The sequence below is a fragment of the Perca fluviatilis genome, chromosome 6 (genome assembly GCF_010015445.1).
Source record: "Perca fluviatilis chromosome 6, GENO_Pfluv_1.0, whole genome shotgun sequence".
In the NCBI taxonomy this organism is placed as follows: Eukaryota; Metazoa; Chordata; class Actinopteri; order Perciformes; family Percidae; genus Perca; species Perca fluviatilis.
In genome coordinates, this window is record NC_053117.1 from 492,397 (window position 1) to 636,575 (window position 144,179).

Below are 144,179 nucleotides of genomic sequence, written 5' to 3' on the forward strand. Positions count from 1 at the left end.
ACTAACCCATACACTTCATATTACCATACACATTATTGTGTATCAGGTATGTTTGCCATGTCACTACTGTAACATGAAGATGTTATCATAATGTATTATATGTATGATAATACATCTACCTTTATGGTTTCAGTGTAGTAGAGAAAAATCATAGCAGTTTTTATGGTGTCGGGTGACAAGTGACTTATTTAGCATTGTCAAAATCATTATTTTGTGTTAGAACGCCTCTCCATGAACTTCTCAGCATTATATCTTCGCCTTGAGAACACGAGCTGTGTATGTGTATTTATTTATTGTTTTTAATGATTATTAAAAACAATAAATAAATAAATATAACGTATTTATGGAGGCTTGTGTTTCTGGGCCAGAAATCCTCAATTAGCTTTCCCATGGTGCTTTTGAATGCACTCATCTTGATGACATGGACAAGAGGCGGACCGGACAGCTCATATTTACTGTCTCCTCTTCCTGCACATTTCATTTTGGGCATGTTTAAAGATAGGACATAATTTATGATGCATTTAAAAAAAAAGGGGGGGGGGAATGTGGAGCAGAGTTGTACGCTCTGTTAAATAAAACCACAGCCGCTCCGGGATATAGAAAAAGAATCAGTCAATGCCATTAGTTCATTTATATCACCGAGATTAATACTGTGCAGGGTTTGAGCTGACTGGGGCTCCTGAAACTGACAATAGACATCTACTCACATGTGAGATAACCTCATTCCGAAGTAAAAAGGTTTGCAAGTTGACAGCCTTCATTGCCCTGCACATGGTGAAGCTATAGTTGGATCAGTTACTGGAACTCTTGAATAGTATTCATAGTGATAGGGACAGTATTCATGGGATATGGTCTCTACCTAGACCCGCACATCATCTGCTCCTCAGGGGATTCAGCGAGGGTCCTGCCTGTAAATAAGAATCCATGATAGAGGGGCAGCAGGCGTGAAGCATGAGATTGGAAACCAAAGGCATCACACTGGGCTGTTGAATCTTAGTGATGTTTAGCAACACATAACTCTACACATAGACCCTGGATTTGGCATGAGCTAGCACACACCCGTGCACACAGGGGCAGCCATGCATGTGAGCACTCTCTTGCGCACTGCATTACAGTGAACTCCCCTCTTTCACAAATGTATAATGTCTTCGAAATTAGTTTGCAATAATCAAGGCCCGCTCTTGCAAAGAGTTTTTTTTTAGTTCAGCGCAGGGGATGTGCCGGGAATGAAATGTGCACAAACAACGCAGCATAGATAGATCCACTCTCATTATTCCAACTGGGTTCCATTTTAATTTCGCTCTAACATCCACGTTTGGTTCTTCCATGCCCAGCGCAGCACTGCTGGCCAAGATGCCAGCTGTGTTTCAGGGCTAAAATGTGTTTTAAGAGCTGCTGCAGGATGGTAATGTGTTGTGCAACCTGCCAGCCCATGAGCATCCTGAGGCAAATGGGAGAAGCAGTGGTTAAAAAGCAAGCTTTTTTTTGGGCTACAGCCAGGGAGTAATCTACCACATAAAGGCATGGCATAACCGGGGGCTATCATATGGGATATGCTTCCCAAAAGACGTAATTTTTTTTAGGAGACCTCCCAGTATTTGGTGCCAATGGAATTTGGCACTAAAAGCCTCTTTTAGTCAATTAACATTTAAAATTAAAAAGCACTTTACATAGCCATGTTAAGTAAATTAGCAAACGATAGATTCATTTGTCAGTGATGTCGAACCACAGCAGAGAAATGCTCACACTGAACAGGACATGGAGACTGACCTCGAAGACAGGACTGGGATGTGCTCTTTTTTTCACACATTTACCTATTGGTTTGAAAAATATACCAATTCCCTGGCTGAAAAGGCTTTCATTTTGGCAATTTGTTATGTCAAATAAGTTTGCTGGGTAAACTGGACTTGGGTACATAAGCCTGTGATGAATAGTATCCATTAAGCTGGAATCTTACAAAGCTTAAAGTGAAAACATACCTAAAACAAGAGCATCATTAGGAAAATGAGCAAAGACCTGAACCTGGAGTGTTTCTGAGCACAGATGAATGATGGCATCACACCTCGGTCCATTATAGACTCTATTTATACACAGGGACACAGAGGAGCAACACTAGTTGGAGGCTTCTCTCCAATTAGGTTATACTGGTCTGGGAGGCATTCTACTGAAGGAAATTTCAGAATAGAAATTGTGTCTTTAATCAAGCATGAGGGAAATCCTTCATGGAATACTTGGCTTTTAATGTTGTTTCTTGTATTTGGAATCAGAGAGCTTCTTGATATTTCACTATTTGCATTCAGTATAGGATCAAATATTAAATCGAAGTACATTTTCTACTGATTAATATCCCTTCCATGCATTGATTGTTTGCTTTTAAAATAGTCACAAAAAGAGTAAAATGTATGGCTGTAATGTCAATAATGGATATTGTACAATATAAAGAGCATTGCTAGGGTTTGTTGGCACTGCAGTTTCAAGAGATCAGCTATGAAACAATGCTTCCAGTCAGTGCTGTGATGGTTTTACCAGCCCATTGTCCCTTAGAATTTGATTCATATTGGACAATTATGCACTTCACGCTTTACATGCAACATTCAGTGCCAATGCAGGAAGAAGTGTGCCCTTTATGTAATGAGGCAGAAACTACAGCTAAAATCATATCAACACTCAGGTATCATAATGTGTATGATTGGTGACCAAGAGTATCACAATGGACATTTATTCATATAAACATGTTATGATTCAACTTTTTACATGAAGGTTACGGCTGGCGTTTCTATACTATATTTTTCTTATTGTCAACAAATCTCATTAAAAGTCCAAAACCAACAACACAACGCCCCATCTCTTAATTTGTTCCGCCTGTAGCTCTAAGTCCTAAGCCCAGTTTGGACAACAATAGAGCTCTATGGCATAGAGCAATAAAATATATCTCATTGATGTTGGTCTTTTCATGAGATTCTTTTGACAATTCAGTCATATACAGTCATAACCCTTAAAGTGCTCATATTATGCTTTTTGGCTTTTTCCCTTTCCTTTATTGTGGTATATATCGTTTTTGTGCATGTTATAGGTTTACAAAGTGAAAAAGCCCAAAGTCCACCCCAAAGACTTACCATCTCCAACAGGAAACACTGTTCACAAACTGCTCCAAACAGCTCTGTTGTAGTCCAGCCTTTACTTCTGTGATGAACGTGCGTCACTTTGTAACACACGTTTATAATGCTCGCCTAGCTGCTAGCGTGGCACGCCCTCATACCCTGCTTCTGACTAGCTAGCAGTGCTTACTGCGCATGTGCGACTCCCAACAAAGATGGAACAGAAGCGAGATGACTCACTCTGTAGCTAAAACAGAGAGGTCAACACACAGGGTGAAAAGAGGAGCTGCAGCAATGTGCAGTAAAACAAATATATGGTGTTTTCTGAAAATTAAACCACATAAACCTATTCTGGTACAACCTCCATATACAATTATGAACCTGAACATTAGCATAATATGAGCACTTTAATGCCGTAGTCTATCCATGCCCTTGTTAATAAAACATGGGGCCAATGTGAGGTATAGTGTGGCCCCTAGCACACAGCCTGAGTGACAGGTCAGCGTGTACAGCCCTGGAATTCCCCCACGCTCCTCCTCATCGCAGGACATAGTGGCCTCACTTGAAGTCGAGCGAGGAATAAAGGATTGCCTTCTGTATTTTTTCATTAGACTTTTCTTTTGTTACTGAATACATAAATCCATTGTGGCAAGATGCAATATGTATCATGGCGCTCCACCTGCGGACGTCTCATAATGGCTGCCATGTCCCTCCAGTCAGGGATGATAAGTGAACCCCCCGTGAATGTTAATGATAGTGATCATTCTGAACCAGCCCGCCTCTTCGTCTTCGCTCACTGCCCGGGTGTCACACACGGTGGCAAGGTTCAAGGGACTGAAATGAAAACAAACACTCAGGGAAGATGTATAAATGAATAAAGACGGAAATGAATGAATGAGGGGCTGGATGAATGAATACATACATAGCTGCACCTGAGAAGAAAACATAGCTCTGAAGAGGTGTATATATATACAGTATCTCACAAAAGTGAGTACACCCCTCACATTTTAGTAAATATTTCATTATATCTTGAAGAAATTACACTTTTTATTTTGAGGGGACAGCACATTTACACTGTTATACAAGCTGTACACTTAATACTTTACATTGTAGCAAAGTGTAACTTCTTCAGTGTTGTCGCATTAGAAGATATAATGACTTATTTATTAAAATGTGAGGGGTGTACTCACTTTTGTGAGATACTGTATATATATAAATATATATTATATATATATATATATATATATATATATATATATATATATATATATATATATATATACATGCATGGGCTTTTGGATTGCTTTTAATTTATGCACTGTTTTGTTTTTATTATACTGATTAATTATTGTGTTGTTTAATGCAAAGTCAATGCTGCTGTAATATTTATAATATGGACTTATTTCATTATTTACATGGCCAGTAAACACTGGGGAGCAGGTGGGTTCAAACAGATGTGGCTGTTTACATGACCGCAATAGTCTGGGCTTCATATCTGGTCATTGCTCGTAAACAGCTTTGACAACATGCACACTTGCAGGGCCAGACAAAGGCTTGACTCAGCTAATCAAAACTGACAATACTGAAATCACAATGAGCCTTTTTCTATCAAGCACTATGAGTCAAATGGGAGATGAGCTTAAGTATCCCAATAATCTTGAACAGCACCAGCACAACAGAGATAACCCGGAGCGTGGAAAGACTCTGGTGCGTATTACCAAAATTATACCAACAGTTCCACAGTCTAACAGGAACCTCATTTAATCACATTTTCACCCCTCTCTTTCTCTCTGCAACTTTCTCCCTTTCTGTCTCCTTCAGCGTTTGGTGGATTGTTTTGACCAACACAGCGGCCTCTCCAAGCAACACACCCAGCTCAAGTAACAGGCAGGGGAGAAAGCAAACACAGAGTCCATGCCAGCTCATCCCCCTCTCTACATCTCACTGCTTCCTCCTTGTCTAACTTTGCCAAAGTCCTTGGAACTTGCCAAATCCGGTCATGCCTGCTTAGCTTGCTGGACTGATTGTGCCAGAAAAGAAAATAAGACACAGATGTATACAAACTCTTGGTGGTGCCAGTGGAGAGACAGCTAATGGCTTCATCCCGACCCGCCCATTGTAGCCGGGCACAGGTGGGGATAATTAGAGATCTCTCTCTCTGCTCAAAGTCGATCCTTTTCCAGTTGTGACAACCGAAAGGAGGCTAAGATGCTAGGCCACGCCCCTTCCCATCATTACCCTCCTTACCGCCGTCGCAGCCTCGGTAAGAACAACCAAACATCCCCCATACAGCTTCTCCTTTATAGTCGGTGACACCACTGGACCCTGCCTACCGATGGTTTGTGTTGGCAACAATGGAGCAAAGTCAGAGTCAAATAGACATCAAGTAACATCCTGTTGGAACCTTCTCCTGTCAGGCCAGACTGTGTCATAGCAGTGGAAGAAAAACAGCGAAACCACAAGTAGAGAGACTCAGGGAGTGTTTCATAGCCAAGACTAATCTAACGCTCAAAACTGCTCAAGCTTGATAGACATAAAAAGTAAAAAAAAAGAGTAAAGAAATCAAATACCTTCAAGTGCACCATGAAAAACAGTTAGGTGTCTCAATCAGATTGCTGCCTCATTTGATAATTTATGTTCCTGAACTCCAGATGTTTGAATGAGCTCCAGAGTGTGACCTCTGTCCTCTCTCTGGGAGACTTCGTAATGAAATAATCCCGCATGAGCAGTTCCTGATGCAAAACGGAGCGCCATCCTATAGCCTGTGTGCTTCAAAAGGCTAGAAAAAAAGCCCATTTCTCCCCCCTGCGTTACCCTGAGTGACAGCAGAGAGACATGTGTCTTCAGATGAGAGGAGGCGAGTCTCATTACGCCGTATTTGGTTGACACTGAGTGATTCAAGTGTTCCTGGACAATTCAGACACACTGATATAAAACACATTAAATGTCTTTCACAGCACTTTACCTGACACTGTTCATCTAAGCTCATCTGTTATCCCTGACGAGCCGGCTTCAAGTCTGGGATCAGGACTGTTGGTGAGCAGTGAGTAAAATACAAAAAAATAAAAAAATTAGAACATGGGATCTTAAGATGTAAAATATATGAAATTGACTTTTATGTTGCTCATAAGTATATGATTTAGCTCATTAGCATAATATCCTGGTGCTGTAATGCCGAATTGGAAATACACAGCAGTGGATATATGCTTTTGGCAAAGTTGATAGACCACATGCAGATAACATCAAACAAATATTCCAATCTTAGTTGATAAATATGGGCATCTGACAAGGTAAACCTTCCTAAAAAATTATATTTCATGTTGCACAGTAATCATACATGACACACCATAATATGATTTCAACACCCTGCATTGAAAAAAAAAAAGAGAACCGTAACACAGGCAGGCATGTTAAAAACGTGCATACATGTACAGTTCCTCTAAGAGTGACAGGCACAGAGACAAGATGACACAGTGAGGATGAAGAGGAAGCTCCATCTTCTACATACAAAATCTAATGAATGGAAGTTGTCCGGCTAGTTCCCAGCTATTTTACTATTCTGCATTATATGGCTATGCAATGAATGCAATCATGAAAAAAAAATGTTTTTCTCCAAAACTATTACTTCTAGAAACAACTGCATTCTCTGTGAACTAAAGGAACTATCTGATAAGTCACTTACTGTACGTTTAAAGTGAAGGTTTGACACTTTGTCAGGGGTATTATCAAAAACCAACAAACAGGAGTCAGCACCCGGAACCGCTACTTGTAAGTCCGTAGTCAGAAATTGTTAGCCGACATCGCTCCTCTTTGACACCGAGGCGTCGATCCTCATTCTTGCTGCAAAGACTTTGAGGTGAGAGTGAGGCGAGGAGTAGAGATATGGCGGAGGCGGTGATAGGGCAGGTGAGTGGAGAGGATGCCAAGCCCAGTGGTCAGCGGGTAACAGAGAGAGGGCGGCTGTCACATCCTGCTGACTTAGCCAAGACAGATGAGACAATCAGCAACCCAAGGCCCGGACAGTTCTTCAACCCTGCCGCATCCTGTGTCTGAGGGCAGCTTTCCACAACATCTCAAACCTGAACTCACCTTTCCCTCTGCTGCTCGGGAATGCTCTCAAAGTCTAGTTTAAAGACAATGCTAATGTTACCTCTGTGAGCTGCATACTTTAAAACAATAACGGATAAAATGATTGTGTGTAATGTGAGAGGGCTCACTTATAGTGACTAACCAACAGACAATGATAACCAGACTCTATGGAGTGTTTAATTACCTTTACACTTATTGTTTTGATTTTTCCCACAACTTTACTGTTTTGGTTGACTCTATCAGCTCTCATTGACATTATTTTCAGGCACAGCAGGCAGCTGTTTTCAGCTAACATATCTCTGATAAACACATCCTGATCTCAAAGAAATACATGAAATGTCCACGACTTCTTAACACCGCATTACGTGTTGCTGGGATGTCTAATTACATTAGCCTGGTCCTACCAGACTCTGGTACATTTCATTTGTACAGAGAGTCTGGCCACTCTCCATTGACAAGTGTTTACTTCCTTGAAGGCGGGTACTCTGTTGAAGTTTAAAACTATTGGATCTGCCCAGAGCCACTCTGGTAGCCTGGCTCCGCTCTCCTACGTACTGTCTGGTAGGACCAGGCTAACAAGAGGGGAGACAACAACAACTAGCGCCTTAGCTAACTCCTTCACCACTAACGGAGGGAGCTGGAAAATCAAACTGTTCCCGAACCCCGTGGGGAGGAGGGCCACAACATCATGGCAAATATTTGGTCGGAGAAAACCCAAGAAAATACCGCAAACCCAGACATAGTACTGAAGGAAAATGAAAATTGAGCCGAAGTACGTAGGAGGGAGGAGCCAGGCTATAATTACATGCCACTACCATGGAAACAATTCAGGTTAATGCAACAAACAACATTACTAACTACAGTTAGGTTTAGGAAAAGATCACGGTTTGGGTAAAAATATGTACGTACGTTTTTCGTATTTCAACTGTGCGTTAAAAAATTGATCGACGTTGACTTTTTGTTTTATACGGGACACAAACAGTGGCCTCCTTTGTGATAGTCCCATGTTTCTTTAACAAACCAACCACCTCGTCCTCCTCCCTATGCAGACTTTGAGACGAGACAGGGCTGTGTTGAACACATTTGTCCACCATGACCAGTGTTGGGAAGGATACTTTCAAAACGTATAACAGAATACAGAATACATGCCCACAAATGTAATTTGTAACGTATTCCGTTACGTTACTCAATCTGAGTAACGTATTCTGAATACTTGGATTACTTCAGGATTACTTCCACATTGAATTGCGTTTTATAAGTGTAGGAATGCAGCTATCACATCCAGCTTACTAAACAGGCCTATTATGGTGTGTTCTTTTTATTCCAACTAGCTGAATGTGTACCTGAACAAGCAGATAGATTATTTTATTGGTAGTCCCGAACTGCATACTACAAAAATCTAACCGCAGTCTTGCTACCACGATCTAATTTTAGCTAACGTTAGCTAGCATGTAAAACGGGGCTAGTCAGTCTTTAAACGGCTCTGGAGCTAGTAAATCAGCACGTAGGAGAATGTAAAGTTGCACGTCAACGTTAAAATAGCAAGGTGACCAGTAAAACTACAGCAGACGACTACCCTTGGCTAATTAAAAAAATAGCTTACTTTAAGATGCTTCTTCAGGTTGGAGGTGGAGTAATGTGGACGCTGAAAGGAGGTTGGTTGCTGGCAAGCACAGGTTGCACTGCACAGTTATATTTCATTCTCCCTGTTCTTTAATGTGAAATGCTGTTTGAATTTCCAAGATAGAAACTTATTGATGCCCTGGCTCTGTCGTGCCGGTTCCGACTCCATTGTGACTGATCACGCAAATAGCTATTTTTTTCGATTTCATATCGGGGCTTCTGGAAAATGCATAGAGTTGCCTTAATTTAGTCAGAATGAATAAACTTGTGAAACAGAGAAGTATCGTCATGTAATCCATTGATTTCAACAATGTAACTGTATTCTAAATACCAATGATTTAAATTGTAACTGTAACGGAATACAGTTACTCATAATTTGTATTCTGAATACGTAACGCCGTTACATGTATTCCGTTACTCCCCAACACTGACCATGACAAAGCATCCTAATTGACTTTCCATTTGCATCGTTTCCATGGCGCCGATACATGCCACCACAACATAATGCGGTTTTTAGTAGGAATGTAACGATACCAAAAAAGTCACAGTACGAAACTATCACGATAAAAAGTCCACAATACAATATTTATTGTGATATTAAAAAATGAAGATAAATGAGAAATTATGATTTTATTTTAATTTTACTTAAAGCGCCTCTGCTTTCCTTCTTTATTAAAATACAATTAAAAAGTAGCCAGCCATTACCTAAGCATGTTCACAAAATTGGCATGAATTGCCTTTGGCATTTATTGATTGAACAATGCAGGGACGGTCATGTTTTTCAAGCATTGGCCTCTTGCCCCTAAATTTGGTGACCAAAGTAACGCATCTTAACACAGCCTTCCTTGTGACACTTCAATAAATTAAAAGACAGAATTTAACAGAATGAAAATATATAATCATTCATTTAATTCATTTAAAGTTCGTTTTTAAACATACTCTCTCACTGTATTGTATTTTTATTTACTAAGTATTTAACACCCAGTATGGGAAAGTTTGAGTTATGAGCAAGCCAAAGAGCTCACGACACCCAAAACACACAAGAGCTAGTTTTTTTTTAATTAAAGTAATGGGTTGTTTGCTCATGGCCAGGCAAAGAAGCCTTTTTTGAGAAAGTTTTTTTGTGATTGTTGCCGGCAAAAATCCTAGATTATGCAGCACGTTTTCTTAAAAAATGGATATGCGGGATTATATGATATGATATTTATGTGAAAAGTGATTCCCCCAACATCCTGCTTTTCGATGATGTTCACGTCGCGTAATTACATCACTTCATAACGTCACTTCATAACGTTCCCATGGCAACAGGGGAAAATGGCTGCTGTGAAGTAAACGCAACATTTTTCAACTTTCTGCTAAGATAATTGTGACTTTATTGCAACGAAAATGTGGGGATTATGAAATCATGCAAGCCCCGCATATTTTGCGCGGAAATCGGCAATTTATGGCATATTTGAAAAAATGCATAAATATGCGGACTTTGGCTGATTATTCATTGAATTATGCGATCGCATAATCACATTTTTCTGGAGGAACTGATATGTATTTTTGAGACTGTCCTCCCCTGAAAGAAAGTGGGACAGGAGACAGAGTTGGACACAGATGGAGGTAAAGCTTCCTCTTGATCAGAGACAATGGACCGAGTAAAACGCCGATGGCAACGTGTAAACTGAACCGGAGCAGAAGTATGGTAAGCAAAGGGATTCATGAGGAATGTGGTCTTAATTTTGATAAGCGCTAACATCAATAAAGATGGTGTGAGACAGGGGCAACCAGTTATCTGGATCGTTGTCTCATTTGTTTGTGGTAATTATACCGAGGTGTCACAATTAATTTGACAATGACATATTGATGTTTAAAAATGCCACACACTGCACCTTTAAGCAGTTCGTCAGATATTTTGCTGAGTACTTATGGGTATTCAGTATTATCGCTGTTAATGATGCCCTTGTATGTCCCAACATTTTGAAGTATGTCTCTGTGTGTGTGTGTGTGTGTGTGTGTGTGTGTGTGTGTGTGTCAAACATATCCTAAAGACCATGCTGGACCCCAGGCCAGCTTCCAGCCTCTCTCCTAATTGCATTGATTTTTAGCACAGTAAATCTAGCTGTGTCACAATCTGCACTCCCCAGGCATGATGTACTGCTCCAACGCCAGCCTGCACGTCTGCTCCCAAATTTGCTGGCTTAAAATCTGAACTGTAATGACGTGATTAATGCGTGAATTAATTAATTGCTAAATGTATGCTAATTGTTTAATTGGTTGCCTGATCTATATACGATCATTTATAAATTAAATGAGTTGATTTACAAAGTTTATTGATTAAATGTGACAATGAGTTATACGGCTGACTACCTGATTTGCAATTTTCCCAATTAAATTCACAAAGTGTGGTTTTGCAAAGTGTGCCCTATCCAAGTGATCTATACCAGACCTGACACTGCTGTACTTATTTATGAAATCAGACAGCTGATAATGATGCATTAATATTAATGCAAACTGTAAATTTTCATATTGCTCCGCAGAAACCAATCCAAGAACATTTTTCATCCATCTATATTTCACATTTTCAATGCAAATTAAAGTGGAAGTCCTCGGTAAGGTCAGTTATCTGGGAGGAATCCGATTTTTTTGGGGTTCAATGAGCTACAGGTGAATTATCCTGGGAAGACATGTGAAGGACAATTTTTCTACTGTGGGTAAAAAGTGTAACACAAATGCCTCATGTTTCAGCCATTTCTGTAGCACATCAAGAGCATATATAAGCATATTTCCCAACATGTCTAACTATTTCTTTAAACAACAACACTGATGCAAAACACCCAACCATTTACAACAGCTCACACTCAGCGTGCTCATCTTAATCAATATTTGTTTACAAGTCCCAACAATGATGGATGTAAATTTGCCCCGGCCGTCTCCTCAGCTCTGATTTATGAGAACTTTATTAAGATACAACACAGCTAAGCTCTCACTGTGTTCAGAGTGTCCTCTCAATGAAATAAAAAAAGACAAATCCACAGAAACAATCACCTGTAGTCTGGTACTATGACAATATACGCTACACTCCACTTACCATTTTTGTTGTTTCTCCCTTGGGGGCTGGAGGACATACAGGGGGATGTTGGGAAATATGGCATTATGGCAACCAATACAGCTGCCCCTTTAGGCGTGATAGTGGGGGATTGTGTATGTGTAGGGACTATCTGTCCCAATGACCCATAACCTCTGAGACCATACACTATATCATCATTACAATAACATCAACTGCTGTACTCAGCAGTGGGTTGTGAAAACAGGGTTTAAATGTACATAAGGAGGGTTTCAAGTTTTTATTAATGTATTTTTCAACAAATATAACTCTTCCTGTAAAGCAGCAGTTGTGTTTAATTAATGGATACATGAATTGTGTTTATTTATTATAATCAATGTTTAAATGCATATTATAATTAGATTTATTAATGAAGCATTCATGAATACTTCACTCTCATGACAACTGAGCAAACTGATGCAGATGTGGCTAAAAGCTCCAGAAGAAATCCAGTAAGTGGACATTGAGTTAAGATTTTGTTTTTTTGTTTTTATTTTGGGGGCGGGGGTCGAGAATCTAGCCTGTGCAATAATGTTTTCATTTGTATAATCATAGCCTATCAATACATATGATTACAGCGGTAGCATGCTGCTGTCAATCATCAATTTCAGTTCATGCACAAGGTATGAATCCTTCGTTGTGAGTGATCACAAGCTAAACAAACATACAATTTTCTTTTCATATCTGCTTAATTTTATAGTAGTGTGTTATTATCCATTTTATTTAAGTGTTTCTATACTGCTCATACATGCTGTGAAGCTAATAGGGACCCTCAAGTAACTTTGATAATAATCAGGATTCTGAATACATTTTTTTAAACTCTCATCTCAACTTAAAACGAGTAAAAAGAATCTGTTGATACCTCTCAATGAGAGCAAATGTACACACTCAATAGCAACAGGGCTTATAATTTTTTTTTTTAAATGTGCACTGATGTTAATATTTTTAATAAATACTGTAGGTAATAAATAAGGGGTGGTGCAACCTAGCTTGCTAGGCTCAGCACTAGATTGATAGGCAGGGTCATTTACAGTATTGAGCTACAGGAAAACACTTTCATATAAATCTGAGGTGCCCAAATTCTTTCATATGAAGGGCCAAAAATGTACCTGGATGAAAGGCCATGGGCCAAAAAGTAAATGTTGATTTTATGAGAAAATGTATTATATTTTATAGAAAATTAATTAAAGATCTGAAATAAAATTTTGAAAATAACACTGCTCTTTAATCTGCATTATCTCCCATATTACAGAACGTTTACAGTTATTTATCACTTGCAATAGTTGGAGACATGAGCCCTGTCCTTGTTTTTCAAAAGTCTTTCAACATTAGGGCTCCAGCTGATTTACTAAATGTTCTTTTATCAGCGTGCCACTGCCTCGATTGCTCCATCTTGACTGGCTGACTCAAAACCAGTGACGTGAGCACGGCTCACAGCACGTGAGGGGGAGCGGGAGAGGGAAGAAATACCGTATTTTTTGTAATTTTTATAATTTTAATTTAATAAGGAAGTTTACCAGCACTGTGCTTTACATTGCTGTAAAACTCTGATTAAGTCCTTTTTAGCTGCACAAAACGAAGTTCCGTAGGCATTATAGTTAGGATTTTACAGCACTTTCAAAATAAGAGGAGAATAAGCATGAACATGTCAAATGCCATGGGGGGCCAAAACAAAGGTAGCATGGGCCAAACTTGGCCCGCGGGCCCTAAATTGGGCAGCCTTGATATAAATAGACAGCCACTGTCTGCTGCAGAGTATCTGGATGGGGTGGAGATGGAGAGATAGAGGCCGAAGCTGAAAGCAGTGAGGGAATCTAAGTCAATTTCAGCGCTTTTGAGTTAACTGTATAAATTGAACTGTTCTAATGATGAATAAACATTACAAGCAGAATTATTGTATCCAAAACAATGATTCCCACGCTACAATCATTACATACTGGGACAAATGGATGCCTTTTTAACATAAACCTCCACATCCACCGTGGCCAAAGCTGGGTCATACTGAAGCTGGCAGGAGAACCAAAGATGATGAACAAAAACACATGCTCAAAGAGAGAAAGAGAAGAGAGAGAGAGAGAGAGAGAGAGAGTCCATCCATGACCAGTTTGGCTAATTTACTGTGGTCCACGGCCAAGATTTAAGCACGTAAAAGTGCACGTTTGTCTGGACAAACACTGGAAGTCTTTTTTCACGCAAACGTATGAATTCCAAAATAGAAATCCAGGTTTTTCACTGAATTCAGAACTGCCAAGAATCCTACCTTTCAGACACATTCATCTTCGTCTTTGTCTTGTCTCCCACCGTCTGTTTATTCTGGCATTCATCAGAGCCATTACTGCCATGCCCGTCAGATCCCTTGGAGGGAAATGAAAAAGCAGTTATTTTACGGTGCAGGCTAAAGGTTAGTTCATGTAGAGGGAGTCTGGCACATCATTTCTAGCATGCTGGTATGTTCTGTATTGCACTGCGTGAATACCAGAGCAAAAGGACAATGAAAGTTCATCAAATGCCTCTGAATTTGCTATCTTGGTTTTTAGAAAAGGTTACTGGAAAAAAAGAATGGAAGTGATGCAGAAAACCGTTCTGACTAACAGATGCTTTGGGATTTGATTTTACAGGCTGTCAGGATTTGTCCATGAAGTTAAAATGACCAAAAGAAACTATTCTTACCACAGAAAAAAAAAAGTCCCCAACTTCTCACTCGACACTTAAGAGTTTTACTCTTTGAAAAATCTTTCCACGTGAGAAAAGTCACATTGTCCGTTTCAAATGCCTCATTAGATTATATCCATCCCTGTGAGAAAATGAAGAGCAATTAGTTCTGTTAAATTCTCCAAAAGGCCACGCTGGCAATAAAAAGAAATGATTGTACAGGTGGCAAACATTGCCTTGTCTTCAGGAGAGGAATGCACTTGTGCTAATGTTGGTGGTGTTGGTCCAGAGGTTACATGGGTAGCTCGTGGTGATTTCTTTTTTGTGTGTAGCTTTTTGTAGTTCCTCGGAGGTGATGAATGGCAATGGGTATAGTGCCAGTAGCGATGTCTCTAGAAGTAGCTTATTCTGTGCTGCCAAGCATGATTTATGACGAGAAAGGGAGGGGGGAATCTCTGACTTCACCATTTGCCCTCCTGCACTTTTCCATATCGTCCAAGAGGACTTTGGGGGTAGTGGATTGACACAGCAACTGCACACATCTGGTTTGGATATATAGCCATGCCCTTTTCAAGCCAACAAACCATTTGAAAAGAATTGCTGAAAATGGGTTAATGGAAATATGATTTTGCATAAGAAGGAAAACTACCCAAAACAAAGATTATTATTGCTATTTGAAAGATTCCAGGAGTTGGTTGTCTTCTCTAGGTCGGAATAAGAATAATTTGCTTGTGAGCTTTTTTGAGTAAATGTACATAGATTACAGAGAGGATACATCTTTTAAGCATGTGTTCACAGGCAGGAATATTGGATGCTGACCGGTGATTGAAATAACACTGCTGAGTGCAGGTTTTCTGAAGGGTGTGTTAATTGAAATATTGCTGCGACCTGACTGTTCGCAAGATTTAAGTCTCTTTTTCTATTTCTGAGATGGAAATCATGTCAAAATGTGATGCATTTATGGTAGCTGGAGCTAGGCTAAATCAACTGTATTTTTTTTTTTTAAGAAAAGCATTAACAATTTTATTGAAGGAGAGTTTAGTACACAAAGTGCTATTCAACATTTTGTCTCCCTTTTCTCTCCTTTCCTGCTCTAAAGTCGCCTACTTCCCCCCATAACACTTCATGACAAGGAAAAGAGAAGTATAGAAGTTAGGAGTACATTTTTAGCGTTTGCAAGTTGCATTGGTGGAACCAGTACTGCACTGTACTGTCCTATATTGAGGTACTTCAATTATTTCCATTTTCTGTTAGGCCTACTTCAGACTTGTATTTCCACTTCATTTTATGAGTTAAAAAAACAACTCTTTCTACTCCACTTTCATTGATAGATTTGATCTGTAGTTACTTTCAGATTAAGATTTAACAAACAAAACCCATGATCAGTCAACTAAATTACAAATGTTAAACCATACAACACCAACATGACATAGAGCAGTTTAAGCCAGTTTGACCAGCTAAAACATTTAAACACATTAACAATAATACAATTTTACATAATATAATATGTAAACACTGTGATACTTTAAGAACATTTAGCTGATAATGCATCTATACATGTAGTTTCGGAAATGTTTGAATGTGGGACTTTTACTTATAATGGAGTATTTTTAAATTTTTTTGGGGTATTGCTATTTTTACTTCTACATGTATAATGACTGATAAATAAGTTATAAAAGGTTGACATTTTAAAAGGCAAAACAAAACAAACAACAACAACAACAAAAGTCCTCTACTGAAACATTATTAGAAACATTTTTTTTTGTTTGTTTTCCAGTTGAAATCAGATTTATTAGATTAATGTGACATTACTGTAAAGAAGAAACAAACTATAATGAGAGAGAGATGAAATAGATGTGTACATTGGGTCAATTGCTGTATTCAAACTCATAAAGATATGGTAAATACTATAACCTGTGATGCCATAAATGCCCCATAGACTTTGCACTTAAACAGATTTGTAGCATTAAAGAGGAATGCTGTGTCCCTGTAACCTCAGGCCATTAGTCCATTCAAACAGGAGTTCCAAATTGACTTTGGTTCCCCCCCAACCATAAAGCCGCAGGCATCAACTGTTCCAAACAATCCACTGTACATAATATACAGCAGCTATGATGAATGTAATGCTAATGATGCAACTTCAGTCTCAAGTAATTCTGGTTGAGCATTTTATTGTTCAGACACGCTTTTAAGGACCTCTGTCTTCCTAAATAATATTCATATAAAATCAATGCGGGTAAAACTTTCAAGGAGGATTTTAGCACCATAAGGATGAATTAGACATTCAGAAACTCTATTAATTTCCGTGGTACGTGGCGTCATATTTAGATTTAATAGAGGTTTTTAATGAAGCAGATTGGAAAAGGGATCCTTGCCTCCATTACCGGATGATGGATAACTGAGAAAGGTTAGCACCAACTCATTAACACTCTCTTAAATTACGAAAGTACTTGCCGCTTTTTCTCTCTCTTGCCACCTTTCATTTTTCCCCTTAAATGAGATAAAATAATATTGAGAGGATGAGCGTTGAATCAGGTCCAACCATAATTAAATGCACTGATGGGGTTAAAGTGTTCTCTAGTGCTGCTGCTGTTTGAAAATGTTGCCGTGAGTTAAGATCATGCGAGGCACTTATGTTTCAAGCCACACGGCTGCCTGTGGGAGTGGGATGGATACGTGCAGATTACACATCTACTGTATGTTCTTGAAAATAAATATGGTAAAAAGTATACATGTGTACATGTTGTTAAGACTGTAAAGGTCCCATACAGAAAAAAAGTATTTTTTGTTGTTGTTGTGATTCTAACTTTCTTTGGGCACTAAAAACAACAAAATCCGTTTTTCTTCAACTGGCCACACTGTTTTTAATTATTAATTATTACACATTTCTTATTATGGCCAAAATGTTTTTCAACTCAATAAACAAACCATTTGACATGAAAAATGAAACAGTTGTTTTCATGTTCAACGATTAATAAATACAATACATAACTAAACATCAAAATTAATATAATGTACAGTTCAGTCTTTGCTCATCTGTGTGGTGGGCCAACAGCATGCAAGGGTTTTGGGTGTTTTATAAAGAAAAACACATCGCTGACTTGTTTTACTTGAAGTATTGCCCATACATTTCAATCTAGACACTCCTTTGGGCCGGAGTTGCCCCGCCCTTAGTGATCAGTGTGACGTTTGTACACTGTTATCGTGCTACAGTTTGTTTTTGTTGAATCGATACTTGAACTACTATACACTAAAATTGCAGTAGTACAAATAGATTCATCACACTTTAGACATTAGATCTATGACAACAGTTCACAATTGGAAAACTTTGTATTCCGAGGCAAATTTCAGATTTGTTAGATGTGCAACTGAGAATACTATAAGGCAGTGTTGCAGTCAAGATCACCTAAACAGAGACCAAGTCATCACCAAGACCAGGGTGTGTCGAGACCGAGTAAAGACCAAGACCAGGGCACTGCGTGTCCCACAATGCATGACAATGATAAAATGTGGAAAATGCCAACCATAGCCACTCCTCAAACTGATCTGAAAGATGCACATTCCCATAAAAGAACACCCACAGAAAACAAATTAAGATTCTTCTTCATTCACCTCTTTCATTGCCATAAGCGTATCATAAGAAATGCCTTGATTGTGGTCTTGACCAGTCTTGAAATAAAATCCTGAGTCCTCTTTATCTGAGACCGAGACAAGACCGAGTAAAAATGTGGTTGTTTCCGAGACGAGACCTTCAAGAAGTGGTTTCAAGACCAACACAACACTGCTTTAAGGACTATTAAAGAAAAACTGTGTTGTGTATTGAGTCATCAAATTGAGTCACCTGCTTCAAATTTACATAACATCCTGTAAAAAACAACAACAACGAGGCTTTCATGTTTTCTATTTCTAAACGTTCTGAATATATACATTGCGCACATTGTAACCTGTTAGATGTATTCTCATGGCAGGTTAAAATAACTACGGTAGATACAGAAAAAAGGGAGACAGGGCTAACAGAGCATCTGATAAAAATAGAGGTCATAAGGAATTTTTCATTTAGCTGAGTGCTACAGAATTGAAACCACTTGGGACGTTGGTATATAGGACACCCGCTGCTAAAACACCGGCACGCAGCACCATGATTACGACTTGATCCTTCCTCCGCTGAAAGCTCATGCTGGCGGAAATCAAGTACCCCGAGGCATACAGCTCGCAGCCCAAGCCCTAAAAGGTAATAGCATGAAATATAGATACAGGGGTGACAGATGTTTACAGTGCGTTGCGAGATGGCATTGAGACACAACACAGTGGCTCCCTCCATTGGAGAGGAACCTGATGAGTGGTATATAGTAAAGAGATGGAGTGATATAGGAGGTGCTGCGGCAGTGTTTGCAGGCACATCATTAGGGCCCCCTCTTTAACTCAACCCCCAGTGACAATCTATTGCTCTCCTACCCTGTCAGCGAATCATTATGGTGTGATCATTAGTGACATTGCCACATGCCCATCACTCAGGCTGGTGCCATATTGGCAGATGAACAGCCTCTGCCCCAGGCCCACTAATCTAGAGACTTCAGACAGGGAGGATGAAGGAATGTTCGCCGTGCATCAAAAAGAGACTGGACTCACTCGGATCAAATGTGGACTCCTCAGTATCAGTGTGCACAGAGGGGAGCCATGCTACGTGTAAAAGTTACAGTTAAAATGAAATGCACATCATTATTGTCTTGATTTTTTTTGTTGTCGCTTCAATTATTTTTTTTCCCAGTGATTTGTGGGGCATTTGTAGGAATCACGTTACATCCAGGTTAGTCTCGCATTGCCAGACCTTACTCCACAGCGCTGCAGAGGCGGGTCTGGCAAGTCCACACAGCATTCCAGGATGGGAGAAAAACGTCCTCTGGTTTATTGGCATTTCTTTAAGCCAATCACAATTGTCTTGGCCGCCGGATAAAGCAACGGTGCCGCTGCAAAATAGCCCCGGGAAGGAACTTGTTTTGGTGGAACATGTGCACGTTCAAAAGTAGTTTTAGTCGTGCAACAGAAAACTCCGATTGGACAGCTAGCTGTCTGGATTTACCCTGCAGAGATCTGAGGAGAGAGTTAACCATAGTCCTCATAAGTTTAAAATAGCAACACAAGAAAGCAGAAAGTAACGGACATCCGTCCAAAATGAGGGACAGCCGGTGAATTTCTGGCGGCACCTGAACAATCCCGGAAGTGAAACATTGTCGATGTCGACTACATCCAGGTACAGTATATGCAGAATTACAAGTGACTGCTTCCATGATTGTCTCGTGATACCTTTATAAAGCAGCTAGTGCTGTTCCTCACAACAGAAGACGAGGGATGGAACCCACAAACAATATTTGAGAGTTGATGCATTCGTTAAAACCCCTTAAACTTCACTAACTGCCAGAACTTTATGTGAAATTCTAGCGGAGATCCAAAAGTGTCAGGTGTTGTGCATCTTTTCTTTTTTTTTTCTTCAAGATTTGAAATTTGATGGATGAAGTCATTGTAAACATCATATAGCTTCAGTGAGGAGTTGATACAGAATATATATGGGATTTTGTCAAACATGATTTTTGTGTGGTTTGAATCATTCATTACATACAACTTTTCTATTCATCCCTCAGGTCTGCACTGCCTCGTATTTCTTGTTGTTGTCTAACCAATCAATTTCAACATCCACATGGCAGTTAATGGAAGGAAAGGAAGCAGTTTGATTAGTTTGACTATGCTTGATTGTTACATAAATTGTCTTCAGACATGTGGCAGGTGGAATTAGAAAAAGCAAAGACAGATCAAGTTAGATTTAGTTAGATTTCGAGCCCAGTCGTAGGTCTGGCTCACGACTGAGAAACTGACCAATGCGCTCATATGATAACTCCTCACACCAGTGTAAACGCTGCCATAATCACAACTGATTAATACGTTCATCACGTCACTCTTGTTGCTGTAAATTCAAACATTTTCCACATTAGATTTCAATTAATTACTCTTTTACCACCTTTGTTGTAATATGTACTACACATAAATACCATCAATATTGCAAACTGTACACTCTGTATTGCACTTTTATTTTGGGTTGCTTCATTCTCTCATCATTTCACATTCATAATCAAACAGTTACATGATGTAAAAAACCAAACCATGCATCCCACATCAACGTGTACACTAATACCAGCCCAAAACACTTAAACGCATGTTATGATTGATTTGGTGCAGTGGAACTCCAGAGATGCTCTCAGCTCTGTGCTGCTGTATGTTTTAAGGTGACGCTGCAATGAGAACGGAAACGCACGGCCTCTGCTCTGTGACCTGTAAATAATTGATAAATCAATTTTCCTGACTGGAACACCAAATAATAAAGCAATGCAATTCTTATCAATTACATTTTCGTCTTAATTGTTGACTTCACTTAGCACAAACCAGCACAGCGAAACGCCATGCAATTTTTCAATTAAAAGGTCCAGATGTTTTTGGAGGCTCCAGTAGACACAGGCAGTTGTGAGAAATGCTTTATCTGCATTGTAATAATCACTAGAACATCAGCTCCAGGCTGCATTTACATACTCATGTTTTATTCCAGCCCCTCTTTCTAATGCACCGCTTAATTATACTGAGCGCAGACAATGTCAGACCCCCATAGCCCCAAATTTATTATTGCACTGTGTAAAGCAGCAACCATCAAACCTGGAGCCCCTCATCACAACATACATACCACACTCACCACTGCTCGCACAATATTTCAATACATGCATAGCTCTCAGCATTGAACACATATTAAACTCTCACTCTGTTCCCATTTTCTTCCCTTAGATGGGAGTGGAATATCTATTCTTATTTAGTTCTTTTATATTGGAAAAAACAACAACATTCAATATGAACACTATATGGTTAGGATAATTCAGCCTAATCAGTGGTGGAATGTAACTAAGTATATTGAAGTGCTGTACTTAAGTACAAATGTTGAGGTAACCAATGTAGTTTAAAAAACGCGAGGTTTCATTATAAATTAAACTACCCAACAATGCAACAGCCTACAATTCCAGCTGAAATGATTAGCAGAATAAACACAGAACTGTCTGGATCATTTCCAGTTTCTAAAATGTGAGGAATTTTCTGCATTGAGTACTTTTACTTTTAATAGTACATTTTCCTGATGATACTTACATACTTTTACTCAAAGTGCTCATATTATGATTTTTGGCTTTTCCCCTTTCCTTTATTGTGTTATACATCTCTTTTGTGCACGTTATAGGTTTACAAAGTGAAAAAGCCCAAAGTCCACCCCAACGGGACTTACCATCTCCAACAGAAAACACTGTTCACCAACTGCTCCAAACAGCTCTGTTGTAGTCCAGCCTTTACTTCAGAGACAAACGTGGTCACTTTGGAACACACGTTATAATGCTCGCCTAGCTGCTAGCGTGGCACACCCTCATACTCTGCTTCTGACTGGCTAGTAGTCCTTACCTAGCTACTGCGCATGTGCGACTCCCAACAAAGATGGAATAGAAGTGGGATGACTCACTCGGTAGCTAAAACAGAGAGCTCAACACACAGGGTGAAAAGAGGAGCTGCAGCAATGTGCAGTACAACAAAAATATGGTGTTTTTTGAAAATTAAACCATGTAAACCTATTCTGGTATAACCTCTAAATACAATGAACCTGAAAATGAGCATAATATGAGCACTTTAAGTAACATTTTCAATGCAGGACTTTTTATGAAACAGTATTTTTTACAGTATGGTATTAGTACTCTCACTATCTAAATACTTCTTCCACCACTGAGCTTAATAGAACTGTGAAAAATGACCCAATTCATTCATCTCTGGCAGCCATATTGACCCAAACATGTGAAGTAGGAGAGGTGTTTTGCATGATGCACGGTACAACAACAAGATCTCTGTCTAATGGCTACCTGCATGCTCCTTAATGTCTATAGGGCGTCTAAATAATTGCTATTGGGACTTTGTATGTTTTTTTCAAGAGAAAGATTAAATTGTTATGACAATCATGTTATAAATTGGATTCAAGATGGATAATAGCAAGTAGCAGTTGGTCATTGAGAAAACTATTGTCTCTTTTTGTTTCAATCACTTCAGTTGTAGCCTTCATTCATAAAGCTGTCAGTGGAAAGAGGAAGTATTCAGATCCTGTACTGCAAGATACCACACTGTAAAAAATATTTAACTGTAAAAGAAAATGCCTGCCTTGAAAATGTGGAGTAAAAATAAGTATTATTGGAAAAAGGACGTTTTCAACAGCACTCATATGGCTGAAAAATGGCCCCTGTAATTGTTAAACTATGTCATATTATATTATTGGATTATTATTACTGATGCATTAATATGTAAGTAGCATTTTAAAGTTGTAGTTGTTCAAGATGGAGCAAATGTTTACGGCTTTATATTCTGTTACATATACAAATACATACAAACATATGTTTCATAGATACAATTTTAATCTGCAATGTAACTAAAGCCTTCAAAGACATGTAGTGGGGCAAAAATTTACAATATTTGCTCTGATGTGTGTTGAAGTAGAAGGTAGCATAAATTGAACTATCAAGTAAATTACCTCAAAACACAGTGCTTTAGTAAATGTACTTATATTCCAGCACTGATCATTCATAACGTATACACATTTGACATCTGGTAAGACTGTACAATGTTTAAAATGTATTTAATTATATATTTTTTTAATTAGCATCCTTTGTTGGTAAATATGTACTTGAGGACATCAGGGGATTATGATTTTACCTGGATTCCCCTTCAGAGACCCAACTCAAGTCGAAAAAACCAAAAACATAAACCTCTCATCCAACTATAAGTCATTACAATTCATATAACAGCTTTATCCGTGGCTTCTCATATCTTAAGATAAAACAGACATCCTAAGTGCACAGTACATAAAAAACACACAAAAAAGCACTTCTTATAGCAATACAAGCTGACATCTCCAGTTTGGTAAGGTCACTTGTTCCGTTAGAGTGAGCAGAGAGAGTGGATTCCCCCCCCCCCACACACACACACACACACCGTACAGCCAACACACTGAGCCCTGCTGCACACCAATCCCTCTGAGAACAGCCAAGCATGGAAGAAATATTCCTATTTAGATGAGGGCTCTGCGAGGGGCATAGTATGGCATAACAGAAGAAGAATACAATGCACTGTGGCATGCATTGAGAGTGACTCCAATACAGCCCCCTTTTTACAGAAGGCAATCAAATCTGGCAGTCATGTGTAAAGATACTTATCTGCCTGGAGAGGATTTCAACACCATATTTCTGGGAGAAATGGAAATCAAGGCTGACAGCAGCTTGTCAGTGTTATATATTCAGAACATCTGATCTCAATAGAGAAACTTCCTCGAGAAAAAGGGGAACAATGAAGAGATATTTCGTGGTGAAAGGTCAATCCTACATTGCGAATAAAGTTGAAACACAGAGCAGAAAAGATTTGCTCGCGCTGTAAGTATTCAGAATCCTGATGAGGATAGATAGGTAAGGAAAAGACACTTACCCTACAGCTTTTTACACACATTACATTCCATATTGTGTCTTGCTTCTGTTTGTATTTTGGCGCATTACACTGCTTCACAAAATAGAACCAACACATTTTTAAATGTGAACAAAATACCTCTCTTCTGATATGGTTTTTCAGATATGTTGCTGTACACATCTGTACAGCATGTCATGTCATGTCCCTTGACATGTCAATAAATTTAGTGTCAAAACTAGCCACAGTGGGGACTCATGAAATCTGACAACACTCCAGTAAAGAGAGACTTTGGCATGGACAAAGGCACTTTATGAGCTGGTATTCCTGCAAATGTGGAGTTATCTCCCAACCAGAGAAACGACTTCACAATTCCAGCAAGCGGTGTTAATCAGATTTCCCCACCCGAGCTGTAGTTCATTGTCATTGCTAATGGAGCCTCCTCTGCAGGATGTTGCTCTTCACTAAATTAGTGTGAAGTCTTATCCCAAAAACATTGACTAATACTGCACTTAATCTTAGAAACTCTCAACTCCCGTGAAAAATCTCATCTGGAATGACACTGATGCATCGGAGCGTCGCCCCGCGTTGCATTCATCATGTTCCTGACAAAATTAATCTTGATAGACTGAAACCAAATTACACCTGAGTTCACACCCATTGCTCACCACAACCTCTGAATAAATATTTATTGATGATACGTGTAATTTCTTCCGCATGTGGTATGAAGTTGTTTGAGAAAAATAAAGATGAAAGAAGAAACTTTTAGAAGAAAATTAGTCTTTTTTTTTTTTTTGCTGGTTGATAAAAAAGACACTCCCAGGCAAAATGTAGAAAAGAGGCTCAAGGTGGAAAACTTCAGACTTTACTGAAGGCAAGTTGAAACAGAAAAACACTCAAACACTGCACTGTGCCTTAACCATACTGGATGTTGGCGTTATGAATTATTTCATTGTGAACTGGCCTCTTAAGACACTCTTTTATGTTTTTTTTTATTTGCAACTTTTACCTTGATGCAACAGAAAACTCCCAAAACTCGAAGCTACTTTCAAACTGTGCTTGTACTGACATCTCATAGATTCTCAACTCAATGACAGAAACAACTTTAAAAGGATTAGTGTTTGTCACAGCGTAGAGCCATTAACTAAGATTTACTATCTTTAATCAAGTATCGGGCATAATGACAGTGCACATATGGCGATAATCTTGAGCAGGTTTTCAATACATCCCTTCTACAAACACTATTTTCTTTGCAGACTTCTCTAAAATTCTATATTGTTTTAAAGGATTATGAAACCATCGGCGTTGCTCTTTAAGTAGCTTCGTAAGATATGCAAATTGTGTCTCTCCCCTCTCTGAGAAACAGGGGTGAAAAAACACCCATCTTTAGCCCTGCCAACCAAAAACAGACATGCACAGCTCACGTTATTTATCTTCCAAATTAAGTCATTTTTCACGACTAATTAAAACACGTTGAGATGAGGAGGGAACATGGAAGAAAGGAAGCATTTGTTTGAGAACCGCACAGTCACTCATTTCGACACGTATGTTTAGCTTCTGTTTAAAGGAAGCAAAGTGATGTACGAACACAGAGCAAGTTGTTGTCACTAATGGCGAGAGGGAGTCGTTTGTATTGTTTGTGGTGATGCTGACACGCCGAACGGATTGACAGGCCTTAAAAATATTGGGAGGTTTGCCAACCTTTTTTTAAGGAATACACAGCAAACCAACAGGAGTGTTTTTGTGATGATGGGTTTCATGGCTTTGATTCATTAAATGAAAAGATGGCATTTCACAAATCATGCCTTTAATTGGTCTGCGATCGTCAGGGTGACAACGCTGCCTCTGTCTGAAAACACGGAGACGTGGCTGGGGGTTAGCAGCCAGAGATCCAGTAGGGGCCGGGGGGCCGTTAGGGGGCTTTGGATGGGGGGGGGGGGCTTCGCAGCCCCCGGCAGCCTGTGCTGCACACCCAGGTGCTGTTGTCAGCTGGAGTCCTGCTCCAGCTGCTCGCCAAAGATTGATTTAATTATTTCCATTGCCTCTGTCCCTGTATTTCTTTAATTCTTTGTCTTCTCCACCTAGTTGCCTTTTGGTTTCTCTCACACTGTCTTGACTCTGAAAACCTGAAGGTCTATTGTTATGGAAACAACGCATGATATATATTCAAATCTAAGCTTTTGATTCCGTGCGAATGTACAGTAAATCTTCCCTCACTCTGTTCTTCACATTTCAAAGCAGCCCACAGACACTGTAAAGTTGAAGAAGAAAAAAAAAACACTTGATGAGTCACATTTTTTTCCGGCCAAATTTTGACTCTCGTATCGCTTAATCTACTTCCTTTCATTCGGTTCATTTTCACACATAATGAGACAGATTCATTTTATAATTACGGATGTACTGTATTGTTACAGTCCGTAAGTGCTGAAGGAGATTTCGGCTCCGCTCGCTGACTTTGAGGTCGTATAGGACTTGTGTTATCAATTCTCAATGATTTAAATTACTAAAGTTCTTTTTTTCTCTTATCTGATCTTTTAAAGGGCAATGAAAAGGCCCATCTTTTCACTGAAACCCGTCCTCAATCACTGTTAATGTTAACTCCATGTACACATAAGAGGGCTGATAAAGAATCATTAGTCTCGTTAATGGAATCACAGGTCCAATCCCTCTATCCTTTTCTATTGAAAAGCGCTCTTCATTTCAAAGTTGTTCTGCTTTATTAAAGCTCATTACCATTTCTCTTTTAATAAGCACTCTTTAAAGTCATTACCTGCAGTGGAGTTAAAGGCTCAGCTATTAAAAGGTTACTTTAATGTGAATAATGGCCTCCCGATATACTCAAGCTAATTACTATTGGATACTGGATCTAGTTTAATCTAATGCTTAAACCTTAATGAAAGCTATGTCACAGTACAATGCAATGGCAAAAACTTGTCCCTATCAACAAAAAACTATTTGTGCTATCTCGCCTCACACAGCAACATTCCTCCATCTTTAGCTCCAAAGCAGCCTCCCAATACATTGAATTGCAATGTGCACTATTTTCTCAGAATATCAATAGACACATGGTTAGCATGGTTAATTGCAATTGAAGTCAATCTTATTAACGCTGTCTTCATCAATCACTTTTTCTAACGGAATGTTGCAACCGCTTACTGCTATTTCCTTTAATTCCTTAGGCAAAGATGGTGACATTTTTCATTTTTAAAGAAAACAAATGTGTCAAATGTTGTGTTCTAAGGCAGGATCTGAGTTACTTTCTGTTTTGAAACCATTCCAAAAAGGTTTTATGGTCTCCACTAGCAATCCATAATATGACATTAAACATAAACATAATGCTGCCTCAATGACATTTCATTTCACATAATAAAATAACTTTCTTATTGAATGTATCTGCCAAGTCACAAAACGTTAATATGTGTTTCGTTCATTTTCCTGCGATATAGATATATAGATAGATATGTGGACTTTATTAATCAAAAATTGGGAAATTACTGTTACAAGCAGCAAGTTACAAGGACATACACAGAAAAAAACAAGACAAATTAAAGCTGCGAGCAGCGATGGATGGGCCCTCGCGCCTCTGCGCGCGTCGGGGTTACCGGCGGACGGCACTCCTTGCAACCGTGCATTCGCGCGGCACTCGGACACCGCAAATCGTCACCAATTAAAAGGGAACTCCCCGCCGAGTTCAACGATACCTCACACAAGACTCTACGTCATACGGTTCATTAGCTGTGAAAAGGGGCGTGGCTAAAGCATAGGGGGCGGGTCAAACCATCACCAATTAAAAAGGAAGTCTCTGCTGAGTTCATTGATACCTCACACAAGGGTCTATCTTAAAAAGTTCAAATTTTATGAAAGGGGGCGGGGCTTAAGCACAGGGGGCGGGTCAAACCATAACCAATTAAAATGGAAGTCTCTGCTGAGTTCAATGACACCTCACACGAGTCTCTACCTTAAACGGTTCAAATGTTATGAAAGGGGGCGTGGCCTGAGTAAGTGGGCGTGGTCATATTATAGGGGGCGGCTCAGTATCACATGTAGACCACACATTCTAAGTTTCATGTAAATCGGATGATGTTTGTCATATAAGGCAGATTTCCTGTGGGCGAGGCGCATGACCAAAGTCAATTTTGGCCTGTAGGTGTCCTCAGGCCTGGACCCTTGTCCATCGTGACAAATTTCGGGCAGATACGACAACGTACACTCAAGTTACAACAACTTCTTTGGTCATCGCTAAACACTCAAAATGGCCGCCACGCCACACCCACACCGTCTGACGAAAAGTTTTTCTTTTAATAACTTTTCATCTTTAACATCTTAAGATGGTACAGACCGAGTTTGAAGTCCATCGGATGAAATCTGTAGGAGGAGTTCGTTAAAGTATAGCACCTTGACTTTTAGGCCTACTTCCTGTTGCCACTAGGGGGCGCTATGACTTTAAGTAAATATCGGCCTTTATTTGTCCTCAGGGTTGGACTCTCATGAATCCTGAAAAGTTTCGAGGTAATCGGACAACGTACACTCGAGTTACACCCACTTCCTGTTTCGGCGGCGAAACGCACAAAATGGCCGCCCCGCCACGGCCACGCCCTATGACGAAAAGTTTTTCTTTTAACAACTTTTCATCTTTAATATCTTAAGATGGTACAGACTGAGTTTGAAGTTGATCGGATGAAATCTCTAGGAGGAGTTCGTTAAAGTACGACATGTGGAAATGGCCAAAATCGCACTAATTTCGAACTTTGAAATCAAAATGGCAGACTCCCTGTTGGGTTTAGGGTATGGCTCTAATGACGTTTTTTGTAAATCTTGAAATGTTACATATGTGTACCAAGTTTCGTGAGTCTACGTTAAACGCACTGCAGGGGCTCAATTTTCTTAACTTTGTAGGGGGCGCTAGCGAGCCATTTTTGTGCACCTATTTCCGAAACCCTTAAAATACGTAAATTTTAACCAGACTTGATGCGACCGCCAAATTTGGTGAGTTTTTGAATATATTAAGCCCCTCAAAAAGCCAATTCATTTGACGGGAAAATAATAGAAGAAAGAAAGAAAGAAAGAAAGAAAGAAAGAAAGAAAGAAAGAAAGAAAGAAAGAAAGAAAGAATAATAATAATTCCTTCAGTTTCAATAGGGCCTTCGCCGCTGTCGGCGCTCGGGCCCTAATAATAAATAAGATAAAAAAAATAATAACATTAAATATAATAAGATAGCAAAAAACAACTATTGAAAAAAATATACTTAGAGGGATGAAAAAGAATGTACATACTATATATATTATATATCATATATATACATACATATCCACTTGTATCTAAAGCATGATACAACTTCTTGGAGGGTACGTGAAGCCACTCACAGCCCTTTGTCAAAGGGTCTGTAATCAATATTTGTATATTAACAATAAATCACATGACCACTAGAGTGTGAAGCGGGTCACTCATAGTGATGAACACACTGCAGGAAGTTGCTTTCAGCCGACTGGCTCTAACAACCCACTTTACGTATCATGGCTAGCACCAAACCATACATGGACAACGTTAGCAACCAGCTAGCGAACATAGCACAAGTGCCAGGTATTTCCCTTAGGAGTTGATAAATAGCCAAATGGAGCTAAAAGGAGAGTGAATATTGGACTAACATTTAGCGGGTTGCTTGAAAGATGCCTCTGTCTCTGCTGGATGTGTAACTACAGTAAACAACAGGTTGCTAACAAGTTTACAGCATGAACTGTGGCCAAAACATCAGGTATTGTGATTTTAGTGCCAGGAAAAGATTGGTCTAGGTTAAATATTTAACCATTCGCAGTGAGTTGAAACGCAAGACATCACACGCTACTTTTTAACAACCTACTTTTCCTAACCTTCACCAAAGTGCTTTTGTTGTCACATGCCAACCCATTCTCCTGAAATATTACGTTCCCAGACCACTAAACTGCATTCTCATCTTACATATTGAGGATAACTTATTTTCTCCCAATTACTTTAGTTTTTAGGAAAAGATCATGGTTTGGTTTAAAATAAGCACATTTGTTACGTAACTTTAAAAAAAGTTGACTTTTTGCTTTCCCATGGGACACGAACAGCGGCCTCCTGGGTAAAAGTCCTGTGTTTGTTCTCTACGCTAACTTTGATTAGAAACGTATTTGTGATACGTCAACAACAAACGTAGCCTAATGCGGGACAAAATAACGTAATTGAGAATGCGGCTGTTAGAAGACAGGGCTGCACATGTGGGACTAAGAACGCAAAACCCCAGTCACTGGTGTCAAAGTCCTGGGCTTTGTATATAACATCCACCACCTCTCCATGACCTCCGTACAAGAACATATTACGGTTACTGGGGAAAAAAAGGTCCACACTGAACATAATCCTGGCAGCAATTATGCTTCCCTCAAAACGTTACTGGGAACAAATACGTAATGTCTAGGGGACAAGGTTGCATTCAAGGCAACAAATTAGTGCAAAATGAAAGGCCCTTTGAGCACACCAATATGTGTGCATATTTGCAAGAATAAACTGTCAAAATCCAGAGGGAGCATGTCAAATTATTCACCGCTCAGAATGCACTATAATCCGATCCCTGTAATATGACACCTTTGAACCCTGTGGTATTTTCCTCTTTGAGGGCACACAGTCAGATGTTGAACGCTGACCTCTTCCTTTTCAAACCATTTTAATTCACAAGTAAGAAGCCTAATTGCGCCGATCTGCGAGAAGACCAGAGGTAAAGACTCCTGAGAGGCATTAACCTTGAGATCTTAGTGCGGTACACTTTCCAGAGAAATCAGCGCTGCATCTCGGAGAGAATTTTTTTTGGATAAAATGTGGAAGATATCTTATCAAACACATTATGTCAGGTGCTGCTGATGTAAATCCACAGCATATCTAACAGTGCTGTTAAAACAACACCTGAACACCGTTCTTCTAGCAGTCACACTTTCCACCTTCCTTCCAGCAGACTGACATACATAATTACTGAATTTCAAGATGCTCTCGCTGACACACTGAAAACCTCTGAAATCAGCAATGTTCCCTAATCCGCGTATTCTCGCAAGAAAAATAATTATAGCCACGATGATATCACCAGTTAACAAATTACATGTAGTCCTAATTGCTAAAGAGCAGATCCCCTTAATGTTTAAGATAGTGAAGAGAACGCATCACTCTTAAGCTCCATTTTTTACTTTTCCTGAAGTGAAATACAGTATGTGTCGTATTCATGCACAGAATTAATGTGCACCAAATGCACCACATTAGCATTTTCCAGTGATACGTTTCCCTCTCTCTTAAGGTCATGTGGCTTTAACGGGAGGCTTAAGTAAGACTCATGTGCATGCGTATGACCCATTTCATAAATCCCATCGCCTCCTCTGTGAGATAGTGGATACTAAATGTCACAAACCAGTGGGTCATTTAATCCCTTTTTCTCAACAAACTGCATTAAAACAATGATAAGGAAGAAGCAGCGGTTGTGTTGGAGGGCTTCGCCGTGCTAAAATCCTGTGATGACAACAAGCATTTTCCGTCATGCCGACAACAAACGGCGCATTCATGAATAGGTTTTGTTAAGATGTGGTGGACAGATGTTGTTATAGTCATTGGTGCCCATGCTTGACAGATTGTTTTGCAGAACTTCAATGTATCTTTGAAGCCCAGGGGTTGCCCACTGCCAGTCAAACAGAAATGGCACTGTCAGGCGAAGGATGGACAAGCGACTTGCAGCAAAGAACGGCATGATGAAAAGACACGACGATTGTTTTTTGATCAAGAGCGCGAGGCTTCTATTGCGCATTGGCTTTTAAGATCAAATATTTCAACTGAAAATTGGCTGTAGTACAAGGCTGTAGGGTGGCGTGCTTCATAAATATTGTACTGTATGTTTCACATGAATGCTTTGCTAACGAGACGACCGGGACACAGACAGACATATTCACCTGGAGATGTTTGAAGAAAGCTGACAATAAAATAGTGTAATCTTGTGACTTCATAGACGCTAAAAATAAAGAATTTTGCATTTATTAAAATGCTCCTGATTACACGAACCTGGCTGACTGCTGTGATGCACCTGATCTTTCTCTCGCTTTTTGTTTTGTTTTCATTTGTCTCGTCTTTGAGCTCTCCATCCAGGACAGTTAAGAGAAAAAAAAAGACAGCTATTGGTGAGTACGGTCACATTCGCACCACTGCTTGTCAGCATTCCAACATTAATGAACTCCCCGTTGAGCTGTTAGGTACAATAGGTTTATTTTCTATCTTCTGTGTTTTCATGAGAAATAAAGGATGACAAATGTTTGGAAAGGGGAAAAACAAGTCTTGACTAGTGGCTGACATGTGTGTCAGCATGTCAGAATGAAACATTAAGTAGTAAGAAGTAAACATTATTACTGTAAAAGGAAATTGTAACCATATATTATAGAATCTGGAACAAGGTTATTTTAAAACAACTCATAATCACTGGATTGTATTTTTCCGGTAGAGGTGTGTGTAAAATTGATTTAATTCAAAGAAATAGTTCTACATTTTGAGTTACGTGGGAAGAATGCAAGCTGATCCCACAGAAATACGTCAAATGACCAAGATCTCTTAAAGCTTTAGTGAGTAACTTTATTATAATAATGAACGTCCGTTACATTCAAGCCATGGTCAAATGAGTTGAAACAAATCTAATTAAGACTATCGGCTCCACAAAACTCTCTCTAATTAACTAGCGACAATAATTCTCAGTATGACTGTGTTTAGAAATTGATGTTGTCCGGCAATGTTTGCCCGCAGAAACTCGAGTAAAGATAATTTCCTCTTCTGAAGAGTCCATCATGTTTTTTTTTTTATCCTCCGTGTCCTGCTTGGCTACTAGCAACTGTGTCGAGGAGGGGTTGGGGTGAAGCGCGATCAGGGAAGGCTTGTATCATGTGGATGCACCGACAGAATAGTTGTCATTACTTAGAATTCCTCATGGGGGAGACAAAAACTACGCACTGTATCTTTAAAGGTGGAGTCTGCGATTCTATAAAAAAGATTGTTGATATTTGAATCCAACACCGAAACAAATACACCTCCCCCATCAGTGCTCCTTCAGAACGTTAGCATTTGATTTACCGTCCCTCTCGCTCCCACTGCCATTCTCTTTATACATCCATGGCCTTTCCCTTGTCCTGTGATCGAGCGCGAACGGAATATTAGTTTAGCTCGGTCCGGTTGGTTTCCCATTTACAGAGCCAGCTGTGTATGAACACGGGATTGTTTTTCTGGGCACACAGAACGGACAGCTAGCCGATTGTGCATTCACTGAATTCGACAAAAAGTGCATTGGGTTAGAATTGCAGGCTCCATCTTTAACAAGTAAGTAATGGGTTAAAATTACATGCCGGCACCACGGAATCAATGTCAATGGAAAGTCCATTGGGACATGATCTCCCTGGTTTAACAGTAGCCCTGTCTCAAAGTCCGTTTAGGGAGGCAGTTGGGGTGGATGCACGGGTCACACAAACACAGGACTTTCACCCAGGAGACTGCTGTTCATGTCCTGTGTAAAACCAAAATACAACATTCACTTGTTTTAAACTACTTAACAAGAATACTTATTCTAACCCAAACCATGATCTTTTCCTAAACCCAAACAAGTAGTTTTGTTGCCTAAAGCCCTATTTGCACGGGACTAGTATTAGCAGAGGACCTCATGTGACTTTGAAATTACACCCCACGTCTCTGTTTCGTGCGGCGCATCTGCATAGGATAAGCGAAGTCTGTACTTTATTCAAATAGACTAACATTATCACCCACATATGATGTCAAGGCTTTCCTTTATAATTGACAACGCAGCCAATACAACCCCGAATCACAGAGATGCCAATTCACGCAGGACTAATATCATCACGCAACTTTTGTGTTTGGCGAAATATGGTGGGTAATTTGGGGTGGACTTTTTGCCTAACAAATTACAGACATGGCAGATTTGCATGTGATTAAGATCACAGATGACCTCCGCAATTTTTGACAAATTACTAGAGGTCCAGGTAACACTAGTCCTGTGCGGATAGGGCTTAAACCTTTAATGTTTCTCTGGTGCACTTAAATTTTACACATGGCGTGCGTTCCACCACCATGTACAGAAATACGATGTTAAGAGTTTGTGACATGACTGATGGAAAAGGATATCACACACTGGATTACAGCTCCCAATAATGTATTGACTAAAAACCAAGCTTTCAGCCCAACAGGGTCTTCACTTTGCTATTGTTTCATTACAGTTTTATCCAGAATGTGATGTTTGTTTGCACCCCAATTTTCTTTCATGCACCAAAGATTTTCAATACAATGACAGTTTTAGATAAGACAAGCTATTTCTGAACAATGCACAATATACTGCTCATACTGCACCCTTTCCCTGAATTGAGAGCAAAGATAGTAATACTGCACCTCCATAAGAGCCTCATAAAAATAATGAAACTCTGATGCTAGCTGCTCTCCCTGCTTCCAGCAACACTACATTTGAACCGCATGTCGACAAAGCAACAAAGTCATCACTATCTACAGCGAGCGCCTGCATTTTGCTGATGAATGGAGAGCCCTGCCAGATTACTTGATTTGATAAGCAGTACAACCCATCGGTAACATAATACATCACAAATTGTTTTGTCAACAATTTATGATACCATTTATCAAATGACCATCGCAGTGGGCTGAGTTATGGTGTCATAGCTGGCATAATGTCAATACTCAAGCTGAGTTGAGGGCAGTCTGGCCACAGTGATTTAGACACGCTACTCTCTGACCTCTTCGGAGATTTTCTCTTCATTACCAGACAAATTGATGTTGGAGGGAGAAAAAAGTTGTAAAATTTAATGTTTAAATCTTTACAATTAAATATATGAAGGAGATAAAATAAGTGAGATAAAGTCCAAAGTCAATGTTATGTAGGCCTGCTGCAGTTCGATGAAGACTTCGGATTCACAGAATGGGCACACAGTTTAGCTTTGGATTTAATTTTGACTTTAAAAATATGAAAAAGAAATTAACATTAAATGATTTAATTGAACATGAGTCAATATTTATGGTTTGAGTGACAAGATTGAAGATTTTTTTACATCTATCCATCCCTTTCCCCAGCACCTTCCCCAGCTTTCTGTCACATTAAAAGTCTTAGAAAGTTGCCAAATGAATGTGAAAAAACAACAACAAAAGCACTGCAATCAAGGTCACATTTAATCCACCCTTGAGAATCAATTTGAGCTGCAGCCTGGTTGACAATTAAAATGTAAGGCCCTAAAAAAGCCTTCTCAATTCAATCCGTGTCTCTGATATTGACCACAATATATGGCCCGTCTCCAAGCCACCACCACTCGCTGGCCAATCTTAAAGGTTACTGCAACCACTACATGTAGCCACATTAGCAGGACACTCACCTCTTTGGGTTTATGGTCTGTGTAATAATTTTAAGCAAAGAGAGAAGTGCATTCAGTGGAGACAGTAACAGCGAGAGAGTCGAGGGAGGACAAGTATAGTATGATTGATCGCGGTGAGCAGTGTAGCTGTGTACCTCTCACCTTCCCCCCCTGATTACTGCCTGCTCCTGATCTCTCACATCTGTCTTGACTTCCTAAAGAAACTGATTCTTTAGTTATGATACTTTTCACTCTGGGGATTAAAACTTGGTAAAAAAGCTGATTTTTTAAGCAACATCCTGCTTTACATTTGTGCAGTTATACACTGAAGTTGCAGTAGGTGTAGTGTATTGATTAAGGACATTTAGATGGTAGTAGTTAGAGAAAGGAGGATTCTCCTTTTGGATGTTTATCACTTCATATTTTCTAGCTGGTCCACACCAACAAACTACTAAGTCAGCGGCTAAATTTACTCCTGTCCCATCAACATGTTGGAGATGTCTCAACTCTCTAATTGTGCATTTAACATTCTTAAGAGTTTATTAGTCTACCTCCCACACTAACACTTAAAATGATTTCATAACCACAGGGGGAGTTATCTACATTCATTAGCAGATGCAATATTTCCTACATAGTTATCTACCTTTCAAGCACACTACTGTACGTGCAATCTGTGGTGCGATCTAACAATGTACATTTACTCAAGTACTGTACTTAAAGGGATATTTAGCAGATTTTAATCCAGCTCTGTGTCATCTCTGTGTGGGCAGTGTTTGGCTTTCTCTGTGACGCCAGTGCATGGACGGAGCTTGGAGGTCTGCCGAGATCCGCCAGATGACATAAAACCTTTGTGACGCGTTTTGTGTCATCGGTGCGCTGTGGCCACAGAGGGAAGCCACACACTGTTTATCAGCCCACACTGTCATGACACAGAGCTGGATTTAAAGCAACAAACAATGTAGTACAATGTTTGAAATACTTGTCCTTTATTTTGTGCTGTTTTATACGTTTACTCCATTAAATTAATTTGACAGCCATAGTTACTAGTTACTTGCATTGTAATTAACATTTTACTTACAAAACATATGATCAGCACATGAAATATAACATTTTGCTGAAGATTAACTACACAACAGTATATAACATATTAAAAGTCAGCTCCTTCTCGATCCAGTGGCGTAAAGTAATTACGACGGGCCCCAGTGTATGCTATTATTACGGGCACCAGTGCACGCTAGTTACTACCGCTTTTATGTTGGAAAGGCGTGACTGCTCGCTTGGCTTGCAGATGTGCTCAGCTTCTCAGTCTTGACAGATTTTGCGCCTAAACTAGCTAGTGTATATCGTTTCATCACATAACCAAATAGAGACTTGACATTGGACAACATTAACATACATGTTATTTATTTTTGATAGATTGATAGATTGCTACTGACTATTAAAAAATAAATACAATGAAAACCATGAATTCCCCCCCTCCCCATACTCACTGTCTATATTTACGCCCCTGCTTAAAGTACATTTTGCTCATAATATTCCTGAATGCAGGACTTTATACTCTGTGGTAATGCTACGGATCTGGATACTTCTTCCACCGCTGTCTGAAATACACAATATTGGATATTTTACTTACTTGATATGAACAACTGATACTTTGAATATCAGCTCTGAAACATACATCAGAGTTGTTAAATGCTCCATTCCTTGGATATTAGTTTACTACACGAAACCAAGAAGCACAGTTAACAAATAGTCATGCTTCCCCTCTCTGCTTTCACGTGTGCAACTGTAATGAAGACAAAGTGCATGCACACCAGCGACAAATACGAGGAAATAAATAAGAATAAAGTATCCAAACCAAATGAAGGACTGTTCATAATTGGGTGAGTAATGTCTCTGGCACCGTCTGCTCGGTCATTTCCTCCAATCTCCTCGAGCAACAGGGGATCATACAGGCGACACTCAAACCAGGAGGTATCTTGCTGCCGCGTGACAGGCTGCCATCACCAGGCTCCAACGATCTTTCAACATCTCCAACACCAATTCTGGTACGTGGGAGCTCAGAGAAAAGATGAACATCATCTTCAGATGTAAAACACGCAGCGATTTCACAAATCTTTGAATGATTTGTGACCCCTTTGTGGACAGCGAAATTGTGAAATCATGCACCCATAACTTCTCACTTAATCTGTATTACTCTCATCACAACAGAGCAAGCCACTCTATCAGTAAATGCTAATCTCCTAATTAACAAGCTAATTAGGCAATTACAGCTTTGCAGAAGGATGCCTAAATGAAATATGACAACACAGTCACTTTCTACAGCACCTGTGGGTCTTTTCAGATGTCACAATGAGAAGCATGATGACAAAGTGTTGTCTCTACACTGGTGGGGGCTAATTCCTATACTTTGCTTAGCTCATTTGTAAAAATATTGTCATTTTTTGTAACCTAACGTACAGTGCATGTTTGTTTCTATTCAGAGAAACTGACCTGCAGCCTTTTCAGAACATTTTGTATGATTATTCATTTTTCACAACAATATGATTTTAGAAATGAAATGTACAGAAAACAGTGGCTAGCACAACCTCTTGCTTATGTAAACATGGTTTTGTGAACTTGCAGCGCCACGGTGTCTTATTGTAGGCTGTCACATTCGGAAATGAATTATGTTGACATATGGCTGAAAACAACGGTGAATAGGCCTGCGATGCAATGCAATGAAGAATCATGCACTGCAACAGAGGAGAGGAGCCGGAGCTGTACCTTTGAGCCCCTCTTGACAGGTATGTAGTGTGACTTGACAGCTCAGTATTTCAATGATAAATGCAGTAGTCCTGGGACTCCCGTTCACTAAACTCAAGAGTGTGTCGCTCCGATACTACAAGGTCAAAAGAATGAGCAGAACCACACAGACTGCTAAAGACAATGGGTGTTCTTGTTTAAGATTTCCAACTTTAATATTGAACACATGCAATCATGTAGACTTTAAGGTAGTTCAACGTCAGTCATGTCCTCAAGTTGCCTTTTGATGGCAATTTCACCACCTTAATCCTACTAATGCAGAGATTTACATTTAAAAAAAAAAGTATATATTTTAATTTATTTTGATTCTATTCTAGATCAAATGAAATGTTCTACAATTACTGTATGTTTGACTCTTAATGTGTGTTTGTTTATGTAAGCACCAACGACCAAGGCAAATTCCTTGTATACTTACTTGGCATTAAACCTGATTCAAATTCTGATTCTGATGTTATTCCTCATTTATTTTTTAGACATCTCTGACTCATCCCCATCTAGTTCCTGGACTGCAAATTGAGAAAAAGACAAACAAAAGGGAGCTGTTCCCTATCTTTTCTAGTAATAGAGCTGAACAGTTATTTTAAGTAATGACTCACCGTATCTAAGTTTTAGTCAAAGTTGCTTCATTTTCTAAAGATTAATCACTCAGTTCTGACTCATGAAGATGAATCCTTTCCAGGTGGTCCATGATCTATCTATACTTTTTACTGAGCAATAAGAACATGCTGTGTTTCAGAGGAGCACCAGGACAGTATTATAATGACTACACATAACTCTGTATTCTTAAGAACTAAGACGTTAATAATGAGTACACTTAATATATTTAGAAGAAAATTGTATTCAACTATCAACCACATTTCTTAAAATTGAGGACCATTTCTTTTCTTTACTGAGAAAAGTGAGTTAAAGTCTCATGTATACTACAAAGTGTAACGTCCTTGTCAAAACACTGTATAGCTTGGAATAATTAAAGGAATAAGACCTGACGTGTGAGAATTTTCCATAAAACCAGCAATTTTCTGTCATAAAGATGATGCTGCCTGCTTACGCTTAATCTCAGTGTCACCCTGCAAGTGTGTTTTCTTTTTACTTCATTTAGTTGAGGAGGATAAACATATAGTATTTATTTGAGATATTTTGACTAATTTCACAATCCTATGAATTTGATTGTGCGCCATTTGTGTTGATCTCTATGTGTTCTTTCTTTTTGCTGTAAAGCAGTCAAGCAGACTCCAAGCCTAATCTGACCCATAGGCAGCCATTGCAAAAATACAGCACAGAGACAGTTACAGAAGGCCAGTGATACCCAGTGGCCTCTCTGTTTGTTGACGGTATGTTTATTAATAAAATATGTAAGCTAAAAATGCTACATAGTGCCTTTAAAAGTGACAACATTACACCCTTGTATTTAAAAAAAAAATTGTTGTATGCACGACAATAATCAACAGGCTACATAAAACTACCAACAAGATTTTAGGCGGTTTAACACATTTATTGACTCCCTGATGCCTTGTTTTGGGAGTGAAAAAAGGTTATTTTAGCTGCTGTAAGATATAATATCATATGATATGTACATGAAGCTGCAGAATTACCCTTAAAGTCTGTTTATGTTTTTGACTTTATGACCATCATCAAGCTTCAAGACTGTGTATTGCACAAGCCCTCCCTTGAAAGAAATGCTCTCATTCTATAAAACTCCAGTGTAGGAAAATCCAACCTGTCTATAACTCCACACTCTTAATTAATGCGTGGTTATCATAAAAAATACCCCTAAAATAAAGACAAAGCCCTATTGTTTTCTTTATCTTTATACAATCCACCATCTAGATGCTCATTGTAGAGGTGCACAGTACTATATTTGCTGCCTTGCATCCAGCTCAACAACTTGTGTCTGCTGCCATAGCAACTGCGGAGGAGCACAGAGCAGCGCCGCCTGCTTGTGCAATGGATGTCACTCGTGGCAACGACCAATCAGAAGTTCCCATCCTTTTGCGCGAGCAGTGTGAAGATGGAGAGATGGAGTGGGTGGGGCTCTCAGCATCATGCATCTGCCAGTAATAGGACACACGGCTCGTCAGTCTTCGTCATTCTCGCCTGCGATTGGTCGAGGCGCTTTACTTTCCAATAATATAAACATGTCTACTGCTCGCCTGGCTTGAACCAAGGCTTACAGGGGACTATGCAGTTCTACATCAAACTGTATAAAAACTCTCATTATGCATTTGCCTGTGTTGTTGCAGGCCTAAATCTTTATTATTGGTATAGAATATGCACATAGCTGCACGTGCACGCGTGAGGAAACGAGGATACCCAGCTGCCGCTGCTGCAAGAAAGAGAGAGGGGACTCTGCCGTGCTTTCATCAATATAATCACCATCCTAAGTACTAGCTCTTAACATTTTGTTTTTCGGTGTTCAGGCGAGAAGTGACAAGAATATAGACCCCTCCTCTGCAGGGCGGAGCGTGCATTTTCATTTCGTATTTTGTATATTTTTTTTTTCCTTTTTTTTTCTACCCCTGTTCCTTGCTCTGACACGTCTGCACTGAGTGAGTGGCATTGGCACACTGTCAATCGCTCACTACCGCTGCCATCAAACAACATAAAACACACACAGGCAGAGGCTGGAGCTCATAAATTTCAGCAGGGGCAAGATATTTTTTGCGCATCGCCTTTATATACAGCGCTGTGTCCTAATTAATTTCTTCTCGTGGTTGATTTTTTTTTTTTTTTTTTTAAACAGAAATCTCCCAACTTTTTTTTGTACATTTCATATTTTTTTTATAGTCACATTTGGACACCTTACGCCGCAGATTGTGTATTAATTTTTTCTTTCTTTTTACAAAAAAAGAATACTGTCAGTTGTCGCGGGAACCATTTCTGCACATTTATAGTTGGCAACACCTGCAAGCTTTTTTTTTTATTTGTTTACACGCTTCTACATTGGATATTTTTTGTTGCCGTTGCTTCACTCGGACGATTTGGACATTTTGGAGAAGGAATGCGCCGGGAATCCCATGAAGAGCGCTAATAAATGAGAGATCACCAAGGAGCGTTTCTGTCTACACCAGCCGTCAAATCCCAGAGAAAAGACAGATTGGCATGAGGATCAGTGCGGGATACGATGGACCGTCAATTTTGACAAAGAAGTGTTAAGAAGAAGAAGCAAGATTTATGCATTTTTCTACAAACACAGTCACGCGTTTTGGCACTTTGGACCGCGCGTAAAAAAGCGAGAGGACAGCGAGAACTTGGGACATAAGATTTACGCTAAAACATTTTCACATCACTGCTATAGGCTTCTTCTTTTTTTAAACGTGTGTGCTCTGTGTCGCTGAAGAATCACAGCCGTGCATCCCTCTTGTCTGCGGCACATGCTATAACCGATTTCGTATATGAGTTTTTCAATTTGTGTGGCTCAGTGCACAGACTCTTTAGCGGCTACTATGGACGATCAAGCCCGGATCATGCAGTCGATCGGCGGTGTCAGTCTGGCTGGCCACTCGGTACAAGGAGGCATGGCACTGCCGCCTCCACATGGACACGATGGGACAGACGGAGACGGAAGAAAACAAGACATTGGTGACATTCTCCATCAAATAATGACCATAACTGATCAAAGTCTGGACGAGGCGCAAGCAAAGTTGGTTGATTTATATGTTTTATTAACTCCCCCCCACCCACCCCCACCCCCCCAAAAAAAAACAAACAAGAAAAAGAAAAGAACGCTGAACGCATCCTTATTAAGATGTGGCCCGCTTAACTTAACTCCCCCATGCATAACAATAGACTGGAGTGGCTTTAATGATAATCGTACACTGAGGTGTAGGCTATTTACTGCCTCGCAATGATTTAACACATGAAGGAAAGTTGTCACTGAGGGAACAACAGCGTTTTATTTAAACTGCCTGTGTGCCAAGGTGAACCTGAGATGAGCTGTTCAAAAAGTTTGTGTGCACACATGTCCTATAGTCATATATCTGCAGAAATGAAAAATAAAAAATGAAAAAATTGAAATTAATGTCAGCAGGCTCATTATATAAATTACCTGTCATGGACATTACATATACAATGGAGCATTATATTCTAGAGAATAGTCTTACTCATTCAAGAGCTACTTTTATTTTGCTTTTGACTTTATAGTAGCAAATGATAACTTTTAAAGAAACTTGTGTGTGGGTTGGAACATTGCAAGGCATGTCATAGTGGCAATTAAATTGAACATCCTAAATAATCCATTTACTTGCTAATATCTAACATGTGATTCATCAGTGAATTTATTTCAGTATTTTATCTTGTCTTATACTGAAACAGGAAACATGGACTGAACTGTCACAGAATGAAACCAGCACTCTTCAGCGTTCTCTGTGAAATCAAAGAAAAGACAGGTAAGATCTTTGTGTCCAAAAAAATGTTTGAATATGAACTCAGAGAAGAAATAACATTGCAGCCTCAATACAATAGCACCCAGAAATTATTACCTCCTGGTGATGCGATGGCAGCCTGCATCCAGGTTACAGGGGACCTCTGCCCAAATTAATCAATCACTTTATTGTTATTTTATTTTTTTAAATATGTCATTGTGTCACACATAAACATCATGTTGTCATAGTAGAGGTAGATATATTTTTTTCTTTTCACTGTTTCTGAAGGAGTATCTTTTTAGCACTGGCTGCTTGGATTTGAACAGAAAGTGCGCTCCAGCTTTCACCCTCACTACCCTAGCACCGAGCAGGATGGGGAAATCCCGTAGCATATGCTCTACATAGCTGAGATCGCAATGCATTCATGCTTTATAACCTGACAACAATTGCCACGGTTCCAACAAACAAAGGCAACCACACTCTCAATCAATAATTGCATTGCAATTGCACGCAGGCTCCTGTCCTACACATGTGTGCAGTTCAACCTTGTTAAATGCAAATTATAGAATCGGCTTGAGAGAAAAGTATTGAAAATATAATACATTTTGGAAAAAACAATGTGGCAGTTGCTTTTGATAAGCGTGAAATCTGCACATTTCTACGTGGACACTTAATATGAGAGGCAGCTGAAATTATAGCACGTTAAAATGGATTATAACTTTTCTCAAAGCTCAAACTTTGCTATAGTATTTCTTTTTGTTTTTTTTAATTCACCTTTTGTACAGACAGATTGCTGTTTCTACACTATCCCCAATGTGTATGGGACATGTGATAAATCTGCATCCCTTTAAATTCTTAAAGGAAGACACAGAGATAAGAGAGATAAGAGTTTTTTTTTTTTTTTGCCCGCGTTTATTATGTCTTATGTTTATGCTAGTGTCCTGTGTGCTGTTGAACATATGCTTCAAATATTCAAAATTATTTGCATCACTTTCTATTTTCCAAGTACAATGTGTGTTTCTCAGTCAAAGAAAATTTCAGTATACAAAGAAAACAACGCTGTTGGGTTTGGTGTAATTTAGCAAACCTAAAACCTTGTCAGATTTGTGACCTTTGTGCTGTTTATGAGGAAATTGGCTTGGGAGTGATCATAAAAGTTTATGAACTTCCTTAACACAGGTGGCGTCCACAGGGGCAGGCAGAGGGTCCACACAGCTGTGTGTGTGTGTGTGTGTGTGTGTGTGTGAGTGCGCCTGTTGAGTTTAGACAATGAAAGAGACAGAGCGAGAAAAGCCAGAGGCTGCAGATCGCACATCACAGCAGCTTTTATTTTGTATGCCACCATTGATTTGATGTGAAAGTGTTTGCCAGTGCAGAAGCATGGCTGCATCTGTAGAACGAAGGAAAAATAATGGAGAAGTGTGTTTTTTTTTTATTCTTTGTTTTTTTTTAAACTTAAGTCAAACTAAAAAATCCTGCTCCAATTACTCTGCAAGTTAACTACATGTTTTATCAGTTTGTTTGTCGAAACTCGTATGACGGCTCCGGTTTGGATGTTTCTGCTGTGAACTAAGCTCTGCGAGTTTAAATAAGCCACTCAAAGTAGCATGAAAATGACAAAAATGTTAAATAAATAAATGTACGTGTATGCGTGTTAGCGAGTGTGTGTGCCCGGCAATGAGTGTGTGTGAGAAAGAGATGAGACAGAGGAGGAGAGGGAGAACAAGCGTGTGTGTGTGTGTGTGTGTGTGTGTGCATGGTTAACCTGTGGTTTAGAGTCACAGCCTCCCCCTCTTAGCCATTGACAGAGCTCAGCTGGTCTGGTGGCCTTGCTGACCGGCCTGTTTCCCCAGCACACAGTGAGCCTTTCACTGGCTCCTGTAGCATCGTTCACAGGGGCTTCCTTGGCCCTTTCATCTCCGTTCACATGGCACAGGGGCCGCTGATGCCTTTTAGCCATGGGATCCACCGTTGTCTGGACGTGACATTTAATAATACATTTCAAAGCGGCCCAAGAATCATCAGGGTAATTACTGCGCGCATGTATCACGTTATCCAGACGCGTTGTCTCAGTGTGCAGATGAATGGCGAGTTCAGGGTTCAGCTTCAAAGCTTTTTAGTGTTTATGTTTAAACTATTATTGTTGTGCCATCAGTGATCAGACAAAATTAAAGCGGTGAGAACGGTCTTGATTTTCTTTTTTTTTCTTCTTTTTTTTAAGGGTGTTTGGAAGTTTCGGGCACTCTTCTAACTTGTTATTGTGGAGCTGCAACATACTTCTGCATTGCTAATGCCCTAGAAGTATTAATTCACTTTGATATGCTAATTAGAGAGCATTAGGCAAGAAATGAGATTAAGTGGCAGCATGAAGTCATTTGCCTGTCACTAAATTGAGTGTTTTTAGCAGGAGGGTTCCCCCCCAAATTCTTTTGGTTTTGCATTTAGATAAAGCTAAATGTGAGATTCAGTTAGCAAGTGGAGCTCTTTGTCCTTCAGTGTGTGATTGTTTTTTTTCATTTTGGAACATGCATAAAATACGGCTATTCAAATGTTTTATTCCGTTTCGTGTTTGCGACTTCGTTCCAAGGGTACATTCATGTACCTCCCGCAGGCTGCAGTGACAAGACAATGAATGCGTTGAGTGGAAATTTGCCTGCGATTTCAGATGAGTTTTGCAGTTATATTCCTCTGCGCTGGGGTTTGTTTCTATCCTGCTGGCTACTCCCTTGTCTTGCTCTCATGTTCGGAAGAGAGGCTCCCAGCAACAGCAGCAGCAGCAGCAGCAAGAATAACAAAGGTGAAAGATTACCTCCATATGGTATTTCTGACCAGGAAAAAGAGAGGTGCTGTTGCAGGACTCCTCTTTGATGTGAGGTTTAATCAATAGAAAGAGATTACAGAAAACTATTACAGGCTAAATCACGGAGTGCCACAGAGAGGCTTAGCCCTCTCCACAGCTCTCTCAGCTGCACGGCGCTTCTTTTGGCTGCGTATTGACTTGTTGTTTTCCTGACCTTTGACACATCAGGTTCAGAAACACAGGGGCTGTAGAGGTAGTGGAAAGAGAGAGAGAGAGAGAGAGAGAGAGAGAGAGACAGACAGAGAGAGAGAGAGAGTGTGTGGCAGATTCAGGCTGAGAAATGCTCCGATCCAGTGTTTAAAGCAGTGGATTAGGAAGGGACTACACTCACAGTCCGAGCCAACGTCGGCGTTTTGGTCGCACACGTTTGATTTGGCTTCTGAGAAGCGCTAAGCGTGCTTTCGTGTGTGTTTGTCGGTTCGTCCACATTGCATGTTATATGCTCTGCTCTGAAAGACTGCGTTAATTAAATACAGTTCAGGATGAGGCTGTAATTAACCACATGCAAGGCCAACTAAAAGCATTACCTGGAGTAAATAGGGTTAGGACTTGACTAAATCCCTGACAAAGTTAACGACCCCTCTCAGTCCAATTGGGTTATTATCAATACCAATTTTTAAAATTACTATTATTATTATTATTATTATTATGAATGAATTATTATAGCAGCTACAGCTGAAAAAAAATATCCCTCTTACAAGCCAGGGAGCATAAAAATAGATTCGATTTGAGTGTATTTTTCTACCTTGTGGGTTTCCTCGGTGCTGAAAAAGCTCCAGTAAATGCATGACAGGGAACAGAAAGCTATTCAGCAAGAGAGACAATTGACTTTGGCTGCTTTTTGTCTCAGAGAGCCCCAGTGATGCGGCTGCAGTGACTAGATAGTGTTGTGCCGAATGGCTCGCACACAGCTGGGTTCCTGACTGGCTCAATGGCAGGGCCACTAGTGCTTCCTCCTCTAAAGCACGAGGGGGACCGGGGGAAGATGTGGCTATTATCTAAGTAGCTCCCAAATACCCTTCATTTCCCCATCAGCAAAGATGAAAAGAAGGAAAGCCAGACAAAGAGCAAAAGTGGGAGGAGAAAAAAAAGAAAAGAAAACAAGAGTATCCACATCAGTTTCATTTGGAAGGGTGAATGCGTGTGTGCTGTGGAGATAGATGCCTCTGCACCGGTGCTGCCTGGTGTCTGCACGCACGGCTCCTCATATCTGTTTTTTTTTGTACAATGATTCAGTGCTGTCCCTCCATCTGCACACACGAGCACCCATCTTGCAAACGTCTCCCTCGCTCTCCCTCTATCGCTCCGAGCGTTTTCTGCGGGCTCCTGTGCGATCAACAGCCCATAATTGTTTTTTTGCACATACGTTATGCAAATGAGTCTTTATGGCAACTGGCATAACAATTAGCATCCTCCAACAATATTTTAGTAGGTTAATTGCGAAATTTTCTGAATTGTACATCTGAGTTGTTAATTAGGCATGACAGAGGTGGTGAAATAGTTATCTTCAGGCGGTGGCAGCCAGCAGAGGCTGCTTGGGATGCAAAAAGGAAGGATTGATTGAAATGAGTTTACAGCAGTAGGAACGGGGCTGTTGGAGACTCTTTTTTTTTTTTTGCTTTGCGAGGCATCTGTCTGTCGCTGAATGTGGAAATATAAACCTGAAGCAGACAGGGAGAAGCTAGTTCAAACTCTGACCCCCCCGTAGGAATAGATTAAACGTGAACGATGCAACTTGTTGTCTTGTCGGCACCAGTTAGTGAGTTCATTTTTTCTCATCTATCACCGCGGCTGCATTCAAAACATTGAAAGACCTTTGACCTGCCACACAAAGTTAAAACAAATGTTATTTTTTAAGAAGTTTGCAAATTGGAATTTTTGATTGCTCTACATAAAGTTAATGCCCACAACACATATTTTTATTATTTTAATATTTTCACTTTTTGTCTTCATATGTCTGTATATATATATATATATATATATATATATATATATATATATAGTGCTTCCTTAGTCATTTTTGGCTCCAGAAAGAAAAATAAAAAGCCATCAACCTGTAAAGAAACACACTTTCAATTCACTTTCTTTTGATTATGAGAAACAATTGATGCATTTAGTTAATGGTGCAAGTAATCCAGCTTTAAGCTTCAACCTGTATTTATTCACAGCTAAAAAAAAGAAAAAGAAAAAAAAGAAACTGCTCACAGATTGTTTTCTTTCTCAACATGAACTTTTCCCTGAGTCTCCAGTGTCATGATGTTCATTACTGTGTCACCCGATGGCCGACTCTATGTGATGCCATGGAGCCGGTTATTAGTGTAAAAAGGGTTAGAGTGAAAGACTGGTGCAAAGCAAGTCCTCTCTCAGTAATGACTCTGCTATTTATAGGTCCCTATTTCATTAGCTCTAGTGTTTCAGGGAAGAGTTTTCCTCATGGGACAGTAGACACTGTGATGTTCATTTACTCTGTACACATTACATGTGGACAACTAAATGACCTATCATCTGTGAGTGCAAGAACGCTGAAAACAATCCTGCTTTTGTCAAGATGTTGGCTATTGGGCGAGTAACCTTTCCTGTATTTAATCTTTTTGTCAGGTATACTGTTGCTTAGTTTATTTGTAGCCAGTTAAAGGCTTGTATTTTAGACCGTTTTGGTGTGTGTGTGAGTGTGTGTGTGTGTGTGTGCGTGTGTGTGTGTGTGTGTGTGTGTGTGTGTGTGTGTAACTGTTACTCCTACAGGTGATGGATTTCTGTAGATGAAGTGATGAAGGAATTAGAGGCAGAAGTCTGTAAATGTACACATTGTAAACCTCGTTTGTAACATTTTGACACTGCAGCCGTGTGCAGTCTGTTACTTGACAAAAACCAGAATGATACATTGTTGTCACCTTTTGTTTCTTTACACAAGATTGTTTTCCAAAAGGCAGAAAAAAGGCATCTTTCCTTCCCCGTTTGCGAGCTTAAAAATGAAGCCCCTCTTCCCATTGTTCCATATGCCATTGTTCCACATGTTTCATACATTACAATGATATATTGAAGGCAGAAATGGGAAAAAGACTGCAATGCAATGAAATTTTAATCAGCGTCTTCTGCTGCTTTAATAAGGCAAATAATTCTTATTGGCTGCTGTGTTAAGACTTCTAATATTTAATTCATAACAAACCTTGCATTATTCTGCTTTAGCCCTAAGACAAGCTCCACTCTGCTGCCTGCCAAAAGGCAACTAGGGGGAAAAGAAGGATATGAAGGGAACTGTACACTGAGCATTTTTCTCATAAGTTGTGGCAAAACGCTATCACACTGCATTTGTGAATTTAAATGTCTTTTGAATCATTTTAAATCATGTCACCGGAGCTAATGACAGGAAAGCTGGGCTGCTGCGCCAGTTCAAAACACCTGAAAATTCCTCCCTTTTGTGACTTTGTCATTATTTTCTTAAGTCCTTCAAGTTCAATCTTTTTTGTGTGTCTGAAGTAATGGAAAGATGGCGAGGGGCCAGCAGCTAGGTGCTGGCTCATGTTACAGTGAAACGGCGGGGCCTGTTTTCGTCTCTCGGTGAAATGGCTTAATTGGTGTCAGAGCCCCAGGGATAAAGGCCTCTTGCTCTGAAACACAGCCACACAGGCCCTGTCTTCCCTCAAACCAGGAGGAACGGCCGGCGTCTGCTGGTGAATGAGGACTAAGCCGTGGCATAACAATACCAAATGATGTTTGGGATGACAGAAATTAATATGCGCTTGCTCCCAGAAAGCTATGATTAATGACGGCGAGCAGGGGAATGCTGTCCCTCCTTTTTGCTCCTCTTTGATGGAAAAGAAAAAAAAGAGAAAAAGGTTTCTCCTCTCTTCAGAATGTGGAGGTCATCCAGAGTACATTACTGCTATTCTTCTCTTGCTTTTTTTTTTTTTTGTCTCAAGCAGGAGACAGGAAAGGGCCGAGCGCTTGTAATGAATTTTGGAAGGATTCGCACAACAGTGGGAGCCGGTGTATTGTCCCATGGCACGTGGCTTACAGAGACACATACCTGTATGTCATTCCCACACTGCTCACACTTTCAACTGTAATAATGAAGAGCCTGGATATCACACTGATAATTACAGATACATTTTTCAGAACTCACGCAGGATCATTTGAAGGGATAATTTGTACCCAAAAGAAGCAGTTCTAATTTGAATACCGTAGTTGATATCTGACGGTTGTCTTCTTTTCATATGGAATCTTATGCACACACATTGATTCGGAGCCAAAACGTGTGAACAAAATGGTGGTGTGCTGTTGCCGTGATAATGATCTGTATCTGTTGTGTCCTAGGAGGAGACACATGAATATTTAATTGTGTCTGCTAGTGACATCCCCGGACCCTTGTGTTCATTTCTTACTTTCTCCTAATGTGTTTCCACCCTCCCAGGTACTTCCTCTCGGAGTAATGGGGAATTAAAGCGTGCATTAAAATGATATAAATTGCAATGCGAGGGATTTTTTCGAAAGGACATTTGTCTGCGCACAATGCGGTTGAAAATTCAAATGGCAAGTTTTGACAACGGACGTTCTGCTGACACGGCGTATTGGCCTCACGTTGGCTCCTCAAATGAGCATTTCCTCTGTGAGAGTGATTGATATGTATTAAACATGCACTTTTTTTTTTTTTTTACATCTGGAAGATGATGTGGGTGCAAGGATATGAGTTTTAAAGCGGGAATGAGTTCCCCTCATATTGATCTATTTGTGTTGCCGGAGTGGCAGGTGCTATACGGCGACTGTGTCAGCTTTGATTGTTTGTGTCAGTGATCCGAGCCGACACTGAGCTCTCTTACTGTTCGTCACTGCACTTGCTTCCTTTCTTGATGAATGGCAGCACGCTGCACGGAACCCGAGAAAGAAAAAAACAAAAAATAAAATAAAATGCATGTCTACGCTGTCTCACCGAAACCTGTGAATCAGCACTGGTCTTCAGAGATTATGTATCACTCGTGCCACGCTTCGATTTGTCCCTGCAAAATCCTGGGACATACCTGCATTCCTTGCAGGAAATGTCCCGGAGGTTTTTGGTCTTTTAATGCAATTATGTAAAAAGCTTTCCACATGATTGTAAACATCAGTTGTTGAGAGACAGGAGGTGTGGTTTCTCTCCTTCTCTAAATATTCAAGATTAGTTCTTAACCTGTGTGTGTGTGTGTGTGTGTGTGTGTGTGTGTGTGTGTGTGCACGTGTGTGTGCGTGTGATGGCAGGCCTGCTAGGCTGTGGCGTGAAGGTGATGCGTGCGTGATGCTCGGAGCCTCTGTATGTATGCAGAGCACGGCGGGCCTCTCGCGGGGTGCTGAAGGAGAGCATGGAGTGGCAGAGTTAATTTATTTAATGACTGAGCGTCTTATATCTCCCCAGCCCTGATTAGAATCCATGCTTGATGAGGGAAGCGATAGAGGGGTGTGCACTGCCCCTGGGCCCTAGCACGTACGTTCACAGTTTTCTTTCTCCAGTGCCTTTTCTTTCCCCTACCCACCCCCCAATTCACTGGGTTTAGCAAAAAAAAAAAAAGATTAAAAAGCACCACCAAGTAGGATTTTTCCACAATTTCCACTTCTGTCTGTTGCAATTTTTTATGATTATGTCTGTACGTGTGATCATTTTGTTGCACATGGACAGGAAATGCAGCTCTGAGGCTGATTAGATGTTTGTGTGTGTGTGTGTGTGTGTGTGTGTGTGTGTGTGTGTGGCGTGCTCCGTGATAAAGACAAAGTGCTGTGGAGCTCTATGAACGTGGGAAAGCCAAACAGAGTGTGTCACTTTGGCAGCGCGGGCTGTCAGCATTGGGGAGCTGCAGTTGTAAAAACCATGACCTTCCTCTTTGCCAGCATGTCTCTTGCAGAGCCAAAGCGCTGCCCCTGTAGATCTGGGCTGGCTGTGGGAGGGAATACAAACACAGAGAAAGGACAGACAGTGGAAAAAAGCAGTAAGAGCCATAATTGTGAAGAAGTGGTGGGGGGTGTTGGTGGTGGTGGTGGGGGGGGGATTTGGTTGAAGTAATGAAATACTTCTTGGAGCTATCATGACTGAGAAGGTGAGGGAGGGAAAGCGAGAGGAATGGACGAAGAGGGGAAAAAAAGATACTCCTCGGCTTCTAACATTTCCATGAGCCATCATCAGTAATGCCGCAGCAGCCTCGCAACCCAGAAATTATTTCTTCAGGCGTCGCTGTCAAGTGTTATTCAAATAACACCGGCCTCACATTTGAATAACAGCCGACATTTTGAATTAATTAATCAGACAAGATAGTCTGGGACTTTTCTCATTAGTCTACAGGTCAGGCTGAGGGAAGATATATGCGCTGGTGATGATATACTTGTCTTTAATAGTGATTTATGGAGATTTTGGATTGTACTCGATTTGTCAAAGGGCCTGCTAGCAGACAAATAGGACGGTGCATATTTCATTACCTAATCTCTGATACGTTCCGTGATGCTAAAAGATACAACCCTGTTGTTTAGATGCACAGGAAGCTCTTTTAACGCTCACTCTTCTTGAGTGAAGAGGGCGCACGCACACATACACACACACAGACAATTTTGCACGCACGTACACGTGCACACACAACACAACAACCACACACACACCACACACACACACACACACACACACACACACACACACACACACACATTTAATCTCCTCTCAGACCTCTCCCATTTTACTTTTCCCATGCAATTAAGCGAGGGATGTAAATTATAACTGTGTCGTACTTTAATTATCATGGTGTAAAAATAGAGTTCCTGTCTTTGAGAGGATTTCATTAACTTACTCAATATTCCGTGTCAGCTCAGAGAATCACAAGACAGCAGCGAGGTTTAACATGCTTGGAATCCAGTGTGTTGTTTATTTTGACGTTAAGTAGAAAAGTAGAACAAAATAAGTAGGGGTACATATAAATGTATACTATATTTTGTCATAGCCTTTTACATACTTTTTACTTACCAGTTTACTGGCCAGTGTGCCATTTTATTTTAGGTGCATATAGGGTAGTGTGTGTGTGTGTGTGTGTGTGTGTGGTCATGGAGGTGTAAATGAAAATGTATATTTTTAAGTGTGCTAACAATGTAGTGTCACCTGCTGTGTATTGGGTGTTAAATAATAATGAACACATTCAGTTTACTATTTTTATTTCTGTTACATACACAGATTTTAATTATCCAAAGTAGACATGCAGCACATGCACTATGAATCCTTGATTTTGTGCTAGTCCAAGTGTGTGTGTGTGTGTGTGTGTGTGTGTGTGTGTGTGCGCGTGTGTCAGGAAGCTACGAGCTGTTGCCATTCTGGCGAGCAGCCCACACAAAATGCACCAACACCAGTGTGACAAAACATTCAAATAAATTGCTGTCAGGCTGCCGAAACACCCAAGTGCAGCGATTTTTATCTGACGTGTGGAAGACCCAGACATGCTGTCCTGACAAGTAACGCCGCAGCACCTGTGAGAGACAGGCGATAAAAATCAGAATATCCCTGATCCTCGGCATAACAATACCTATCATTACTTGATATTATTACTCTTCTTTAAGAGAGAGCTCAAGATGGAAAGATAGAGCGCGCACGTGTTGGCTTTTCTTAGAGTCTGGGTAATAAATGATCTTAGGCCGTCGTTTGCATAGGTGCACTTAAAGTGTACACTGAAATTGAATTATGTAGTCCGACGGCATATCAACAAGTACTGAACTGGCTTTTATATTCATGTAGAATTGTTTATTACTCAAACTGCCATGTACCACCCCCCTACACCCCTGCAGGCTCATTGTAAACAAAGTCCAAGGTTAGGACATTTATTTATTCTAGTCCAGCATCATTGTTCACAGGTGTATTATTTAGAGAACACAATCAAAATGATGTGTACAATAACTGGAGGATGTTTTTTTTTTTTAAATGACAAAACTTTTCATTCATAATTACTTCCTGTTTAAAAAGAACCTCTGCAAAACACGTAATAAGAAATTCTACTTTGTAGTTCTCTGCAGTTTAAATAGATTGTAGTCCAAATTCAATACGACTGATGACGCTGATTGACTTTGTTTCACTTTTTAGAGCAGCATGGAGGCGCAAATAAATACTCGGGGAGCCTGTGTTTCACTTATTTTCATTGAGTCTACAAAATTGACTGAGTAATTCTTAAATGTAATTGAGAAGCATAACAAAAAAAAAAGAAGCTTTTTCAGAAACTCCGAGACAAAGGACTCACTGTGGAATGCGCCATCCATTCTCTACTGTATTGTTATTTTCTCCCTTATAGGTTACTAATGAGGAATCGGCCCTCATTATGATTTTAAGGATGAGAGAGGAAAGCTTTTAATTAATGATATGTAAATGGTTCTGAATTGATTATGTTAGAATATCAAGAGAGATGGGTAGAAGCTGTGGTGTAATATATTTTAATTAAGAATTAATTAAAAATGATGGCAATTTTATAGAGGCTCACAGAAAATAGAAGAATTTTTTCTCTGTCACAAGTAAATCAGCCCTTGATTAAATAAACAGACACGCGCTGTATTCATTGAAGAGTTATATTTATACCTTGCCAGGAAGAATTATCCCGATATTATTAAGAGAAAAGATCAGTGCGGTGTGTCAGTGGTCGACCACAAGCTGGGTTCTCTTGGGTTAATGGTGATTTATCTCATTCCTAATTCATGAGGTCCTCCTGGTCTGTGTTAGGTGGATCAATAACGCTGGGCTTCCTTTTTGAATTCAGTGTCTACAATTGGATTTGCGACGTGGAACCCAATTATAAGTAAGACACAAATGCGTGTTTTTATCACTTGTGGCAAGTGAATGTGCACCCCCCCACCACCACCACCATCCCCCCCCCAAAAAAGATATCAATCTGTTTATGAGGTAAAAAGATTTGTGTGAAAAAGATGAGTTGTGACTCGACGTGGACCCTAGTTAACCTTTTTAATTGCTATCTGCTTTCTTTCATTCACTCTTCAGGGCAGAGGAAAACAGAAGACGTTAGCTGCATTAACGGCGCGCGCCACTATTAAAGGGAGAGAGGTCTTTGTTTTTCTGCTAACGGTGACATGCGCGCTCTGTGCTAAACTCCGCGATCAATGGCAGAGAGGCTGCTATCACAGTACTCGGAGCAGGCGTTGCTCAGGGGGGAGGGAAGGGGGGGGGGGGTGTTGGGGGTGGTGGGGTGTCCCTGGTGGTTCATTTTGATTGGAGCGCAGAGTTTTGTGTTGAAAGGCGAGGGAGAGACAGGCTGTTGGAAGCAAATCCCCCTGGATCAGTTAGAGCTTTGCAACAAAAACACCTTGATATTCCTGGGAACATTTGCTTAGGAAGAAGAAAAAAAAATGAATTTAAATAAACGGGCAACGAGAGATCTAAAGCATTTCTGAAGGTTGGTGTGTTCAGAGAAAGCTTGTGTATCTCAGGCTTAGAATGAATTTAGAAACCACGTTTCAAATCGCAGTAAAAAAAAAAAAGAAAATCGATGTAACTGTATTTTGTCGATATGCTGTTCCACATTCCTAAAGAGCTTTTTTAAATGTATGAAAAATATATGTTAGAAAATGGTGTGGTTGTACCACAGTGTGACGAGCAGACTGAGGCAATGTGTGAATCTGTGGCAGCGGAGAGCCTTTATGAGCTAGCCAATCTGTTATGGGCGGCAGGGAGGATGTGCTGCTTGAGATGGAGGGTGTGTTGAATGGATTATTAGTACGAGTTCCCCCCAATAGCAGGTCACATGTAAAGGCTTAAAGGCATCATAAATAGTCACACGTGCACACACACACACACACACACACATCAAATGTCTGCGAGCGCACACATCCACATACACCGTGCAGAGGGACGTTCAGAAAAAAACATGCAGGGGCCACAGACGTGTGCATGCATGCATATTTACAGTGCATGCACGCCAAGGCTGGCAGAGCATCTTCTTTTCTTTTTTTTTACACCTGCAACTAGTTGCAATACATCACTGTCAGGATCGCTTTCTCCACCTATCCGCATTTGTGCGTTAGTTATCCGCGGAGGCCTTCGTCAAAAAGTTGAGCAGTTTTGACATCAGCTCCCCGGTGGGAACTGAAAAGGTGAAGTTGTGCTGGGAGGTGCCACGGCGGGTGTCATCGCCGGCTGTACTCCCTGTAACCCAACAGCATCCCAATGACAACTGAAGAGAGGAAGGACGGTTTAACATACAAATATTATGCAACAATTAATTCTGTAAATTGACACGCGAGGAGAAATTCCGAATGGCAAATATCTCGTTTTGTTGCAAGCGTTCATCATGAGTCACACAGATGAGGGCACTGTGCACAGGCTGTATTTATGAAATGAAGGCAGGGGAATGACATAATAAAAAGCTAGGTTGAGGTTTATTTTGTTTAGGGCCTCTTGTAGCGAGTGTATGCGCTTGTGTAATTGACAGTAGCTGTTGGGGAGGAAGTGAGGGCACGGCGCCTCCTGTGTGAGCTCACTGTGGAGACGAGGAGAGTCTGCCAGTGGCACTGCTAGTGGCGAGCACCAACAGCTCCGGCCACGGCAGAGAGGAGGTGGGGAGTAAAGGGGAGGAGAGGGGGGGAGGGTCAGCGTCTGAACTGGCTGATGGGAGCCAGAACATGAAACAATGCCGGGGGAACGTCTGGTGGGTTCGCTGCACAGAATTACAAGCGAGGGAGCAGGCCTGCTGAGGCAATTACAGCTTAATGGGGTCATTTGGAAGGCAATTGCCAGGGGTTAATGTAGTATGGAGAGATGAGGTGAGATTGAAGTGAATTTTTTGGCTAGAAAATGTGTTCAAATGAAAAGGGAGCAGGCAGACAAGTTGTGCACTGATGGGGTGGGAGGTTGATTGTGGGAACTGGTATACAGGCTTTTCGCTGCCACACAGATAGACGCGAGGCCTGGACGCTCACTCGTATGTACGACAGTGCAGGCTAATGCACATGAGCTTGTCCGCACAGGTGCTCTCTACTTCTTCAACCACGCTCATTTCTCTGGCCTCTCCCTGCTGCCTAAACCACGAGCAAGAGCTCCACTGTTCCACGTGTACTCCTGATTGCTGTCCGTTTTACTCACCGACATGCCTAGCGGAAGGTATTCTTTTGTCCTGAATAACCTGTGATACCATTTCCTGTATCGGGGGAAACACCAACCAGCAGGACACAAAATAGAATCCAGAGCGGTTTCTAAGTGATGCGGAGAAAGATGTGTCAGAGCGACGACAAGAGGCACCTTAGAGAACAAGGATAAAAAGGATCATTATGCGCTGTTACGTTAGCCAGTTCATTACCTTAATTGCCCACCATAATCCGGTGTTGGAAGGTTTTGGGAAGGAGTCTTTGCCAGGACCTCCTAGCCCAGGTCTCATCTCCCTGATCCCCTGATCTGTAGCAAGCAGGCCGATCGGGCTAAACTTTGATCAAAGCCAAACTTATTTAAGGTCAGCCATGTGAAATCCCCTGGGAGCCGCTGTGTTCGCCGAAGCGGACTGCAGTGTAGGAAGTAGTACAGCACTGTGCCTTGCTGCTACTGCTGCCTGTGACCGTGCTGGATCACTGGACAGCAATAGCATTATCGTCAGCCCTTTCAAAGTCTTCAGCATTTTTATTTCTCCGCGATTACGCTCAACAGTGAAACTTAAACCTCATCCATGGGTGGGGATTCCTTGGGAGTTTGCGCTCTCTCTTACCCTTCTCTGTCTGTCTCCCTCACCCTCTCTTGCTTTCTGTCATCTCTGTGAAGTCTACGCCCCCCCAACCCGTCTCCCTCCCCTTCCCCTCTACACAGGGTTTTGGCCAAGAGCCGGCCACTTCACTGTGGCAGATTTTCCCAGGCTCCCCAAAGGCTATTTTACCAGGATTCCCATTAGGTCCCTACCCATTACCAATGTTCCAAATCATTCACAGAAGAATCTATTTACTTTATGTGGTAATGGATTCATTTGACATGGCTTGCTCTGAAGAAACTCAGCATTTAACTTGCACTTTCCCCCAATTGAATCTTGTACTGTATTTCCTTCGTTTGGTTTATTTTTTGTATCTGTTACAGTGGCGGTTGTCTCTTATGTGCCTTTATATCGTTCCCACACTATGCTTTCCATCACAGTGCAATATTGCACAATGTAGAGGTGGTGGAGCATTGTGTCAGTGCTGCAGGAAAAACAAGTATGATGCAACTCTGTTGTCATTTAAGAGTGACAAATAGACAGTGGCAGACCATCAGAAAGGGGGAGAGAGTGGAATGGTGTCGCTGACAAACTGCTATGACCTTTGGGTCCTTTGGCCTCCAGAGTGCAAGGCACATACAGTGTTTACCTCAGGTCAGCAGCAATGTAAAAATGTTGGTCCCCCATGGAGAAAAGCCCGGCCTATTGCACTCATCACATTTGAATCGGCAAAATCAATAGTCAGTCAGATAACCTTCAGTCAAATTGGATGCATTGGGTATAGGATAAGATAAAAAAGGGGGGGGGGGGCAGAGTCTGTATGTCTTTGCACATTTTAAAATACTATTAGTCAGCCATGCAAATCATACTTAATTCAGAAACGGTCCATAAAGCAAAGCAACAGCAAAAGAGAGGCATAGCGCCTGCAGCTCATGTACGCTTCCCCTGCCTCTATTCCATGTCACCAAAGCATCCCATCAAAGCCTGCCTCCTTCCTGTTATAAGGTAGGAAGAAAAAAAAAAAATCAATGCCGCAATCTTTTCTTTTTGCCTCCTCTAATCCGTAATTGAAATGGAAAATCAAATGAACGGCAAGCAGATAATTGTTTTATCAATATTCCCTGCCTGCCCTACAAGGGTCAGTGCAGAATGATCATGAGTCGGGGATATGACGAGGACAAAATGTGAAATTGAACAGCTAGGAGGCAATAAATCAGCCCTGACAACTAAGAGTGACCAGCATGTAGCTGCAGCAGGCAGCTCTCCCTTCAGAATTTGTCCTAAAGCTGTCTACACTAAATGGGGAATATTCATCTCATTATTGTTGCACTTAATATTGCTACCAAATATTATTCTTTGAGTCCAGACGGGAAGTCAAGGTCAGCGGTGCTATTATTGTTGTCATTGTTAGTGTGTGATATTGGGAGGATAATAGAGGGCAAGCCAGATGGTCTGCAAGGCTTATGAAGACGCAAAGAATAAATTTAGTCATTTGTTAGAGTTGAGGAAGGAAGCGGTTTGCTGTTTGGCTTCCTTTTGACATGTCCATGACTATTACTGCTACGAAAAACACTCAGCACCAATAGCAACATCATCAATAATACCATTTTCTGACAGATAACCTGCCAGTTCCTTATGTTGGCTAGTTGATGCAACTATCAGATTTTTCTGTTAAACTGTCGATGTTTGCAGTCGGAAAAACTAAGAACGAATGGATTCAGATATAACTAGAAGGGCACTCAGAGAGAGAAGACATCTGCCAAGGCCATGATCTCTCTCGCAATGTTAACGAAAGTAAAACATGATTTGTGTGTCTGCCCCATAATTCGGATCCACTTTAACATTTAATGGGTTCATCCTTGGCCCACACTGACATAACAGCCATGGTAACAGTTAACAAATAACTGACATAAATACTTTGCTGATCATCAAATCTTCCTCTGAGCTTTGATGATTGAAGACATCAGAGACAATGATATAGTGCTACAAGTAATTCATTTTTTCATTATCCATTTATATAAAATAGTGTTGCCATCCAAACTCCAGAAATATTCAGTTAAGTAGGATATACAACAAAAGAAAAGCAGCACATTGTCCTAGTTTACAAGCTGGAGTGAGGTAATGTTTGGCATTCATGCTTAAAAAATGACTTTTGATAAATTTTTTGTCGATCAACTAATCGCTGAATGATGAATTGTTTCGGCTCTGCGACAATGCACGCCAGCTTATTTGTCTTATACGTATGCCTTTAAATAAACCCATCGTGCCAGCTTTCTAAGTCTTGTGAAAACAAACTGTTGCCAGAAAATCGACATCCTAAATCATGTGACGTCCCTTCCCATCTGGCTCATCCAGTTGCAAGGCATTGACAAAAATATGAAATTGATTTGGTTGAAGGGTGTTAAAGAGCCGACAGGAGAATGTCACAAACAATGAATGGTCACAGCTTGGAGGAAAATCAATGACAGAGGTTGAAGCCAGTCTAGAGTGCTACTTGGCAGTGTTGCACTCTTCCTGGAAAAGAGCTGTCTTGTTGCCTTGGTTGTCTGATCAAAAGGAAGACTTGATAGGTTTAATGAAGGAGGATAAAACTGACAACTGAAATATAGACATTGCAGCAAGGATTGTTTGACTTCAACATAGGCGGTAGCTATATGCACTGTTTGAAATTAATTTTGAATTTGCAGCTGTGGGATGACTTTCTAGAACCATTCTTTATACGTAGTATATGCGGAATCACAGCGAATTCCTTGGTAGCTTCTAGGGCAATACTCATCACTTAGCAAAGCCTATATGTACTTTAATGTGTACATATCATTATAGTGTTTGCAGTACAATTTTACTCTGAATCATACTGGCCTAGAGTCAACGGATGAGAAAAATTTCTGTATTTTACACAAATTATGTTAATTTTTACTGTGTAGATTGTGATCCTTGGAAGGAGGGGAAAAATGAATTGGCAGAGTGTCTTTCAAGTGGACAAAGTGATGAAAATCCCCCCTACTTTGTTGGGATTGCAGTTGTAAGCTTTGCACCATATGCTACTTTCCTCTTTAGCTGGGATTATGCCATCATTATTGCTGATAAAAGCTGTTTACTGCCTTGGCTCCAAATCGATGCTCGGGGCGCTCTGAAACTGGCATTCCCTCTCCAGAAGAGTTCATTCCATGCCAGCTGCTCCGGATTCAACCCCCTTTGTTTAAGATTTCACAGTTTTTGTAATGTTTATTTTCTATTTAGTTTCTACCCCTTACCCTCACACATGAGGTTTTTCCTGCATTATGTTTGCTACAATTTGACATTTACATTTGATTTGCTTACAGCAGACTGAAGGTGTCTGAGAAATGCATATACAATACTCTTGGAGCTACAGTGCTGGTTAACACAGCAGAGACTGTATAATGTAAATAATATGGCCTGTTTTGAGGGGATGTTTTCTGTACCCAAATGCAATCATGGCATTGCAAAGGCTCTGAATTCAGAGCAGTAACCTAAAGGCTCCCTTCTCACAGTGTTACCAATCAATGGCATAATCAGTCAATGCAGATTCAGCCCGACAGCTGTGTTAAGATAACAACTGGTTCTCATGACTATAGCGGCCCCAATGACCTTGTGTGCCTCAAATTAATAATGTAAAATCAACACAAGACAACCACCCCCCCTGGTTCCCATGCAGACAATGATGAACTACCTTTTCGCCTTACCATCAAAGGCCACTCAGACTAAGCCATGTTTCAAGGCATGGACCATAGTTTCACGTATTTTTTTTTTTTTCCTTTTCCTTTTTTTTCGACTTGGGCTCCGTGTCCCTTAAATAATGTCTCTCACTCTTCCTCTACAGCTCCCTAGTACCCAGGGAAATCATACTGATCAATATTTCCCATTTTAGAGGAACTGCAGCAAACATTCACACAGGATTTACTGTAGCCCTCTGTTAGACTTTAATCAAGCTATAATTTAGATCCAACACACAAAAGGTTGTGTTGAAAACAAATGGAAAGGCCATTTGCAATTCTATTTTTGTTCTTTATCAGGTTTGTTAGATTATTACCTCACAGATGATGTTTTATTTCTATCTATCTATCTATCTATCTATCTATCTATCTATCTATCTATCTATCTATCTATCTATCTATCTATCTATATATATATATCTTTCAATTTTTTAATTTTCAGCGACTCTGTATTGGTGTTCATGCATGTGCTTGCATGCATTCATAATGTCTTCACAGGGCATAAATCAGAACATGCTATCTCAGTACTTCTTCATATTGGTCAAGGGCCATTGAGCAAAACAGCTTAATGCGCCCTTAACCATTTCAGTCGTGGCAGGAAGTAGAAAGACTGCTGACTAGCTAACACTGGGGCCGGCATCCTCTGTGTTCTGTTTATTGTTTAATATAGTGCGTCGGCTTTTCTGAAAAATGATTCAGAATAACAATTGTTAAGAAGTTTTAAACAGAGTGGATGGAAGTAAGATGATTGAGTTTTATTTTTAGTAAGCAAGCTATTTCAGTAAGCTATCTGATTTAGTAAGTTGGCTTTTTTAGTAAGTACAGTAAGCTGTTTCAGTAAGCAGTTTTAGTAAGCTATCTGTTTTAGTAGGCTAACTGTTTTTAGCTTGCTAGCCTACTTTGCTACACATACAGAATTCAGGTACATTTTAGGCATAATACATCTAGCTAACCTTGTAATACTCATAGCAAAGGTTTGCAATACAAAAGGGTTACTGCTAACGTTGAAACTGACAACAGTAAAAGGTAATTATTTTACTCACCGACCATCAAATCAGTGTGAAATGGCTTGACATGTAAAGAACTGCAACAACCTAAAAAAAAACACAATGATAAATGTAGTGTTTATCTGGTCTTCTAATGCCAAGGTTTTGGCAGTTGATACCCCTTTCATACCTCTTGGGTATTGTGTAGCAGCTCCGTGTCCATGCATGACTGTCGGCACACAAACTCAAGCTTAACCCTATCGAGCGAGCGCTCCCAGAGCTCCCAAAGGTTTGGCAAGCTCAGGCACGATATGGAGGACTGTGTAGAGCTGAGGCAAATCTTTAATGAACACCACTACACGGGACATATACAGTACATATGCATATATAAGGATACATTGGAGAAACATGTTGCAACTTTTCCTTAAAGGAACACGCTGACTTATTGGGAATTTAGCTTATTCACCGTAACCCCCAGAGTAAGACAAGTCAATACATACCCTTCTCATCTCTGTGCGTGCTGTAAAGCTGTCTGACGGCTCCAGCATTAGCTTAGCTTAGCACAGATCCTGCAGGTAACTGGTTCCAACTAGCCTACTGCTCCCAATTGTGACAAAAGTGACAAAATAACGCCAACATGTTCCTATTTACATGTTGTGATTTGTAGAGTCACAGCGTGTACAAAAACAAGCGTAAACGAGAAACAGCCATCTTCTAACCGTAAACAAACCGGGAACTATATTCTCAGACAGGCTTGCTGCGAGCATATCACTCCACCCAAGTACTATATTCTTCCGCCTGAGAATATAGTTCCCGGTTTGTTTACGGTTAGAATATGGGTCAGTTACGTTTTTTTATACAGCGCTATGACTATAACAAACATGTAAATATAAACATGTTGGTGTTACTTATCACTCTCGAGCAGTAGGATTACTGGAACCAGTTACCTGCCTGTTCTGTTATGGGCTGATGCTGCTGGAGTCGTCAGACAGCTTTACAGCACGCACAGAGATGAGAAGGGTATGTATCGACTTGTCTAACTCTGGGGGTTACGGTGAATAAGCTAAATTCCCAATAAGTCGGCGTGTTCCTTTAAGTCAAGAGCTATTGCTGTGTGTACTGACATTATTAACTCGTGAAATCTCTACAAACAACTATGGACATTTGGCTCTCCTATGATATCTACTTGAACTTGATGATAACTGGATGGCCAGAGTACAGACTGTTGTTGACTCTTCTCCATGGCAGGTGGTGACAGAGCATGTGTGGTCCCCATCACAGGTGTGTGCAATTAGCCTGACAGCTAGCCCTGGATTGCCGTGAAATAAGACCCTTAACTGTTTATGTGACCGGGTATGTGTGTGTGTGTGTGTGTGTGTGTGGGTTTAAGGGTCTGCCTTTTGTGTGCGTATGTGTGCATAGTAGTTAACCAGCAAATATAAACCACTGTGCTTTCACAAGAGTGTTTAACATAGCGCTGTGGCGCAGCACTGTGATGTTCTACAGTGCGCGGTGTAGATCCAAACTGTATGGTTCTTGTTGCGAGGTATGATAATCTGTATGTCATTTGTTCAGCCTGCTGTAATTGGGGAATGGACTTAGAAGGGAGGAGAGGGTAATGTATTGGAAAATATCCCTTTCAGCACCTCAGCATTACTTGTCATAGGTCAGTCTTAAAACGTAGCTTGATACAGTTATTAACTCTAATCCGGGCATAAACACAAATCCTCAAGCACCAGCCCAATTAATAATTTGCATAATTAACATGCATTTTAAATAGAGGCTGGTCTTGTCGTTGCCAAAGCAGGGATGGGGGTAATTAGGGCTAACGGAGCAGTGCCTAGGGCCGTTACCCGCGGACGTGCTGCAGTCGTTTCCAGCAAAGGGATTGACAACTGCAAGACAAGCTCTCTCGGCTTAGAGCGAAACCCCCTTTGACAGAATTAATAGTTGACAAACTGCTCCTAAAGCCCTGGCATTGTTTCTGTCAGTTGTTTGGTTTGATGTCACTGTTAGACATTATAAATCAATAGTGTCAGGATTTAGTAATGTTTATCGCTATCCATGGTTTATTATTTCATGTGACTGTCATGGACAAATAGTATTTATCATAGCTGTCTATAAATTACTGCAGACAGACTGTTGGTTTACCCAAACCCACTCTGCTCTTACCGGGGCCCATTCCAACGTCCACTTACATATTTAGAGTAATTTATTTTCTCAGCCGTAGGCTCACATTAACCCTCTGCTTTCTCACACTCCTCTGAGACTTATTGTGGCTTGATTGCTGCGCCTCAGCTGACACATTAACACATCAAAAAAGCTGATCAAAGCTTGTTCAAAACTGCTTGTCGCATCTATTTCGAGCCTGGACATATTTTATCTGCAAATTTGTTTTCTGAAGGTCTTAAATTCTGATAAACAAAACTGACAGCGAGTCCTTTTCATGTTTTTACAGTATATAGTGTCATTGGCTCGTCTGTCTTAGGCAGAAAATAGCCATTGTATGTTTAGTTTATTCAGAAATAAGTCACTCTTAAGTGTTGTGGTGAGAAAGTCCAGCTCTGCTTCATCAGTGTCACACTTTTATGTGACAAATTTATGACGCATCAATTCAACGAGCCAGCTTTCAATGTAACAAAATGGTCCTAACCTTTGCATCAGTGCCACACTCATCAAAAACAATTAGAATCATCCGTTTAATGAGATGATTGATGAGTCAGCTCTCGCAAAACACTTTGTCAACACAGAGCAAGAACACAATCGCTGTATTCAGTGATTGATGCTATCAGGTAACATTACTTACATTAACACATGGATTTGCCTTGTTTACATTCTCCATCACAATGAATGTGTAACAATGACAATGATGTTATTGACCGACGCACTTTGTGTTCAGCAGTCCCCAGTAAGGCATTTCAAGCTTCTTATTTTTTATGGAATGAGCATAAATGTGGCTCCTATGATAATTTGGTTTAATTTTTTTTTTTTTTAGGTCTTTCATATCTTTTCTAAGGCTGTGAAAGGGTTTCAGTGAAAACTACAAAAGAGAAAAGAGCGGGTAAGGGGGAGCTGAAGCTGTACTATTGATCAGCTGTGCCATGGACTATAAGGTCCACTTTCAGCAGGGAGGTCATTAGTTACTCCTGTGTGCTAATTCATCCGCGGGTTGAGGCGTATCCGTTAGAATGCTAATTCACTACTCTGATCTGACAGCTGGGGTAAAGAAAGGGGCAAGCAGGCTGCCGCAGAGCGGGGAGAGGGAGGGGGCTGCAGCGGCCTCGTGGTCTGGTCTTGTGTTTGGGTAAAGGGGAGGACTTCAGTACATGGGATGTGGCAGAGTGTGCACTGAAAAAAGGGGTGCCGAACTGACCCCTGCTGTCTTTGCCCCCCAGCAGTAATGATGTAAAAGAAAGATGACATTTGGTGTCCACATTTAACTTGCAATTGCAGTCCACTTGAGAGGTCCAGTATGCGTGACCTACCTTGATTAAGCCCGGGGCTGCCTAGGACTGCACCCTTTAGACTGAAACAAAAAAGTGGAAGCTCACAGGAGTAAGCCGAGCCTGTATAATTGGGCCAAGTAGAGCTGCGGGAGGCAGGCAGTCTCCACTTTGCCTTTTGTATATTCATGACCCCCTCGACTTGATTGATGGAAGGATAGCATTTGGTGACACTGTCATTTGCAAGTTGAAAAGGTAGTGCAGTGGCTGGAGCAGCGCTGTGGCTGTGCCTGAGAAGGGGCATCGAGAGGAAGCTCATTTCTATGCTGATGATATCCAGCCCCCTCTCATTTTCTTTGTCTCCGTTAGAAGGACATCTGCTGACAACACGGAGTTTAAAAAGAACCAAGTTGAAAATGAAAAGAGGGGCAAAGGATCATACATCTGCGTGTTTGCATGTGAAAAGCACATGGTTCAACTGCGATTTTAATCAGCGCAAAAGTTTGCTATTTGATATCTGCATATTACATTTCGGTGAAATTGAGCATTTTGAAGCAGATGGCTTAAGAAACATAGTATACAGTAAAGGGAAGAATCACACAGCCTTTTTTTCCCCGTTGTTTTGGTTTGAGCTCGTGTTATTTTACCCGTCAAAGGATCTAATCATGAAAAATGTAATTTCACTGGTATTTCTTTTTTTCTAAGTAGCTACTGTACTCTGTCTGAAGTTCTTTCTATTGCACTGTTTTCAAGGATGTTATACTTTTAAAATGATTAATGGCCGTTGACTTAATCTTCTGTCTACACTTACCGGTTGCATTTCGTAAGAAATTTACAAGAACCCGAGACGTGACGTGATTAATCATTCATAGTTTTCATGCAATAAATATACAAATGTATTATTATTATTATTATTATTATTATTATTATTATTATTATTATTATTAAAGATGGAACAGTTATTTTCAGTTCCTGTTGCTAGTCCTCATCATGCCATAATCTCATTATTTACACTCAAAAGCATCACCCAGTTGTTATCTTAAAGTCAAGTTAGTCAGCATTGCTGAGAGGAGACTCAGCAATGCTACAATATATTTACATTTTCATTGCATCCAAATGGGGATTCTGGAGACTGGGGTTTGCTGTGAAGTAACTGTACAATATACATAGAAGAGGCAAACCATCATGTTCCTATTCTGAAAACAGTAAACAAAAGTAGAAGAAATCAAGTCACCACGTTTCTGGTGTTATTCTAGGGGTTGCAGGCTTCTATGAGTAATTGCATACTACAAATAACAAAAGAATAAAAAAAAAAAAAAAATGATATACAGTGTTGGGGAGTAACTAGTTTCATGTAAGTAGTTACATATAACAGCGTTACGTAATTTAATTACAAAAAGGCAATCTGTAATCTGTTTCTTGGAAAAAAAAGTATAATTAAATGATGACATTGGGGGTGTTACATCTGAATATTTCTGTAAAAACCTAGGCTATATGTTGAATAATATGAATGTTGTTGCTTTGCATGTTTTTCATGTGCACAATGTCTTCTCTTAGCCATTCACAGCTGTTTAGTAAAGTTTGATGCTATTCTGATGCTTTCGATTGGTTCTCCTGTTTGAATTTGCAGCGCCGCCCGTCTGACAGTTAAATTGCCTCTCAAGCTGTCTGAGAGTTGCTTGTTTCAATGCTGGAAATATAAAAAAAAAAAAATTCATACAAAATTTTGAGAAGGGTTCCGGCATAACAAACCTCTGTCGGTTCTTAAAAAATGAAATTATTATAATCTTAATTCATGTGATGAAGGATTTTAAAAGGAATTTGACTGGAGTCAGTGTTGAGTACTGCTGTAGGGTTAAGACTGCCAGCTTTAAACATTTGAAAATGGTTAACAGTTGAAAACATTCATTAGCAATTTAGAAAAGTAAGTTACATTACTTTGATAAATGAATTAAAATAGTTACACTACAATTACATTTTAAATAGGGTAACTTGTAATTGTAACCTATTACAGTTCCAAAGTAACCTTTCCAACACTGTATATGTTTGATGGATTATTACTCTGTTTGAATGATAATAGTTAAAGTTCTGATAAAAATGCAGAACCATATAACCTTTTACTATTTAATCCGTAATGGAAACACTTTCGGTGTCTTGACAATTAGGTTGACAACTTAGTCTTGAAATGGTAAATGTGACATTTGACATTCAGAGGTAAATGAGACATTCAAAGCCAGACCATGCATGGATGTCTTAAGCTGTCCAAATATTTCCCAAGCTGTACTGCGCTTTGAATGTGTAAAGAAGGAGAAGAGAGAGCTGGTGACAGAAATATCAGTTTCCGAGAGACACTTCTATCCCCTCAGCACTACAACCCACACTTATGAGAGCCACAATTTATAGCTGCGGTGTGAAGTGTTCGCCTGCAACTCCCATCTTTGTATTTACACCAATTAGCACATAAACTCTAATTACCGAGATCAAGGCAACCGGGAGTCCATAAATGCAAAGCGACACGGATGAACCAAGTAAGCTGACAGAGAGGGAAGGTGACAATAAATAGGGAAGTATCAATTAGGCATCAATGACGCGATGATTCATGTGCGTACTGGGAGGTGACACGTAGAGGGAGGTGGGAGTGTGAAATGTGTGGGGGCAGCAGGGTCCACAGAAAGTTGCACAGGCTGTGGGGTCTTGTAACTCACACAGCGCGGTGACATGTTTGACTGTACAACACGTTTCCACATTAACACCACAGCGCAATCAGGCATTTCTCTTGTGTCTACTGAAAAGTAGCATTTATCACAGCACTGTGCTGCTCATAAGGTAACAATTAGCACATGCTAATTCACGGGCCACGTAGCAAAGTCAAAAGGCATAAAAGTTGGTTCAAAATAAGAATCGTCATAATTGGAGGACAGGTTTGACAGTTTAAACTTGTGTTTAATTATAAGGAAAGGACGAGAAACTCAATCACAGCTGGAGAAAATAGAGGCTTTTTATAATGACTTGAAATGGATCACGGACCACGCTTGAACCTCAGGTTTATCCCAATAAACTGAACTTGATCAAAGACTACAGCAGTAAAAAAAAGTATGGCTCTGCACATTAATCTAACAAACGCATAAAACCAGACTGGCTCAGCTTTATAAATTAAACTCTGGCTGCAATAATGCTGATCAGGAGAAATTGTGCCAGCATTGGCTCAAGCCGCCTCTGCATGTCTGAAGTCTTGTTATCCCCTCGTCTTGATGTGGAATGGCGTTATCTGGTCCCCTCTTCTTGTGCAGCCTGGAGTTTTTTTTTTTTTTTAACAGGATGGCCCAATGATGGATTTGCAAAGAGGCTGTTTACAAGAGAGTGTAGAGCATTAAAGAGCTGCCAGAAGGTCCATTAACATAAATGTTTAAATCAGATGCGCAAAACTTATGCGCCCAAAATGAAGATGTTTCTCGCATTAATCTGCCACATCTGCCTTTGGTCCGACAATTAGTCCCCTCTCATCCCATCCGCCCCTCACTCAGTGGCCGGTGTTTATAGAAAGAAAAGACATGGAGTAGCAGATATGTGGTGCCCAATGTCGCTGCTGAGGCAGCAGCTTCCAGAGACCCCACCAGGATTCAGAAAATAATTGTCAGTCTTGTATATTATAATGGAGTTTGGGCTTGGCGTTACTGTGAGGTCTTGCAGACGTGGGGTGAAGCACCAGACAGTTTACTTCTTCTTTTTTTCTCTCTCTCTCTCTCTATCAACACATGGCTCCACGGCTGATTTAAAGCCTTGTAAAAATGTCCAATTTTTAAATACTGTTTGCATGCAGGCCCCTGGAAGACATTTCATACTCAGCAGATTTACATTATGGCCATTATTATGATTTTATGATGCTGAAGCCTTAAAAAACTATTTCCCTAAAAAAAAAATGCTTGGGAGAGTATTGGCAAGTGTAAATATTTGCCTACGCTGTGTCTGAGTTTGTTCTCCCACCTAAAAGCCGGAAGGTCCCAGACTCAGACATCAGCGGCCACTTTTTTTTCCGAAGAGATAAAAGCCTCTCCCAGCTGGGGTTAATGACATGTTTGTCCCTGACCCAAAATCAATCACTCAGCTTTAAGTGGACTTCCCAGAATTTAGAGAAACAATGAAAAATAAAGTGCCATGTGAATAGATTTCCTACCAGTTTTCAGGAAATCACGACAAATTCTCCCAGAGTTTCATGTCCATCACCTCTCTGCTGTGATTGCAGTTCTAATGGATTTGTATGTTGCTAACAGTAAGGATAAGATGACAGGAGTGGATTAAAGTGGAATTAGCCTTCACTTATCATTTTCCCTTTCCATTATCTTGTGTTTTTGAGACATTACACCCTGTTTTGTCAAAACTTCACAGCACATTCCGTAGACATTTTTCTCTGTCTGCATCGTGTCTTGGAGATCCTGGGCGCACCATTCGAAGCGACGCAATGTAGCTGAGACAAATAAAGCACGTGAATGGATTCCTCCATCACCTGGATAGGCTGTTGATTTTGGGGGAGAGTTATCGCTGTTTTCCTAAGTGTGACGTGGAGATTTGCTGGAGGGCTGAGTGATCGATTCAGCAGCCTGGAGCATCCTAGTGTGTTTATACATGGCTTGTATGGCAGCTTTCATAAGACATTTACCCCATGATTTGCGATGAGCTTATGTGTGAATAATTAATGGCAATTAATCCTTAATTACAGTAATTAGGCAAGTCACAGGAAATTAGGCTGCAGCTGGAGAAGCCCGTGCCTAGGAAAAGGGAGGACCGGGGCTGAGAGAACGTGCCATTTAGTGACAGTGGAGCCGTGGTGCAGGGATTGTGTGGCAGGCCTTGCTTGCCAGCAGAGATAAGAGTATAGGAAGACACAGATGCTGCTGACCAGTGAACCTTTCAATGGTAAGCCAGGCTTGGAAAGCAATCACAGGCACAGAGCGCCAACACACCCAATAAAACCCAACAATAAATGTCCCAGCAAGGTAACCTCTGACCTCGCCGGCGCTTAAATTTCCTACTTTGCTCCGAATTACATGCTAAGAGGTAGTGAACCACTTCAACGGCTTGTGACTGATGAGCTAACAGTAAGTGGTTAATGCTACACATGGAGCTCCATTTTGCTCACTTTTATAAAAACTAGATTTACCACTTATTGGGGCCCCCGAGGCTGCAGACTTTAGCACCCAATGTGCTCTTAACACCGAGTTTATGAATCTGCTGTGGCTGGAAGGAGAGACGCTCCAAGAAATAGCTATTTGTACCTCTAATAAAACAATTAGCCTGCTTAGAATTATTAAAGGAAACTACAGCCGGCAGAGTTGTTTGGTTGCTGATTTCATTGTTTGGGTAATGGCGGGAGAGATTAGGTGGATCTGTTCTGGGCAAAGACGGAGCAGAAGAATAGGGACGAGGCTCTCCGTGTGTCGCTCGGAACTCATTTGTGCTTTTCCATGCTTGCCTTGATGAATTTCCGCTTCTTTCTGCTCCTGTTGCTTTCAATTACACTCTTATTCACAATCCTAATTGATATGCCAGTCTCAGTAGATGAACCATGGACTTTTTACAGTCCATTTTTCTATTCTTAGACTAACGTTTCCCCATGACAAAATGGGACTATGGATATCACAGATGTGAATTTTCTAAGCCTTTTGTTTTCTCCCGACGTTATTTTACAACATTATAATAATGTGTTGCTTGATTGAAAACATTTAAATGGGATGTGATTTTAATCGATCACACGTATTCTCTTATGGGGCTCGGCGAAAGATTTGTTTTGTAATAATTCATGGACTTTTGTGGTTCCCTCCGCCATTATCGGCTCCCACAATCGTCACTTCCTTTCATGCATTGCATACTTACTTTCTTTCTATCTTTCTTTTTTTTTCCCACGGAAGGACTTTTAAGCTAACAGGGAATGTAAGTGAGTTGAGGAGGCATCCAACTGTGATATTACATTAACCCATAGTGCTTGGCCATGTCTGTCAGTGACTGCAGAATAAAGAGAACATGCTCTGCTCTACTCTTTAGCCTTCGCAAGTGCTATTAGAAATAATGAGGATCTATAGTGAGATAAAAGACGCTCTCCTTGCTCCTGAAATCTGAACAGCCGCTCATATTCCACCACCGAAAGCTAAAACGAGGCTCATTGGTGATGCATACACAACCATAAGTAAAATGATTAGTGTTTGCAGTTTGCATTATATTATGAATTGCATTGCCTCACAACCAGATATGCCCTCTTGCTATGCCATGCACTCATAGTGTATATGTAATAAAATCTTTTAATCAGAGCTCAATGGCCATGTTATGTTCCTCAGCCATTCAATAAGCAACGTCTCTGCTGTCGCACTCAGAGGCTTCTCCTTTATGTATAACACGAGCAGGAAGCCAGCGAGCACTTGGGTAACACAGCACCTGAGCACCAGCAAGGCTCCATGCTAGCATAGGGGGGGGGGATGCTGCTAACGGTGACAAGGTCAGCATGTTGTACAGGCCCTGCACATACATTCCTCACTATAAGTAATATAAATGAGGTTGTGTTAGCCGTAAACTCACAGCATGTTGCCTGTAAGCTAAAGGGTAACTGCGCAACAGCAACGCCTCCAAATCTCCTCTTGAGCAGGGCGGGCTGTACATAGCCTCCATGGAAGTCTGCAGAAAGAAAGATGGAGCCACCTGCTTGAATTGAACTGAATTGAATTGAATTGAACCTATTTTTTTATTTATTTTAGGCCTTTATTTTTGACAGGACAGCTTAGACATGAAAGGGGACAGAAGCGGCATTAACATGCAGCAAAGGGCCACAGGTCGGAACCATGCCTGCGGCCGCTGTGTCTGTGGCTGAGGCTCGATGGTATTTTAAGCCCCCACCGTCGACTTCAAGGCAGCGCTGCGACCGTCGACTTCAAGGCACCTAACCCTAACTTTAACCCTAACCGTAAACCTTGCCTATCCCTAGTGCCTTCCATGCAGCGCTGCCTGGAAGATGACGTTGGGGGCTTAAAACACCAAACACCGTGACTGAGCCTCTGCATAAGGGCGCGCGCTCTACCAGGTGAGCTACCTAGGCCCCCTTGTATAGAGGTTTTTACAGAATTCAGCAAAGTAAACTTTTGGTTCAACTCAGAAGCTGCTAGATTTTATTTTTTTTTCGCGATAAATGTGACAGAAGGCAGTTTACGTGCAGCATTAGCATGTATCCGGAGATGAGTCTAAATGTGTTGAGCGTACAGCTTTAAGTGGGAGCAGCCGAGTGTGTGTTGTTAGGGGCATTCTTGTATCTACAGTGGTGTTTACTCACATTGGCAATTAATTATTAATGCAGAAGCACTGAGAGGTTACAGTGATATGGTGCTCAGGCTTTCCAAGCACTGTCTACATATGAAGAGTCAACACAGTGAGAGCTTCAAAGCAGCCCTCTGAAATGCTTCAGACTCTCACGGAGAAAGCTTATTACAGTTGAAATGTTTTTTCGAGGAGCCCCAGATATTCTTTGCGAATGCTGGGAAATATGGAGTATTTTTTATTATTTTTTATTTGTTTGTCTATATCAAGAGACTCGCGAACAAAGAGACAGTCAGCATTTGCAGCTTTACTTGGCGCGCGAGTATCGCAGTTCACAAGCGAGAACTTGTTTTGCGAAAAAATAAAAAATAAAAACTGGGAAGATTCGACTCAGAGCAAAGAGGCAGCCATTTAAAAGTCCAAGAATACAACTCATCATGTGTGACACGTGCACGGTCCACGCGAGGCTAATCAATTTTTCCCATTAATTTCCGAGATGTGATGTCCAAGTATACACGCAGGCCTGTGAGTGTTTTAATAATGAGTCTGGAGATAAACATCAATTGGCAATCTGCTCTTTTTGAGGTGTCTTTGTTGCCTGCAGAGCCCTGCTGACGACACCTCTGTGGATCTGCTAATGGAGGAGGACCTGTAAGGCTATCCCCTGGCCTTTGTCTGACCCCTTTGTGGAACTGAATTCTTCAGATGTTTGCAGGATCAAGTCACTTAATCTGTAGCACAGACTAGGGCCAGAAAAAAAAGAGGACAGAGAGAGCATGGGAGTGGGAGGAGGTGAGAGGGAGGGAGGAGGAGGGGTAGCAGACAAGTGCCTTTACTCTGTCTGTCTGAGGGCAGAGCATTCAGCGCGCAGGGTAAAGAACTGCAAATGTCTGCCTGTTCTGTTATGCACCATTGTTTCATACAGGAGCTGGAAATAGACAGAAACAGTGTAGCAGACGAGCTCTGGCAGGCGCTGCGTTTTATTACCGCCAGACCATAGACTTAGACATTAGTGAATATGGCTCATTAAATGGCATGGAATGTTACCATTTTACATAATTCCTCCTGTATCATTGTTGTAAATGAAATCCTGTTTCTGTCTCCGACTGCACTCCAGTCACTCTACAGCCATTACAGCTTTCCCATCAGGCCCTAGCACTCCTTGAAAGCAGCTATCTATAATTTCAGGTCTATGTCACACACACACACACACACACAAAAGCGTGCTGTACAAGCCTAATGGTTTGGCGTGGTTGATGTGGAAAGGATGTAGCGCAAATAGGAGGAAATCTGAAGAAAGATTTGAGAATTAGGCAATGATGTATTCCAATGGCTGGAGAGACTATGGGTGGGCAACAAATATAAATAATGTATGTGGCAGGCCTCCTTGAGCATAAGCTGGAATTTGCCGCCGCACTTTTTGTTCTCAATCACCTTGATGAAACAATCCCGGAGCAATGGCTGCGTGAATGAGACCACTGACAAGCTGATTTTCCACCCGTGGCATGAGGCTGCTTTCTCCACTTAATGTTCCCCGATAAAGTGTAGCACAGAAGTAAACTAGAAGAGCCTCCACTCCTGACACATGTGACAGCATTTGCATCAATTATGCAGTCTACGGGCTGAGGCGAGAGGGAGCGGGGAGGAGATAGGAGAGAAAAGGGTTTGTGACAAGATGCAGAGGCAGAAATGAGAATTTCTCTTTAAAATGTATTCTTCAGAAAAATAACATTCAAGATCATTTACATGAAAGCGGCTGCAGCGGTGAACTCGACAAAGCAGCAGCAAAGTCTGCAGAGCGTTTTGACACTTAAGACTTTGGCGAACAGAGTACATTATAATGGAGAGTTCTTTGTCTCCTCTGTGTTCACTGTACGCTCAATATCTACCCTGAAGAGTAGTGGAGGAGACAGTGAAATGAGGAGAGAGACGGGTTAGAGCTGAGAGGGAGGCTGGAGTCCCTCATTGCTGAATTCAACCAAAGAGAGCTGGGTGGGCAAGGCCAAATAAACTGACTGAGAGAACACACACTCTGCCTAATGAGCTTCATTAAGAATCCAAAAATAAGATGATTTTCAGAAGGCAGATTCTAAGAAAAGAAAAAACATGTTTGTTAAAAGAATATGCTACATTTGGAGATTTCATAACGTGCCGGCTAACAAGAATTTTCAGCGACGTGCGTGACAAACTATATTTGCAATCCATGAGTCGGTGAACCCCCCCCCAATACCACAGTAGAGGGAGAAGCCTGCTTTTTGGCAGAGGGAATAACTTTTAAACCGTGTCCCAGTTTCTAACAGCAGCACAACATTTTATTTCACTGTGTCCAACCCTATTTCACATCCTGGTTAAGTACACTTACAAATCTGCTGTGCCATGGTTTCTAACCTCTCATACGCATTTGAAGTCCGCACTAGCGGCGCTAACGCGACAACCACACGCCGCAACAACCACACACGCACACACACACACACACACACAACAACAACACACACACACCCACACAAACACACACACACACACACACACACACACACACACACACACACACACACACACACACAGAGAGTCACATCACCAGGCCTGTCACTGCCTTTTATCCATCGTCAACCTTCAGCTGTATGGTTTATCCGTAGTGACACTATAGCAAAGTGCTTGACTGCTTTTTGCCAACAGACTGCAACACTTTAACTGTACTTAGTCATGCATCATTATGGCAGACTCAAAGCGGTGTGTCTGGGAACGCCTGCAGATGGAGGGGGCTGAACCGTTTGGAAAGGAAGCCTCTGTGACAATGATGCTTATTGCATGAGTAAGTGTGTATGGACACAGGGGTGTATCTGTGCTAGAGTGGTGGGGGGACAGTGTTAATAAAAAGGGTCACTGCAGCTGATTCAACAGGCTTGAGAAAGCAGTATCAGTTTGCGAGATATGATATATGAAATCTACATGCAAGCCTTTCTTGGAAGGATGCTTTTATGCGTGTATTGATCAGTCATTGTTTACTCCAATCGATGCCGACTTTGTGAGATGCACCCTCGCCTCTGTTCTTCATAGAGATTTAACCCTCTTTGCGTTTGCAATTTTTTTTTCACCACTTTGTTCTCCTCTTCAAACCTTCCTTCGGCTGGAAATGTGATAGCGTTACTGTCACTTGTCACTTTCTCTTTATTTCAACAGATGACAAAGCTTTTACATTCAGTATTCTGCTCCACACGTGGGTGTTTTCAACAGATCTCTTCCGCTATTGAAAGATAAATGTTCACTTCATTCAATGGAAACCTCATTCAAGGTTCATTCAAAGCCTGACTTCTTTATTCTTTAAGGAAATGAAGAAACCATTAACGAAATATTCACTCACGGAGACAGAAGAATCTTATCTTTATTCCGCATGACCATGCAGAGCCATATTCCTTTTGACATCATTATGTAAAACCAATTTCTCTTTCATATCATTTCCGCTGTGCTGAATTACCACATCTACACACTCGCTATTCTTTATTACAAAGTAGGTGGCCCGGAGGAAAATATATGCATTCATACCCTATGGCATGAAATATGCATATATAGGTGCCTCATTTCATCTCCAATCTGTGTTATTCCTTTAAAAATTCACCGCTGGCTGCAGTCCCTCTTTAATATTTAATTTGTCAACTTTTAAATCGGTCTTTATGCGATGATGAAGTAATAGTCAGCTGTCACGAAAATGATTGAATTATAGAATGGGGTTGAAGGGACACATAGGTTGTAGGCTTCATTCTTTGTTTTGCTTCAGTCCTAACGTGATCTTGAGGGAAAGAATATCCTTCCACACACTAATTCATCTTCCATCTTTATTCATCTTTTCTCCCAGCCCCCTTCCCCCGCCCCCCTGGTACACAAGGCAGAGCTATGTATAACATTCATACATCATTCATACTTTGTTTACTAGCTTTTAAGTTTGATGTGGATCAAAATAACACAGCCTGTTGGTGGAGTATTTAAAAGACAGAGCATTTAATTGTGTCTCCATGCTACTTGCTGCTTTTTCCAAAAGCCCCTTTTCGCTTATTAGCGGGAGCCACAGAGCAATGATAATTACTCCCGATCTTTTCTTAGCTCTTCTGATCTTTAATGATCAGAGATTATCCATCACGCCAGCAGAATAATTAGCGGGGAATGTCTCGCGAACGAGCCGCCCAACAGATGCCAGCACACCCACGAGGTGAAACGCCACGCGGCCTTTTTAGCCTCAGCCAGGTGACCGGAAAAGAGAATCGTTGTGGACAACCAAACAAATAGATAACGGAGCGACTTAAATGAACGCTGCTGCAGATGAATGATGTGCTCCTGCTCGACTCTGGAGGCACCGTGCACCTCTGCTGGCCTCTCCGGCAATCTGGCCATGCTGGGCCCCCACTGTGGAACAGCATGGCACTGGGAGTTGTGTGTAGCCAGTCCCCCCATAGCCCAAGGCTGCCTTTACCTTTGCTATGCTACTCAAGGTTGAAGGCATCCCAGTTGGGTGTTTAAACAGTGTTGTGCTCGGATCCGAATGGCTTTTATTTTTTTGACACTATCTGCACTGTGCAGAGTGAACCCGGAGAACTACACACAACTGTTCATCTTTGGATCATTGATTTACATGTACAATGTAGATCTTATAGTTCACTATTCCTGCTGTAATATTTCCAAAGCAGACTTTTAAATCCCTACACCGCTGTAATACTCTTAAAAAGTAGCAGCGGTAAGTGATTTGAGCCGTTTTACTGTGAGGATCTGCTGTTTGCCATACACGTGCAGCTTTTGCTGACATTCATTTTGAAAGCACTCGGAGCACTTGCGACTCCGAGTAACAATGCTGAGGGAAAAGTGCCTGCTGAGCTCTACAGTGAATATACCTCTGACCCAGACCGAGGAAAGGGAGATTTATGAAATCCACATGTTTAATACATTTCATTTTGTCCAAGGGATTTGTATTGCTTACCACAGTATTTTAGGGCTGAAACACTCTGTATAGTCACAGCTTGTATTGTCTGAGGAGAATAAACCCTGTCTGCTTCTGGCTGCTGAAGATTTGTTTTATGGCACCTCCTTTTGCCTTACACACATCAGCCATGCTGTCTGAGGTATTGCATTTTATTGTGCTGAGGTGTTAGTTATACACACCCGTAATCTTTAATGCATAATCCCTTGAAAATCCGCTACATAAATGAAAAAGATAACCTGCGTATCAGTGTGGTGACAGAAAAAAAAGAGATAGCTAGGTAATTTAATAAAGGATTGACGCTGGCCCCGGTGTGATACGGTGTGTGACCTCTGTGTATTCATTGTGTAGCACGGAGCAGGTGAGCCACTGCTTTTACAAGAGTAGTTCTTACTATTCTGAAAAAAGAAAAGAAAAGCCCATCCTCGGGAGTGTAACATTTGTGGTGACAAACAGAATGCACCATATGGATTAAAGCGCAGCAAGGGTAGTCACTGAAATATTTGCTTTCCCAAAGTGTTGACACAGTCTGAAAAAAAAGAAAAGAAGAAGAAGCAGAGCCACGGCAGCGCTTTCCCGCTGTAATCAGGTAGCGGTTATCGCAGCGAAGTGTTTGCCTACCTAATGGCGTTTCCATTTTGTGTGTGAGTCCGTGTGTCATCGGCTTCCCATTTGGAGCACAGGCAGGAAAGGATCTGCCTTCTCATACAGTCAGTGGCGGGCCTGGCGGGGCTCAGTGTTTGTTCTGTACGCGAGAATCAAAAAAAAAAAAAAAGACTAACTGATGAATCGAGTGGGGAAGAGAAGTCTTTTAAAAAACACCATATTGTGGTCGGTCGCTGCTGCAAGAAGCGTAAAGTTCGTTTAGCGGCTGACCACGTCCAGTCATAAATACTCTTCCCAGGGAACGCCGGTTTTACATCAAAAATGCACTTGAGTGTAATGTTGACAGATATAGCTTGTGACGAGTGATAGTCAGAATGTATGAGCGCCCATTATGCCGCTGTCAACCTCTGGTGCCAGACTGAACATAAGCAGTTCACCTCTGTTTTCATTCAGGAGAGTGCAGCAGACAGCATCGGATTTTCCGCTGTATTTATTGACTTGTTTTACTAGCCTGAAACAGGGTGCTTTTATACGGGCCTGCTCAGTCTTAAGACTCTCCAGACATTTACATTATTCCTGACTGAGTTACACACACGTATAAAGGAGCACGTCCTCAGGCTAGGTTAGATATATTCTCCCTTTCCAACCTCCCTTTCTCCCTTGCATTCATACACACTCACGCACCATTTTATTACCCCACCATTTTAGATATTGTTAACACTGTACTTTACTTCTATCACAACTTCATTTTCCCAACGCGGAATCATTTTTGGTTGTGCAAGTGTTTGTATTCAGGCTAATCAAATGGCTTTCTCTATTTTAAAAGTGCATAAAAAAGAACAACAACTAGCAAACGTGCGAATACTGAAAAAAATCTGTTTATGCCAAAGCTGATCCAGTTGTATATAGATTCAAGGAGGCTCTAAAAATCTTCTTTCGCTGACTAATCTGCACAACTGCAGCGGAAGATAATGAAATGCCAGCACCAAAGCCACAGCCAACACCCCCACCCCCACCCTACCACACACACACACACACACACACACACACACACACACACACACACACACACACACACACACACACACACACACACACACACACACACACGCACACAAACCCAGCATAAACCTCCTGCAGTATTTAGATGATATTTCATTTTAGAATAAACCTCTTTTCTCTCCCACTGTGAAGATATTGAACTCTTTCACACAGATGTCATCTTAACCAAAGCTTATTAAAAAGATGGACATCAAAGTTGTGGGTGCCCATTTATCTTATAGCACTCTAATTGGCCACCACAGGCAAGAGAACAACTAACTCCAAAATAGGAGGCGTCGAGTGGTTGGGCTAAAGAAGAGGATGTCTAAAGACCTCTCGGTGGATTCATTGCCAATAAATCCTCTGGAATGAAAGCAGGGCTTTTCTTGGGGGGGGGGGGTCTATGGAATTTTGCAAATAAATTATGAAATGTGATACGCTGAATTAACTGAACACTTATGGCCACAGGGTTTGATTTCTTTGTTCTGGTGTGTTCTTTATTTGTGTGTGGCTACGTTGTCCCGTGCCTGACCTGCAACTTCAGTGTTTGCTTGACCCGAGGCAATACACCGTGAAAAGGTCAGACCACGTGGTAGCCAGGGCCGAGCGGAGATTTCATTCAACTCTGTGTAGCGCGCTGCATTGTTTTGAATGGAACTTATTCTTTAGCCAGAGTCACTGCTACTCCATCAAACACCACACACACACACACACACCCACACACACACACACACCCACACACACACACACACACACACACACACACACACACACACACACACACACACACACACACACACACACACACACACACACACACACACACACACACCCACACACACACACACACCCACACACACACACACACACACACACACACACACACACACACACACACACACACACACACACACACACACACACACAGGTCTGAGGTGAATAATGTATTATGTTTTTCACTCAAGTGGGCAATAAAAACACAAAAACAAAGTCATTAATTGTCCACATACAGTAACCAAATGCCATCAAGAGCCTGTGCTCTCATTAACCTGGCACCTAATTATCTGCCTCCAGTCTGAGTCCTGACAAGCCCCACCGTCTGAACCCACAGCTCGGCTGTGATGTGTTGTGTCGTGTCAGCACTCGCCAACCGCAGCCAAGGCGCCATTAGGTACAGAAAAGACAAAAGCCTCTCGCAGCGAAGGTTCCCTCTGCACGCGCCGCCACAATGTTCCTCCTGTTAATGCCTTCCCTTCCAATTAAATCTGCAACTGTTAATTATTGTAATTGTGAGGGTGAGCTCCCAGCTCTACCCCCCCTCCCCCCCTCCCTCTCCGCCCGCCCCTCCCTCGCCGGTGTGCAGAGACGCTACGGGAGCTGTTGTGTTGCTTCAGTGGCGCCTCGTCTCTGCTCCAGTGAAGCCCTAGCAGGGAATTGGATGCGGAGGGGGACTTGGTGCACATGACAGGGGTGACATGAGGGAGATTGCACTGTTCATCTTGGATAACTGGGCGAGCAAGTCACAGCCGATGGCCACGCCTCCAGTCTAACTCATTAAATGGTGTGTAAAAGTACATGCTGGGAATAATTAGCACTAAATAACCTTTTTTTTTTGCTACATTGTTCGCACAACACAAAGAATTGGTGGAGTGTCATCTGTAGGTGTACAGTAAAACGATGGTCAAATAAAATGAGGTAGATGCTATCCTCCCAGCGATCATTCAGTCGCTTTGAGAACTCCACAGTTATTTCACTCCTTTCTCATGGTAATGCGAGACTCTATTCTTCCCCGTGTTTCTTTGAGAGACACTTTGCGATGGATCCGATGTGATGTGTTGAGTCTAAGGAGAGCTGAAAAAGAGTGGATGGCAGGCCGGCTGCCTGTTAAGTCTCTGCATGTCTCAACATCCTCTTTGGCCTGCTTCTGTCACAAGCTGTTGTTTGGCCCGGGCCTGATCTGCACAGCAGTCCTTGCACTGCACTCTGCAGACCTAGCAGTAACCTGCAACATCAGGCTCAGGATGCTAGCAGCAAGAGCACTCTTGTTCAGGTGCGTGCAACCTAAGCGACACTGGAGGTGGATGTGTTTTTGTGAGCTTCATCAGTCTTCACCAAGAGACGCCCGGAGAATCTGCACGTCAAGCGCAGTCTTGGTGTAACCTCAGTTGCCTCGTAGCCGAGTCCTTACACGCTAGCGCAGCTAGCAAAGGATTCTGCCTTTACAATTTGGAGCTGAATTCTCTTCTATAAAAGACACTGAAGGAAAGAGCAGCTCCTTCTGCTTCAGGCAATGCAGCCTTTTCGTGGATACACTGCAAAATCGAAATGATGGACTGTCAACTCTCTTGCAGAAATGCCACTGCAAAGAATAATCTCTCTGGCAGTGGATCATGGTTGGCTGTATGCTACCAATGCCGTTTCTTTGTTTATGCGAGCATGTAGCCTTTACACGCACACATGCAGACATGAGTGTATGCACACGCACACGCACACACACACACACGCGCGCACACACACACATATGCACGCACGCACAGAGAAACACACAAGTACAGAACACAAAGTGCTTCAAGCCTAAATCCTTTCTTTGGGCACATACAGTGAAATATATGGGATTAATAACATGAATAGCATTATTTTTTCCACCTCTAGCCTTTAAAATAATGCATGCTTGGCTTGGCATCTGGATGAAGTTTTGCCTGCGTGTTTGCCTGGTTATCGGTGTGTACAAGACCTGCTGTGTGACCTGGTTTCATGCAATCTCCATCTTCTAATTAGGAGGCTGCAGAAAGGCTGGAACGAGAGGAGGAGTGATTAGTTGCCTTTGGGTATTTCATAAGTGGCTTTCAGTGCCACATTTGCATTATTTGCTTGCGGTCTGAATAACAAATCAGCCTACCTTTGCAGCAAATTGAGGCTAGCAGCTAAAGACCATCAGTACATGAAATATGAAATGAAACAGAAGAAAAAAGAAAGAAGTAAAACATGCTAACACAATATAGGGAGATAAAATGAAATATTGAATCACCAGACAGAATAACTGTCTCAGACGGTCCACGTCTACATACGGCACGGATATTAAAATATTCTTTGAGTATTCTATTGAGTGTATTTTCGTCTTAGATTTGGGATGTCAAATCTAAGTATCACTCCAGCGTCGCAGTGATTGCGGCTCATTCTGTGACTAGCAGAGCATGTGAACCATGTGAGCCCTATGTTGGAGCCCCATGCTGTATGTGTCCTGTAGGGTCAGTCAGTGTGCTGATCTGTAGCGGAGGTCCTGTCCACTCATTTGGCCAGTCTCCCCAACCGCTGCGTGCGGCCGCCACCGCCAGGCCTGGTCAGCCATCACTACAGCACTTGGCCGTTTGCCCACATTGAGTCTTAGAGGGCAGGAAACAAAGCGGACACTCACACGTCACACATATAAGCACACACACACACACACACACACACACACACACACACACACACACACACACACACACACACACACACACACACACACACACAGCGAGTGACGGTGGCTCTTGTTTACCCAGCCCATCCTCCCTCCCTCCCTCACTCTCCTTTCATCCTCTCCCTCTAGTCTGTCATGTTGTGTGTCACTTCCCACAAATGTCAGTGCCACCATGGGACAGTGATTAATTTTGGTGTGCTTGGCAAAATGTCTTCAAGATGTTTGTTTTGGTTGTCTTTTTCCCACCCCCCTTCGCCCAACCTGCTCCCCGCATGTCTTGGAAGTCGTGGATCTGTCACACAGGAAAAGGGGGTTGGGGGGGTGCTCATCATCATCATCGAGGGACAAAGGCTACCTGAACTGACAGAGATCTTCTTTCCTGACCAGAGCCACTCTGCACCAGCACCACCTCCATGCCGCTGTCTGTTTAGTGTGTGCTGGTGGTGTGTGATGAGAGAAGTCTTGACCTAGCACTGAGGGGCTGTAACACTTCACTGTCAGCACGGCTGATTAGCTTATCACTCACCGCACTGGGAGGAAATACATCATCATTCTAGACAGGGATTCCCCAGTTTAGGGCTCATTCCCTCTTGCCATTTACTCTGCATTTAATCACCAGGCGCTGTGTCCCTCCAGTATTTTCAGCCTCACCCCTAAAGCCAATCCTTTCAAAGACAACTTCCTTCCTTTCAGGCGTGTTTGTAGTGAAATCAGAACAGCCACATTAAGTGCGTGAAAGCACTGCTCTACATTGCAGACACACGCATTGATATTTGCAAAAGGAACTGCAGAATGAGCCATCTTCCCCAACTGATTCTTTTCAGCTCATTCAACAAAGAAAGTGAAACTCACAAAGTGGCAAATGTGCTTTTGCTTCCCCACAGTGTGGTATCAGGTATGGTAATTACTCCACCATTAACATTGGGAATAGTTAATGTGTATTAATGTGTTAATGGCATGTTAATTACTGTACATGCTGGAGAGAGAGAGAGAGAGCCCGCAGGCATTCTCTCAGATTCTTTTGTGCCATGTGGATGTAGGCCAAGCTTAAAAAAAAGCCTTTAAGAACATCGATGAAAGAGGATCCTTATGTTTCATTTGTCAGAACAAAAGATTTTCAATGGTAATTTGATCCAGCTCCCCCCGCTCCTGGAGCTGAAAGTCACTGATCCAGGCGCCACGACAAAGGAGATGATATGAAGTCAAAGGAGACGTGGAACGCGGCTGTAGTGACACTGGCCTCTTTGTGAAATGGATACTCTAAGCCCTCTGTAGTCTCTAGTGTGTTGCTTTGGCAGAGGGTTTTAATAACATGGTGGATTAGAAGCCTTGGATCCTGAGTGCCAAGCCAGAGTTAAAGCTCACCTTGGACGAGCCTCAGTAACAGGCTAGATGCCACGGTCCTCCTCCTCCTCCTCCTCCTCCTCCTCCTCCTCCTCATCCTCTGAGCCACCTCCCTGCTCACACCGTCTACTCCGCGGCTTTAAGAGAGATGACCTTTGCAAATATTGACAGAAAATAAATTCCGTTTCGATTAGTTAGCTTTGGGAGACCTTTGCCGATCAATGCAATTAGACGAACAGCATGTCGATACGTGGGCCGGAGCTTTTCACTGGAGGCACCGGTGAGGAGAGGGGCTGCGGGAGGTCAGGGTTACTTGTAATGAACAGGATGCTTTTGGAAACATCGGCGGAAGACACGGAGACACGGTGCGTATCGCCAAACCCGGTTAAACAGACGGGACCGCATTCCGCAAGCGACAACATTTTAGGAAAAGCATTGAGAAATTGCAACAACAAAAAATAGCCCAAAAGTCGAATCTCTGGCTATATCTGCACGATGCCCTGCTCTTCTAGTGTGTTGTCTGGCATCTGACAGTGCATTCAGTGCGGCAGAATGAAGTGGAGAAGCCCAGAGCCGAGCCTTCCCTCTTCAGCAGGCCACATTAACCCAGCAGGGCTCTGCCTTTATGGCTCTCCTGCTCACACTTCAGTGATGAGAGTAAACAAGCAGCAGGCCAAAGGTCAGCTAAGCCCACAGAATAAAAGAGGGCACAGGGGGGGAGAGGTGGGAGGAAAAGGAGTGCGGCCCTAGGCAGTGCTCAGATCATTGTCAGGGCTTCAAGCAGGGAATGATGTACGAGACAACAGCCCAGAACCGGAAATGATTATAAACAGAGAACAGGGGAGAGTATATGAGGGGAAAAGGGCTGCATTTTCTTTTTGTGTCAAATTTGTTACGTCCTCGGATCTGATACTGACGGTGAAACCTGTAAAAAATGAAAAGAGGAGCCGCCCCTGACTGATAGGGATGGATTAATCACAGTGTCTCCTTTTGTCTCAGCCACAGAGGAGAAATGAGGAACAATCATATAGGCAAGTGCCTTTTCTTCCCAGCTACTCCACCTGTATTGTTGAATGACAAATGAAGCAGATTAAGGACATGTTACGTTATTATAACAATTTCAGATTTTTTTTCTCTCTCTTTCTTCTACATCATTAAATTCGTTCTCGTAATTAAGCGAGCCGGCATCATCAGAGGTATTTGAAATAACCAGACCATGTATAGATTTTTCATTCTTAAGTTCCAACTGCTCGCAGGCTTTACCAAGGTGACACGACTCCCACCCGCACTTTCCCTTTTGCGCTGAGATTAATCCCACTTTGACTGTGGAGGTGGATTAGAGCTCAACTCGGGTGCCCAAACTTGTTTTAATACCCATATCATCAGACAAAAACAGGATAAAGATTTGAGCAGGCAAGCAGCATTGGCAGTGCTGGAATGTGACTGTGGCTTTGCAAAGTTACTATACAGATTTGTCAACCACACAGCAAATTAAAGATATTATCTTGCTCAAGCCTATTTTGTGGAAGTCGCGTGATGATGCCCAGCTTAGACAGTGAATCCCCAATCTTTAGCTCCACCAACAAAGGTGCACAACGAGACAGAGATACATTGCACCTTTTTTTTTATCTTCTTTTTTTCTGTAAGATATGTTTTCTTATTTTTCTAATTCTTTAGTATTTATGTGTTTGAAACGGACGCATCATCCCTCCCAACAAATACACCCTGGTGGACTCCTGCAGGGCCATCTGCTACTCGGGGCCGCACAGTAATCATTTTTATCCTGCTGATTTCCCAAATAGAAATGGACATGTATGATAAAAATGTCATGGCCACTCGGCATGTCAGTGGACTAACAGGATTACATGTCACTTTCTAATATCTCGCTCTGTTTTCCTTTGCCGTGAATGGCCACATTATTGCACACAGGAACTTTGAGGTAATATATGGAAAGAGACTAGTAGCTCTTTATGGCCTGTGATTATTTAGCTTGAATGAAACCAGTGATTTATGCCCATTTAGCTGAAAAGCCCTCTACATTCCCTTAACGGCTTTTCCCTGGCTGTAGAGTGAGTGGAGTGAAAGTGACAACTGGGTTTGGTGTGGAAATGTACGCTGCGTCCCAGAGTTATATTTAATATACCTGACATGAAAAACATACCTAGCTACTTACCACCAGCCGCAGCGCAAAGTGCAGCCTGCTGAGCTCGAGCTGAATCAGAGAGTGGGAGTAAATACTGAATTAGGAAAATATGAGCTGTAGTGGCAGACAAACCACCAGCTATTAGAGCATGTTGAGATATGTAGCCATGCAGGCATCTGGTCAGTCAACATTTGAGTCATGTGCCATTTTGTTTTCATGCTGCACAAACTGGAATAAAAACAGCCGAGCATGTCCAGAACGAGAGCTTTGGGTGGAGTTGCGCAGATGCAGTGTGATGTGGATGAGGGTTAGTGGAGCAGCGGCATATTGTCCACATGGATGGCTTGGCTTGGCTTGGCTCTGCAAGCCTGATGGAGCCTTGTCCAGCGTCTCAATGTCTCCAACACAAATAGCCACATTCATCCACTCCTCTCACACCATTACACCTCAAAGACACAAAGCCAGCCGATCCATAAATAGAGGCAAATTTGTTTTTTTCTTTCCAGCGGCACTGCAGTCGAACAAAACACCAACAGGGATGAAAACAACAGGGGAGTGGCTACAATATGATGCATTTCTTAATTTGTTTTACTCAAGAATGTGTTCATAAGGAAGACAGAAAGAAGAAAAGGCTTTCTCTGTAGTAGTTCATCCTGGGGATGGTGTGCAGGGTCAGTCGGTCAAAGCGTGGTAAAGGGGCTCCTCTGATTGCATGCCTACTGGCTGACACAATAGAGCCACTAATCTTCTTATTTAGAATCCAGTGGCTGGCCATATCTTAATGAAGCTGTAATGAGCTGTTGAAAATCCCTGAATTGTGGGAGGGATTATTGAATTGAAACATCTCTGGTAATCATAATGTTCGAGTAGCCACTCAGTATTTACTGCCCATTGAGCTACATTTTTATCCACTTATTAGAGTGGATTGCTCCAGCAGTGTTCTTTTGTTTGTTTATTCTCTGTAAAGCCTGGCATTGGGGTTGCATTGCCAATGCATCAAGGTGTGCATGTACGCTATCTGCTGGGTGATTACGACTCGCTGACAGACCGGCGAGACAGAAAACCAGAGGAAATAAACAGCAGGGTCTGAGAGCCAAAGCAGAATTCATGAATGAGCACTTTACATAAATTGAATCTGCACTCATTTCGCCGTATGTAGATTTTCACTCCACTGGCACATTTTTATCAGGATAGTAGAATAATACACGATTCAAACCGTATGAGCAAATAGAAATGAGGTTACTTTTTTGGAGTTCCCAGCATTCACTGTTTCAAAGACAGAGACACTCACTAGAGGTATAGTTTTCTGTTTAGCATCCTTTCGCGGAGTAGAAGTGCCACTTCACCATTGAGCATTTGTCAGTTTATGGATGTTGCTGTCATGTCAGCCTTCCCGTACACACAGTGTGCAGCGCAGTGTGTAAATAAAAGAGAACAGGCATAGACATGAGCGACAGAAACACAGCACATACACAGGAGGCACCCAGTTCATACCTGCAGGGGAAATATCACACTATAGCTGACTACACAGACATAATGCTTTTAATTGCTCTTAAAGGAGACATATCATACTCGTTATCAGGTTCATACTTATATGTTTGATTTCTGCTAGAACATGTTTACGTGCTTTAATGTTCAAAAAACACATTATTGTTCTCATAATGCCTGTCTAAATATAGCTGTATTCACACTCTGTCTGAAACGCTCCGTTTTAGTGCCTGTCTCTTTAAGGCCCCCTCCTTATAAGCCCAGTCTGCTCTGGTTGGTCAACATTTCTGGGTCAACATTTCGGCACTCTCAGAGTCTCTGTACCGTCATTCCAGCCAGTGAATGAAACTTTCTACCTATATATAGTCTAGTTGTGACATCACAACCGTACGGAAGTCCTGATGGCTCATTTAAATGCACCGTTTCTGAATACGGGCTGCGTGCATTTCTCTGTGACTTCCACAGTATTCATATAGCACCTCACCTGCTTTATAAGACATGGGAATCACACTCTTCACAATATAGGACCTTTAAAAATTCAGTGGGGGCCTATTTGATCTGTTTTATTCTCCATTATTAGTATTATTTGTTCAAGTTTTACTGACCCTGGAAGGCATTAGCTCACCCCTTTGTTCCTGTGTTGTGTGTTGCTGCAGGTCTCAGCATCCGTGGTGCGCAGGAGGAGGACCCCCCAGACCCCCAGCTCATGCGTTTAGACAATATGCTGCTGGCAGAAGGCGTGGCGGGACCAGAGAAAGGCGGCGGATCTGCCGCCGCCGCAGCCGCAGCCGCAGCCTCTGGCGGGGCGGCCGACAACTCCATCGAACATTCTGACTACAGAGCCAAACTCACCCAGATCAGACAGATCTACCATACGGAGCTGGAGAAATACGAACAGGTGAGGTTAAGATTCTTATTCTTATTCTTTATTTATAAAGGACAACACACATTAATCAACATTTCTGTAAATGTGCCAGTGTTAGCCAGCTGGCTAATTCTCAACTGTAGTCCTTTGGCCAGATGATTTTAGACCAGAGCAGCTAAGATCTTCCCTAAAACAGATCCAGGAGTCAGTTTTTTTATTTTTTTTTGCCAGAAATACCACTCCTCCTCTTCCTCACTTCCAAGAAAAAGGAGAAAAACATAAATTCTGTCAATCTTCTTTCACCATCAAAAGGTTTAAATAACCCTGTGTGACTACCAGCTATTTCAATGATCAGTGTTGACCTATTGAGTTGTATTTCATTGCTTCAGAACATCCACAACAGCTTTTTCACTGCATTAGCAAGAAAACTGTGAAGAATATGCATGATTGGGTGAATGTGTTATCAGCTTGGGGAAAAAAAAGAAATTGCAGTATTATTCAGTGTGTTGTAGCTGATTATAGAGATCCAAAGGAGAGCCTTAGTCATCTGTGTTAAATGAGAGTATGATCAGCTCCTTCACCTAGCACTTTGAGCCTGCCATTAAACACAGGCATTATGGGCGAAAATAGAAGGTGTAACAGTGATGCCTCAGCAAGCCAGTGAGGTAAATTAGACTAATTTACTCCGGGCTCTCTGAGAGAGGAGGTGGGTACGCGGGGGCACACAACACTTCACCTGGAGTAAATGCATCTTTCTTAAGGGTGTTTCCAGGTTTTAATTATCTAAATGTAAATACTTAACGAATTTTACTCAGAGTAATGAGCCAAAGTGTGCACTACGTAAATGAGTTATTCTAATTAATCATGTATGAACTACTGGTTTAACGAAAAGCTGTTTAAATTCGCTCTGAATTAGGGCCAAGCCAAATTGCAAATCTGCATTCATAGTCAAAGATGACATCACCGATTATGTCATCAACGTAATGTACAAACATTGCACTCCGTTAAAGCTTTTAACAAAAAGAGCTTGCGTGTAATGAACTCCCGATATGAAAAATGTACAAAACTTTAGAGTCTCAGTCAGAGAGCTTTTCTAAGTTCACTGCTGTGACTTGGGACATTTACAGAACTCACGTCGGCTGCACTTTTTGTCTCTTTGTCACTTGGCAGGCATGTAACGAATTCACCACCCATGTGATGAACCTGCTGCGGGAACAGTCTCGCACGCGGCCCATTTCTCCCAAAGAGATTGAGCGCATGGTGGGAATCATCCACCGTAAATTCAGCTCCATCCAGATGCAACTGAAACAGAGCACCTGTGAGGCTGTCATGATCCTGCGCTCCAGATTCCTTGATGCCAGGTCAGTGGATTGTGTAGTGTATATACTGTAGATATGTTTGCGTGTGTGTGTGTGTTTGGTATCTAGAAACTTGTGTTGCTTCCGTATGACCTATTTCAACAAATCCAGTGGGCGAGGTCATTTTTTTTAGACGGAAGTTTGTTTTCCCTCTCACTTTTTTTTTCTGGCACAGCACACAGTATGAGCACTGCAGAGATGCATGATTTTAATTATGTCCATGTTCCATGCATTATCCATTTTCAAGACAATCAAGGCCCCCGCACCTGAGAACAGTTAAGACCAAATGAAATGGGGGCCGAGTCATGTGTAATGGATGGAGGGAAGGTCATCAGCAGGTGTTGTGGATTACTCTAATCACTAACAGTGTGGTGCAGTGTGGCGCTCACAAGTCGGGGCCAAACAAGCCAAGTGGAAGCACATTTTGCTATGTCCGCTGCCTGTGCGAAGCGCGGTAAACAAGGCAAAATAAGCAAATGCTCACCAACATGATAAGTAGTGCCCTTGGGAGGGGAAGGGGACCCAGATCTAGTTAGAGTTTGCTTGTTTCTACTCAAGCTCCCTGGGGCTGTGGCACTTCAGGAACAATGCTCAACTGTGCATGCCGTGATTTCTATAATGTACCGAGATGCACTCCGACTGGGCTTTGCGCTCCATCGCAAAGCCCACCCATCCGCTGCACTAAACTCTACACATTACACGCTTGGACTGGAGATGGGAGACCAACAGACCAAATTAAACATTGTATGTGTTTTGTGACTGTGGTTGTTTGTTTGCGTGTGTATGTGCTTGCCACTTTATTGGTGGGAGTCGTTTTCTGTGTGTCTCGGAGCAGGACACCATATTCTGCTCCTGAGGGCCCTTTGAGCCCATTCCTCATTATTTTCACCATGCATGTGTGAGATTGATTGGGCAATTTGTGCGATCCAAATGGACGAGTTAATGCCCGGTCCCGCTAATAGGCTCGCTCTGCCTTTCTCTGGTTGTGCTCCCCATTCAGGCGGAAAAGGAGAAACTTCAGCAAGCAGGCGACGGAAATCTTGAACGAATATTTCTACTCGCACCTCAGCAACCCGTATCCGAGCGAGGAGGCTAAGGAGGAGCTGGCCAAGAAGTGCAGCATCACAGTTTCCCAGGTGGGTAGTGCTCACTTAACAGTAGCCGGTGGGTAATCAGGGTGGGAAAAGGCTAAAGCCGAGAGGGATAGTTACCGTAGGTCACACCACCAAGACAGAATGTCTTTAGCTAACCTTGACATTGTGGCTGCCTAATGATGCTTCAGTCAAGGCTGGTCCCAGTCAGTCAGAGCAGGGCCACAGGGAGGGGGAGGCCTATATCATCTTGGCCTCAATCAAAAGCACTATGCTGTCCTTCCTTAGCCGCCCCAACGCTGGCTCCCCCTGCCATTTCCCCCCTCTCATTCCCATCTACCATGTGTGCTCTCTCTCTGTTGCCTGGTCAGTCGCTCAGGTCATAAGCTGGGAAGACAAATGGCATCATCCATTACTTTAAGAAAAGCAGTAAAAGTCTTGTGCTTCAACCTGATACTGGCTATTTATTTGTATGTTTGCTGTTCAAGCGACTTCGCAGGGCTCTGCTAATTCTCAGCTATATTTGAGATTCAATTCTATTCAACCTTATTTATAGTGTGAAATCACAACAGAAGTTATCTCAGGACCCTTTACAAATAGAGTAGGTCTAGACCCCACTCTATAATTTAAAAAGACCCAACAAATATCCCCCCCATGAACAAGCACTGGGTGCAACAGTGGCGAGGAAAAACTTCCAAAAAACCTTTGACAGAACCAGGCTCTGGGTGAGCGGCCATCTACCGCTGCCGGGTGGGACGCAGGGACACAGATTCACTAAAATATGATTCATAATAATGATATAATTAAGATTAAATATTGAAATATTATTTCCCCACTTTATATATAAACCTGAAGGCAATATCTCTTGCACCTAACCTCCTCCCCCCCATCTACACCCACAGTATTATTATCCTGTGCTCTCTTTTTCTGCTGTGATTGTGACTACTAGCTAGATTTTTTTTGATACTCTATTGTTCTATGGTTGTCCTCATGAGACACTATATCACAGAAACATGCATCTATACAATAATCTGCAGTGTTTTTTTTCTGTGTTGGGAGGGGGTGTTGAGGGGTATATTGAGTGTAGTCATGAAGAGTCAGATACTGTAAAAGCCCATTCTTTTTTGCCTTCAGGGGGTGGGAAGCACCATCACAGTATCACAGGTATGTCATAACTTCTCCTGATCCACTGTTTTCATTTTTTTGTTTATGTATGTAATAGCCTCACAGTTTTCCACTGCACAGAACCTCCCTCCCTCACACCACTGGATCAATGCTAATGCTATCATGAATTACAGTATTTCAAGTATGATTTTTTTTTTATTTGAATAAAAAAAAAAGAGAGTGGATAATGAGCATTTACATCCCACCTTTACGTCACACAAGAACAGACTATTTTTGATTGATTCATATTTTTTATGAACTACACCCATGTTATCACCATATTATGTGTGTACAAATGTGTCACATGAATTTTTTACTTTTTGGCTATTGTTTACCACATTATTTATTTACTTTTGTTTGTCGTAGAGCGTCGACTAATTGTGTGGTCTTTTGAATCTTCAAACTCAGCTCTGAAATAATTTTTAGCCCCCCCCCCCTTACTCGCCCTGCGCTCGCCGTGTGCTCTGTGGCGGTTAAAGAAATGGCCACCGACCCTCAGAAATGGAGCTCCACTCTGTTTTCTGAGTGCCTCACAAAAACAGGTCACCGTTCCAGTTCCCATGAGAACAAATCAGTCTATGCAGAAATTAGAGGGCTTTTAAAAATTCACTTGAACTCATCTCAGGCCCCATTAGTGGCGAACTCCTCGACCGGCGGAGGCCACGGCAGACATTCTTATTGACTTATTCTTAGTGCTTTGGCTCATTTTAAGTGAGTAACAAAGTCGGGGGCTCGACATGATGCCGAGTGCGCCGTAAGTGTGTTATCCCTCACCGTGCCCCGGCCTTTCAGAGTCGCAAAACCGCTCGCTGTGACCACTCCGAAGGCTCGGCGGAGTCATTTCTCAAACACCCACAAAATACTTCTTGCGGGCTTTGTTGATTACACAAGCAGTTCATTAAGTAAAGACCATCCGTCGTGAATGGTATGCCAATATTGGTCCGCAGCTATGCTCAATACATCATCGCTGACGAAACACCCGGCATCATTTAAGCAGGGGTCATTTAAAATGCGATGTCATCTTCCTTGAGAGCGAAGCCTCTTTACCTCAGGAGATCCCTGCAGCTCAATGCCAGTGTTTCAGTTCCGTCTAAATGCTGCAGTGATAACCTTAAACAGAAGAGAGAAAAAAACAAACTACGTCAATGTGTCTGATTTTAGTGCATACTGAACCCTAAAAGTACAATAAGCTATTGTCATTGTTACAATTACCCAAGGCTCTCTGACTGCAGGATTCTGTCTTCCGTCCCTCTGTCACTGTGCTGGGCTCCTGAATGGAGGCGTGGGATTGCACGGCTGTGGTTTGTGTCAGGGTTTCACGGAGGCCATTATTGATTTAATGTGCGCCAGAGGTTCGACATTTTACGCAGACTCCTCTGCAGACTCTTTTGCATTGCTTTCATTTTTCTTCTGAGTGACACTTTTCAATATTTCAGATCGTAGTGAATTCAGAGAAGCTAAGACTTGAGCTCTTGTTCATTACTAATGCGACCTGTATAACTGATGGTATCACAGCTAGTGAGACCACCTTTTGTATTTGTATTTAAGGCTCAGGGCATTGTATTCTCAGATATATTGAGATCATAGACAGATCATGCATTGCCTTACGAGGATACGAGGAGTATTGACCTGAAATGGGGTGAAATAGTATGAATTATTAACTGCAGCTCCACGGCCTCTCTAGTGGGCAGCAATGAAGGCAACGGTATCGTGTTCTTGCGAGGAGTCCGCATGGTCATTACACAATCGCTGCCTTTGAGGCTGCTGATGTCAGGTAATTCAATCTCACAACCTGGCTCTCACCACACATAGGAGTCAATTGAATGCATGGCCTGCCACAAGATAAAAGGGAATTAGTTCTGTAGATTGGGTTGTGCTCCACACCTTACAGTGCCGTGCATTTGTTCAATATTTAGCTGAACCCGAGGATCACCAGAGCCAGAGTTCAGTGGGCAGGAGAGAAATGTGCGTGTATAGAGTGGAGAAGGGTGCTGTGTCACGTCCAGAGGATTTGATGCCAACGCTGCTGACTCTGTCCATGCTTGTAACACCATATAGTGGCAGAATACAGTCATGACACACTTTATCATAAAGAAGAAAAGCAGATTAAAGTAATTCAAGTTCATCTTTCAACTTTTCCTAACTTATGAAATGAGTCACATTTTAATATAAAATGCTAGAATTAGCATGCATCACTGCCCTATTTGGGTGTCTATCTACCACTGTTAACTTTCAGACTTAATGATAGAAATATGTCTTCATGTGCAAACACCCCAACTGACATTTTAATAAATGTAGTTCTGCGTAATACACTGTTTGCATGAACACTTTGTGAAATTAAACAGACTGATGGGCTTTAGAAAACATTTTCTTTGATTTCGAGGGGTTTGTGGGCACTTTGTGAGCTGTCTGAAAGAGCGAGGATATTGGCTTGTCTTCGGCTCTGCAATCCACCATAAGCAGGTTAAGTAAAAAGGATGATGGCCAGGGCTTTCATTGCTTCCAATTAAACCTTGCTTGTTAGTTTAACCTCTAGGTAAACCCATCAAACAATTGATGTCAAGGAAACCCTGCCAACAGTGGGCCTCGCCTGAATGGTCATTAATTTTAATTGCCTAGATATTAAAGATTTAGAGCACAGAGACGTGCAGGATAGAAATGATCTGATGTCCTGCAAATCCAGTCAGTTTTTACGCAACAGCATTGGCGGGCTGTTGGGGATATTAAAATTTAAGCACATGGGTGGAAATTAAATAAAGCGTCATTAGGGGCAGCTGCTCTTTGGCTGGTCCAGCCGTGGGCTGCAGGGCCTGAGAGGGGGGCAGCAGCGCAGCGACAAGACCCTCTAATTTATAGAACGATTAAAAACAAGCATCATCTCATTATTATTCCACTATTATTGCGGAGCCAGCATTCACACATAAGGTTCACCCCTCATACAACTTTTGAGCGTCTGACTGATGTTGGATGTCATCGTTTCAAGTCAACTAAATTAGCATTTCCGACTCCTCTGAATCTGAATCTACCCAGTTTCACACATTCATTTCAAACTCAGCCCATAGAGTTCAATTTTACTTTGGTAAAATATTTCTTCTTTTTTTTTTTTTCCTAAACATCAATTAACACTGACTGCCCCCGATAATCTGTGTTTGCTGCTTCACATGTCTGCAGGTCTTTACCCTCCAACTCTTGTTTTTGATAATTACAAACAAAAGTTGCTTCCCGCGCACTGAGCATGCGCGTGTGTGCGCGCACACACACACGCACACACGCGCACACACACACACACACACACACACACACACACACACACACACACACACACACACACACACACACACACACACAGTGTTTTATTGCTGTATTAATGTTTTCTTATTTTCAAACTAAAGCACAGCCAGCTGTTAATTAAGGCCAACTCTTTATTTTATTACTCTTTAGGATGTGTGCATGCTTTAATAGGACTTTTAGTCAAATATTTAACACAGATATACAATGTTTTTTCATTTTTCTGTTAATGTGAAATATGAAATGCTGCCTTACATTACTCTGCCCGATAGTATTAAATCACTTAAATTAACTAATTATAATTGTATTTACATAAGGTGTCAATCACCTAGAGTCTCTGATCTGGAATCAGTGCGCTTTAGAGGGTAACGTGAACATTTATATATTTCACTGAGGGAAATGTTAGGATTTGTATCATATCAGGCCTGATATAAGAATTCTAATACATTGACTTAAGTGTGCGATAGGAGCCCCTTGTGTTTTAGTTTTGTCAGGAGACAGATCCGAGAGCATGTCATGCTCCAATCCATGAGAAGACACAAGTGGCTCCTGATTATGGCTTAATTAGCTTGTGTACCCGGCGGACAGTACTGCAGGGGCTGGGAATTGGGTACTTGATGGACCCAAACATGACATCTTGAAACAATCACACTGCTCAGTGCACGGTGCTGTGGCTGCTTGACGTCTGACTCCTCTGCTCCTCCTCCTTCTGCTCTACCACACAGGTATCCAACTGGTTTGGCAACAAAAGGATCCGGTACAAGAAAAATATCGGCAAGTTTCAGGAAGAAGCCAACCTGTATGCCGCCAAGACTGCTGTAAATGCAGCACACGCTGCAGCCGCTGCAGTGCAGAACAGCCAGGCCAACTCCCCTACCACACCTAACTCCGGTAGGCACTCCTGCATATAGACAAAAAAAAAAGGAAAAAAAAGACCTGCCCTCTACCTCAGCCCTTAACCTGCTGCCTACCTGCCTCACTCTCTCATGCACCATTCACACAGGCGAGAGTGACAGGCTCTGCTCCCAGCTTGGGGATCACAGTGTCTCCTGTCTATAAGACAGTTGATGTCAAGCAAACTCATGCATAAAGAGAGCGTTCCTGACTTGTGAACCGAGAACACGTGTATTTTTGGCAAAAAAAAATAATAATAAAAAATTCAGATTGTATGCCAGTGGGATTTGTTTTCCCTTGACTTTCTGTCAACTTCCTGTCATTTGTAATGTAATGGTATGTAGTCCCACTGCATGGTAGTGCTTTTTTTTTAAATGTATTTATTCGCTAAATAAACTTGACAAATAATTGCTGGGAGCATTTTTACCTACAGTGTTAGTATTATATCAACATGGCATTATATGCAGTTCATATTGAATAAGAGTCATATACAGTACAAACACAGAGCCTAAATGGAGGGCATGTTTAGTCCGGTTTAATGAGTAATGTGATGCTGAGTTTGGACTAGGTTGACCTGCATCGGGATGTGGTAAGCTTATGAAGTGGTCCCTTTTTCTTGCACCCAGGATTCCAGATGAAAGATGAGGAGTTTCAGCTGGATTCTGCAGAGAGCAAAAACACTCTTTTAACCAACATGTTTACTGGTACTGGTCTTTTCATAAGCTTCTTATTGTCCTTGTCATTTACCATGTGATACCTCCCTGCCAACATTAGATTGGAAGTAGGTGATGTGGAACAATTGGGAGCTTAAGCGACCAACCACATATATAGAGCCAGCCTCCCCTCCTCCTTGTGTCGTGTGATTTTCATTTCATTTGTGTCTACTGCATTTGTAAAAAAAAAAAAAAAAAATCCCCTTCAGTCTTTCTGCATATCGTCCTCTTCTGTTTTTCTTTTTTGCTTCCCTTCCTTTCCCTCCTTCACCCTTGTAGTCGCCTGCTTTATGGGAGTCTTTCTTCAGTGTATTTGTCTGCTTGAGTTGTGGGTCTGTGTATGCAGACACGTGCGTGTGTGTGTGTGTGTGTGTGTGTGTGTGTGCGTGCGTGTGTGTGTGTTTGTGTGTGCGCGTGCTTTCCCTTTATAGCCTTCTCATGTATTCAGCTACTTACATCCTCCCTTTCCAGGTTCTTCAGGTTCTTTTAACCTCCCAAACTCTGGGGACATGTTCTTGAGCATGCAGAGTCTGAATGGGGATTCTTACCAAGGGGCACAAGTCGGAGCCAATGTACAGTCACAGGTAGGATCAACAATCAGGGACAGTTCCTGACTACCAGCGCAGAGAGCTGTCCTTGTCTTGCCTGTGTACTGAGCCATCCACAGTGCAGTCTGAAGCACGTTAAAGCAAAATCCTAAAAAAAAATAGAAGGAAAAAACACGCTGCTCATGCGAGGAAGCAGTTTAAATTACCACAGCGAGGCCGCCTCTAACCTCCGATTGATTGAAGTGTTTACTGACTAGTTCGCTTTGGATGGAATATTTTGGCAGCCAAAATATAATCCCACCCCACTACTGTAATGCCGCAAAGCAATTTCCTGGTCACTATTCCAAACATCACAAGAAAAATTTTTTTTTTTAAATGTGCGAATGCATTTGGCTTTGACTTGAACTCTTGGGTTGGTATTGGGTTTTTGGTACTGTATTCCCCCCCTCCCTTTTTTTTCTGTATTTCTATATATTGCTATCTTCCTGTCTCGTCTTGTTTTAGTTTGTTGATGTCTTCCATTTTGTGAGTTTAATGCAGCTGCACAACTGACACACAATTGCTACCATGCAACAAAAAAAAAAACCTAAACTTCTTGATGATTAAAGTAAAATATAAAAGCTAATTTCAAACATTATTGTCATTTTTATACCATAGCCGCTGTAGAAGATGTCACAGATTTCAGCATGCTAGTAATGTCAGTATGCCTTTGTTGTTTTCATTAGGAAATATATTAGCTGTGTTACACATGTGCTGTCTCAGGAGTCCCTTTGTGATTTCACACTAGTCAGTATCTGTTGCTTCCCTGAGCATGTTTGCACTTAGCGTTTGACCCGCTTTGAGACACTGAGTTGACCAGCTTGTCCACCTTGTCTGTCCCCCTTTAGGTGGATACCCTGCGCCATGTTATCAGTCAGACGGCAGGATACAATGATGCTATTGGGGGGAACACGATGTATAGTCCACACGGCTTAAATGTGAGTAGAGCTTTCATTGGTTATATGCTGTTATATGTTGTTATAAATAGTGAAGGAACAGTGCATTAGATTGCATTATTGTAGCTACAGATAGACATAACCTTCCATGTGTTTTTAGCTACCCCAAAACAGACGGAGCACCGTGCCTCTTTGTCACCTGATATGAATAAAAGTTTAATAGAACACATTACACACAGCGGGGGAATCAAATCTCCAGCTTTACTTTATTAAACAGCTTTCAATACTTTGTTTGACTCAAACCAAAAATTAGATTTTTTTTTTTCTCCCGCAGCACTGTTGCATTTAGCTATTTTTTCGAAATGCTTCACAGAATTTTCCATAGCCTTATCTCCATGATAACATATGAACACGTGATCGCCCGCAGCCCTTTCCCAGACATGAATTCCATTTTCCTTGATGAGGTTTGATATGGCTCCTTTTTGTAAAGCAGCGCACAATCTGAAACTATCAGAGTAAAGATTAATTCTGTTGATGAGGGAGGATGAAGAGAGAGGGAGGAAGAGAGAAATAGTATCAGACAACTCTCTCTCTCTCTCTCTCTCTCTCTCTCTCTCTCTCTCTCTCTCACTGTCTCTGCACTATATCACAACCTCAGTATTTGCTCTCTTCATATTGATATGCCTGTTGGGTAAAATGCACGCATATTCACAGTCTAATATCATTTAAAGCTTAAGCATCGAAAATAAGGTATTAGATTTGCAGCAGTGTAACTTGAAATAAAAAAAATAAAAAAGTACTTATGTGAAGAAAGAATGAACACATTTTATGTAAACAAATGGTGAGGGGCTGTTGCCAGCATTCCATGCTTTTGGTGTCATGTTGGCTTTGCTGAAGCCTTATTGCTATAAGCTCTTTAGACATGTCAACTCCTACCAGGATCAAGCGTTTTTTTTTTTCTCACTTTCTCACAAGGTTTCTCACTTGCATGCGCAGTGTAGACCTGTGCCTACTGGCTCACCATGCAACGCTCTGCATGATCCCCATACAAAAAAACAGCAGCGCTTGAGCGACCGTGACAGGAAAGAATCAGAGCAAAATGTAGTAACGGAACATTTTTCGAATAAGTCAAGTTGTGGCAAAGCTCCTATATTGTAGCAACAAAGCTAAAAGTTCCACGTGGATACATTAGCATAGACTAACCTTTAGCTTCGTTGGTGGTGACGTAGAAGGATCCAGTAAAGGCTAGATCACGCCTGGAGCAAAGCAAAGTCTCTCGGAGTGGCCCTGCCCTGTCACTTTCACTCAGCTCCCCCCACCTCACCCGGCCCGAGCCCTCCCTCTTCCTGACTGACAGGAGAATATGTAGAGACAAGCTGTCCGCCGCTGCTAAAATCTGCTTAGACACTGATTTCAGGGACTGCTGCCATTGGTCGGGACACGAGACAAATTTCCGAGATGCTGATGCCACTGTAATGCAAAGGCTAATCGCAAGGCATAAACATGTTGATATCAGCTGACACATTAGTGCAACCAGAATCTATACGAGTCTAATTTCCATTTTTTTTTGTCGGAGTGTTGTTAGATTTTGGGGGGGGGATAAAAATGTACCGAGCTCATGTTGCAGAGTGTGTGATTGTAATCTCAACCTTTGTTTGTGTACCAGGCTAATGGGGGATGGCAAGATGCAGCGACTCCGTCTTCTGTGATATCTCCGACAGAAGGACCCGGAAGTGTGCACTCCGATACCTCGAATTGATCCGCTGTTAATGCATCTTCTCCTCAAAGCTGGGCATGGGACTATTTTCGCTGGCTGACCAACTGCAGAGGATACACACACATAAAAAAAACACTTTTCACAACAGATTGTTTTTTTTCCCCTGTACTTTAACATTTCCCCCCCATGCACCAAGCCAAACACACCCTCCTACATTAACACCCGGTGTTCTCCTGGTCGTTCGGTGTTTTTCTTTCTGTCTCCATAAATCCGACGTGATCTCCATGCTCTTATTTGTATGTCGTAGGGGTAAGCACACACAAACAGAAAACAAACTTTCAGGATAATTAGCTCCTCCAAACTTAAAATACCGGATGACACTTGCGCATTTAATGTGACATTTTAAACGCCTATTTGTTTGATTCTTGATTTAATTACCACTTGCCATTTTGATAATTGGGTTCTCTTTCAGTTCTTACAATACATAGATTAAAGCAGCTGTTTCTTTGACTGTAATGTGCTTGCAATCTTGTCCAGCAACTCAACAATGCTACTGTTGACAGCTCAATGGCAGCTTTGTAGTTACTTTCAAGATTTATTTTGCCTTACAGCCGTATACATTAGTACAAGGAAATGGCTTCAAACTCTGGAACATAAAGAAGTGTAATTGATTGCTTGACTATAACATGACACCATTCCATATTTTATAATTTGATGTTTAGTATGTAAATATGTAAACATTTTCTTTTTTTTTTGTACTGCTTATCAACAAATAATACACAGTATATCATTCCTTCATGGCGCACAGGAGCAGGCCCCGTTACACAGGAAAAGTTGTACATAATATAGCTTAAGAGTAATTATACATCCCACCAATCAAAACACAGCTTTATTACCTCATTCAAATTCATAAAAAGAACAATAATTTCCAATTTGTCTGTAGCTTAGAGTGCTCACTTACTACCTCTAAACAATATCACCACCATAGTTTCTTTTGCCCTTATTTAATGTTTTCCTCTAGTTACTTTAAAGACATCTTGTAACACTGTAAACTCTTCATCCTCTATGTAATCTAATGTATATTTTAATCTTTTAATAAAATGCCGTTGCTGTACCGCAACTTAAAATGACAAAAATAAAAAAATGAAAATGATAACAATATTAATACCGTGAAAAAGAGATGGGGAGGGGGTGAGGGGGGTGGGGGGAGGGGTCGGTGGGATGGTAAAGAAGAAGTTGTTGGTCTGTGGCTTTTACGATGGGGGGGGGGGGAGAGGGTGTGTGCGATGAACATTGTTGATAAATTAACACCAAACAGTGAAACTGTTGTAAATACTGAAGAAGAAGAAGAAGAAGAAGAAGAAGAAGAAGAAGAAGAAGAAGAAGAAGAAGAAAAAAACAAACATTTTGAATGTTGCTCATCTTGTTACTAAATCATGTGGAAAAAAAGAGGGAAAAAAAATCACTATAAAAACTGTAATGCATAGAGGTTTCAGTATTCAGAACTGTACATTTCCCAGCTCTGTCCAACAGGGTTTCAAACATCTTTTTTTCTCTTTTTTCTATTGTATGTGATTCTGAAACTGAAAAAAAAAAGTCATGACAAATGATTTGTGGCAGTGATTCTAATGTATTAAAGATGTTTAGTGTTACTTTCTAACCAGACTACACCCTGGACTGAAAAGTCTTCCTTGTGGTAGTTGTGTGATTTCAAACATGAATAAACCTTTTGCTTTCATGACACAGCAAGTTGTGCTTTCTGTTGTTGAGTCGGCGAGAGGGGCTTTGCACTTTTCTCGAACACAGACTGACAGTTCATTTAGGCCTGTACATCTGCCGTGTCTTTCCCCTCATCAGTGATACAGCGTCATGTATTTTCATGTTTCATAGTGCTTATTTTCATTTGCTTCTCTTACTCATTTATCAAATATAAATTCCCTCTAATATATGAAGTCGTTTAGTCATCATTTGCACGCAGTGATCCCTGCATATATAAGCCCTGTGCGAGGCCTTTTGCTCCTGTTTCGTACGGTGAATAGAAGGTTAAGACTTAACCTGGTTTGCAGCTACTGTGGAGCTGACATGGTTAGCGCAATTAACTGAAATGTCAGCCACTTCTAATTCGGGCTGTTTTGTCTGTCTGTTGTGGAAAGGCTGCCTTAATGGATCATTGGTTACCAATTCCACATGGAGATTGACATCCATTTATTCTCATTTTCTCAGCAGACTTCTTCGTTCCTGTCTTCCCTTCCTGTGCTCCCGTCCAGTGTTTGTGTCTCTCAGTCAGGGACACAAATACTGCCGAAACACAGCTGCAACTAGAGAATACCACCACTCACAATGTGCAGCTCATCTGAATCGCGCGTGTGTGTGTGTGTGTGTGTGTGCACATTTAGTGTTTGTTTTGATTTCAACATGAGTGTAGATAGACAGGCGAAAAGAGATGTTACAGCGTAGCATGAGTTTAATTCAAGCGCAAAGCACAGACGGTTTCCCGGGAGAGCATATTTGTCCACTCAACCAGTGCAGAACTTCATTGAACACCTTTCTCTGGAAATCATATCTTTATCCTGATATCACACACTCATGCCACACATGTCCACATACCTTCTTTTTTTCATCGCAATTTAAATTAAAAGAGTATTGCCTTTGAGGTCAATCAAAAAAGAGGTTTTAAACTACTTTGCATACCACTATTGTGTGTTATGCTTATTAATAATGATTGGATTCTGCTTGAGGGAGGTTTTGCAACATTGTTTTATTTAACATTTAGTGCGTCTGCACAAGCTAGTTTGCTCCATGTTAATGCTGTTTGAGGCGTGTGCATGTACATGCTTATTTCCTCTCACAGGAATTATGAAAGCATTTAGAGTTTGAAGTCCAGTACAGCGGTACCCTGCCATTTGAATTACAATCTATTTGCTCATTCTTCCTTTACAAATAGATACATTTGCTTCCCCAGGACTTCAACTATTGGATTTTAAGTACTGCACTCAGCGAAATTGGCCCCAGAACCTTTTAAATAAAGAAGTTACATTTTCCGAGATTATGCCTATTAGAGATTTTTCTAAGGTTCATTAAAGACGACATTTTCTAAGTAAAATTCACCATGAAAAGCATGCATCATTAAATATGTAAATCCAGAATGATATTAGCAATATGCACATAGCTGGTGCCAATTAAATTAGAGAAAGATATCATTTATATTATTAAGGTGGAGTTCATATTAGATTAACTTTAAAATGTAATGTTCTTTCACGGTTTGATTTATAGTTTATAGCGCATTGTTCACAGAACCATGTTATACTGTGTTTCAATGGTGAGATTGTTTATATTAAAATGTTAAAAGCTGTAATTGCCTCACACTGTCGCTAAATTTAATTGGTAGGAGGTTCAAATTGAAATTCATAAACTGGCACATATTTATTTTTCATTCTTGAATGTGACTTTACAGTATATATATATACACACACACACACACACACACACACACACAAACACACACACACACACACACACACACACACACACACACACACACACAGCCCTTAAAACAGCATTTGTGTCTGCCACTACTTTGTTTTTCACTTAGTGAATCATTCCTAATTCCTAATAAAAAAAGTCTTAGTGATCTGAGAATAAAATCAGTTAGTCTGAGTGGAGCCCAAGACAATATGCAGTTATAGCTTTGATCATTGACCAAAGATTTGGGTCATGTACAGTATGAGGAAACAGATCTTAATTCATTAGAAAGCAAATTAGGGAATATTCCGGAAAGCAGGTTACTGTGGAAGCTGACAGAGCTGATTCATTTGATGCAGTTTCTTAATCCAAATACTAAACATGATCAGGCTAATTCAACAATCTAAACACTTGAACACCAGAAGACAGAGATTTTAAGAGCCAGATGCCAGGGGCGGAGCCAGATGTTGTAAACATTCAGGGCTCATCCCAAACCTAGAGGGGTGTGGGGGGCATGCTTCCTCAGGGGAGACTTTTTCTCCCTTTTACCTCAGCTATTTGCACTATTTGTCAAACCATTTGTAATTAGAATTCCTAAAAATCTGTACATCATTTGGGGAAAACATGACACGAGGAAACAAATCATACTGTAGAGCTTACATCCCATATGATGTGTCTAATTGTTCTCCAACTGTCTTCATCATTCTAAAACCAAAACACAACAAATGTTGAGGATGACAGAGGATTTTTAAGTTACTCAACATAGATAGGGTAGGACTTTGGCATAAAACAGCATTACGAATCTTGAAACCTTTTTTTTATATACTATGCTGGAGTAGAGTTCACACAGAATGGATGGTTAGCTGACAAATCTGCTACATTCGAATCCAACCCATCATAATCTGGGCTGCTCTAACTGCAATACACTTAGGAAAGCCCTACATCCTCTGGACGCCCTAGGTCTGTAGTTTGTGGTTGTAAAGTTTCATGAGGCTGGGATTATCCTCGAGGTCACAACAGGTCACTTTACACAGAGACTCAGAGTCTCACTACATTGAATTGGCTACTTTGGAGACTAACAGCATCACACATGAATATAATTGGGCTCAATGAATCCAAAAGAGTGTCAGCTTTCCAGCCATAACCAATTTATGCAATTCCCAGACTGTTTAGGGACCCCAGTATGCAGACATATTTAAATACACCCTTTTAGAATAGGCAAAAATAACACATTTATACTGCATGAGAAAAACTGCATGGTGGATACTGGAAGTGACAAGATTTAGCTTACAGGTAGGAAAACATTTTACTTTAATTCCCCCCTATGTAGCATTTATAAACACAATTCAAACATTTAGGTGTGTTATAACACACTATAATGTATGCAGATATAAGGACATTTTTAAGTGTTAACAATTATATTTTCTCCTGAGACATTTACATATTATTACTGTTTTAATGTATTATCATTCATTGTCTGTTTACACACCAGCCTCCACTTACAGTATGGGAGTTAAACACGTATATCTGCTTTATATACTGCTTAAAGTAAAGTGTTACCAAAACATTTCAAATCTTTGAAGGAACAACTTTGAACGTAACTGTGCTTTATCAACTACTGGTGACACAACAGTGACAATGACTCAAATAGACCCTTTAAATTGGTTGTCTGCCCCTTTAAATTGGTTGTCTGCCCCTTTAAATTTCTATTTTTCTACCATCAAAGTGTGATGCTGGTCTAAAATGATGTGCTTTATTTCAATCGTGGATCAAAATAAAGCACTTTAGTTGCTTTGTCAAGACTTTACACAGATACATTTGTGCAGGACACCCTGTTTCTGGAACAGGGCTAGCTTAGGGACCGTTCGGTATTTATGGAATGGACCACCAGAGGAAAATAGGGGAGGGTCATGTCTTTTTATTCTTTGTTGAGGGGAGGGTCATCCAACGTTTTTTTAGTCTGTTAGTCACCCAACTTTTGTTTTCATGAAAACAGCAAAATTTCAAAGTGGCTTGTTTGGTGCATATTTCTCCATGTAGCTCTCAGTCTCGGCCCCCCATCGCTAGCAGATGGGTCTGACCCAACAAAAAACCCTACAGCTAACTGTGCCACCTGTTGCCAAAGTATCGTCACTGACATGAAGCTGGAATATAATGAAGCTGACTAGCTCAAAGGTTTCACGTTGCCTAGCAACTAAATATTCGTTTAAAGCTTCAAACCAACAACAGAAATGCTAGGAACATAAACCATGTCTATTGTAAGTAATATAACATTAATACCTGGTCGAATTTCTGGCAACTTTCAAATGTCTGACCCAACTTGGTCTCTCGGACTTGCAGGTGGTGTACTGGTGTGTATCCAGAGTAGCTGCAGGCATTGCCCTGTGCTGGCAGGTCGTAATCCTTGCATTCTTCACCCTTGAGGCACCTACCCGTCTGCACACCACGTTTATCCTTCATTTCCTTCTTTCTTGCAGGGTAGGGGGAGTAAAATAAAGGCCTCGCGCTGTGGCTTCCAAAGGGAGAGACTGAATGGTCCTCTAGAGGGCGATAGCAAAGATTCTAGAGCGAATGTTATTTCTGGCGCCAATACATACTCTTCAAATATCCTTTCGGTCCCGGTGATTTGAAATTGTGCAAACGACAGCCAAGGCATTTGAGAATGAAGGTGGTAGCATGCAAGCTCCCAAATTGATTGTTTGTTTGAGAAATGGAGTTTTGGATAATGTTCAGCTTCAGCAGCTTTACCTATGCTAAAAAATGCAATGACTAAGGAAGCCTAGTGACAATCCATAGCAACCAGTTCATGTGTTGAATTTGTTATTACCCAGTGTGCTTTGTTGAATGGTCTCAATGTTTTATTGTTTTATTTCATGTGAATACTAGTTTACTAGAGGAGTAACTTAGTATTTGAAGTAATGCAGTAATGCAGGAAGTGTGCATTTAGTTTCCATGCTTATTGTGTTTCCACAACAACATTAGTGAGCAAATGTACTGAAATGGCCACCAAAACAGGAGGAGTGTGATGTGTAAGATGAGGAAGCAGAGGTTAAGTCATGTATGTCATGGTTGTAAAAGAACAGTGGCTATCTGTACATCTTTGCCAAGCGCAAACCAGTACAGAAGGCATCAATAAATGATTGGGGAGGGTCATGCCTCTTTTCCCAATCATTTTGCAGGGTCATAGAAAAATGTATTGCTGTCGATGGGAGGGTCAAGCCTAATTTGACTAAACATCCCAAAACTCCTCCAGTAGCCCCTTAAATAAATACAAACAATCCCTTAACAGTATATTTGAAACTTGAAAAGTATAATTGATATTTCTTTTCTAAGACTTGGTTAACTCGCTATTACATATCTTCTGGAATATCCCCTTTGCATAATGATTTTGCTTTGTTAGAGCTTGCTTCATGAGATGCTCATAAAGCCATGAGCCTGAGAGTAGTGTACAGTAGTTTGATTTACTCAGCAGGAGCATAATGGACCACAGACTGCCTTCATGGTTGCTATTACAAGATGAGTCCTGAGTGGCCTTTGAGCTTAAAACAGTGGAGTTAATTAACATTTGATCCTACCTCTCCTTACATCTTTAAGAAGTTCATTTTCAATTTCATTTTCAGCCCAATCGCCCATTTTGGTGCTGGAAAATTGCTTTACGATCACCTCATCTCTGAACTGATGGTGGCTTATCAGAGCTTGTTGGGCAAAAGTAAGCACAGGAAGGCTTGTGACAGGAGACAGATGTTTGCCTTACCTCTTAGCAGACGCGTGTCAGCGAGCAAGGGCTGCCTTTGTGCTGCTCAAATAAACTGACACCAAGTCACGGAAAAACCAGAAAACAGCATAAAAAAACAGAACCTGTGGTTGTCTGTCTCTCTGACATACACAAATTGCACAATACGAATTCAATTATTATATCATGTAACTTTATTATATCAATAGCTGCATTTATTTAAAGTTTGGAGCTTTCTAATTTGCTGTCATAAAGACTTCATTACGGAGCCGAGGGGATCATCATTCACTGAAGTGCACACCTTACAAAGCAGGTGCATGTCACCGAGGCAGATGATAGATGTAACCTACAGCATGGAGCACAGTTTCATATAAAGCCACTAAGGCTTCAAGCACGGTAATATAAACTGGTTGTTGTGACAGCACTTAAATTCATTTGATCTATAGAGGTGCAGCATCTGCTTTTGATTAAAGTTGGTTGGTATTTAAGAAAGAAATATGTTAATACATGTGACATTTCTATGAATTAAAAAATAATACAGACGATGTGTTTAAGAGGCAGGAATATCATCAAGGGGTTAAGCGAGTGTCCACAAACCGTACCTCCTATGAAGCCATATTGTTGCTAACAAGCCATCACCCGCCGTTAGCATCCCATTGATTCCCATTCATTTTGACGTCACTTTGACAGCGAATAACTTTACATCTGAAGCGTTTAAAGACTCTATTTGTCCATTGTTTATTTCTAAAGAAACACGACAATGTATAAAAGGCTCCATTACCTTGTATCTCACATTATGGCTCCGTAGTAGACGTTTTTGTAAAAATAGGCTAACGATTGTGTCATAACCACGCGACTTTCTGTCACATAATACACAAATTACCGTACAGTACAGGAGAAGCTTTGTCCATTAATTTTTACTGTCTATGGATATAATACATTGACATAATGTCAATATGGCACCCAGCACCCTGAAAACATTCTTAAAACGGTGGTTCATGTACCAGTTAGACCTAACGCTCAGACTAATGTTTCCATCGTGCTGTGACCGGAACAACTGAGGGCTATTTCACAAAACCAAGATAAGGGATTTCCCAGTTATCCTGGATGAATTTAGCCTTGACTCAGTTTCACAAAAGCAGAGGCACCTAAGTTACCATGGAGATTTATTCTGTGCAGCTAGCCTGCTCCCGACCAGGCTAACAGCCAGGATTTATTAATCCTGGAGCCTTTTCTGTTCACTCAGCACTGGTTTTACCCTATTGTTGTCAGCCTGCATTAAAATACAACAGGTGCATATTGCTGTTCAGTTAACTAGTGTTATTATTTAAAGTTGTGACAGTTATTTTTTATAATTATTCATGTGACATTGTTACTGTTATTATTGCTGAATGAAGACTGCTGTTCATATTGTTGTTAGAAGTTTGATGAATATATAATGGCAGTTGTTGAGATAACTAGAAAAAGCTGATAACATTTCAAATGTGTTTTAAATGAAGTCTGTTACTAAGGGCAATACATACAATGCTGTACATGTGTGTTTCTATAGTGGACCAATGCACCTTGAATTATTTTAGTTGATTATTTTTCTTTTTATTCTTTAACAATAAAAGATCATGTTTGTTCCTCTTTCATGTGCATTGTATTTGGCATTCTTAGCACACAATTTGTGTAATAATTTGGGAGGATTATACAATTTTAAGAACATATCCTAATTGTACAATCCTCCCAAAATATAGACTTAGTTCACTGGACCAGTAACTATCTAGTGCTGTAGGCTACTGTACATTCATGTAACAACAGGGAGTAGACACCCCAATGGTTTTTGACCTTATATTTGGCTGGGGGGGGAAGTAACTGATGAATATACTCCATTGCATTCATGTTTACAGTGTGCATGGAATTTATCACTTAATTATCTTTATAGTTTCTAGATTTTAGAGTCCAGTTTATTCACTGTCTTTCTTTTCTATGTCCTTATATACAAGGGAGCAAGGCATAGAATATGTAGAGAAGGAAACTCGGTTGTACACTTTGCATTAAAAGCGAGCCGTGGAAGTTAATATGACTTAGGTAATTTATATTTTAGCCCATAAGAGACAAGGAGAAAGAGTGAAAGAGATATTTACGCATCATATTCTAGCATTGTAGAAAATTGATCTTCATGGTAAAATTCCTGAGTAACATTATCTTCTGCTTACTTTTAAGGCAAATGTTCATTTGTGCAAATGATTAGTAGCCTAATCCTTGAATGGTATGATTATGACGGTTTCAATTCAGAGCAGTGGTCAGTTAATGTATATATTTCGGCTACTTACGCATTCAGTTGGTTTGCGACCGTCTGCCTCGCTTTTTCTCGAGGTGTTTCTTTTCTTTTCTTTCTTTTTTTTTGTTGTTTTTTTACAAATAATGTGTTTCACATTATCATACTTCCATAAGAAGCTGCTGCTCACTCTGTATAAAGTATGAACAATGCGTATTCTCCATTTTAGCATCAGTAAATCTGTTATCGACCTCGCTGTCTGTTAAAGGTCCCATGACATGGTGCTCTTTGGATGTTCTTATATAGACCTTAGTGGTCCCCTAATACTGTATCTGAAGTCTCTTTTATATAGACCTTAGTGGTCCCCTAATACTGTATCTGAAGTCTCTTTTATATAGACCTTAGTGGTCCCCTAATACTGTATCTGAAGTCTCTTTTATATAGACCTTAGTGGTCCCCTAATACTGTATCTGAAGTCTCTTTTATATAGACCTTAGTGGTCCCCTAATACTGTATCTGAAGTCTCTTTTATATAGACCTTAGTGGTCCCCTAATACTGTATCTGAAGTCTCTTTTATATAGACCTTAGTGGTCCCCTAATACTGTATCTGAAGTCTCTTTTATATAGACCTTAGTGGTCCCCTAATACTGTATCTGAAGTCTCTTTTATATAGACCTTAGTGGTCCCCTAATACTGTATCTGAAGTCTCTTTTATATAGACCTTAGTGGTCCCCTAATACTGTATCTGAAGTCTATTTCCCGAAATTCAGCCTTGGTGCAGAATTACAGCCACTAGAGCCAGTCCCACAATGAGCTTTCCTTAGTATGTGCCATTTTTGTGTCTCTAGCTATTGAGGAGGAGAGAGGGAGGGGCAAGGTGGAGGGTGGGGGTGTGGCCTTGACCAACTGCCACTTTGCTCGTTTGAAAGCCATGATGTCTCTCTCCCATGGGTGGGCCAAATTCTCTGGGCGGGCAAAGCAGAGAAAGGGGAGGTAATCTTGCTCCTTATGACCTCATAACAAGCAAGATTCCAGAACGGTCCATCTGAGCTTTCATTTTCTCAAAGGCAGAGCAGGATACCCAGGGCTCGGTTTACACCTATCACCATTTCAAGCCAATTGGGGACCATAGGCAGGCTGGGGGAACGCATATTAATGTAAAAAAACCTCATAAAGTGAAATTTTCATGCCATGGGACCTTTAAGGAAAGCCGTGAATGCGCATCTCTCTAAATTACTTCATCCTGGCTCGACCTAGTCGCACCTCCTCAGCCTGGCTTGGTCTTGGTGAAACGCACCAAGCCAGGCTGCACAGGTTAGACTAGGTCAAGCCTCGCTTTATCAGTTATCCTGGATTTATAAATTCTGTTTTTGTGAAACAGACCCCTGGAAAGCTTACCACATATAGATGGATTCTTCCATTGAATTTTTTAACTTTCAATAACTAGATATCATATTTGGAAATTCAATAAGCACAATAATTACCCACAATCCACATTCTTTTTGCATAAACAACATGCTAGTTATTATTTAAATGCAAAGAAATGCTTTGCTGTTATTTTGAGTGACCGTATGGGTGACATTTCAAAAATATATATTTGCAAAAGATACAAAGTTTTCATTGTAAAAAAAAAGCAAACAAACAAAAAAGCAATTTAACACTGATAATATGGTATAACAGAATGACAACACCTCTAAGCAACAATCCAGTAAACATGGTCATTTGCAATATCAGTTTATAAACGGATTATCAGTTTACAGTTAGAGCAAAGTTCAGACAAAAAAAATTTGATTAATTTTTACAAGGAAATCATGCTGTAAGTGCTGTTACTGCTTAAGTTATGCTGTTACTTAAAGGTACCCTGTGGAGTTTTTGACCACTAGGAGTGCTATGGAGCAGTGTTTGTATGAATTGGTCCCCATTTTATTTGTATTGTGCGCACAAATGACGATGCACTTGGACACCCGCGAGCACACGGGTGGCGCTATTCACATCTGATCGACAGTAATGCAGCAACAAAGGTAACAATGCGTGGACAAAACCAATAATGAAGAAGAAGACTGTAAGATGGCACATGTGGATGTAAGCAATGGACAATTTAAAATATTCCAAAAATCGGCTTTGCAAATGTTTTATGAGGAAGGAAATGCATTTGTTGGACCTTAAGCATGCACACAATGCATTCTGGTGAGAAACATTGACTGTAAATATATGTTTTGATTGTTGAAGAAAATTGGAAGGGACCTTTAATGTACATATCATGACATGGAGGCATTTCATTTTCATCTTCATATCCACAATGAATTAAAAGGTTTATACTGTTACATAATATATTACAAATATAGTCTAGTTGAAACAAATACATTTAATTAGATCTTTGAAATATAAGCCATTAATAACCGTATCAATGCTAGCTAATGCACTCACTGGGCTCTAAATGTCTTGTACAGGGTTTTGTAAAGAACTCAAGGACAACATTTCAGGAAGGGTATTAACTGTGAATTTTTGGTATTAAAATATTGTATGTCAGCTAAAAGTTGGCAGGGCATGCCCATGGACAATTGCATAACTGTTAAGGCTGATGGAAAAATGTGATTAGGTTGGCAGGGCATGGTAAAACGAGTGCTGAGTCAAGGGAACACCCTAAAGTTGATTGGGCAGCGACGGTGGCATGAAAAATGATCCTGTTGCTTCGAGAATGATCCGGTGACGGCATAAGAGTGGGACACACAGATATCTGTGGGTTGAGGGTGCTTAGACCGTAAAAAAATAATAATAAGTACCATTGGAAATAGGTGCTCTGGGAATTTGGCTTCTACTGTCTGGCTTAAAGATCTAAAGTATAACATGTAAATTCAATGTGCTGTGTTCAAATACCACCCGGGCTTTTGTCTCATGTTTTCTTTCTCTCTCTGTCTCCCTGTCTTTGCTTGGATATACTGTAGATCCTGACATTCAAAAACAAATGATCCTGTTCTCATTTTCTGGAAAGAAGATGAAGCGGCTAAATCAAATTGTGATCCAAGATTTGGCATATGGGTCATTGAATAAGTATACCAGACAACAGACTAAATTCATGTACATGCAAAAAAAAAAAATCTATAAAGTGACAAGTGTACCTAAAGTGACAAGATGTTTGTGACAACATGGCTCTGATGTTTTTTGCCTTCCACCAAAACATAAAATGGCCTGTTAAATATCCTTTGCTGCATTTTCTCATGCCGGAGGTGGGCTGATTCAAAGAAGGATGACAACATGCTTGGAAGATTATCAAAAGCTTCTGCGAGCATTCAGAGGAGTTTTGAGCCGCTAAAGGAACCGTACAGTCAGAGTTATATTTGAGGTTTATAACCTGGATGAACCTTATTGTTCGCCTTCATCACTGTTTGCTGCTGCAACACAGGGGAAGTTTCAGCAATAGGTTTGCATTTCTAAGAGTCTGCAGAGAGCAGCCATTTGTTTTAGTGCAACTAGACTATGAAATGAGCACACTATGGACCGAAATTATCACCTCAGTGCTCATTTCCAGCAGCAAACATCATTGCTTATAGTGTAGTGAGATGCTTCTGTATTGTGTAATATTGTGTGAGCCATACTGCGTGTTTTGTTCTTTTGTGCTGTATTGTGTCAACTGTGGAGGCATCATGAAATCATAAACTACTATCAATACGGTCTTGATTTTATGAAATTAGTCAAAGCCGGTCCACATGACCATTCTGTCTCAGTCCATAATAATAATAAAACCAAAAATTTGCAAAAGGTGTGTGTTACTGTTTGATTTGACTGTGTTCATTCAAGGCATATTTTGGAGGTGGCGCAATTGCATACAAAGTCAATGGAAACAGGCTAAATAGACACAAATACGCCCAGGGTGGCGCGAATGGCACAAAGACGCGTCTGCACACATTGAAAATGTGGAAAAAGCAGGTGCTTCATTGGATGTTTGGGGTGAATAACCACGGGCTGCACAAGCAGTCCAGCAGTCAAATTGTCTTCACTTTCTGTCAGAAGACACCTTAAAATGAATAAGACGACATTTTGGAAATAACACTTTTTTGTTTTCTTACGTCCTGTCTAGGGCTGCAACTAACGATTATTTTCATAGTCGATTAACCAGCAGCTAGTTAGCTTAGCATAAAGACTGGAAACAGGAGGGAAACATAGCTTGGCTATGTCCAAAACGATAAGTTGTGGTTTTATTGGTTGTTTTTTTGGCTCTTGTCATATTTACGTTGCCAGGTAACCAGCAGAGACTTCACTAAATTGCTGCTCCAGCACTAACTCCCAATAAAATGGCAAACGGTCACTTTTACACTATTTATGTTAATATGTGAGCTTTAGAAGTGCTGGTAGAGGTATTATTTTTAGGCTGGCTGTTTCCCATGTTTCCAGTATTTATGCCAAACTAATAAACTAAGCTGGTTGTAGTTTTATATTTAGCAGACAGAAATAAAAGTTGTAACAATAATCTCGCTTGTCTCTCAGCAAGGAAACAAAGTTAAATTTTTTTATTTAACTGAAATCAATCCAAACCTGAAATCCAGCTGCTTTGATTCTGGTAATTACTTGAAATAACAACTCATTTTTGGAACACATTTTCCCTCCTCTATGCACTATCTAGTGCAGTGTGGCTATAGGCTACAATGTGTAATGGGAAGTCATTAGCTTTTGGTCTGATGCAGTTTGTTCTCAGTCCCTCACTGCTACATTTATATTTCATATCTTATGTTTCACACTGTATTAACAGCTGTGGCTTGTTTTTGCCATCTGCAGACAATTACTTTAGTTTACTTGGCTTTGTAATAATAACATGTTTTCTTCTTGCAACTCTCTCAATAGACAACGTACTGCAAATTCTTGACAGGTGCTGAGGCATTTGCTCGGGAGACACGATGAGGAGGATTATTACTGCATTATTTAGTTCTCCTGGAATAAACAAACACATTCCCTTCCTGGCATCATGTGCGACTACCAAGTCAGCATTGTGTTTTGCATCGCTCCTGCTCGGAGCAGCCAATTATGATTTACGTTGGCTACCAAGAACCTCTGTGCCCCTTTTCACTACCAACAAGACCCACTTAGTGTCGAATATTTTCCCCTCCATACCCTCTCATTTGCTCAGTATCTCCTCCTTTTATGACCTTTTTACATTCACCTTGCCTTGTTTCACCTACTTGCTATCGCCGCAGTGGCTCAGGTTCCGCTCCGCAGTCTAGTTTCAGTATAATAACTTGACACTTCACATTGCATTAGTCTTAGTCCCGACAACAAGGTTATGTGACCTATAGTGTCAGGGAGCATACACCATACTTGCCTGGAGTAGCTATTTATCAAGACAGCTTTGGGCCACCTATGATTTAGAGCAGAACAAATACAGATGTGAGGCGGTTATACTGAGGACATATTTGTCCAGCAACCAGAATTTTGGCTAGCATACACCATCACATCTCTCACAGAGACTTGAATGGGACATTTAATCCTATATGAGTCACCAGGATGCATGTCATTACATAGTAAACATAATAAAAGCATTCATGTCAAATGTTTGGAAATTCTCTGTGGTGGGAAATATGGAAAATGTAACATTTTATTCCTTCATGAATGTATACAAACAGATATAAGGCAGTTATATTGAGGACATATTTGTCCGGCAATTTTGGCTAGTATACACCATCACGTCTCTCACAGGGATTTGAATGGGACATTTAATCCTATATAAGTCACAAGAATGCATGTCATCACATAGTTAATAAAATAAAAGCATGCATGTCAAATGTTTTAAATTCACTCATGTGGCGTAAATTATGAGAAATGTGACATTGTATTCCTTCATAAATGTATAGATCTTGCTTTTTTTTGTCTCAACTACAGATTAGGAACAATTAGTGGAAGTGTGGAGGGCCATGCACTGGGTGAATGGGGAGAGGAGGGAAGGAGGCCGGCACTGAACCCCGAGGAAGTCATTAGGAGACCAGTGACCTCACTGGTGCAGCGCTCAAAGAAGCTGCCCACTGGCATGATGTCATATTTTACATGCCATCAGTCATTCTACCACCCCTGGCAATCAAACCTGACGAGGACACAGATATTGACCATTTGAGATCAGGAAGAGCAAACGTGTTAAAGTGAGCTCACATTTATGTGGACATTTTGTGTTTATTGCAACAGATCTCCAGTGATGACGTTTTGTCACTTTAATCCAGCGATGTGCAAAAAAAGACAACCCTTGGGCAACATCCTCCACCACACTCCTTAGAGCACATCTGGTGCCTAGAACAATCCCTCATAGTATAAGAGAAATAAAAGGCTTGTAAACTGATTATAGACATGACGTTGCAGTTATAAACTCCCTGTATATTCAGATTGTTAATCTTTCTGAGATGGACACTCTAGTCTTTAAAAAATGACCTTTGACATAAAGTGTATGATTTAACCCAATCCATTTGCTGTTGTTTTCTCAATGCACAATATGTGATCAGAAAATATGTGATTAGCCCATTTAAGACAATCATGTTGATTTTTCGCTGGGCATCGGCCACTGTGGCCAAAAGTGGATTAAGGCAGAATGAATTTCCCTATATTCCCCAAGATTCTCCTGAAGAACAAATGAAAGACCTGGGCATTTACCAGGCAGGGCAAAAGATGGGCTTAAATTGCATCATGGGAAGTGTAGGTTCCAGCGTTATGAACAAATGCTTGAATTGCATCATGGGTGATATTTGGGAAAAAATACCTAAATGCAATTCAACCTTTACAATATGAACTGCTGTGGCTGATGTTGTAACACATAACTTCCTGTTTGCCCAAATAATTCCTCTGGGACATTACATGACAGTAAACAGTATGTTTGGAGCAATACACGTTTTTCTATACACTGTAGCACCATCAATATGATGTATATACACAATGTGTACAACATGAATTGTACACTGTATTTGTATTTTTTTACTCACTAAGCATTTCCCTGTGCATTAGCCCTCAGAGTACCGCATTAGACAAGGGTCATCAAGCAAGCTCAGATTAAACGTCATTTATAGCCACAGACAACAACTCTACAGTGTGTTGTCAAGCAGGCTGAGCTACGAAAAGTATTGTTGTGAACAACAGAAAAACTGAAACCCTTTGACTAACTGACTGACACAATCATGATTAAACCAGAGAAAGAAAAACTGTAAGTTTACTGGTAAACCAGGTAGCATTCAAACAACACCGTGTACATTTGCATTCATCAAAAATCCCTCGAGACTTTTCACATTTCTCTGCATTAAGCTTGAATGTGTTTCAAGAATCATCTCAGGAGGCAGTGTATCCGGCGTGGCTACTATGTTGATCTGGGCTACGATCTGCACTACTGTGCTGCATAATTTATTTTACTGCACGAGAAGTAAAACCCTGATCGCTCTTCGACACAATCGCAGCCTTAGTAAATGTGTTTATCTTGTTTATTCCTCTCTCTCTCTCTCTCTCTCTCTCTCTCTCTCTCCCTCCCTGGGTCTCTGGGGTCTGAGCGGCCCCTGTCTGCTTCCTGGTGGTGTCTGGGAGCCCAGGTCTATGAGGCACCAGGATCATTTTCCCTCTGTAGCTGTTGTCACTAGCATGGACCCAGCTAATTCATCTTGCTAATGGCAGGTGGGTCAGTTGAGCGCTGTAATTGTGATTTCCGTTTTTTTCTCTCTCTCTCTCTCTCTCTCTCTCTCTCTCTCTCTCTCTCTCTCTCTCTCTTTTTGTGTAGCTGTAGTTCCTTGATCTAATAAAAAATAGCAGAACCAGGTTCAAAAGAAGACAGCTCTTTGTGCCATCAACATGTTTTACCATATCATTAGGATAAGATATGCAAATTCAACTGTGGTTTGCAGTTAAAATCAAAATTGACAAATTGTCAAGATTTAGAAGTGCTATACATATTTGGTGGAGCTGATTGTTTGATTAAATACATTTATTCCAAACTGAAATACACAAAAAAACAACAACAACACATTATTGAAGTTGTACCAAATTAGGATAGGAGTTTCGGTAATTTAAACCCTTAGATTGGATCTGTGTTGCACAGAACCAACTGCTGGTCACGAGATAAATAATAAAATATCCCTTTTCCCCCCAGAATGGATATAATGAACTCAATGCTTTTAACAGATTTTTTTTCTTCTTCCTCCTTCCAGCAGCCAGTGGGAGTCACTGGAGCATGACTCTCCAGAGAGCAGTGGACATGGAATGAGCCCGGGCTGATTTCAGTCAGGAGGAAGGTCGTCACCACACAAATGAAAAACATGAGAAAGTGGTTGAAGGTCTAATCAAGTCCTCAGACTGCACTCACTGGGAGCAATTAAGTTCCTCCCTCTCCCTCAACATAGGTAACCAGATCCTCCTATTGACATTCTCAATAAAAGGTCATTTACTGTATGGATAAAATGATCAGCCTCTATAAACCTGAGAACCTTATAGCATAAAATGAACTTGAAAATCGTGGTCAGAGCTTTGACCAAAAATCGCACAGTATTTACAAAATTGACAAGGACGTAAAATCGAAAAAATTATTCACATAAAAGAGCAACAGGAATACATTTAATACAATAAATGCTTGCGCTGTGCGTTTGGAATCTACACGCAGGATCTTCACTGCATGAATTTTAGGGACCTTGGCAGCAAGTGCCTCACCCAACCGCAGGTATTCATTACCATCATTGCTAGTCTGACACAAATTAAGTCCTGGTACTTTCTGTACTTGCCTCTCAGACCACAATACTTCATCATAAGTCATCCTTAATTTGTATGGTTGTCGCAGGCACTTGTTGTCAAGTCTGTTAGCTCGCAGCTCCCTTTGTCAAAACCTGTCAGGGCTGCACGGACTGGCAGGGAGAGAAGGGAAGACGATTTTCACACTCTGATTCCACCTTGAATGCCCACAAAACTCTTGTTTGCCTCTGAGCCAAAATGTAAAATTGTCCTTGCAAGTATACTTGTCGTACACTCTCCCTTCATATGCATTTTTTCAGGAAGTGTGAAGTCACAGCGAGAAGACTATACGTGACACACCACTATAGACAGAATTCTACACCGTCCAAAATGTAAAATGATGATGCCGTTTTGGCTTTAAAACCCCATTTCAAAGCAGGATTGGTGACAACACGTTTCCCTTCACCATTTTCATCCCCCGGGAGGAATCCACCTGTCTCTTTTTCTTCTCTGAGCATCTGGCTTTTACAACACAAATTAAAATTAAATGCAACTTTGATGCTTACGAAGTAAAATTGAATAAGGGGTGAAAATGCTCTTAAGAGGTGGGATTGGCAACGGTTTTAGCTGCAGAAAACACCAAGATTTTGGTGTGACCTATGAGTCAGACTCTCCTTCTTTCCTTCAGGTACACATTCTCTTAAGCGTGTCTAGATCATTTGAATCTTTAACACAGTGAAACTGAGTAACACATATTATGGCCTTTTTTGTGGGCAGCTTTTGAGGGTTACCAACCATATGTCCCCAGTCAAGCACACATAATGGGAAGGGTGGTCAAATTACCCCTTTTGCATTCTGCCAAAGAACTGACACAGTCAGGAATGGATTGGCCATCGGGAGTACCGGGAGATTTCCCGGTGGGCCGGTCTATTTGCGTGGGCTGAATGGGCTGCACTCTGTCTTTGATTGACCGGCCCACAGAGAAGAAAGAGATCTCATGATTGGCCCACTGGTTTATTTCTCATCTGAACACTGGCCAATCACATCCTACTAGGGCCCACTTCCATCCAACCATAGAAAGAGCGCATTTAGGTCCTGCCTACACCGACGGCGAAAATAACTCCACAAAGTGCCGGTAGCTAGCTAAAACACGAGATTTAAGCATGTCAAACGATGATTTTAGTACCCTTGTCTACCAGAGAGGACAAGTTAGCTGTTAGTAAGCTAATGTTAGTTATGTATTAGCAAGCTAAGGCACTTGCAAACATAGTACTGTAGCTTTCTGATTTATCAACATTTCACAATAACACAAGTGTTAGCTACATACTGTGTACAAAATGCAGCTTTAGCTTAAAGTGCTCATATTATGCTCATTTTCAGGTTCATAATTGTATTTAGAGGTTGTACCACAATATGTTTATGTGGTTTAATTTTCAGAAAACACCATATATTTGTTGTACTGCACATTGCTGCAGCTCCTCTTTTCACCCCGTGTGTTGAGCTCTATCTTTGCTGGGAGTTGCACATGTGCAATAAGTACTGCTAGCTAGTCAGTTGCAGAGTATGAGGGTGTGCCAGGTTAGCAGCAAGGCCAGCATTATAACGTGTGTTACAAAGTGACGCAAGGAAGTAAAGGCTGGACTACAATAGAGCTGTTTGGAGCAGTTTGTGAACAGTGTTTTCTGGTGGAGATGCTAAGTCCCTTTGGGGTGGACTTTGGGCTTTTTCACTTTGTAAACCTGTAATGTGCACAAAAAGATATATAACACAATAAAGGAAAGGGGAAAAGTCAAAAAGCATGATATGAGCACGTTAACTTACAGACTTACCACTTGTTAATTAGCGTTACACAAGACATCTTGATGACAGCCTTGCTCCATCCTCAGCCTTTAGCCATCTTGCCATCATGGCCAGGCAGACTTTTTGACCCAGTGAGTACATTATCATACTCTCTTACTTAGCCTACCACTCAGCTAAGTGACAGTATTACGGGCTGGCATGAAGGGTTCAACATTAACTTTTTCTCCACCAGCTAAATGGTTAGTGAATGTTAAAATGTAACTTTTTTTTGGCTGGGTGAGTCAAGCAAATCTACCAGCCATTTACATATTTTACCAGCATTTGGCTGGTAGATGGTGCTAATTTTGAACCCTGCTCATACGTTCATATGTTGAAGGGGACTGCAAGGACGGTAGGTGTCCGTCCGATTGCGGTGGGCTGTTCTAGGTCTCAAAAGTCAGATTTTTGGACACAGTCAACGCTAAACATACAGGAATATTAACATAAGAGTCCTATGGGATCTAAAAATAGCTTTGCAAGTAATACAGTAAGGAAAAAAATACTCTGCACTCCAGGACAACATTAAGAGGAAACACAAAAATCAGCTGCAGAGAGAAAAATGTAAATGTGTGATAGCAGGGAGTCAGCCGTCATTTCACTTGAAATTCTTTTGCTGCCACCCCTCTGTCTCATTAATGACTTCCACAGCAACACACAGATTCCCCTGGGCTCTTTACCAAAAAGCAATAAACACTGTATCACACTGACTCACCAATTGGCAAACGCCTGCAAACAAAACAAGAATCAAAGTAACCAATTAACCAGAAAACCTATTCGCTCTGATTGGTAACACTTTAACTTTTCTGAATGTAGTTGACCTCAAGACACCATATAAATGCTCTACTCGCCTTCATTTTCAAATTACATAATTAGTATGACAATAGCTTTGATATTGACTGTTTATAAGTAGTAAACATCTGATATAGCTAAACTAAATACCTATTACAGGTGTGTGTGTGTGTGTGTGTGTGTGTGTGTGTGTGTGCTTCCAATGGTGCCAATTAATAATAATAATAATAATAATAATAATAATAACAATAATACTACATTTTATTTATAGCACTCAAGATCACCTTACAAGAAAAAACAATGTACTAAGTTAGAAACAATATAACAATCAATCATAAAAGGTACAGGGCATATTTACAAAGCAAAAAGAGAATAAGCCAGTTTAAAAAGGTGTGTTTGTAAGTGAGTTTTGGAACTGGAAAGACAGTCAGTGTTGCGGATATTCGGTGGAAGGGAGCACCAGATGCAGGGGACTGAGCGACTGAATGCTCTAAGCCCAAAGGTGGTCAAATGGACGGAGGGCTGAGTGAGGTGTATAGAAGTGGAAGACCTGAGAGTACGGGTGGGTGTGTTGATGTGATCGAGATCAGTGAGGTAGAGAGGAGCGAGGTTGTGAATGGCCTTAAAGGTGAGAAGCAGGATCTTATAATCAATGCTGTATTTAACCGGGAGCCAATGAAGCTGCTGAAGAACAGGAGTGATATGATTAATGGAAGGGGTTCTGGTGATGATGCGAGCAGCAGAGTTCTGAACCAGTTGACGTTTGTGTATGGATTTGCAGGGAAGACCATAGAGAAGGGAATAACAGTAATCAATGAGTGATGTAACCAGGTTATGAACAAGAACGGCTGTGCTATCAGATGTGTGAGATGGATGGAGGCAACAATCCCAGAAATGAAAAGTCTAACTTTGGAGAAGAAGAGGACATACTTTGACGGGATAAACGCTACTAGCCACTGCATGGAGAAGGGGTGGGGGTGGTGCGCAATCACCGAAGGCTTGCATCATGTGGATGCGCCGTCAGTGTTGTTGTCATTACTTAGAATTCCTCATAGGGGGCGACAAAAACTAGGCACTATAAAGTAGGCTTTGTAAAACACTTGTGTAAGAACATGCTTAGTAAAACACAATTTTCTTAAACTGTTGTATTACTATCACGGAAATGTTACAGGAGAAGATATAAATATTATTTATGACCCGTCTTCCTCCGCAACCCACACACACACAATCGTCAACGGCAGAACACTGAAATGTCTGCATGTGAGGAACACAAGAGTGCTAACTAGTAAACAGACAACCTGGCATGTATTTCTCTGCTGCACTGCTACCACAGAAAGCCCAGCCAGGGCGCTGCGTGTTGTGCGTTGAAGTTGGACCAAATTCACTTACAGACCAAAAGTACACAATGTTCTCTGTATTAGTCCCAACACTGCCTGCCGGGCTACTGGTTGTGTTTCAAAATCAGAGAAAACAATGAAGATAATCGGCCATTTACTTGCTGTCATGTTCCAGGTCTTTGTGCTCTCATTTCACATGGCTGCTTTTCTGCATGATCTAGTTGTGAAATAAAGCATGCATGTTTGCAGGTGAATTTGTTGTAAAATAAATTAGCAAATAATGAACTATTCCCATATAACTTAAAACAATAATTCAACAAATGAAAGCAGATGCATGCAACACTGAATTTGTTTTATTGCCCCGAAAACCATTTTCTCCATAATGTAATAAATGCTTTGTGAGATTTTGCACATTGCAATAGAGTCAGAGTGCAAAAATGTGTAGTGCTCTGTAAAATATGAATCTCATGTTTTCTCTGCCTCAGTATTAAATTAACTACAGTAAATCCAAGACAAAACAGCAACCATGAAATGTGAAGAAACTGAATAATCTAAAACTAGAGTTTGAGGAAACTCTTTATGGAAAACATGATAATTGTCCCCTACAGAGTTCACATTTGGTTACACGCCTAATAAATTAGCTTCAGATTGCTAATATGATGCTGAAAGAGAAAAAAGTCATTGCATTAGAAGAAACAGCCTTTAAACTGAGAATAAACTGCATAGTTCTTATTTAAAGTCAGAAGGCTTCTCCTGTTTGTGAAAGTTACCCTGTCATGTCATAATGAAATCAAAATGCAGATGTTATATACATCATAAAGCAATGATTTTCTTGATGACAGTTAGCCTACTGTAGATGAGAAGATTGATACCACTCTCAAATATATCTGTATGCTAAATATGTAGCTGGAGCGAGCAGCGAGCAGCTGATTAGCTAAACTTAGCTTAGCTTAGATCAAAGACTAACAGGGGTAAACAGCTAGCTTGGCTTTGTCCAAAGATAACATATCCACCGAGCAGTACCTTAACACTAGAAGTGCCGGAATTCCATAAATACTAGAACTGCCGTGAGTGGTCATTTTGACCGCCACATTCCAAACTCTTTAATCTCTCTTGATAAATACCTAATTGCGATATTGTATTATGCATTGTGTTAGGATATCTTTAGAAAAACGTAATAAAACCGAAATGTACATTTTAACGAGTTTAATTATACATTTGAGTAGTAAGACGTGTTTCAATAATTCATTTCATGGTATAGTAAACCGTCATTATTCCATACATTCCTATCTCGAAATATATGGAGTGGAAATTCATTCAACTTAACTCATAACAGCCAAATAACAATTATAAGTATCTTATTTGAACATTTAGCTATAACCTAACCTAACCTGGCTGCTCTGGTGCGCAGCGCTGTTCGGACCGTGCGCCGCTGCCCTTTTTTCCTCCATAAACTCCGCTCTCAGCTCCTCTGCCAGTTGCTGCATGAACTTCCTCCGGACAATTTTACTGCTGGTGCACTTCTTGGAGAGGATGTGTGCAATGATTCCAGCCAGATTGAGGATGTATAAGTTATATAAACATGTAAACAGCCACCGGTCTACGTGTACCGCGCCTTTCACAGAGCGAGTGCTCGGAGCTTGCCTTCTGATTCAGAACAGAGTCCATCCACGCCGTAGTAGCCTACGTTACCGACTCTGGCTTTGCCTTCGGCCCATCGGTGATGCCCACACTTGTTACTCGAGACCGCTAGTTACGTTTCTCTGACAGAGACTATGGTAGTTACTAAGCAACCAAGATGCATCTTCATCCGTGCAAAAGATAAAAAAAATCGAAAATCCGAGCAGTCAATATGACCGTGTATGGCCGAAATAGGTAAAAGTGATTGTATTTTCTTTGCCTTTTGTGTAATGTATGTAAAAACAATTTTAAATTAAAATACAGACTATTTTAGGAAAAGTCAGGCAGCAGCAGGATTGTATTTTTTTATTCAGCAAAGTTATTACACATATAAATTTCAAAACGGTCAAAATGACAGTCATGGCCGTTCTAGTGTTAAAGCTTACTGATTACCTGTACCAAAACTAAAATGTAGAATTGTTTACAGTAGTTAAACTATTTTTTGGCCGGGGGCTGTGTTCCTCTGGAGGTTTTGCTCTTTCACCCACAACCTTCACGGTTACCTTTGGACAGAGTCAGCTATTTCCCCCTTTTTCCAGTTATATGCTAAGCTAAGCTAAACTGGATGTTGCCCTATATTTAGCAGACAAATTGGCACTGTTCTCTTCATCCAACACAAACATGAATAAGCACATTTTCCCACAGACATTTTTAAAGCTATTTCTTCATTTTACATAGTTTATAAGTATTGATATTGCCACAGTGTCTGTGGTAGGGCATTCAGTGGAGGAAACAATGCATCCGAGTCTTTTGAATAAGTAAAGAGCGGTATTACTAACCCATTCATGTTGGCACTATCAGCAATGAATCATGGATGTGGTGATGGGCTGTATTTATCTGAGAACAGGACAGGGACTGAAGAGGGTTATCAACAGTTTCACACATCCACTGATTCCTTTTGAAGCGAGATGCACCATAAAGACGCAAGAACAAGAACAGCAACCAGCACAAAACGTTGGCAAAATTGTCATCCTGTAATTATTTATGGAGTAGAGCATTTAAAGTAATTACTGAGGTGCTGCCACAAAACAAGCCAAGTTTGTTCTGCATGGCTTCAATGGGAAAAGCAAGTTTCAGCAAAAGGTGTCACACCCATATACATCTTGTTATGTGGTCATAGTGCTTACTTGCAAAGTGCCAGTCTTACTCATGTCTGAGTGGGCATATGCCACACAAAGGACCCCTCACGCAGAATGGATTCTAGTCACTGTGTAAGTAGAAGTAAAGTTGTACTGATGCATTGACATGACATCAGAGCAAACGTCGACATCAACACATAGCTGGCTATCTTTGGAAAAGTGATGATGATCTTGGCTGTGCTTCTCATCAACAGTGAGAAAGATTGCAATGTACAGCTGTCTGCGTGCCACATCCATTTGACATGTTGACATAGTAGGTCCTTAAAAGTGCATGTGTCAGGAAGTCGGAACTAATAGTGCAATGTCTAACTTCAGAAAATTAGCCAAGCAACGACATAAGCTGTGGCTGCTCTGGTGTTTAGACGCCGTTTCTTGAAAAATGTGTGTGGCACTTGTACGTGAGGCGAGAGCAATGAAGGCGACGGGGAAAGGCTCTGCAGGAGTGGAAAATAAGTGAAATGTAAGTCATAGGTAGCAATATTTTGATAAAGTAATCATGCTTCAGGAGCAAAGCTCGGACTCCGATATGAGCCGTTGGTGATTCCACGCACCTCCTCCGAACATGGCAGCATCAGATTTACAAATTGAAAATCATTAATAATTCTAACCAGGATGTGATAAATCTGGAATCACTCCCGATGAACCTAGACACACTTTCATAAATCAAAAAGATTACTTGGAAATTTTTTAAAATCTGATGTCAAAGTGTCAGGCTTACTAATGGTTTTTGTAGATCCCTTGCCGTGATATATCATTAATCTGAGATACATTTGAAGTGTGTCACCGGGGCAATATGTGATCCCTCTAATATTAGGAATATGCTGGTCTGTGTCAATACAGGAGATAGAAAGGGGGTGCTGGGGAGAAAGTTGCCGTGGGTTACATTTTGATAAGGCGTTTCAATGAATATTTCAAATGGCCGTACACAGCAGCAGGAACTGAATACCCTTACATGTGAATGTAACAAGGGTGTGCGTCACGACAATAGTGATAACGACGATGATCATCCATTGCAATCAAAACAGATAAACTACAGTAGAAATGATAACGTATTTTGATGCAGCGCACGTTTCCCTCCTAAATCCCGAGCATATTCACACAATAAACTCTGCATCCCCCAAAATCCGCATCATTTCTGAAACACCTTTATTCTGAGAGCAGCGTTGCTGAGACTTAAGAGTGCTATTGTGAAAAAGGAGGTATTGACCGTGATGGGGAACAGGGCACCTCTGTAATCTAAATGTCATTCAGTGAAAAGCATCTCCCACACAGCCAATGGCTTTCATCTGAATGTGCCTCCAAAAGATTCAATTACTTTTTCTCTCCTTCTCTTTCTTTCACCCTCTGATCTCCACCCTCCTTCCCATGCACTAGTTGCTTATCTGCTGTGATTATAGTCATTACGAAGCAGCCGTGTCTGTAGTGAGATTTCATCAGGAGCAGACAGTCTCAGCCAGCTGCCTCTGCAACCACGTCCTGTTAAGTAAAGGAGCCCTACAAAGGAGCTGTACACTGAAATGAAATACTCCATATTGATACTGATATTTCATGCACTTCCTGGCTTACCGTAACATGGGAGTGACTTACTAATACATATGTATTCTGTGCCATATATTCTTAAAGCATTATTTACATTTAACGTAAGTGGCTCCATATACAAAGCTGTATAAAGGTAATGCATTGCGGTAATACGCATACAGCTCTGACTGTGTTTCCTATTCCGGAGAGGCAAAGGGGAGAAGTATGGCAGCCCGAGGATAGAGGGCTGTATCAGACAACACAGCTGCTCTTTTCATGTTCAAAATCAGTTTCTCGCACGTCTCCCGTCTAGGTTTCAGCAGAGGGGGTGGAGTTTAAATACGACGGAACAAAACTCATTTTTTGACAATGACATCAAAGGAGATGGCTGCTTTTTGTGTTTGAAGTGGAGCATGTTTGAAGTGTTCTGAAGACAGTGGAGTGGTAGGGCAAGTTCATTGTTGCTTCGCTCTGGGGATGATTATCAGCTGCTATCGGCGCGAATCTCTGAAACAACTGTCAGCATGACATGGGAATAATGATCTCCCTTTTTCACCTGCTGACGTCTAACCAAGTCTGACACCTAAATACCTCCTGCAGTACTACTAGAGTTCAGACATCCGTTCCTCACTGGCTGCAGTTTTAGACAAAATGGAACTCTTCATAAATAATGAATAAATGGTGTTGTAACACACCTAAACACATAATGTGCAAAGTTGTAGGCAAATATAACGGCATGTCAAAGTGTTTGTTAAATTCTTATAATTATAACTCCTCCTATGAAGCATTTATAACTGATGCAGTCAATACATGCCTGATAACACAGTGTAACATAGTTGTAATCAAATATCGTCATTATAAACAACTTTAAACCTGCTGTACATGTGTACAACGAGTTAATAAGTGCTTTATTACGTAGTGTGAAGTTTGTATAAATCAATATATGATTATTTATATAATTTTCTATCTCATATTATTATTCATTATAAACAATTTCAAGCTCTAACCCAAAGGTTTTGCACATGTGAACAGCCACCTTATAAATGCTGATGATGATTACTATATCTGCTGATAGAGACAACTAAGATAACTCAACCGGACACATCCATTCATAAATACTTAGTAATGTTGTGGCAACATAATTGTTAACTATTTATTACACTGAAAAGGGGACCTCCATTTAAAAAGTGTACATTTTGTTTGCCGTATTAATACTAAATATGTTTACAAAATGTAAAAAGTACTTGTCAGTAGTGTGCAATACACTGAAGTTGATACAAAACATGCTATTTATTTTTGCTCAGCGTGAAGGTTCATCTTGTACAGAACTCTATGCAGTGATGAAAACATTTCCTGGTGCAAGTGTATTTTAGTACATTCACCAATGACAGTAATAATATTTAATATTATTACTGTCATTAGATGCGTTGCATGTCTCACTGAAAAATGGGTACGGATTACTGGCAGATGGTGCTGTAATGCAACGCTCTATAGCAACCTAGTTTTAACAGTCTATGGTAGCAACTCGTGCGGTACTCATGCTGTTGTTTATTTGGTTGTCATGGCATCGCGAATGAGTGACGTTCTGTCAGCTGCCCACCGTCAAAGTGGAAAGAGGGCAGACCTACGACTGTTCGTTTTGTGTTCAGCGGAGCGGACAGCTCCGTAAAAGCGTGTTCATTTATGACATTGACAATTTTTTGTTTTTTTTTATAGCATGGTTGATTGTTGTTTTTTTGGGGGCATTTTTGGCCTTTATTTGACAGGACAGCTTAATACATGAAATGGGAAAGAGAGAGGTGGGGGGGAATGACATGCAGCAAAGGGACGCAGGTCGGAGTCGAACCCTGGCCCGCTGCGTCGAGGAGTAAACCTCTAAATATGGGGCGCCTGCTCTACCAACTGAGCTAGCCGGGCGCCCTATGACATTGACAATTTGAAGTAGTGGGGGGACCAATCCTGTAGTGGAAATTGTAAATTATTAAATCCCTTGAATGTCTTTATATCTGTTTTCAACTTCATTACAGTGTGTTATAATAATGTATTAATTGTTTATATAGTGCTTATACATATAGTGTTACCATCATTATATACTGTGTGATTACAGATATGTTATAGGGTTTTTATGAAGTTACATTACATTAATACACATTATAGTAAGTTATACGTCATTTATTAAGTATGTGTATACTGCCTATAACTGCTTACTATATAAATACAAAGGTTCAAATAAAGTATATCTTTTGTTTTTTTAACTCTTTATTATTCAAACATATCTGTTATGGATTTTCTACCAATGTGAAATAATGTGACATGCACAAACAGCACTGGTTTGTTTTCATAGGAAACTTGGCTCTGTCGATGGTGTGAGTCAGAGAGCAATGGCTGACACTGCCCTTAAATCTAAATTGGTGTTTGATATTAGCTGCGATCATATAACTGTGAGCCCTTAATGGTTACATTAACCTAGTAAAATAGACAAGTTAACAGTCCTCCCAATACGTGTGTAGTGAGCTGTAGATTTAGTTGGGCCTCTAAAATCCTCCTCCGCTAACTATTATTGTACATGGGTTGGCAGTCTATAGTCCAGCCTGTAAAATCTTTCAGGAAGGGTCATTAAGGATATTTCATTATCTCCATATTGCCAAGGTCAGGTTGTCCATATATCCACTTTACGGCTGCTAGGGGAATATGCTGCGACTGTAGTATAATAGACCAGAAAATGTCCACACCAGGAATGATGGGAAATCAATATTGGGCCCAGCTCATCAATACAAACCCCATTTTCACAAGCAGGAAGAAGGTACTCGGGGAAAAAATGTTGAGGAAAATAGATTGAATCAGAGGGAGAAAATAAAATAAAACAATGTTTTATTGTTAATAAAATGTTAGTTTTTTTGGTGTACAATATGCTGGGAAGACTCGTCACAGAAGAGGTTTAAACCGGTTTGGCTTGATTTTGTTTTAATCTGCCAGCAGTGGATCAGGCAGTCCATAAATGTCCCAGCACAGTCGTGTAACCACGTTAAAGCAGAAAGAAACATGGGTAGTGACAATGATTTGGCCCATTTGTTACAGCGGTGGCAGGGGGCCTCAATCTGCCTTTGGTTTGTTGGAAGAATGTTGATGCCTTTCAGTTTGTTGCAGGGAAATGTAGGATGGCGACAAACAAAGGGACGTTGATATCATTACAATTTAGGGAGGCTGCGTTGTGCAAACCAGTCAATTCTTACAAAAGAAGTTCTACAATCTGGTCACATGCTTGTATTAATTAATCAAACCCTGAACATAAAACATACATAAGGTGCAAGGTGTAAATATTATAATGTGGAATTGTCAGTACATGTAGGCTGTTTGTTAAATAAACATAGCAGAGCATGTTGTGGTCCAACAAGGAATTTACAATGTGCTATGGTGGAGAAAAGAGAAAACAGCCTGTGGTTGTTTAACCAGCCAGTGGTAGCCTTGGGCGCTGTTTGTTTATGCAGCACAGCTTCCAACAAATGAATATCACACTGGCAAACTGATGTTGCAAAAAAGGACTCTGCATACAAAAGCGTCTCCCTTTTCTTTCCAAACTACAACGAGCATCAAAACAATCCAAAATACTCCAAGTGATGGCCGTTAGTTATCTGTCTCCATTGTTGTAAAATGCTTATTTTCTGCCCTGAATTATTGTATGGCACAAACACTGACTCACTACAGTTACTGTACAGTAGACACATTGTCTTTGTGTGAACATTACACATTGTCTGCTGCATGTTAATGGCTTATTGACCATGTATGGTGTAATGAGACCTTGGGTGCAGGGGCAGCCATGATATATGAGGGTGAAAATTGGCCTCTGCTGCACTGATGACCTAATTTCAATATTCAGGGACTTGGGGATGGAAATGACACTTTTCACATTTAAGTGCTTTGTATTAGCCCCTGGCTTACTGCACCTCTGCCTAATCCCAGTCCACAGACAGAAGCACACACTGCACAGAGAGAGTGCGCACTGGCTGGTGTTGACCCGACAAATTACAACCATTCTTTGCGAACACAGCGAAGTGTGCACCCTACAACCACCAGGCAGCGTGCACGGAGAGAGAGAGCGTTTGACTCGTTCCAGGAGTCACCTTCATCTTTTTCCGTTCTGCTGGCTTGATGCATGCATTCAAGAAAATAAAGCAGAGGCAGATTCCAAAAGGGCTCTGTCTTCAGAGATAACCTTGAGGATGTATGGCATTTAGCATTCCGCACAACCCCGGCCATGGCTTCCTGAAAGCGGTCACGGCTTCCCCAAAGCGCATATTTTGATCCCCAGCCTTACATAGGTAGAGTTTCTTATATTCCTTTTCTTTCTTAGGGGAGAGGCTTCAAACAGAAATTTAAAGACTGTCATTGCATGTTAGGGCAAAAGAGGGATGAAGCTCAATGACCTATTTGCATTTCTGCCTGGGAGAGGAGGAAGAACATGAGGGTGAGGTAAATAGCGGAAGGTTGTGAAAATGCAGATTTATTTATCATTCATCCCTTATTTCTCTTGTATTAGTGAGTGGAGGTGTCATGTTTGGCACATCAAAACTCTGTGTTCTGCCAAAGAGATGTGACGCCAAGAGAAATAGGTGTTGTTTTAACCTTGAGCCTGATTTAAGCAAACATGAATATATTACGCGCAGTATCCCTCATCCCCCAGCTGACGTGCTCGCACTGTATTTTTGCCATGCTCCTGTACATTAAGTGCTGTTTTTACTGCAGACAGGAATATGAGGTGTCAGGCTCTGCACAAAGGACACAGCATGGCAGCGTTGCTTTCTTACTTGACAAGGAAAAACAAAATCCTGAACAATGCTGTGTTAGATTTAACAAAAAATAGAACACTGAGATAGATAGATAGATAGATAGATAGATAGATAGATAGATAGATAGATAGATAGATAGATAGATAGATAGATAGATCTGTTTCACTCACCTGAGATGCTATACTGGACAAGAGCAGATGGGATGCTGTGCTGGCCACAACTACTCCTATGTTAAGAGTGTTTGCAGTGTGTGTGTGTGTGTGTGTGTGTGTGTTTCTTGTGTGCCATGGGGATAGCGCAGTAGCTCACGGTGCTCCGACAGGTCCACCGTGTGTGGTGTTCTGCAGCATCAGCAGCCGGACAGGGGCCAGACGGTGGATTTATGATGCCAGGGAGCGGAAATGACCTGCTTCTGTCATCGGGTGTGTGCCCCATCACGAGAGGCCCTAAACTATATTGGCGCAATTTTTGAAAAATAAAATTTTTTTTTTTTTTTTTTTTTTTTTTTTTTTTTTTTTTTTTTTTTTTTTTTTTTTTTTTTTTTTTTTTTTTTTTTTTTTTTGTGTGTTTTTTTTTTTTTTTTTTTTTTTTTTTTTTTTTTTTTTTTTTTTTTTTTTTTTTTTTTTTTTTTTTCAATTTTTTTTTTTTTTTTTTTTTTTTTTTTTTTTTTTTTTTTTTGTTTTGTTTTACAGCTACAAACTTCCTTAAAATGATTTAGGAATATTAACACTTAGACTGATACGTACTGTATGTCATAGTGTTAGTGTATTACATTATATAGTAGCTTACTTAAAACAATAGAACCCCAAAAAAGTAAGCACTTAATTTCTTTTATTGATACATAATGTATCTATTTGGACAATTACAATCGTTGAGCTGTTTCAAGGTTCAACCTTGAAATAGTGTATAAAAACATCCCATGTGATGTTCTAAACTGTATGTTATATATGTTTAATTCATGCACAGTCTTTATAAACTGTATGAGAGGGGTGATTTCAACTTTCAAGGATTACGTGTGGAAGTGTTGCATGAACAGTGACACCTTCTGGCTTTCTGAAAAGGCATATTTCACCCTTAAAATGTACAGTACACAGGCAGAATTTGTATTATCTGCAAAGGACTAGTTTGCACTAAATACTGCACCTGTATCTTCTGTGTGAGACAATCCAACCAGTCGTTTATATATTTCAGCTGTTGCTTTATGCAGTTTGCAATTGATACACATACATTCAAAAATGTTTAATTCAACTAAGAAAACTAAGGAACACATTGTGTCATATTTTGCATTGAAAATCATGAATTATTACTTAGTTAAGGTATCTAAAGGTAGGGGAGGTATGGGTGGTCATACTGTATAAACGTGCACATGTTGTTGGGACTTCTTATACAAATCTTAAAGAAGCTTTTTTTAACAGAAACGGTGTCATGTCAGCAACAATTTCCTGTTGCAACTTCCATATCTTCAGTTTATCAGAGATCTACTGTACCTGCATATCCATGCCAAAAAAACTAACAGCATGCACTCCTGAGAGGACACGAGCTAATTGCCTTAGCATTTGTGTTTTAAGACCTCATTACTCACCATTCATTTTGTCTGCCAATCTGATCAACAATCTGTATTGAGACCAATTTTGTGATTTATTTGTTTGTGTATTTTTGCACATGGTACAGACTGAAATGATCGCCAGTGGAGGACATAAATGGAACATAGTTGTAGGACATATACCAAGAGATAGTTTTTGTAACTGGAAATGTGTGACCATTGCAGGAACTGTCACCACAGGCTTAGACTCGAATAATATAAAGAAGGCTCCTACTAACAGTGGCAACAAAGAACATAGACTGCCAAGTGGGTAATAAAGGATCCAGCTGTAATTTAATCACGATCATATCTTAAATCAATCTTTTGTCAGCGTAAAATGGATGAAAGATGCTGTAACAAAAGCAATCTCACAACAGTAAATCACTCGATCAGCTCATTAACGAGATGCACAGCATTTATTAAAGGACTAAAAAAAAAGAGCACTTCATTAAATACTTTGCACCATCTCTTTAGGAGGAGTACAAAATTCCAACAGATTTTCAGCTGTTTTGCCATTAAACTGTCTGACCTACTTATGTGATTTACACAGCAGACACCAAATTCTGTTTCTATCCACTTGAACTTCCAAAGATTTCCTTCATCACCAAGCAACCATCTACAGAGCCTTGCCTCACCCATCCACTCCAATGAATATTTTATAAAGATGCAAAGATTTCCTCCATCTCAGTGTGTAATCAAATGCACAACGTGCTGCAGGGATTTAAAGAAGAGATATAAAGTCACATCTTAAGGAAGAAATCCATTTTTCTCTACCCTTGCATTCATTTAGGAATCAATGCCCATCTCAAGAGACGGGCTACTTGAATCACACACAAACGCATGCACACAATTGCAAACCTTTTGGTTATTATTCTGATCTTCTGAGCTTTAAATGCTTTCAGACAGCGAGCATTAATGGACTGCAGATACTTCGAAGGCTACCGTGTAATGGTGCTTAACTCAACAATTCTGAAACATGTTAGTTGGGAGAGAAAATAAGGTTGAACCAGTGAACATAACACAATACTCAAACATGATATATACAGTTTGCATTCATAGTAACTAGTCTATTATCATTATACAAAACAGACTCATGTAACTTGATGAATTCAGCCATTTCTTGTATTCATGTATTGTGATGGAATCTTACAATTTGTTTCCATTTCACAGCAAAACAGAGACAAATGGAAAATACTGAGAAGTGATTCATTTATTACACATATATCTTTCTATAATTATCAAATTTTTCTGCTCAGCCATACTTCCATTAGAGTGAATTCAATGCCCTTTTAATATCTGATCCAGTATTTTCCTTGGAACTATTGGCACAGTGTGCAATCCATTTGGGTCCTCTTGTTATTTTTATTGTCATGTTTGAAATGCTGTAAAGCTGAACTGTTTTAATTAGTACTCTGCACTTTATGGAGATCATTGTTCACGCTTGCCTAATTATGTTGAGATGGCCCAAATCTCCATCAAAGGAAACCATTATCCTACATCGATGGTAAAGCGACGGGATTCCATCTTCGCCCCCTAGACAAGGCTATTACCGCTCTGCCTTGGCTTGGACACGCTAAATAAACACATCAATTTCATAGGTCTGGAAAGTTAGAGATTGTAGTTATCAGCTGCGTATGGTTGATGATACAGATACTGTACTGAGCATCACAAGTGCTTTTGCGCCGGTTGGATCGACCAGCAGACCTCTGTTTAACCACAAAGCTACTCCTGATATGAAACCAGTAGAAAGAAATGAAATGCTATACTTCCATTACTTACATATTCCTTTGTAATGCCATCCTAATGGTGGTATTTAAGAGCAGTGGGGGAGGGGTATGATTGGTGATGTAGTCTTTATTTTTATTTTTTTTTGCATGCATGCATCCTTGCCTGAGAGCCTAGTGAATGTGATGTTTTCAGATTTGATTAGGCAGCCCAGGGGCCTCTGCAGTCCAGCCCTGCAATAGGCCAGCAGGGGCCTTGTACAGGCGTCTCATTGCTCAACATGCCTCAGTGGTGATGTACACATCGAGTGTGACCGCCCGCTTGATTTAAACAGCAGTCCAGCCTCGATGTGGGAGTGCGCTCACTCAGTGCAATATTGTGGCCCATTCATCCAGTAACCACTGGACATTGGTCTCTGCCAAATACGTCGGGCTTGCCATCACATTTGTGTTCGGAGTGAGAGAATCGATGGTGTACGAGCACCGTGAGACTTCATGCTTGTGTGCCGCGTTCCCTTAGCACTGCACAAAACATATTTCAACACAAATATTGACAAGAGCAGATTCAGTGCTGTGTCACAGTGTGGAATCCAATGAATTCAAACTTCCTACCTGCTTCCTGGCTTTATATAGTAAGTGCGTTTGTACACAGGGCTATTGAGCAGCCCTGGTTTGACTACTTTTTTGTTGTTGTTGCAAATATTAAGTTGAATTCATAAGTAACAAAACACACCTCTGCTCACTTCAATGCGGTCAAGAATTTTGTTGCTGCATCATTACTTTGTCCGGTATGACCAGTGGACAGGGATGGATATTGTTAGCATTAGCATCTCTCTGTAATCTACATTTTTGCCTACAGTTGTCTCTGTTCAGCGAGAGTTACATACAAGTAGCTTGCTTTAATAATAGTTAGTTAATGGCATGTTGACATTGTTGTGTATGTTTTACAATAAAAAGTAAAATAGATTACAGTTGTAAAGATTCACAGAATTCAAGGTTTTACTTGGTGCAGGATGGTAGTGTTATGATTTAGTTGACAAAGTTCTATAACATTCAAGCTAATAAAAGACGTTTCAGACTATAAAGCTTTATCTGACCCATTTCTGTGGATCCACAGTAAATACTTTAGATGTAACACACACAATGTATTGATAAGAAGATATCTTCTAAAAATGTATGGTGATTTGTTCCCTTTAAAATGTGTACCCTTGTACTGAATGATGCAAGCCATTAAATTCCACAATACATTGATGAATCCCTAGCCTGACAAGCCAGATGTTGGGTCTTGGCAGGGCTCAATCCGAGGGGCGGGATAAACGGTTGTCTTTCAAATTCCCTCTGCACGCAATAGGATAGTAACCTGACTCCACCAGATGGATTGCTTCGCATTATCCATCTGGGAACTTTCCGTTGGAGAACTGTTGGGAAGGGGCAAAAATACTGGTTAGCTGATTGGATAAACCATCTGTCTATCACCACCTATGTTGATGATCAGATTAAACTCTTCCCGAAACCAGTCGGGAGAAGAGCAAAAACATCTTTTCCTCAGAGAAAAGCCTCCAGTGCCATTTTTTGCTCTTCTTTCAATGAAGAAATACTTTCTAATTTGGATAAAACTTGCGCGATAGCTACGCTCATCTCATCCGTGGAAGCTGCCATATTGTTTAGACTAACAGTCGCTTCTCGTTGCGTTATACCTAAACACGCCTCAAAACCAACGCTGATTGGTTGGTGAGTGGCGAACGGCTCCAAATTTTCTCTATCTCAAGATGCCAGACTGATCTGCAAGTAGAAAACTGGAGCTCGCGAGATCAGGACGGTCTCACGAGGCTAATAGGATAGCGCTACAACCAGGCAGAGCAACAAAGAAGTTATCTGGACGGCAAAACTCCGACCACAACTTGCTTTTTTAAGAATGACTTCAGTGCTGTTCTTTGTTCTTTTCTCAAAGAAAAGCTGAACTCCAAGTCTTCCAGAGTCGCGTCCAAAGCCAGCTGTTCACCAGCAGCAGCAGCCATCGTCTTTGTTTTCAAGTAGCAGGGAATTCACGCGGAACCGTCGTAACTCTTCCGTTATTATGTTAAGCCCGCCCACCGACTCTATACACAATGTGTTTGGTTTTTCCAGCTCGCAAGCCAACTTGCTAGACCCCCTGGCTGCAAATTACATTTGCTGCTGATGTGCGTCTAGATTTCTAGGCTAATGAATCTCTACAGTCAAGGCAAAATGAGTTTCACTATTCTGTGATGTCAGATAGATCCTTTTGCAGCGAGGATTATTTATGAGAGCTGTTAGTTCTTACAATGATACAACATAATGCTGCTTAGTGAATCCAGACCTTTATTGTAAAAAGAATGTCTGTGGGAACCTTCAGCTATCAGGCTCTGCTACTGTGGAACCAGCTCCCAATTTGGGTTCGAGGGGCAGACACCGTCACCACATTTAAGAGTAAACTGAAAACGCTCATCTTTGATAAAGCTTACAGTTAAGGAGTGAGGAGTTGCAGCGTCCACCTAACCGGCCCATCTGCTTCTCTTCGTAGTCATCAGTTTTATTTATCATATAATCAATAATATAGCGAGAGTAGAGGGAGGCGGGACAGTACAGCCCGATCCGGCAGGGGAGAGTTCAAGCCCGATCCGGCACCTCTCTCTAAGCTAACCTGCCTCTCTTAGTTATGCTATTATAATTCTAGACTGCCGGGGAAGTTCCTTCCTTCCTACGACACACTGAGCTGCTCTCTCATCTCTGTTTTCACTTGTTTCTTTTCGTATGCATCCTGTCCCAGAAATGATTGTTACTAACCTAGCTCTGGGGAGTTTACTCCCTGGAGTCCTTATGTTTCTGTGCGATTCTCTGCAATTCCCGGCCACGTCCTGCTGCGTCCTGCTGCGTCCGCCACATCCACCCATGCTCTGCAGCGCCACGTTACATCCCGCAACGCCCTGCTGTGATGTTCACATGCACAGAGTAGTCAGGATCCGGTATAGGAGACTGCACTACTCAGTATGACACGATGTGCCCTGCTATGACATGAACTTCCACGATGACCTTCGAAGTCACTGTTCCATTATCTTTAATGTGACTTTTATTTGCCACTGTTCATCACACCCCCAACCGGCCCTGTCAGACACCGCCTATCAATTCAATTGAATTCAATTTTATTTATAGTATCATATCATAACACGAGTTATCTCAAGACACTTTACAGATAGAGTAGGTCTAGACCACACTCTATAATTTACAAAACCCCAACAATTACAGTAATTCCCTCAAGAGCAAGCAGTGCGACAGTGGCGAGGAAAAACTCAAGAGTCTGGGTCTGCCGAGGTTTCTTCCTAAAAGGGAGTTTTTCCTCGCCACTGCTAATGCTTGCTCTTGAGGGAATTACTGTAATTGTTGGGGTTTTGGAATTTATAGACCTACTCTATCTGTAAAGTGTCTCGAGATAACTCTGTTATGATTTGATAATATAAATAAAATTGAATTGAAATTGAATTGATGATGTTTGACTGTCAGATGAATGTGGTGGAGTAAAAAGTACAACATTTCTCTCTGAGATGTAGCGGAGTAGAAGTAGAAAGTGGCCTGTAAAGTACCTCAACATTTGTGTAAGTACAGTACTTGAGTAAAAGTACTTAGTTACATTCCACCATTGATCATGGGGAGAAGGAATATGGTGTGGCTCCCTTCACCCACTTTTGGTGACCACAAGTTACATCCAATGGGCTAAAAACAACTGAAACCATTTCAGGGTGCGATCAACACAGCATATCTCACTTGCAAAGTCACATACAGCAGCTTGGGTTCTGCCCACGAAAGGGTAATGAGGAAATGCACAATAAAGTTTTTTTATGTTTTCATTTAAATCTCTTATTCATTGCTCCGCACCAAACAATGATTCTATTTGCAATCCAGTGGCCGTGTAAATAGCCCATCACACCATTCCTTTATGTGAGAACAGCTTGTGAGCACCGAAGTTATGTTTAGAAATCCAATTCTTTACTCAGACCCTCAGCCTACAGGCCTTTGCTTTGCACAAAATGTTATTTTCATTTCCTAATGGTCATCACAGCCAGCTAAGCAGTAATGAGCATGGCAAAGGAGGATTGTTATTTTCTAAAGGACCAAATAAAAAAAAGAAAGAATAAGGAAAGGAAGAAAATCCTGAGTAGTTCCATCATTACAAAGGGAAGCCTAGAGGAGAGTTTGCAGTTCATTAGTCTACACGCTTGGTCCTCCTGGTTCTACAGGGTGAGGGAATATGGGTGATAAACTGCGCATCCATTCACTTCCACAGTGCAAGTTGTCATTAAAGGCCCAATCTGGAATTGGAATAGAGCACCACCTTTAAGATCCACCTGCTGTTGTGGCTGTGTTTATGTTTATTTTGTAGGGCAGGGGACTTTTATAACTCCCAGAGAGAACGGCTGAGTTCCTGAAATAAAGACTAGCAGGTATGTAATAGCCTTTAAATGTAACGCTAGGAAAATGGACATTGATTTTTTTTTTTAGTAATGCTGTTTATAGAAGAGTTACTGGCAGATTTCTCTTTATCACCCATATGTGTATATTGTTGTGCTACAGAATAGCATATGTACTGTATGGTATACATCCTTAGGAAATGTACATACTTTAAACTCCATTACTGATTCTGGCCACAGTACCACAGGTGATGCTCATCTGCTTAAAGTCATTGGTGAGGCCACTGCTGTGTATCAAATAGAGTTAAAGCTGCTAGTTCTAACAGTTTTGGACTCTTCACTGTGTCGCTGTGATGAAGGTTGACATGTGAAGTATGACATCATGCCAGTAGGCAGTTTTTTTGAGCTCTGCACCAGTGAGGTCACTGGTCTCCTAATGACTTCCTCGGGGTTCATAGCCGGCCTCCTTCTCTGCAGCCCATAGGGTCTCCCCCTCCGCCCAGTGCGCAGCTCACCCGACACAGGCAGCTCAACGCTTGGCTAGCCTCTCTCTGCTCATTGCTTTTAATCAAGAAGTGTGAGGCATAAAGATGCAGCAAGTCAGTGCACCCATGCCCAGTGGGGTCCTTTTTTGTGAGACAGTCAGATGAAGCCGAGTGGAAAAAGCCTCTTATGCAGTACGCACAAACATACAGGGGAACTGTGTAGAGAAATTATGGCTACCACTGGCTTTTTTGTGTGAGATGATCACATAATAAGTTAACATGAATAGAAGCTCTTGGACATGATCTTGTATGGGATACGGTTGTTGTGCATTGTAATATTGCAACAGCACATTCTCAGATCTTTAAAGCGATTCATTTTCAGCATGCTTTATATTTATTCTTGGTCCAAGTAATGGACCACAGGCCTAGAGTGATTTTTTTTTCTTACTACTTCTGCATCTAAAGGCCGGATGAGAGGCATGTAAATCAGGCAGCCCATGTACTTCTTTAATATTTAACATAGGTTATTAGACAGGGCAAAGATTTGACCCCCGAGCGCTTCTGCACATCACATGAATAACTAATGTTGGCTGATTATGTTAATCAGTAGTACCAGGCAGTGATGACCAGGAACGCATCCCCACTGCTGCAGGAGAAAGCTATAATCTCAAACGCATCACAAAAACACAGCCCGAGCCCATCATTAGCTCTGAAACACAGCTACTGCACAGTGTGCAGCATAGGGTGATTTACACTTCACATGCTCAGCTTGAATTTTCCTTTAATATGTATACTGGAGATAAACACGCTGCATTTGTGAAGCTACTTGCTGTGATCTCCCTTTACAGATAATCAAATATTTGCATAATGACGAGAACTGAAGCTACACCAGGCAACGCTGCATGTCGGCAGCTCCAAATGGCAGCGAGAGGGAAACTGTTAAACTTTGATATCTTGAAATCACGTAATGTGACTATAACTCAAACACTCCAGCTTTTACCAGCCACACTTGATGCCAAATAGCACCAAAGATACAACAAGACCATTGGAGGGTCCAACACTCCGGAAAACGTATATATGTCACTCGTAAATTTATATTTGTCAATTTATGTAGGTAGATAGGTGCACATACTACACCTCACCAGGAATGTTTGGGGGCAAATATTGTAGCATAACATCCCAATTATAGTTCAGAAGAGACACTTCTGTTACAGCCTCTTAAGCAAGGTTTAATCTATAAATTAGTACTATTGATAGCAGCTTTCTGTAGGAACATACTTCACTGTGTGTCTGTGTGCATTCAACAGCTATGCCATGCTCTGACAATGTTATCATATGAGTGAGTGAACTTAAGGGGAGCTCAATGCCTACATTCTTTTTTTCAATGGTGACAGTGCTGATTTGAAAAGCTTATTGCTGCGTCATAAAGCAAGTGCTTGTCTTCTCTCCTGTTTGTTTGGATCCAAAGATAAAAACATACTCTTGGAAAGCCATTTAGAGGTAGAAGCGGCTTGATCGTGGCTATATTCCATCCCCATCACCCGAGTTCTTTGGCCTCCACCATAAAGAATTCCAACGAGACAATTTTGCGCAGTGTGGGGTGAGCTGACAGGGAGTGTTATTAAAGCGCAGGGTGCTGACCGCTCTCAAAGTTATTAAAGTGCTGTGAGATTGTGTCTGTGATAGCCCTGCCGGTCGGGATGTCCTTCACACACACAGGTACATTACAGTGGAGATGCGGTCATCGCAGGGAGAGGGGGGTGAGAAGGGGGGGGGGGGGGGGGGGTGGTGGGACACTGTCATTGTCTTCATTCCTCCATTAAAGATAACCATAGTTAACCCCTGGCTGAAGATTCCCTCTATTATCAGTGTAATTAATTCAGAATGATAGCCTCCTAACAGTTTTAAACATTGAGCGCTCAATGGTTGTACAGCAAACAGTTAACTACTACTAAAATGTAGCATGCATACACAATTTAAATTGAATGATTTTGAATGACATTGTTAAACATTACAGGAAATGTTAAATGGTAGAACTTTGTAACAATGATATGTTCAATTAGATATGGCTGAGATTGTTTTGTCTTTTTCTGTTAAAGAAATAATGACATATTGGGAAAATAGTTTTTTTTGCTTTTTTTGCCGTGAATTAGCAACACATTCTCACTCCCATCATGTAAAATATGGATGCTCGGTCAGGTGCCTTTGGCGTTGTTATTGATGGTACATGTCTCCTTTAGCGTCATATCTAAATGCATTTTATCTAAATGCATTTTATCTAAAACGCGCTTGGTTGTGACTATTGCCGTCACTTTTAACTTCAACAAACATAAAGAAATGATGCTTCTATGGGTCGTATTAAAGGGTAGGAATAATGGACCTATATGATTGTGTGGTTTGGAATACTCCTTTATGGGGCAAACATCTAGCCTAGCTCTGTCCAAAGGTAACAAATCCACCAATTTGCATCTTTTCAGCACACCAATGTAACATGTTTGCTTAATCTCTGCAAAAAAAAAGTAAAAAAACTGCACGCTGTAGTTTTACAGGGGGTTATGTAAAACCACCACAATTTCCTGGCTAGGCCCAGTGACTCCCTAAACTAAGCTAAAGCTAAAGCTGCTGGTGGTAGATTCATATTGAACAGACAGAGTGGTATCAATCTTCTCTTTATTTAAATTTGAGCAAAATGTCTAACTACTCCTTTTTTTTAAGTTTGACTTTCTGTAGATTTCAGTCTTTTCTTGTCTTCTTTTATTGTGTATGGCGCCATTCTGGCATCAACTGCTACACCAACAACCACTGAATTCTTCTTCATGTGTTTTAATATAACAATAGGCCTGTAGAGAAAGCATCTTCTCCCTTGAAACAGAGCCTATTTTTTTCTGTGGAAAACCTAGTTAACAAATGATCACAAATACAGTATAAGCTACAAAAATATTTACATTACAATAAATATTGTAATTATTATTTAAGAAATACTTGTAAAATGTGAAAAAAACACCAAACAAGGGAAGCTAAAGACTTCACTTACATACTGCTGCACAGTATGTCTTTGGTTCAGCCCCTAGGTGAGTCTCAGATTTGAATGTGGGGGCAGCTGCCTGTGTAAAATGATAGGCAAATGGGAGGAGGGCTAGTGGACTGATTTGGTATGTTTTAGAAGAGACGGAAGAAGCCTGCAACATCAATCTACTGTCGGCTCCCTCTCAATCTGTTTCAGCTCCACTCTGACATGACAGCATGGGGGACTCCAGCCCTCGATTCATCACCGGGTCTGGAAATAACAGGACACCTCCAGTTTGTCATACTAGATTAGTCTGTGGCCCATAACCACTGTCCTTAATAGAGTCTCCTGTGTTTCATCGGAGGTGTCCACTAGACCACCACTGTAGACCTCAGGGGGAACACGGAGGGTGTATCGACATCTCTTGTACTGGCTGTGGAGACCACTGCAGTGCATTTCTCCTCCACTGTATAACTGACTACAAGAAACCAAAGCCTTAAAACAGCTTCTGCCATTAGAATTAATTTGTTCTTATTTTTCTTAATTTGTATGTGGATCATCAGTTGTCAAAACTGCCCTGCATGCAGTACATTTGAAGCCCACAGAGAAACTCTGAAGATTGAGGTACAATACTCTGGGGCCCATAAGTCTATATCCTGCACATAAAATCAATTGATTGTAATCTATAATATTTCTTAATTGGTGATTTGCTGTTACTTTGTGGATCACAGGTCCTGGCAGTGGAATCAGCCTCAATCTTTAATAAGTGCTTGGGCAGCCAGTGTGGAAGTGTAATGGACAGTGCAGGGTTAGGCCAGGACTTTGATACAGTAGTTCCTCACTGCCTCCCCTACTGACCTTGACTGGCAGTATGGCTCTTTGAAAATCTAAGTGCCCATTTTACAGTATGCCTGAAGCAATTTAGGAGTCCATACACATTCATATAAGTCCAACTTATTGATTATTTTGCTGCTGTTCACACAGTCCGGCAATGTAGAGTTTCAATTATCACTATGTGACCTGCCATTGTCTGGGAAAAATGTGATCTATAGCCAGGGAACCTGGAAGTTTGCAGAAATAAATAACAAAGAAATTAAAGCTGCAAGCAGCGTTGGACGGGCCCTCGCACTTCCTTGCATGTAGATGACATATAAGTTTCATGTAAATCGGATGATGTCATATAAGTCAATTTTGGCCTATAGATGTCCTCAGGCCTGGACCCTTGTCAATCATGAGAAATTTCGGGCAGATATGACAATGTACACTAAAGTTACAACTTCTTCGTTCATTGATAAATGCTCAATGGCCACCACGGCACGCCCACATCGTTGGACGAAAACTCAAGCTTTTAATAACCTTTCATCCTTAAGGTCTTTAGATGGCACAAAACAAATTTGAAGTCAATCGGATGAAATCTGTAGGAGGAGTTCGTCAAAGTAAGGCACCTATATTTTTGGAACTACTTCCTATTGCCACCAGGGGGCGCTATGACTTTGAGCCAATATCAGCCTGT

At 40.9% G+C, this 144,179-nt stretch overlaps 1 protein-coding gene and 1 long non-coding RNA gene across 10 annotated transcripts; one reads left to right on the plus strand and one right to left on the minus strand.

Annotated features, from left to right (window-relative positions):
- The first annotated feature begins 40,416 nt into the window (after window positions 1-40,416).
- pbx3b (pre-B-cell leukemia homeobox 3b) lies at window positions 40,417-101,409 on the plus strand. Of its 9 annotated transcripts, none has more exons than XM_039804219.1 (11): window positions 40,417-41,899; window positions 42,565-42,644; window positions 88,307-88,548; window positions 89,686-89,876; window positions 90,874-91,009; window positions 92,099-92,128; window positions 96,142-96,307; window positions 96,937-97,014; window positions 97,495-97,607; window positions 98,459-98,548; window positions 100,173-101,409. In XM_039804219.1, the coding sequence occupies exons 1-11, from the start codon at window positions 41,652-41,654 to the stop codon at window positions 100,263-100,265; spliced, it is 1,467 nt and encodes a 488-aa protein (XP_039660153.1). In that variant the 5' UTR covers window positions 40,417-41,651; the 3' UTR covers window positions 100,266-101,409. The 9 variants fall into 9 exon arrangements, with proteins under 9 accessions (XP_039660153.1, XP_039660154.1, XP_039660155.1 ...); XM_039804220.1 differs by having other exon boundaries at window positions 42,571-42,644; XM_039804221.1 differs by lacking the exon at window positions 92,099-92,128.
- On the minus strand, window positions 96,824-99,849 carry LOC120561213. Its single transcript, XR_005639573.1, has 2 exons — window positions 99,710-99,849; window positions 96,824-96,972 (listed from the first exon to the last, which is right to left on the minus strand). It is a non-coding gene; the product is annotated as an uncharacterized LOC120561213 (long non-coding RNA).
- Window positions 101,410-144,179: the final 42,770 nt, after the last annotated feature.

Excerpts from the sequence above, each read along its gene's own strand:
- pbx3b (XM_039804219.1), top strand. The coding sequence starts at position 41,652 with ATGAGTTTTTCAATTTGTGTGGCTCAGTGCACAGACTCTTTAGCGGCT. Across the intron at positions 92,129-96,141 it reads GCACCATCACAGTATCACAG|GTATCCAACTGGTTTGGCAA; the intron begins GTATGTCATAAC and ends TCTACCACACAG. Across the intron at positions 98,549-100,172 it reads ATAGTCCACACGGCTTAAAT|GCTAATGGGGGATGGCAAGA; the intron begins GTGAGTAGAGCT and ends TTTGTGTACCAG.